Here is a 144,179-nt window from a genome sequence, read left to right on the forward strand (position 1 = left end):
TGAGCGTTTAGCCTGTCGGGGAAAGGCTATCTTAGACTGTGTTTTGTGTAATAACCCAGATCTTATTAGGGAGCTTAACGTAAGGAACTGTTAGGAGGCAGTGATCATGATTTGATTTGAGTTCATATTGTGATTTGAGAGGGAGAAGCATAACTCACATGTACCAGTATTGCAATGAATAAAGGGAATTACAGGCATGAAAGAAGAGCTTGCCCAGTGGATTGGAGGAGGGTACTGGCAGGGATGACAGCAGAACAAGAAGACAAGTGTATGGGGTTGAGTGGGATCCGGGAGCAGACTCAATGGGCTGAAAATGGCCTAATTCTGCTCCTATGTCTTATGGTCTTATGGTAACTTCTGCCATCTCCAACGGAATCCTGCCATCAAGCACATCTTTCCCTCCTCTCCCATTTTCTGCTTTCCACACGGATCGCTCCCTACACAACTCACTCATCCCTCCCTGCTGATCTCCCTCCTGGCACTTATCCTTGCAAGCAGAACAAGTGCTACATATGCCCCTACATCTCCTCCTTCACTACCATTCAGGGCCCCAAAAACAGCCCTTTCAGGTGAGGCGACACTTCACCTGTGAGTCTGTTCGTGTCATTTTACTGTGTCCGGTACTCCCAGTGTGGCCTCCTGTTTATTGTTGAGACCCGATTTAGATTGGGAACTTGGAAGCATAAACTGGGAACAGGTGTTCTCAGGGAAATGTGGAAAATGTTCAGGGATATTTGCATAGAGTTCTGCATTGGTACATTCCAATGAGACAGGGAAAGGATGGTAGGTTATAGGAACCATGGTGTACAAAAGCTGTTGAAAATTTAGTCAAGAAGAAAAGCTTATGAAAGGTTCAAAAAACTAGGTAATGATAGAGATCTAGAAGATTAGTAGGAAGGCTAGTAGGAAGGAGCTTAAGAATGAAATTAGGAGAGCTAGAAGGAGCCATGAAAAGGCCCTGGCAGACAGGATTAAGGAAAACCCCAAGGCATTCTACAAGTATATGACGAGCAAGAGGATAAGACGTGAGAGAAATAGGACCAATCAATTGTGACAGTGGAAAAGTGTGTATGGAACCAGAGGAGACAGCAGAGGTACTTAGTAAATACTTTGCTTCAGTATTCACAATGGAAAAGGATCTTAGCGATTGTAGAGATGATTTACAGCAGACTGAAAAGCTTGAGCATTAAGAAAGAGGACGTGCAGGAGATTTTGGAAAGCATCAAGTTGAATAAGTCACCGGGACTGGATGAGATAGACAATAGACAATAGACAATAGGTGCAGGAGTAGGCCATTCGGCCCTTCGAGCCAGCACCACCATTCACTGCGATTGTGGCTGATCATCCACAATCAATACCCCATTCCTGCATTCTCCCCATATCCCTTGACTCCACTATCTTTAAGAGCTCTATATAATTCTTTCTTGATGTACCCCAGGCTACTGTGGGAGGCGAGGGAGGAGATTGCTGAGCCTATGGCAATGATCTTTGCATCATCAATGGGGACGGGAGAGGTTCCAGAGGATTGGATGGTTGCAGATGTCGTGTCCTTATTCAAGAAAGCGAGTAGAGATAGCCAAGGAAATTATAGACCAGTGAGTCTTGCCTCAGTGGTTGGTAAGTTGATGGAAAAGATCCTGAGAGACAGGATTTATGAACATTTGGAGAGGCATAATATGATTAGGAATAGTCAGCATGGCTTTGTCAAAGGTAGGTCGTGCCTTACAAGCCTGATTGAGTATTTTGAGGATGTAACTAAACACACTGATGAAGGTAGAGCAGTAGATGTAGTGTATATGGATTTCAGCAAGGCATTTGATAAGGTAACCTATGCAAGGCTTTTTGAGAAAGTGAGGACGCATAGGATCCAAGGGGACCTTGCTTTGTGGATCCCGAATTGGCTTGCTCACAGAGGGCAAAAAGTGGTTGTAGATGGGTCATATTCTGCATGAAGATTGGTCACCAGTGGTGTGTGTGCCTCAGGGATCTGTTCTGGGACCCCTACTCTTCGTGAATTTTATAAATAACCTGGATGAGGAAGTGGAGGGATGGGTTAGTAAATTTGCCGATGACACAAAGGTTGGGGGTGTTGTGGATAGTGTGTAGGGCTGTCAGAAGTTACAGCAGGACATCGATAAGATGCAAAACTGGGTTGACAAGTGGCAGATGGAGTTCAACCCAAATAAGTGTGAGATGGTTCATTTTGGTAGGTCAGATATGATGGCAGAATACAGTATTAATGGCAAGACTCTTGGCAGTGTGAAGGATCAGAGGGATCTTGGGGTCCGAGTCTATAGGACACTCAAAGCTGCTGCGCAGGTTGACTCTGTGGTTAAGACGGCATGTGGTGCTTTGGACTTCATCAATCGTGGGATTGAGTTTAAGAGCCAAGAGGTAATGTTACAGCTATATAGGACCCTGGTCAGACCCCACTTGGAGTACTGTGCTCAGTTCTGGTCACCTCACTACAGGAAGGATGTGGAAACCATAGAAAGGGTGCAGAGGAGATTTACAAGGATGTTGCCTGGATTGGGGAGCATGCCTTATGAGAATAGGTTGAGTGAACTTGGCCTTTTCTCCTTGGAGTGATGGAGGATGAGAGGTGACCTGACAGAGGTGTATAAGATGATGAGAGGCATTGATCATGTGGATAGTCAGAGGCTTTTTTCCAGTGCTGAAATGGCTAACTCAAGAGGGCACAGATTTAAGGTGCTTGGAAGTAGGTACAGAGGAAATGTCAGAGGTAAGAGAGTGGTGAGTGAGTGTGGTGGGCTGCCAGTTATAGTGGTGGAGGGGGATACGATAGGATCTTGTAAGAGACTCCTGGATAGGTACATGGAGCTTAGAAAAATAGAGGGCTATGGGTAACCTGAGGTAATTTCTAAGTAAGTTCATGTTCGGCACAACATTGTGGACTGAAGGGCTTGTATTGTGCTGTAGGTTTTCTGTGTTTCTATGTTTCTATGCTTGTAGTGTTGAAAATCCACTCACAGCATTGTTGGAATACAGGATTTGCTCATGTATCCATGTCTCGGTGAAACACATAATGCTGCAGTTCCAGTATTCATTCTGAAAAGTAAAAAATACCCCTAAAAATCATGCAGTGAGTAGAGGTTCTGTGGGCGATATCGCCTTGTTAATGAGAGAGGGCAGAGGAGAATAGCTAGACTGGGTCATGCTGACAGGAAGGTGCTACTAACTCAAATAATCATTTGTTACAATAGGGGTCAGCAGAAGAACATCTCTGAATGCACAAAATGTTGAACCTTGAAGTGGATGGGTTATAGCAGCAAACGACCATGAACACATACTCAGTGGCCACTTTATAAGATAAAGACAGAACATACTAACGTGGCTACTCGGTATATGATGTTTGTGTTAACAACCAACACACCCAAAGATGAGAGAGATATGAAGTGCTGTAGAAACATCATCACTTCAGTGAAACTGGTCGACTCGAAACTTGTTGGACTTCCAGTATAAGGAGCTGTCCACAAGGGGTTGCTGCCAACTGAGACCTTCCAGGCTGCAGAAGGATGTACTGAGGGAACAGCAGGCAGGAGGCAGTGGAGCCTTAGATCCGACATCATGGGGTTCGAGAATAGTAATTATCCGATAATCATCAGGCTCTTAAACCAGTAGGGATAACTTCATTCAACTTCACACAGTCCAACTGAACTGTTCCCATAACCAATGGACTCACATTCATTTGGTTATATTTAACTCTCTTCGGGCAGGTGGGGCTCGTCAGCCTGCCTAGCAGAAGGAAAACTCTGAACTTAAACCTCCGCTGCGTTACATACCCACCCATGGGAAAGGCTTTGGGAGTAAACCCCGAGGAAGAAATCCAGAGCCGAGGTCCCTAAGGCAGTTTGATATTGTTTACAACTTCACTCCGGCAACCTCTGCGACGACACTGGTACCAAGCTGTATCGGCGCTTGCCCTTCCCTTGGACTACATCAGTGACATGGAGAGGGGGCAATGGCCGGTTCTTTAAATCTTCCCTCCCAGGCTTGCGCCCAGGACAGGATACAGTCCACTAAAGTCGCAAACCCATGATCCCCAGGGATCGACGGCTGCGGCGGCTGCCTACAACTATTTTGTTTGTTCTCTTTTTGTATTTGCATAGTTTGTTGTCTTTTGCACACCAGTTGTTTGTCCATCTTGTGTGCAGTTTTTCATTGGTTCTGTGGAGTTTCTTTGTTTTTACTGAAATCCTGCAAAAAATGAATCTCAAGGTAGCATATGGTTACATAAACTGCATGGAAGAACCTTGATAGTAAATTTACTTTGAACTTTAGAACTTTAAGAACAACCTGTAAGTGTATTTTGCCTGTGCAAATTTATTTGAACCAGAATCAGAATCTGGTTTACTATCACTGGCACATGCCATGAAATATCCACACAAACACGAGGAAATCTGCAGATGCTGGAAATTCAAGCAACACACACAAAAAGTGCTGGTGAACGCAGCAGGCCAGGCAGCATCTATTGAAAGAGGTACAGTTGACGTTTCTGGCCGAGACCCTTCGTCAGGACTAAATGAAAGAAGAGCTAGTAAGAGATTGGAAAGTGGGAGGGAGAGGGGGAGATCGGAAATGATAGGAGAAGTCGGGAGGGGGAGGGATGGAGCTAAGAGCTGGAAAGTTGATTGGCAAAACGGATACAAGGCTGGAGAAGGGAGAGGATCATGGGACGGGAGGCCAAGGGAGAAAGAAAGGGGGAGGGGAGTCCACTATTGTGAGAGGGACAGAGGGAGAAAAGAGAGAGAGAAAAAGAAGGGGGGGGGGAATAAATAAATAAATAAATAAGGGATGGGGTACGAAGGGGAGGTGGGGCGTTAACAGAAGTTAGAGAAGTCAATGTTCATGATATCAGGTTGGAGGCTACCCAGACGGAATATAAGGTGCTGTTCCTCCAACCTGAGTGTGACTTCATCTTGACAGTAAAGAAGGCCGTGGACAGACATATCAGAATGGGAATGGGATGTGGAATTAAAATGTGTGGCCACTGGGAGATCCTGCTTCCTCTGGCGGACAGAGCGTAAGTGTTCAGCGAAATGGTCTCGTCAATATATAGAAGGCCGTATTGAGAGCACCAGACGCGGTATATCACCCCAGCCAACTCACAGGTGTGCAGGAAGCAGTGCCAGTGCAGTCATTAATTTAGTGAAGGAAAAGTGGGGGACAGATACCAGTATAGCTTGGAACATGGATTGGTTTACAAAGCCAACAAAAAGGCAGGCATAGCTGGGGCCCATAAGGGTGCCCATGGCTACACCTTCGTTTGTAGGAAGTGGGAGGAGCCATAGGGGAAATTATTAACAGTAATGACTAATTCCGCTTGTTGCTGCTTCCTGCATGCATGCTGAGCTCGTTGACTTCATTAACTTTTCCTCCAACTTTCACCCTGTCCTCAAGTTTACCTGGTCCATTTCCGACACCTCCCTCCCCTTTCTTGATCTTTCTGTCTCTATCTCTGGAGACAGCTTATCTACCGATGTCTACTATAAGCCTACGGACTCTCACAGCTACCTGGACTATTCCTCTTCCAACCCTGTCTCTTGTAAAAATGCCATCCCCTTCTCACAATTCCTCCGTCTCAGCCGCATCTGCTCTCAGGATGAGGCTTTTCATTCCAGGACGAAGGAGATGTCCTTCTTTTTTAAAGAAAGGGGCTTCCCTTCCTCCACCATCAACTCTGCTCTCAAACGCATCTCTCCCATTTCACACACATCTGCTCTCACCCCATCCTCCCGCCACTCCACTAAGAATAAGGTTCTCCTTGTCCTCACCCCATCTTCCCGCCACCCCACCAGCCTCCGGGTCCAACATATAATTCTCCGTAACTTCCGCCACCTCCAACGGGATCCCACCACTAAACACATCTTTCCCTTCCCCCCTTTCTGCTTTCCGCAGGGATCGCTCCCTACACAACTCCCTTGTCCATTCGTCCCCCTCTATCCCTTCCCACCGATCTCTCTCTTGGCACTTATCCTTGTAAACGGAACAAGTGCTGCACATGCCCTTACACTTCCTCCCTTACCACCATTCAGGGCCCCAGAGAGTCCTTCCAGGTGAGGCAACACTTCACCTGTGAGTTGGCTGGGGTGATATACTGCGTCTGGTGCTCTCGATGCGGCCTTCTATTTATTGGAGAGACCCGACGCAGGCTGGGAGACCGTTTTGCTGAACACCTACACTCTGTCCGCCAGAGGAGGCAGGATCTCCTAGTGGCCACACATTTTAATTCCACATCCCAATCCCATTCTGACATGACTATCCACAGCCTCCTCTACTGTCAAGAGGAAGCCACACTCAGGTTGGAGGAACAACACCTTATATTCCGTCTGGGTAGCCTCCAACCTGATGGCATGAACATTGACTTCTCTAACTTCTGTTAATGCCCCACCTCCCCTTCATACCGCATCCCTTATTTCTCTTTCTTTCTTTATTATTTTCCCCCTTTTTTTCCTCTCTTTTTTCTCCCTCTGTCACTATAGTGGGCTCCCCTCTCCCTTTCTTTCTCCCTTTGCTTCCTGTCTCATGATCCTCTCCCTTCTCCAGCCTTGTATCCGTTTTGCCAATCAGCTTTCCAGCTCTTAGCTCTATCCCTTCCCCTCCTGTCTTCTCCTATCATTTCGGATCTTCCCTCACCCTCCCACTTTTCAATCTCTTATTATCTCTACTTTCAGTTAATCCTGACGAAGGGTCTCAGCCCGAAATGTCGACTGTACCTCTTCCAATAGATGCTGCCTGGCCTGCTGCGTCCACCAGCAGTTTTTGTGCGTGTTGTCATGAGATATGATGTTTTGCAGTGGCAGTACATTGCAAACATAATTTTAAAGCTCTACATTACAGTAAAAAATACAAAAAACTTGAAGTTAAATAAGTAGTGCGGTTTTGCTTGGTCATTTGGGTGGCGGGCTGGGGATATGTCCCTACTAAAGGAAGGGTATGGTGCTCCTTCTCTCCTCTAGCCTGCAGGTCACACTGGGACGTAATGCTTAGCCCCCTGATTAGGGTCATGTGACACCATTGGAGCAGGTGATGGATGGTCATTTGAAGTGTGTGAAATTACCGTAACTAGAGAGAAAGTTTTTGGGAAACTGAAAGGTCTGAAGGTAGATAAGTCACCTGGACCAGATGGGGAACACACCAGGGTTCTGAAGGAGATGGCTGAAGAGATTGTGGAGGCATTTGTAATAATCTTTCAAAAATCACGAGCTTCTGGAATGGTTCTGGAAGACTGGAAAATGTCACTCCACTCTTCAAGAAGGGAGGAAGGTAACTATCAGCCAGTTAGTCTGACCTCAGAGGTTTGGAAGATGTTGGAGTCGATTATTAAGGATGAGGTCTCAGGGTACTTGGAAGCACATGATGAAAGAGGCTGTAGTCAGCAGGGTTTATTGGGACTGATTCTTTTTACATTATATGTCAATGATTTGGATAATGGAATTGATAGCTTTGTTGAAAAGTTTGCAGAAGATATGAAGATAGATGGAGGGGCAGGTAGTTTCGAGGAAGTAGAGAGGCTACAGAAGGATTTAGATTTGGAGATTGGGCAAAGAAATGGCAGATGGAATACAGTGTCAGGAAGTGTATGGTTGTGCACTTTGGTAGAAGAAATGAAAGGCTTGTCTATTTTCTAAATGGAGAGAATATATTAAAAACTGAGGTGCGAAGGGACTAGGGAGTCCTTGTGCTCGATTCAATAAAGGTTAATTTGTAGGTTAAGTTTGTGGTGAGGAAGGCAAATGCAATGTTATCAGTCATTTCAAGAGGACTAGAATATTAAAGCCAGGACGTAATTTTGAGACTTTATAAAGCACTGGTGAGGCCTCACTTGGAGTAATATGAGCAGTTTTGGGCCCTTTATCTTAGAAAGGATATGGTTAAGCTAGAGAGGGTTCAAAGGGAAAATGATTCCATGATTGAATGGTTTACCATATGAAGAGTGTTTGATGGCTCCGAGCCATCTAGAATTCAGAGGAATCCAATTAGATGGTGAAAGGCTTTGACAGAGTGGATGTGAAGAGGATGCTTCCTATGGATGGAGAGTCTAAGACCAGAGGACACAGCCTCACAATAGAGGGGCATCCTTTTAGAATGGAGATTAGAAGGATTTTTTTTTAGCCAGAGAGCGGTGAATCTGTGGAATTCTTTGCCATAGGCAGCTGCCATCTATATGTATATTTAAGGGAAAAGTTGATAGATTCATGATTGATTAGGGCATGAAGGGGTATGGGAAAAGACAGGAGAATGAGGCTGAGAGGAAAATTCGATCAACCATGATGAAATGGCAGAGCAGACTCGATGGGCCAAATGGCCTAATTCTCAGAATGAGCATCAGAATCAGGCTCATTATCACCATCATGTGCTGTGAAACTTGTTAACTTAGCAACAGCAGTTCAATGCAATACATAACCTAGCAGAGAAAAAAGTAAATCAATTACAGCATACAGTATATATATTGAATAGATTAAAAATCGTGCAAAAACAGAAATAACATATGTTAAAAAAAGTGAGGTAGTGTTCATGGGTTCACTGTCCATTTAGGAATTGGATGGCAGAGGGGAAGAAACTGTTCCTGAATCCTGAATTCTGCTCTTATGGTCTTTATCACAAGTCCTGGTTATGTGACTGCTAGCACCAGGCAGGCCAACTCTGAAGAGTATTGTTAATGGCTAGGGTCACTCATCTTGTAAAGACACTGCATGGAAGGCGGCAATGGCAAACTACTTCTATAGAAAAATGTGCCAAGAACCATCATAGTCTTGGAAAAGACTGTGATCGCCAATGTCATGTGATAAGATACATGGTAAAAAAGTGAGAAAAAGAGGAAAAAACTAGTGAGGTGGAAGTCATGGGCTCATTCAGAAATCTGATGGCCTAGGGGTAGAACTATTCCTCAACGTTGAGTGTGTGTGTTCATGCTCCTGTACCTCCTCCCTGATGGTAGCAATGAGAAGAGGGCATGTCCTGGGTGAAGGGGACAATACAAGTCGATTTCTCTTTCTTCACCACATCTACACGCCTATGTGTTTATTTATATATTAAAAGAAAAACGAACACAAAGGTGTTCAGTTTCCTCTGCAGTTTCCATGTCGGACATGGTCAGGAGGAGACGCAACTGTTGTTATCCAGCGCTGCAAGTTCCTAGACCGAAAAAACTGATCTTTTAGTCTGAAAGTATGGGACCAGCTGCGATCGTCCCCCACAATCACGTCAAAAATTTGCTTTGGAAACCGATTAACTAGATCATCTTTTTATTACAAATGTGTTAAGGTCAATAAGTCTTCAGGCGCACAACAATCTATTCACACTTCCTCAAACCAGTTTCACAGGAGCAGGAGGCAGTTACAGTACTACTTTCCGCGCTGTCAAACGTCAGCAGATCTATTAACGGCCTGCCCTTATCTTTGCGTTTATTGTACTCGTCCAGAGTGCTGAAGTTTGTAACAATGCACCAGCAACTGAGAGGAGAGAGGTGAGAAGGCATGGGCACCGGTTTGGTGCCTCTTTGTCCCTGAGGGCTCCCCGTGTGGGTGCTGGGGCGGACGGCTGTGAGGAACGTGGTGCGAGCGGGTACACGGGGCGCTGAACGGACCATGACGCGAGAGTTTCACGTTTATTTTGTTTTGGCAGCGATTACGAACAGCTTCCTGACGACGTACCGGTTTCGGCCCACGTCGCTGATATACAACAAGCCAAAGGAATCTCCGGCTACTTTGTGAGTATTTGTTTCTTAAAGGGACAGAGTCCACTCCCGCGTGGGGTGAACAAAGAGAGGATGCAAAGTAGCAGCTCTTTTTACAAGCAACACACATAAAAGTTGCTGGTGAACGCAGCAGGCCAGGCAGCATCTGTAGGAAGAGGTACAGTCGACGTTTCAGGCAGAGACCCTTCGTCAGGACTAACTGAAAGAAGAGCTAGTAAGAGATTTGAAAGTTGGAGGGGGAGGGGGAGATCCAAAATGATAGGAGAAGACAGGAGGGGGAGGGATGGAGCTGGACAGGTGATAGGCACACATTCTTTCTCTCACTCTCCTTTTTCTCCCTCTGTCCCTCTGAATATACCTCTTGCCCATCCTCTGGGTCCCCCCCTTATCTTTCTTCCCGGGCCACCTATCCCATGATCCTCTCGTATCCCCTTTTGCCAATCACCTGTCCAGCTCTCGGCTCTACCCCTCCCCCTCCTGTCTTCTCCTATCATTTTGCATCTCCCCCTCCCCCTCCAACTTTCAAATCCCTTACTCACTCTTCCTTCAGTTAGTCCTGACGAAGGGTCTCGGCCTGAAACGTCGACTGCACCTCTTCCTACAGATGCTGCCTGGCCTGCTGTGTTCACCAGCAACTTTAATGTGTGTTGTTGTCAGGTGATAGGCGAAAGGGATACGAGAGGATCATGGGACAGGAGGTCCGGGAAGAAAGACAAGGTGGCGGGGGTGGGGGGGACCCAGAGGATGTGCAAGGGGTATATTCAGAGGGACAGAGGGAGAAAAAGGAGGGTGAGAGAAAGGATGTGTGTATAAAAATAAGTAACAAATGGGGTACGAGGGGGAGGTGGGGCATTAGTGGAGGTTAGAGAAGATAAGTCCTCTTATTTACCCCTCGATCGTGACCCCACTAAGGAGCACCAGGCCATTGTCTCCCACACCATCACCGACTTTATCCGCTCAGGGGATCTCCCATCCACTGCTACCAACTTTATAGTTCCCACACCCCACACTTCCCGTTTCTACCTCCTACCCAAGATCCACAAACCTGCCTGTCCTGGCCGACCTATTGTCTCAGCTTGCTCCTGCCCCACCGAACTCGTTTCTGCATACCTCGACACGGTTTTATCCCCCCTTGTTCAATCCCTTCCTACCTATGTTCGTGACACTTCTCACGCTCTTAAACTTTTCGATGATTTTAAGTTCCCTGGCCCCCACCACTTTATTTTCACCATGGATGTCCAGTCCTTATATACTTCCATCCCCCATCAGGAAGGTCTCAAAGCTCTACGCTTCTTTTTGGATTCCAGACCTAATCAGTTCCCCTCTACCACCACTCTGCTCCGTCTAGCGGAATTAGTCCTTATTCTTAATAATTTCTCCTTTGGCTCCTCCCACTTCCTCTAAACTAAAGGTGTAGCTATGGGCACCCGCATGGGTCCCAGCTATGCCTGCCTTTTTGTTGGCTTTGTGGAACAATCTATGTTCCGTGCCTATTCTGGTATCTGTCCCCCACTTTTCCTTCGCTACGTTGACGACTGCATTGGCGCTGCTTCCTGCATGCATGCAGAGCTCGTTGACTTTATTAACTTTGCCTCCAACTTTCACCCTGCCCTCAAGTTTACCTGGTCCATTTCCGACACCTCCCTCCCCTTTCTAGATCTTTCTCTGTCTCTGGAGACAGCTTATCCACTGATGTCTACTATAAGCCTACTGACTCTCACAGCTATCTGGACTATTCCTCTTCTCACCCTGTCTCTTGCAAAAACCAAAACCCTTCTCACAATTCCTCCGTCTCCACCGCATCTGCTCTCAGGATGAGGCTTTTCATTTTAGGACGAGGGAGATGTCTTCCTTTATTAAAGAAAGGGGCTTCCCTTCCTCCACTATCAACTCTGCTCTTAAACGCATCTCCCCCATTTCACGTACATCTGCTCTCACTCCATCCTCCCGCCATCCTACTAGGAATAGGGTTCCCCTGGTCCTCACCTACCACCCCACCAGCCTCCGGATCCAACATATTATTCTCCGTAACTTCCGCCACCTCCAACGGGATCCCACCACTAAGCACATCTTTCCCTCCCCCCCTCTCTCTGCATTCCGCAGGGATCGCTCCCTATGCGACTCCCTTGTCCATTCATCCCCCCCATCCCTCCCCACTGATCTCCCTCCTGGCACTTATCCGTGTAAGCGGAACAAGTGCTACACATGCCCTTACACTTCCTTACCGCCATTCAGGGCCCCAAACAGTCCTTCCAGGTGAAGCAACACTTCACCTGTGAGTCGGCTGGGGTGATATACTGCGTCCGGTGCTCCCGATATGGCCTTTTATATATTGGCGAGACCCGACGCAGACTGGGAGACCGCTTTGCTGAACACCTATGCTCTGTCCGCCAGAGAAAGCAGGATCTCCCAGTGGCCACACATTTTAAATCCACATCCCATTCCCATTCTGACATGTCTATCCACTGCCTCCTCTACTGTAAAGATGAAGCCACACTCAGGTTGAAGGAACAACACCTTATATTCCGTCTGGGTAGCCTCCAACCTGATGGCATGAACATCGACTTCTCTAACTTCCGCTAATGCCCCACCTCCCCCTCGTACCCCATTTGTTACTTATTTTTATACACACATTCTTTCTCTCACTCTCCTTTTTCTCCCTCTGTCCCTCTGAATATACCCCTTGCCCATCCTCTGGGTCCCCCCCCCCGCCTTGTCTTTCTTCCCGGACCTCCTGTCCCATGATCCTCTCGTATCCCTTTTGCCTATCACCTGTCCAGCTCTTGGCTCCATCCCTCCCCCTCCTGTCTTCTCCTATCATTTTGGATCTCCCCCTCCCCCTCCAAATTTCAAATCCCTTACTCACTCTTCCTTCAGTTAGTCCTGACGAAGGGTCTCGGCCTGAAACGTCGACTGTACCTCTTCCTGGAGATGCTGCCTGGCCTGCTGCGTTCACCAGCAACTTTTATGTGTATTGCTTGAATTTCCAGCATCTGCAGAATTCCTGTTGTTAGCTTCTTTTTACCCCGTCTTATTTGTCTTGATCTGGGGCAACTCTTGGCTCACCCGCATGGGATGTGCCTGGAGTCATGTATAGTCCTGACAGCAAAATATTCCCAGTTAGGCCTCACCACAATTTCAATGTAACATCCCATCTCCGGTACTCAATACATTGATTTATGAAGCTTTCTTTATGTCCTATCTACATGTGATACTACTTCCAATAAATTAGGTACCTGTATTCATAGAACATATATTTTTACTTTTTTATTCTGACAGGCACATACAAACTTTGTACTCTCAACATTTCACTTTTGGAGGCCTCCCACTTACCAAGTATACCTGTGCCAGAAAACAGCCTGTCCCAATCCACACTTGCCAGATCGTTTCTGATTCAATCAAACTTGGCCTTTCTCCAATTTAGAATCTTTTGTTTCTCACAGCAGTCTGTGATCTCTTTACAAATTTATCTCTATCTCCCTAGGACTGTTGGGTGGTCTGTAATGCCATTAATATGGTACCTTTCTTATTAACACACATAAAAGTTGCTGGTGAATGCAGCAGGCCAGGCAGCATCTCTAGAAAGAGGAACAGTCGACGTTTCGGGCCGAGACTCTTCGTCAGGACTAACTGAAAGAAGAGCTAGTAAGAGATTTGAAAGTAGGAAGGGGAGGGGGAGATCCAAAATGGTAGGAGAAGACAGGAGGGGGAGGGATGGAGCCAATAGCTGGAGAGTTGATTAGCAAAAGGGATATGAGAGGATCAAGGGACAGGAGGCCTAGGGAGAAAGAAAGAGGGAGGGGGAAGCCCAGAGGATGGGCAAGGGATATAGTGAGAGGGACAGAGGGAGAAAAAGGAGAGAGAGAAAAAGAATATATATATACTAAATAAATGACAGATGGGGTACAAGGGGGAGGAGTGGCATTAACGGAAGTTACAGAAGTCGATGTTCATGCCATCAGGTTGGAGGCTACCCAGACGGAATATAAGGTGTTATTCCTCCAGCCTGAATGTGGCTTCGTCTTTACAGTAGAGGAGGCCGTGGATTGACATATCAGAATGGGAATGGGACGTGGAATTAAAATGTGTGGCCACTGGGAGATCCTGCTTTCTCTGGCGGACAGAGCATAGGTGTTCGGCCCTCCTGTCTTCTCCTTTCATTTGGATCTCCGCCTCTCCCTCCCACTTTCAAATCTCTTACTAGCTCTTCTTTCAGTTAGTCCTGACAAAGGGTCTCGGCCCAAAATGTTGACTGTACCTCTTCCTAGAGATGCTGCCTGGCCTGCTGCGTTCACCAGCAACTTGATGTGTGTTGCTTGAAATTCCAGCATCTGCAGATTTCCTCATGTTTACTTTTCTTATTCCTCAGTTCCACCCATTTTACCTCACTAGACGAGTTTTCCAGTTTGCTGACGGAGCACTGCCATGACGTTTTCTCTGGCTAGTAACACCACCCCTCTTCCTCTAATCCCTCCAGCTCTGTCACATCTAAAACAATGGAACCCCGGAATACTGAACTGTCAGTCCTGCTCCTCCTGCATCCAAGTCTCACTAATGGCTACAATGTCATAATTCCAGGTGTTGATCCATTCCCTGAGCTCATCCACTTTTACTACGATACTTCTTGCATTGAAATATATGTAGCTCAGGACACTAGTCACACCATGCTCAACCTTTTGATCCCTAACTTTTTCTGAGGTCTTACCAACCTTTCCATTAATTGTTCTGGCACTCTGGTTCCCATCTCCTTGCAACTCTAGTTTAAACCCCACTGTGCAGCACTCGCAAATTTTCCCACAAAACATTTGATGTCTCTGGGCCATACTTGCTGGAATTTAGAAGAATGAGATGGGATCTTGTTGGAACCTACCTAATATTGAAAGCAACGCACACAAAATGCTGGAGGAACTCAGCAAGCTGGGCTGCATCTATGGAAACGAGTACAATGGACATTTTGGGCTGAGATCCTTCATCAGGATGGGAGGGGTCTAAGCCCAAAACGTTAACTGTACTCTTTTCCGTGGATGCTGCCTGACCTGCTGAGTTCCTCCAGCATTTCGTGTGTGTTGCTTGGATATCCAGCTTCTGCAGATTTTCTCCTATTAGTGATTGGACTAATAGTGAAAGGATTAGATAGCATAGACATAAAGAGGATGTTACTTAGCATGAAGAGTCTAGGAACAGAAGGCATAGCCTCAGAATACAAGGACACTCCTTTAGAACAGAGCTGAGGAGGAATTTCTTTAGCCAGAGGGTGGTGAATCCGTGGGTGGAATTCATTGCCACAGATACAGGCGTATGGAGGGCTATGGTCCCAGTGCAGGTTAATGGAAGTAGGCAGTTTAAATGGTTGAGTATGGACTAGATGTGCTAAGAGGCCTGTTTCTGTGCTGTACTTTTCTATGACTGTGACTGTAGAGGCCAAGTTACTGGGTATATTTAAAGTAGAGGTTGATAGATTCTTGATTAGTAACAGTATTAAGGGTTATGGGGTTAAGGAGAATGGGGTTCCGGAGTAAAATAAGTGTGTCATGGTGGAATAGTGGAGCAAGTTTGGTGGGTCGAATGGTGGAGCAGGTTTGGTGGGTCGAATGGCTTAATTCTGCTCCAATGTTTTCTGGTCTTATTTACCACATTCTGAAACCTGCAGCCTCTTGTATCTACACATATCTTCCTATCTCTGTCTCTACCTGCTCCCCTTCACCTGGTTCCACCCACCAGACCCTGTGCTACCCCTCCCTCCCTCCTCTTCACATTGGCCTCATTCTCCATCTAGATTTAGGGTCTCGATCCAAAATGTCAACTACACCACCAACTGCACCCCCACCCCCAGCAAATGCTGCCTGACCCAATGATTTACTCTGGCATTTTGTTTGTCACTCTAGTTACACCATTAGCTTTTTATACCAAGGTTTAGAGTTTTTCAAGGAGGTTACTAGGAAAGTTGGCAGTGGATATTATCTACAGGGACTTTAGCAAGGCCTTTGACAAAGCCCCACATAGGAGGCTGATCAAGAAGGTTCAGTCACTTGGCATTCAAGATGAGATAGTAAGTTGGATTCAACATTGGCTTAGAGCATCATAGTAGGTTGCCTCTCTGACCGGTTAGCTGTGGCTACTGAAGTGCCACAGGGATGGGTGCTGAATCTATTGTTGTATGTCAATCTAGATGATAATGTAGTCAACTGGATCGGCAAATTTACAGATGACACCAAGACTGGGGATGTTATGGGTAGCAAGGAAGACTATCAGAGATGCAGTAGGATCTGGAACAGCCAGAAAAATGATCTGAAGATCGGCAGATGGAATTTAATGCAGCTAAGTGTGAGGTGTTGCATTTTGAGATGGCAAACCAGGGTAGGAGAGGTACTGAGGAGTGTGGAGGAACAAAGGGATCTTAGACGAAGGGTCTCGGCCTGAAACGTCGACTGTACCTCTTCCTAGAGATGCTGCCTGGCCTGCTGCGTTCACCAGCAACTTTGATGTGTGTTGTTAGAATACAGTTTCATATTTCCTTGAATGTGGCATCACAGGAAGATAAGGACATAAAGAGAGTGTTTGGTACATTTGGCTTCCATAGATAACAATATCGGGTACAGGTTTGTTATGTTGAAGACATCCTGCCTTTAGAATACCTCTTACAGGGGATGTATCTATCCTGTGCCTTCCTAATTGCTGCTGGAATCTCTGGCCATTGCTGCTCTGCTGTCATCCCTGCTAGTGTTCCCTTCCAATCAATTTTAGCTAGCTTCTCTCTAATGCCTCTAATTCCCTTTACTCCACTGTAATACTGATACTTCTGTTTTAGCTTTTCCCTCTCAAAATGCAGGGTGAATTCTATCATATGATGTTCACTGCCTCCCAAGGGTTTCTTTGCCTCATCAAATCTGGTTCATTACACAACACTGAATCCAGAATAATTGATCCCCTAGTGGGCTCAACCACAAGCTGCTCTGAAAAGCTATTTCATATGCTTTCTACAATTTCTCTCTTTTGGGATCTAAAATCAGCATCAACCTGATATTCCTAATCTACCTGAATATCAAAATTCCCCTGACTATTGTAATTTTACCCTTTTAACATGTGGTTTCTATCTCCCATTATAATCTGTAGCCCACATCCTAGCTACTGTTCAGAGGCCTGGATAGAACTCCCATCAGGGTCTTTTTACCCTTGCAGTTCCTTAACTCTACCCACAACAATTCTCCATCTTCCATTTCTGTCACCTCTTACTAAGGATTTGATTTCATTTTTTTTTTCATTTTTTACCAACTGAGCCATGCCAGACCCTCTGCCTACCTGCCTCTACTTTCAATACAATGTGTATCCTTGAATGCTATTGCCCAGCTTTGTTCAGCCACAACCCAGTGATGCCCTCCATGTAATACTTGCCCATCTCTAATCCTGCTACAAGATCATCTACATTATTCCGTGTATTGAGTGCATTCAAATTTAACAACTTCAGCCTTGTATTCGTCACTCCTTTTGATTTTGTCCCCCTATTACACTGCAACTTATCCCAGTGACTGCAATTTTGCCCTGTCATCTGCCTGTTCTTCCTCACAGTCTCACTACATATGGCCACTGCTTTTATACAGACTGGCCCATCCTCAGCCCTATGACTCTGGTTCCCATCCCACTGCCAGATTAATTTTGTCCCAACGGTTCTAGCAAACCTGCCTGCAAGGATATGGGTCCCTCTCAGGTTCAAGTCCAAGCTTTCCTTTTTGTATAGGTGGAACTTCCCCAGAAGAGACCCCAGTGATCCAGAAATCTGAACCCCTGCCCCCTGCACAAGTTCCTCAGCCATACATTCACCTGCCAAATTACCCTATTCTTACCCTCACTGGTGCGTAGCACAGACAGCAATCCAGAGATTACTACCCTTGAGGTCCTGTTTTTCAGCGTTCTACCTAGCTTGATAAATTCTCCCATTTTCATTGTCATTGGTGCTAACATGTGTCAAGACTTCTCGCTGCTCACCCTCCCCCTTTAGAATGCCGTGGGCCTTGACCCTGGCACCTGAGGTGTCTCTCACAATTACAGAATCTTGTGTCTACTCCTCGAGCTATGCATCCCCTATCACTACTGCAGTCCTCTTCTCCCCACATCCCTTCAGAGCCACAGCACCAGACACAGTGCCAGAGAACCGGTCGCTGCAGCTCTCTCCTGGGTTCCTGGATTCTTTGCGTGCTCCATACTGAAGTCATGTCTGTCTCTCTTGCAGCTGTTTGTCATCCAGGTGAAAATGAAAGGCGGGGGTAGATACTTCATATTCCGTCGCTACCGACAATTTCACTATCTCCAGTCCAAGCTTAAGACGAAGTTCAACCCAGAGAATAACAAGAGCTACAACACATGCATCTTGCCTGAGCTCCCAGGTACGGCAAAGAACCTTGTCCTGTCTGTTGGTGGGTTACTCCTTATCACCCCTTTAATTCTATGCGGTATCAGTGGCTGTGTCGAACAAAAGTCCCATCATTTAGGACTGTAGTTGCTGAATAACTGGGCTCTGAAAGCTCATATTTATTCCTCACACACTTTATTTACATGTGTACAAGGAGAACAATCTAGCCCTTCTCTCCACTCTGTTATGGAATCATAGTCATCGAACACTACAGTACAGAGACAGAGACAGATTGATCAAGGTTGACCATGGATATTGTGTCCTCGCCATCTGTATTGTTGGTGCAGCGCTGTCTGTGGCTGACGAGACCAATGTGAGAGTGGCAGACTCTGCTGCGAGGGTCTCATATATAAGTAGTCTCAGCTCTGCGGGAGATGCTTTGCGTTCCTTTCTATGTCTTCTGCTGCTTTCAGGAATCTTTCCTCACCTGACTTAAGGTGATGTTTCAGGGTGTTTTTCCATCTGGTGCGGTCAGCTGCAAGTTCCTCCCAGGTCTTAATGTTGATGTCCTGTGCCTTCACGTCCCAATTGAGGACATCGTTGATGCAGAGTTGTGGGCAGCCAGCGGTTCTCTTGCCTGTAGCCAGTACACTGTTGAGGGTTTCTTTTGGGGTGCAGACATGGGCCAAGCAGGCCGCATTGAGAGAGAATTTCAGCATTGGGTACTCTGTCTCTCCAGGAGATGTCCAAGATGTAATGAAGGCACCTTCAGTGGAAAGTGTTGAGCCTTCTCTCCTGCTTAGCATATGTTGTCCAGGTATCGCTGCTGTACAGCAGTGTACTGGTGACACAAATGTTGTACATTGCCATCCTTGTTTCTACTGAAGAGCTTGGAGCTCTCCCAGATCTGTCTGGTGAGGCAGGCAAGAGTTGTTGCGGCCTTCCTGATGCACTTGTCAATTTCTGCACCCAGGGAGAGGTTGCCACTGATGATGGACCCCAGGAATGTGAACTGATGAACCAGTTTGTGGTTATCAACGGCAATGTCTGGTGGTGCCTCCACATCTGTCCCAAGACCTTTATCATTTCACACAGATAGTCAGACCAGACTCCTTGCAGGCCTGGGAGAAGTGAACCGTCAGGCTCTGGAGGTGCTGCAGAGTGTGAGTTGTGACTGCTGCATTAGCAGCAAACAGCATGTCTCTGATCATAGCCTCACACACTTTGGTTTTCACTCTTGGCTGGTGAGGTTAAAAATCCTGCCATCTAATCTACTGTGGAGGTAGATCCACTCTGTTTCAGTGCCAAATACTTGCCTCAGGAAAAGGGTAATGAAGATGTCAAAAAGTGTGGAGGGTGAGAATTCTTCTTCTTCTCCGTCATGTTTTAAGGCAGTTGGCACCCAGCTTAATGGTGCATTATCACCACCTTCTGCTCCGGAGTGTGCAATAGACTTACATTCTAAATCCCTTCACCCAATCACACACGCGCACATACCGTAACCTACACTTTATCCTCCCATCTTTGGCCATCTTAGTACCCTATTCCTGCTTATCCATCATATCCTATATAAAAAAAACCTGTATCCCTCAGGAAAGCTAAAAATACCCTGACCTGTGCTCTCTCACCCATGCCCAGCAACCCTTTTAATGTGAATTCCTGCACCCCCAATTCCCTTAGATTAATTTTCATCATCTCTCTCTGTATTCCATACTTCCTGCAACTCAGAACTACATGTTCTACTGACTCCTCTTCCTGACATTCCTCACACAATCCTGTCTGGTGTTTCCCTATCATTTTCAATGTTTTGTTTAATGCACAGTGCCCCAGCCTTAACCTAGTCCACACAGTTTCCTCTCTTCTGTATCCACTACCTACCCTAGTACCTATAACACTCTTTTGTATTTGATATAAATGCCTCCCTTTCCCCTCCCTGTCCCATCTTTCTTGCCACATTTGGTTGATTTTTTTCCAGATTACACACCTAACCTCTGCTTTACTGATACTAATGTGCATTTCTATATTTTCTTTCTTTAACGCCCTCTTTGCCAACTCATCCACCCATAGAATTTTTTTTATTTGTGAGAATATAGCTTGCTTAGAGTAGCCGTCCATCCCACTCCCATCTATGTATCTATTCAAATTTCTCTTAAATGTTGAAGTTGAGTCCATATCCACCACTTCTGCAGGAAGCTTGCTTCACACTCTCATTACCCTCTGTGAAGAGTGGAGAAATCCCCTTTTTGACTTGCTTACTTACTGTCAGTTCTTACTGATGCTTAGGGCAGCAATGAAAGTCCTCCATCTCTGTCTGTCCTTGGCATCTTGGAACTTTGTATCTTTTTTTATGCAAGCATTTCTAAATGACAATAAACGAGGACTGAGTGTCCTCATAATCTAATCTAATCTAATCTTCGGTGCTGATCAGGGCTTCCTTCATCATGTCAGTAGCGTCCTCTTGGTTTTCACTGCTGTCAGCCACACAAGTCCCAGATGGAGACTCAAGAATACCATCACACACAGATGTATAAGGATTCTTCATTGGCATTTCTGTAACAGTTTTGTTTGACCGGACAGACCCGAACCTGGAGGGCTGGTGGACCACTTTTAGTCTGGCCGCTACCATTTGACCTGTTTGATATGGGTGATCCGACCAAGGGTCAACATAGCTCCCTGGGTCATTGAGGAATGTAAACTTCCAAATAACGACAAGGGTGTGGTCCTTTTGGTGGAAATTCCCCCTCCTGTTTCCCTTCAAGTTCTAGCCTCACTTAACCTCAGTGGAAAAAGCCTGCTTGCATTTACCATATCCATACCCTTCATTGCGGGGTGAGGTGGAGGTACGTCTCTATCAAAGGAGGTGTAAGGTGTTCCTTCCCTCCACTAGCCTGCAGGTCACTCTTGGATAAGGTGTAACACCTGTTTAGCCCTCCTCGACCGGGCCATGTGAAGCCATGGGAACAGGTGGTGGATGGTCGTGTGAGCAGCTAGTGCATATCATAAGTCCTAGTTATGTGACCACTGATGCCAGGCAGACAATCTCTGAAGTGTATTGGTAATAGCTAGGGTCACCTGTCTTGTAAAGACTCTGCCCAGAAGAAGACAATGGCAAACCACTTCTGAGGAAAAATTTGCCAAAAACAATGATGGTCATGACTACGCAACACACATAAAAATTGATGGTGAACGCAGCAGGCCAGGCAGCATCTTTAGGATGCAGCATCTATATATCTTCCTATAGATGCTGCCTGGCCTGCTGCATTCACCAGCAATTTTTATGTGTGTTGCTTGAAATTCCAGCATCTGCAGATTTCCTGGTGTATGGTCATGACTACAATCACTCCACGTCATACCCTTCATAATCAAATAAAGCTTGTTCTGGTTTGAACAGAACAAAGCCATTTTTATACAGAATTGATTATCCAATAAGGAGATTGAGCATTTGGTAAACTGAGTATAATCAAATTCCTTATTTGCATATTCAATCAAATATAAAAGCCAATAGAGTCAATAGAGCTGACAACCGACAACACTTTGAAGTTAATAATGTGATTGTGCTCTTGCTAGTGTGTGTGTGCCGTACATTGTTCGTACATCCTTATCTTGTCTCTACGTGTCAAGCAGCTCCGGTCCCCTGCTGTGCAAACGGAAGCAATGCTCTTTAAGGCTCTTTCTTGTCTAGGTTGACTGCACTCTATCTGTAAACCATTCTTGTCTGGACATTATCTTAATCCTTGCATTGCTACATTGCAACTTCCACAGTACAACATAACAATCTATATTTTAAACTTAACTTCTAAAACGCCCCATCCCAAAACATCAACTCTTTATTTCCTTCCGTAGATGCTACTTGACCTGCTGAGCTCCTGCTGCACTTTTTGTGATTTGCAGCATCTGCAGAATCTCTTGTGTCTCTGCTGGGGAAATTCAATCGGCTGAGCTGTATCTGTGTGGGAAAAGGAACTGTCAATATTTTGAATCAAAATCCTGCAGCAGGTCTGCCTCTGGGATCCTCAGGTGGTAATAAGGTTTTCCTCCTCAGTTTAGTACAACTTAATCTTCATTAGCCTTCAAGTTACAGTTCTCTGCAAAAGTCTTAGGCACATGTAATGGGCTGGGTTGATCAGATCCAAAATACAAGTTTCCCCCGCCATCCGAAGGTAGAGCATTCCTATGAAACGGTTCGTAAGCCGAAATGTCGTAAAGTGAAGAAGCAATTACTATTTATTTATATGGAAAAATTTTGTGAGCGTTCGCAGACCCAAAAAAACCTACCAAATCATGCCAAATAACACATAAAACCTAAAATAACAGTAACATTTAGTAAAAGCAGGAATGATATGATAAATACACAGCCTATATAAAGTAGAAATACTTTTCCACAATCATTACTGCACTGTTCCCCATCGTGAAAATCTCACGCAAGCGCTGTTGGCAAAAACACGGCGCAAGCGCTCTCCAGTAACCTTTAAGCTATGAAGCTGCCAAATCATACCAAATAACATGTAAAAATACACAACCTATATAAAGTAGAACAGTGTACAGTGTATGTACAGTGTAGTATCACTTACCAGAACCAGGAAGACAGCGCCGAGCACACTGATGATGGTGTGTTAGGCTGAGTGGTCGCAGGTTGGGTGGTGTAGTGGCCCCCACCCTCCGGGCCACCAACCAAAGCCGATCTGCAAAGCATGCAGGGGTGCAGCGGCAGCCGGGAGGCACACAGCACCTCTTTAAGAAAAAAGCCGAAACAAACATGCTAATTAATTAGGTGCCGCCCGGCACGTAATTGTCGGCCCAGATCAGTGCCGTGTTGTCTCCGATTTGAGCCGACAATTACGTGTTGGGCTGCACCTAATTAATTAGCATGTTTATTTCGGCTTTTTTCTTAAAGATATGCTGCGTGCCTCCCGGCTACTGCTGCATTCTCCACGAATCAGTATCTGTCCGTGGCCTGGGGGTTGTGGTGGTGGGACACTGGGGTGTCACCTCGTCGTCTGTTTCCATTAGGGCAGGCAGGTCATCTTCTATCTCTGCCCGCCTCGATGTCGAAGGTCGAGGTTCGTTGTCTGCTGTGGCTGATGGTGGAAGGCTTGCTTGACTGCTGAGCCTCGCGCATTTTTCTATCACACAGTTCTTTGTAAGGACTCAAACCATCCTGCAAATATCCCCTAAACCGACGTACCCTTTCAAACTTAAAGTTGTACTTTATCATTACTCATTCGGTTTTGATTGTTATTCTTTTTTCTTCCAATTGCATCAGCTCTTCATCTATCAGATCTTGGTCATGGGATGCCAAAACCTCTTCAACATCATGTTCGTCAGCTTCCACAAGCCAAACTCACTTTGTCCTTTCTTCGTTCACCACGATCGAAATGCTTAATTATGTCTAGTTTTATGCTAAGTGTAACACCTTTACGAGCTCTTTTAGGCTTTTCCGATACCATAGAATTCATCTTGCAAAGGACTGCTCACAGGCACGTGTTTAAGCAATGCCGGTGAGAATGCAGTTCCGAATCCGGGAGAGTGGCTGCTCGGGGCGCACGCTGCCTTGTATCACGCGCTGCTTTTTTTCATAACAGTGAAAACACCTTCTGAAAGCAAAAAACAAGGTACTAATGTAGGTCTTTCGTAACAATGAGGTTTCGTAAAGCGAACGTTCGAAAAGCGGGGGACACCTGTACCTGAAACCAATTCGACCGTCCAGCCAGGAGACGTGGGAATAAGCATACAAGCACAACAAAGTAACTTCATCCTAATTTAAAATCATAAAATAGAAAGCACAAATAAGCACACAAAATACTAAGCAGTAAGGTACGAAAATTTTCATAAAGATTTCAGGGCTCACGATTTTTCGTCTCCACTTGATTGTTGCTGCCATGCATGGATGTCCAGGCAGGTAATTTAGGATCATTTAAGAGACTCTTAGATAGGCACATGGATGAATGAAAAATGGAGGGCTACTTAGGAAGGAAGGATTAAATTGATCTTAGAGAGGTTAAAAGGTCGGCAAAATACCATGGGCTGAAGGTCCTCTACTATGTTCTGTTGATTTGCTTTGATAATGCTTGCGTAAGAAGTGTGTTGAACCCTAAATCCTGTCCAACTTTAAGGATGTACCATGCCTGCATATAAATTGCAGAAGTGGTTAATGACACATATTAGCCAGATGTTCCTGACAGCTGTATGCTGGTGGGGTGCAGTCTACCCTCTTTAGTACTGAGGCTCTGGACAAGCCCAGCAACTTGTCTGTTCATTTTCATGGTTCTCCTTGTGATCCCCTGGCCCTCTGCTGTTAGAGTGTTCATCTCACTGAGCTGACCCAGCAGCTCATCCACACAACCCAGAAATCACAAGACCAGATGAGTCAGAGTTGACCGAAAACCACACGATATTTTGTAGAACAAAATGTATGAGGAATGGAATGACTTTGCTTTTTGACATCTGGCATAAATATCTTTCACATGCAATACATAACTTTGACTTTGAGTTCAATTCCCAGCACTGTCCATAAGGAGTTTGTACACATTGACCACATTGGTTTCCTTCTAGTGCTCCAATTTCCTCCACATACCAAAGAGTTAGTAGGTTCTTTGATCAAATATATATGCTAATGGGCGGTTTGGCTGGAAGGGCCTGGTACCATGCTGTATCTCTAAATAAATAAATGAATAAGTAAATGGTTATTAATGACATCCTCAGGGACATGGAGATGCTGCCTCATAGATCCAGTGATCCATGTTCTAAGTATAACGTAATTATCAAAGTACACATACATCACCATATATTACCGAGAGTTAATTTCTTGTGAGCATTCTCAGTAAATCTAAGGAAGACCACACCCAACGCAGCAACCAATGTGCAAAAGACAACAAACTGCGCAGATACAATAGGAGTATCAGTGCATTAGGGATGCAGAATCAAAAAGAGTAGCAAATACAGTACTCAAAATGTTATATCTCCATACACGGAGTGTAAGAAATAAGGTGCATGATCTCGTTGCATTATTAGAGATTGTTGAATGTGATGTTGTGGCAATCACTGAATCGTGGCTGAACAATGGTTGTAGTTGGGAGCTGAATGTCCAAGCATACACAGTGTATCGGAGGGACAGGAAGGTAGACAGACGGGGTGGCATGGCTCTGCTGGTAAAGAATAGCATCAAATCATTAGAAAGATGTGAAGTAGGATTGGAAAATGTTGAATCTTTCTGGGTTGAGTTAAGAAACTGCAAGGGTAAAAGGACCCTGACTGTAGTTATATACAGGCCTCCCAACAGTGGCTGGGATGTGGCTGCAGATAACAATGGGAAATAGAAAAGGTGTGTCAAAAGGGCAATGTTACGATAGTCATGGGAAACTGTAACAGGCAGGTAGATTGGGAAAATCAAGTTAGTAATGGATCTCAAGAGAGTAAATTTGTTGAATGCCTATGAGATGGCTTTTTAGCTCAATTTGTCGTTGAGCCTAGTAGGGGATCAGCTCTACTGGATTGGATGTTATATAATGACCTGGAGGTGATTAGGGAGATTAAAGTAAATGAACCCTGAGGTGTCAGTGATTGAATTCAACTTGAAATTTGATAGGAAGAAAGTCTGATGCAGCAGTATTTCAGTGGGGTAAAGGAAATTACAGTGGTATGAGAGAGGAGTTGGCCAAAGTAAATTGGAAGGATCTGCTGATAGGGATGACAGCAAAACAGCAATGGTGTGAGCTTCTGGGAAGAATGAGGAAGGTGCAGGATAGATGTATTCCAAAAACAAAGAAATATTCAAATGGCAGAATTGTAAAACCATGGCTGACAAGGGAAGTCAAAGCTAATGTAAATACTAAAGAGAGGGCATGCATAAAGCAACATCGATGACTGCTCCGTACAGATCGTTAAGAGCACCAAATTCACCTGGCAGAGAATCTCACCTGGTCCCTCAACACCAGCTCCACAGCAAAGAAAGCCCAGCAGCGTCTCTACTTTCTGCGAAGGCTGAGAAAAGTCCATCTCCCACCCCCCCATCCTCACCACATTCTACAGAGGTTGTATTGAGAGTATCCTGAGCAGCTGTATCATTGCCTGGTTCAGAAATTGTACCATCTCAATCCGATCCGCAAGACCCTGCAGTGGATAGTGAGGTCAGCTGAGAAGATCATCGGGGTCTCCCTTCCCACCATTACAGACGTTTACGCCACACACTGCATCCGTAAAGCAAACAGCATTATGAAGGACCCCACACACCCCTCGTACAAACTCTTCTCCCTCCTGCCATCTGGCAAAAGGCACCGAAGCATTCGGGCTCTCACAACCAGACTATGTAACAGTTTCTTCCCCCAAGCCATCAGACTCCTCAATATCCAGAGCCTGGACTGACACCAACCTACTGCCCTCTACTGTGCCTATTGTCTTGTTTATTATTTATTGTAATGCCTGCACTGTTTTGTGCACTTTATGCAGTCCTGGGTAGGTCTGTAGTCTAGTGTAGTGTGTTGTTTTAGGTGTAGTTTTTGTATTGTTCATGTAGCAGCATGGTCCTGAAAAACGTTATCTCGTTCTTACTGTGTACTGTACCAGCATGGTCGAAATGACAATAAAAAGTGACTTGACTTGACTTGAAAAATTAGCAGGAAGGTAAAGGATTGGGGCACTTAAAAACCTGCAGAAAACAACTAAAAGAATCATTAGGAGGGAAAAGATGAAATATGAAAGCAACCTAGCAAATAATATCAAAGTGGATAGAAAAAACTTCTTCAAGTATATAAAAAATAAAAGAGAGATGAGAGTGGATATAGGACCGCTAAAAAATGAGGCTGGAGAAATAATAATGAGGGACAAGGAGATGGCAGATGAATTAACTGAGTATTTTGCATCAGTCTTCGCTGTGGAAGACACCAGCACGTGCTAGATGTTGAAGGGTGCAAGGGAAGAGAAGTGAGTGCAGTTGCTATTAGAAGGTGCTGAAAAAGCTGGAAGACCTGAAGGTACTTAAGTCACCTGGGCCAGATGAACAGCGCCTTAGGATTCTGAAAGATGTAGCAGTAGAGATTGTGGAGGCATTAGTAATGATGGTTCTAAGATCATTGGACTCTGTCATGGTTGCAGAGGTCTAGATACTGCAAATTCCAGAGTATAAGCCGACCCCCCCCCCCTCCATTTTCAAGGTTAAAACAGTGACTTTTTATGTTACCTTTGTATAAGCCGATTGTAGAGGTTTTTGATTTAACCAGAGAAGATCACAAGATCTCACATGCCGGTACTTATTTTTGCCGGATCCGGAACCTGGAAATTTTGTGAACCAGTACCTGCTAAGAAAACAGGCCTACACATTGCAGAGCGTTATAAGTGAATTCTTAATAAATAAATCAGGGAAGGAAGTTTTGGATTAGGTTCCCAATAGTAAAGAATCCTCTGGAATGTAACCCCCGTGAAACCATTTAGCACCCATTGTAATCTCGTTAAAACATAACACGGGGTGGCGGGTTCAGTACGTGTACTCAGTATTGAGTTTGCGACCACCATGTACAAAAGATTAAAACGAATGCGATATGATGCTGGCTTCAAGCTGAAGGTTGTTGATTTTGCTGAAGGAACGAATAATTCGGCAACTGCTAAGAAGTTTAGTGTAAACAAGAAACAAGTGAGAGAGTGGAGAAAGGCAGAGGACACGCTGAGGGAAATGCCAACGATGAAATGTGCAAACCGCGGGAAAACATGCCAATGGCCAGAACTGGAAGAAAAAGTTTTAGAGTGGGTGAATCACCAGCAATCGTCTGGATATATTGTTACCAGAGAAATGATTCAAGTTCAAGCATTGAAATGGGACAAAAAACACTGTGAGGTCAGTGAAAATTTCAAAGCTACGTGAAGTTGGTGCACCTGATTTATGAATAGACATGATCTTGTGTTGAGACAAAAAACAAAGATTGCTCAGTAAATTCCCGAGGGGTGTTGTTGTTTACGTCCAAAAACGTTGCTGGATGGACAAAGCAGGTTGCTTGAAGTGGGTTAAAGAGGTGTGGCGTCGACGTCCCGAAGGTTTCGGGAAGGAAAAGTCGCTACTTGTCTGGGTCATGTTCAAAGCACACTTGTCAGGTGAGACAAAAGCAGCATTGAAAGCTGAAAATACGGACATTGAGGTCACCCCTGGTGGTTTGATGTCTGTGCTCCAGCCACTAGATGTGAGTTTAAACAAACCATTCAAAGAATTCATGCGTCGACAGTGGAATGAATTTGAGTCAAAAACAGCCAATAAATACGACCTGTCTTCCGTGTATTCGTTTTTCCAAAGTTGGCACCCTCTGTATAAGCCGACCCTCTAATTTTAGGACCAAAATTTAGAGCCAAATTCTCAGCTTATACACCGGAATTTACCGTAATTGCAAATGTCACTCCACTTTTGAAGAAAGGAGGAAGGCAGCAGAAAGGAAGTTATAGACCAGCTAGCCTGATCTCAGTGGTTGGGAAGATGTTGGAGTCAATTGTTAAGGACGAAGTTATGAAGTACTTGGTGACACAGGACAAGGTAGGACAAAGTCAGCATGGTTTCCTTAAGGGAAAAGCTTACCTGACGAACCGGTTGAAATTCTTTGAGGAGATTACAAGTAGGATTGATAAAGGAGATGCAGTGGATATTTGGACTTTCAGAAGGCCTTTGACAAGGTGCCACACATGAGGCTGCTTACGCAGGACAGGACAGTTAATGGTATGGTTAGAGCATTGTCTGATTAGTAAGAGGCTGCAAGTGGAAGTAAAAGGATCCTTTTCTGGTTGGCCGCCAGTAACTAGTGGTGTTGGGAATGCTTCCTTTTATGCTGCATATCAATGATTTAGATGATGGAATAGATGCTTTGTTGCCAAGTTTGCAGGTATGAAGATTGGTCGTGTTGAGGAAACAGGAAAGCTGCAGAAGGACTTAGACAGATTAGGAGAATGGGCAAGAAGGTGGCAAATGAAATGCAATGTTGAAAAATACATGGTCATGTACTTTAGTAGAAGAAATAAATGTGTAGACTATTGTAATGGTCTTTGCCCCACTGATTCCTGTTGCCTAGCCATCGACCCCACCAAACAGTGCAAATGCTTTGGTGCGGATAAGGTGTGAGTCGCCCAATGATCAGCCACGACACAAATATCAAACAATATACAAAGCACGAGTAAAGAATTATACTTTATAGCAAATTTTTGGTGATGGGTTAGTAGCAACAACTAAAAGAAAAGGCTCCACATAAGTAACTTATCAGTCTTGTGCACAATTGTAGGCCGTATCTCGGGTAATGATGAGTTTGAGTACAGAGAGGAAATTAAGAATCTGCTGGCATGGTGCGAAGACAATAACCTATCCCTCAACGTCAGCAAGACGAAGGAATTGGTTGGTGGTGCGCAAGTGGAACAGGTCAAAAGCTTTAAGTTCCTCGGGGTCAATATCACAAATGACCTGAATTGGTCCAACCAAGCAGAATCCACTGCCAAGAAGGCCCACCAGCGCCTTTACTTCCTGAGAAAACTAAAGAAATTTGGCCTGTCCCCTAAAACTCTCACTAACTTTTATAGATGCACCGTAGAAAGCGTTCTTCTAGGGTGCATCACAACCTGGTATGGAAGTTGTCCTGTCCAAGACCGAAAGAAGCTTCAGAAGATCGTGAACACGGCGCAGCACATCACACAAACCAATCTTCCGTCTGTGGACTCACTTTACACCGCATGCTGTTGGAGCAGTGCTACCAGGATAATCAAGGACACGACCCGCCCAGCCAACAGTCTTTTTGTCCCTCTTCCCTCCGGGAGAAGGTTCAGGAGCTTGAAGACTTGTACGGCCAGATTTGGGAGCAGCTTCTTTCCAACCCTGATAAGACTGTTGAACGGATCCTGACCTGGATCTGGGCCGTACCCTCCAAATATCCGGACCTGCCTCTCGGTTTTTTTGCACTACCTTACTTCCCATTTTTCTATTTTCTATTTATGATTTATAATTTAAATTTTTAATATTTACTGTTACGTACCCCGTAACTGGGTTGCCAAACCAGCAGAAATGGATCACTCAGTTGGAGTCTGGAGTACTAGAACTAAGAAAGTTTTATTAAGGAAACAAGCAACACAGTAATCGGAAGGATAATAAATGCAACAGTTCAGTGATGATAAACACACATGTGCACAGAATTAAGATAACAGCATCAATCAAGCTCTATCGTTGTCTAGGGGTAAATGACCAATTTCAAAATGACTCAAAGTTCAGTCCAGTTTAGTAGTTCAGTTCGCAGTAATCGTTGCCATGGCGGTGGACAATGTGGGGGAAGAGAGAGATAGAATAGGAACAACTCATCATTCAGAACGGCTTCACTCACAGACCAGCAAGATGGCTCACAGACCAGCGAGATGGCTCACAAACAGCTTTTGGGCGGGTCCTTGGTGATGTCACCTGAGGTCACCGACTGTGACCCCTCCTCCAGATGCGGTCGATCCTCTGCAGTGAACCCGGCACCCAGGCAAGGGCGGACACACACCGGGTTCCCGCTGATCGTACCTTTCCACCCTTGTCGTTGTCTGGGACTTCTCACCCACTCGTGAGAAGCGCACCGCTTCCAGGGTCTCGTTACCTCGGGTGGCGTGTGTGTCTGTCTTAGCGAACCTGTCCCTTTTTATCCCCCTGCTGGGGTATCGCCTGTCCATCACTTCAAACAGTTCAGGCTTCAAAGGGGGGAGCCGCTCCAGACAGCTCTTCCTCCCACATCCCTTCATTACACATCTCCAGACGCTGCTCCATTGTTCCTTATCTCTCCTTCCCCTGAGGGCAGGTGGCAGACCAACTGCTGATGCCACTGATGCTAGCCCAGGCCAGCAAACATCTTAATTTTATGTGTATTCTCGTAACACTTCCCCCCTTTAAGGATTTTTACCGGGAGGTAAAAATTACAAACATGACTACATTATCTGATACATACACAATATACATCTTTAACAGTTATTTAGCTAATACAGAGAATTTGAAGCTGTCAACACCTTGACAGACAGTCATCACATTTTCTGTTCCTTTTACACGTGTTATTAATAATCCCTTAGACCAGGCTCCAACTCAGCAAACTTCATAGTGGCCAAAAACACTGATGAATTGCGACCAATGTAACCTCTCATTTGGTTTTGTCCCGGACCACAATAACAAGGGTCGTCCCATTCCGACTCAATTTTCTCTCGCAAGGGCTTAGTAGGAGGGGGACGGGTATTGACCGCAGAGTTATTGCAAAACTTCCTGCAGTAACCCACCATCTCCAAAAGCCTTCTGAGGGCCCTCTTGTCTGTCGGGGTTGGGAGGTCAGCGATAGCCTGCACTGTAGCTTGCATCACTGCCAGCTGCCCCTGTGTCACCACAATTCCCAGGTAAGTGACTCTCGTGTGGCCGAATTCATTTTTTTCAAGGTTCACTATCAAGCTGGCTTCAGACAGCTGTATTAAATTGCCAATACACACCTCTGTGTTCATCAGCCCTTTAGTCACTGAATTACTCAAAAAATATGGATGTTGTTTACTTGGCTGCCCTATTGTAACAGACATAACCCAACGTCCCAGTTCTTTGCATTTCCTCGGGACAATCAAACACATGGGTGCGAGTCGTTTAATTACTCCTTCTAAAGATTCGCTTTGTTCGGGGATTAAGGGAGAGACCTTATCAGTAGACCTGGCCAAAACAATAGCCTTCTCCCATCTGACCGATCCCATCCTAACCTTTTCAAAATGGTTCTTTCCTCTTATCAAGGGGCCCCTAGCTTCATTGATTTCCACGCTAACACCGACCAGGTTTGTTAGCATATCAAAAACCGGTGACCGTCTCAGTTCGCGTCGGTCATGATCAATAACATTTTTCCCCCTGGGCAGCCGGTAAATCTCTTTCATGATTCCACCAACTGTTTCCTCCAGCACCGCAAAATGTCCACCGGGGGGTACCTCGTGGGCCATGTTAAAAACCTCATCCCCATAACTCTTTTGCACCACCCCCCATTCCTCATCTGCGGGTACTGTACTTGATTTCCCTTTCTTCCTTAGCACTTCCTCCTCCGCACAATAGCTTGTCAAGGCTGTGTCAGAGAGGGCTGTCTCGGCAAAAACCATCAGCCCCTCGTCTCGCTCCTGCGTCTGCACAAATTCTTTCCTGGCTACTGCTACGTCCGTCCCAGCTCCCTCACTACCTCTTATCTCACTACACCCTGTCTCATACAAGGTTGGCAGAAATGTTTCAGCCAAATTCACCATCGCGGGCGGGGCCTCCATGCTGGCAGGCTGACCCGTCAATCTCACGACTGGGAACACGATTCCTCCGGCGATGTCATTACCGAGCAAGACTTCCACGTCTTTCATTGGTAATTCGGACCTCACCCCGATCGTGACTAGTCCAGAGACCAGGTTGCTCTGTAAATGTATCTGGTGCAAAGGGACTGACTCTGTCCCTTCCCCAACACCTTTGACCTCTACCTCCCCAGTCTGGGTCTCTGAGCTAAACTCTAATACACTCTTCAGTATTAGTGACTGACACGCTCCCGTGTCTCTCCAGATCCGCACTGGAACTGGTTTTAACCTCTCCTTCACTGACACCAGTCCGGCCGAGATAAACCTCTCGCGCCCTTCCTGGACTTTTTCAGACCTGTCCTTCCCTAGCGGTTCGCTTAACAGCTCAATACAGCCATTCAAAATTTCCGCTTTTCCTTTCCCCGTCTCCTTCCTTGGGGCAAAGCACCTGGACGCAAAGTGTCCGGCTTTCCCACAATTATAACAGACGACCCCAGGAGACTTCCTACCAGACTGCTCCCGGTCTACCTTATCCTTTTCACTAGTCCCCGGCTTACTTTCTGACTTTTCCGGTGGACTCTCCCCGCCGTCCTGACTACCCTTCTGGTAGCCTTTACTCGGGGCAACCTTCATTTTATGCGTCAACGCATACTCATCCGCTAACTTAGCAGTTGCGGCTAACGTGGCTGCCTCTTTCTCATCGAGGTAGGGTCTCATACCCTCAGGGACACAACCTTTAAACTGCTCAATCAGAACCAGTTGCAGCAGTCTGTCGTAATCCCCCTCTACCCCTTTCGAGGCGCACCAACGCTCACAATATGTTTGCATCTCACGAGCAAACTCCAAATACGTGCGGTCCCACCGCTTCCTCGCATTCCGGAACCTCTGCCGGTATGCCTCCGGGACCAACTCATAAATCCTGAGGATGGCCTCCTTCACCACCTCATACTTCTGGGCATCTTCCGCGGATAAAGCGGAGTAAGCTTGTTGGGCCTTCCCTTTCAGTACACTCTGAAGTAAGACAACCCACTTATCCCTCGGCCATTCCTGACTTATGGCCACTTTTTCGAAATGGAGAAAGTACCGATCCACATCGGTATCGTCAAATGGGGGAACCAGCCTAACCTCCTGGGTCGCCCGGAACCCTCCACCTTGGTTCAGCACGAGCCCCTGCTCGGCCCTTATCTTTAACTTCTCCAGCTCAAATTCCCTTTCCCTCTGTTTCTCCTCTCTCTCCAACTGCCTGTCCCTCTCTCTCTCTTCTCTCTCCAACTGTCTTTCTCTCTCTTGCCTTTCTACCTCTTTCTCTCTCTCCCGCCTTTCTAACTCTTTCTCTCTCTCCCGCCTTTCTAACTCTCTCTCTTTCTCCTGCCTTTCTAACTCTCTCTCTTTCTCCCGCCTTTCTAACTCTCTCTCTTTCTCCTGCCTTTCTAACTCTCTCTCTTTCTCCCGCCTTTCTAACTCTCTCTCCTGCCTTTCTAACTGCTTCTCTTCGTGTTCTAACTGCCGTACCCGGAACTCGTGCTCGAGTCTCAGTTTTTCAAGCTGTACCTGTACCGCGTCTCCAGCAGGTTTTTCAATAGACACCACCCCCAGCTCACCTTGGGGAAACACACCTTTAGATACATAGTGCTCTACAATAGCTCTGTGTATCTCCTCTCTCCTCATTGTCGACTTCACCTTAGCAAGATTCACCCGTTTTGCCACAGCTATCAATTCTGATTTCCTGGCATCCTCTAATGCCTCCAAGGTCGGCGCCTTTATAAATTCCTCAACCTCCATTTCTGCTGTTTGTCTTTTCTTTCTTTCGGGAATTTTAACCCAATCAATTTACTCCGTCCCAAATTTAGCGTTCAAAATCGCGGACGAGAACCCCACTTATGTTACGTACCCCGTAACTGGGTTGCCAAACCAGCAGAAATGGATCACTCAGTTGGAGTCTGGAGTACTAGAACTAAGAAAGTTTTATTAAGGAAACAAGCAACACAGTAATCGGAAGGATAATAAATGCAACAGTTCAGTGATGATAAACACACATGTGCACAGAATTAAGATAACAGCATCAATCAAGCTCTATCGTTGTCTAGGGGTAAATGACCAATTTCAAAATGACTCAAAGTTCAGTCCAGTTTAGTAGTTCAGTTCGCAGTAATCGTTGCCATGGCGGTGGACAATGTGGGGGAAGAGAGAGATAGAATAGGAACAACTCATCATTCAGAACGGCTTCACTCACAGACCAGCAAGATGGCTCACAGACCAGCGAGATGGCTCACAAACAGCTTTTGGGCGGGTCCTTGGTGATGTCACCTGAGGTCACCGACTGTGACCCCTCCTCCAGATGCGGTCGATCCTCTGCAGTGAACCCGGCACCCAGGCAAGGGCGGACACACACCGGGTTCCCGCTGATCGTACCTTTCCACCCTTGTCGTTGTCTGGGACTTCTCACCCACTCGTGAGAAGCGCACCGCTTCCAGGGTCTCGTTACCTCGGGTGGCGTGTGTGTCTGTCTTAGCGAACCTGTCCCTTTTTATCCCCCTGCTGGGGTATCGCCTGTCCATCACTTCAAACAGTTCAGGCTTCAAAGGGGGGAGCCGCTCCAGACAGCTCTTCCTCCCACATCCCTTCATTACACATCTCCAGACGCTGCTCCATTGTTCCTTATCTCTCCTTCCCCTGAGGGCAGGTGGCAGACCAACTGCTGATGCCACTGATGCTAGCCCAGGCCAGCAAACATCTTAATTTTATGTGTATTCTCGTAACATTACTAATAACTATTTTTAATATTTAATATTTGTAATCCAGGGAGTGTGAAGCACAGAATCAAATATCGCTGTGATGATTGTGCATTCGGAGCTCATGCCTCTGATTCTATCCACATCGTCCTTCCGAGACTCCGGCCACCCTCCGAACCCCTGAGGTCCGGTATCCACCACCGTGGAACTGCAATCCATTCCTCACACGTCCATCCTCCCTGCTTTCCTCCCAAAAAAGCCCGTGCTCCTCAACTCAGCACACATAAACAAGATAACAGAACATGACTTCCATTGGCTAACAAATGAATACAGTTTCCATTATCACATTGTATAACCCAAACATTGCTGTTACAAAGAACCCCTTGCTCAGAAGATAACAGTATGAGAAGCCATTTTGATATAACACCTCAGAGAAGCTATTTTAGTAATAAGCGATTAACAGTTAACAGTCCGTCTAGTATTATTGACAGCCCTACACTATTTTCCAAATGGAGCGGAAAACTAAAAATCTAAGATACAAGGTGACTTGGGAGTTATTGTGCAGAACACCCTAATGGTTAACTTGCATGGTTGGTGGTGAGGAACACAAATGTAATGTTAGCATTCTTTTCAAGAGGTCTAGAATATAAGAGTAGGAATGTGATACTGAGGCTTTATAAGGCACTGGTGAGGCCTCACCTTGAATATTGTGAACAGTTTTGAGCTCCTCATCTGGGAAGAGATGTGCTGGCTTTGAAGAGGGCTCAGAGGAGCTTCACCAGGATGATTCTGGAAATGAAGGGGTTATCATATGAGTAACATTTGATGGCTTTGGGCTTGTACTCACTTGAAGTTAGAGGGATGAGGGGGATCTCATTGAAATCTTTCATTGAAGGCTCAGACAGAGTAGACGTAGAAAGGATGTTTCCCATGGTGGGGGAGTCTAGGACAAGAGCATGCTGCCTCAGGATCGAGGGGCATCCATTTAAAACAGAGATGTGGAGAAATTTCTTTAGCCAGAGGGTAGTGAATTTGAAGGATTTGTTACCACAGGCAACTGTGGAGGCCATGTCATTGGTTGTATTTAGGGCAGAGATTGATAGGTTCTTGATTGGTCACGACATCAAAGGTTATGGGGAGAAGGATGTGGAGTGGGGCGAGGAGGGGATAAAAAGGATCAGCCATGATTGAATGGCAGAGCAGACTCGTTGGGTCAAGTGGCCTAATTCTGCTCCTATGTCTTATGGTCTTATGGTGTAAAAGAAATAAAATAAATGGAATAAGCAATAAATATCAACAATATTAATCAGATTAATCACACTCTAAAATTATAGCGAGCGTAGAATATGAATGTGGAGAAGTTTAAATGGATATGTGTGAAAGAAAACAGAGGGAAATAAATGGAGAACTGAGATTGCTCTGAGATTAACATAGACTTGATGGACTGAGCATCCTTCACTGCAAAGAAGATGCTGCCTGACCTGCTGAGTTCTTTCAGCATTTGGTGTGTGTTATTCTGGGTTTCCAGCATCTTCAGAAGCCTTTGTGTTTATAAAATAACATGATTAAACCCTTCAACCAAGGCTCTTCAGTAGAGATAGGACATGATCATTCAAGGGGAACGGAGTTATTCTGGCCAATACTTATCCCCAATTAAATTCCTGAAAAATACTCGGTGCCACTTTATTTGGAACCTCCTATACCCAGGAAAGTGGCCACTGAGTATACGTTTGCAGTCTTCTTTTGCTGTAGCCCATCTACTTGAAGGTTCTTACTAACTCTCTTACTAATTCTTCCTTCAGTTAGTCCTGACGAAAGGTCTCGGCCTGAAATGTCGACTGTACCTCTTCCTAGAGATGCTGCCTGGCCTGCTGCGTTCACCAGCAACTTTGATGTGTGTTACTTGAAGGTTTGGTGTGTTTTGCATTGAGAGGTGCTCTTCTACACACCACTATTGTAATGTGTGGTTTTAGAGTTATTGTCAGTTTGAATCAGTCTGGCCATTCTTCTCTGACCTCTCTCATTAACAAGGTGTTTTCTCCCACAGAACTGCCACATTAGATTTTTTTTTGTTTTTCACACCATTCTCTATAAAGTCTAGACTATTTTGCATGAAAATCACAGGAGATTAGTAGCTTTAGGGATACTCAAACCACCCCATTTGGCATCATCAATGATTCCAAGGTCAAAGTCACTTAGATTACTTTTCTTCAGCATTTTGATGTTTCGTCTGAACAACAACTGGACCTCTTGACCATGTCTGTATGCATTAAATTGCTGCCACATGATTGGTTGATCAGATATTTGCATTACTGAGCAGGTGTGTAGGTCTACCTTACAAAGTGGCTACTGAGTGCCAAATAGTGATCATATTGTGGGAGGTTTCTGTGTTCGAACTTACTGCTCTGTTCAGAGCAGCAACAATTGAAAAATATTCTTGTGGTTGTAGATTATTTTTAGACAGAATGGGAAGTTTTTGATGAAGGGGGAGATCTGGAAGGGCACACATCAGCTGTTCTTTCATATATAAACTTTTGTGCTGAGAATGTCATGGACACAAAGTCTGTTAAGGTGTTCCCCAACCAAAAACCTTGGTTCAATAGCATGGTGAGGATCTTGCTAAGAACATGGGATGCTGCTTTTAAATCTGGGCATCTACAGGCCTATGGGCAGGCAAGAAGAGCCCTGAAAAGCAGCATCAGAGAGGCCAAGCGCAGATGTAAACAGCGTATAGAGGAGCACTTTACCAATAACAACTCCAGATGTATGTGGTAGGGGATAAAGACTCTTACTGGCTACAAGGACAGCTGTACAGTCACAAACTCCTCAGATAGGACACTGCCAGACACTCTGAACCAGTTCTTTTCTCGCTTTGACAGTCAGAATGGAGAAGTTGGCATCCAGTCAGCACTAACAGAGAAGGATGACTCTATACAATTACATCAACTCCAGGTCAGATCCGCCCTGCGTGGAGTCAATGTGAGGAAAGCAGCTGGCCCAGATGGAGTCACCGGAAGGATTCTTAAGGACTGCGCAGATCAACTAGCGGGAGTATTTACGACCATCTTCAACCTCTCACTACTACAGTCTGTAGTCCCCACCTGCCTTAAGTCAGCCACAATAATACTCATACCACAGAAAAGTACAGTGAACTGCCTTCATGACTATCGCCCAGTTGCTCTAACTCCTATCATCATCAAATGTTTTGAGAGACTCATACTGTCTTATATTAAGTCTGCCATACGTTCTGACCTTGATAAGTACCAGTTTGCGTATCGTGCAAACAGATCGACAGAGGATGCAGTCATCACAGCTCTCCACACAGCCCTTACAAACCTGGATCAGGATAACACCTATGTAAGAATGCTGTTTGTGGACTACAGCTCAGCTTTTAATACAGTCATCCCCTACGAACTGGTGCAGAAATTGAGCAACCTGGGCCTTGGCAGTTCACTGTGCTCATGGATACCGGATTTTCTGAGTAACAGACCCCAAAGGGTCAGGATGGGAGAACACACATCATCTACTCTCATCCTGAACACCGGTACACCACAGGGGTGTATTCTCAGCCCCATCCTCTATTCTCTTTTCACCCATGACTGCTCTACCATTCATTCCACCAACACCATTGTCAAATTTGCTGACGACACCACCCTAATAGGTATCATATCAGACTGTGATGAGACAGCCTACAGGAAGGAGGTTCAGCATTTGACAGAATAGTGTTGTCATAATAACCTGGACTTGAACATCACAAAAACCAAGGAGCTGATAGTAGACTTCAGGAAATCAAAGCACGTCGAGGACTCTGCTCTGCACATATACGGGAAAGAGGTGGAGAGAGTAGAGAGTTTCAAGTTCCTCGGCGTCCACATCTCGGCTGACCTCACCTGGACTGCCCATATCTCTTATCAGGTGGGGAAGGCCCAACAGAGGCTCTACTTCCTAAGGAAGCTAAAGCACGCTCTCCTCCCTCATCATCTGCTGATCAACTTCTATCGGACAACTATAGAGAGCCTCCTGACGTATTGCTGTGCAGTGTGGTTTGCCAGCTGCACAGAACAGAACAGGAAGGACTTGCAGCGGGTGGTGAGGGTAGCAGAGCGGGTTATTGGCACAACATTAACTTCCCTCAGAGACATTTATACTGGCAGACTTCAAAAGAAGGCTACTTGTATTTCAAAGGATCCCACTCATCCTGGACATCACCTGTTTTCCCCTCTACCTTCTGGGAAGAGATACAGAGCATTAAGGACGAAAACAAAGAGACTCCTTAACAGCTTCTACCCACAAGCAGTGAAATGTATAACACCCCCTTCCCTTCTCCTGCCTCCCCCCCCAAGACGGCGGCAGCTAAATGTATCACACTTCCAGGAATGGCAGGTGTGCAATAGTCCTACCCCCCCATCCATATATTATTAATTTTGGACTGGACTCCTGAGGTTTTAGAGTTTATTTTATGTATATTTTCTTTGTCATGCTGCAAAACATTGAGCTGCTAAACTGTGTTTCATTGCTCCACAACAATGATAATAAAGATATTACATTACTTTACTTTACATTCATAAAGGCGATGGTGAAAGTTCAGGTTTTCTGTTGGTGGATCTACCAACTGGGTTTCAGTGCCCCATCCACCCATCGAGGTGTTGGGAAAATGTGGGAAATGTTGCGAAGGCAGCAGTCGGAGGTGGGTGGGACTGCCCACGTCCCAACCACTCCACACCCAGATTCTCTCAAACAGCAAGACCTTGCTTGGCTGGCAGTGAGAGGGGCTCCCCCCATCAGATGCTTCCTGCACATATGGAAACTCAACCCCCTTACAAGATTTTTTTTGTTAAATCCGTTCAAGAGACTTTGGCTTCACAGACTGTGACAAAATTTTATTGCCCATATCTAGCTGCCCTTGAAGAATTGGTGAGTTGCAGCCCTTGAGGTGTGGGTATACCCACTGTGCTGTTATAGGGAGGGAATTCTAGGACTTTAACCTAGTGACAGTAAAGGTATGCTGACATATTTCAAGTTCAGGTTTATTGTCATTCAGCCATGTATTCAACCATGTATACAACATGTATACAGTTAAACCAGTGTTTCCCAACCTTTTTTAGCCCGATGTCCCCCCAAAGCACCTTCATACTTGCCAACATCCACCAAAGCACCTTCATACTTGCCACTGTCCCTCGCAGCGGTCCCCAACCACAGGGCCGCAAAGCATGTGCTACCGGGCCACGAGGAAACAATATGATTTGGCGATATGAAATGATATGAGTCAGCTGCACCTTTCCTCATTCCCTGTCACACCCACTGTTGAACTTTAATGCACACGAGGTCATCAGTGACCCAAGACGTGCAAAGGAATGGGTCCGTGACCCATTTGTGAATGTTTCCGGTGAATCATCCATGTCAGCGCGGGAAAAAGATCAACTCCTCGAGGCTTGAGCTTGCAAATGACGGCGGGCTGAAAAGTATGCTTGACATAATATCTCTGCTGGCATTCTGGATCAAAGTCAAGGCTGAATATCCTGAGATAGCCACGAAAGCACTGTAAACGTTGCTTCCATTTCCAACATCATCTCGCTGTGAAGCAGAGTTTTCTGCGATGAATGCAACGAAAACTAAATTGCTGAATAGACTGGACATAAGGAACCCCCTTCGAGTATCGCTGTCTCCCATCACCCCTCGATGGGACCATCTTGTTGCAGGAAAACAAGCCCAGGGCTCCCACTGATTCAGCGATATTGGTGTGTTGCAATGGTTTTATATGTTCATACGGGGAAAATATGCGCTGTGTGTTTAATATCCAAACGTTACTTAAAATGTTATGATGCTATTGACTTATAAGTGACTTATAATTCAGTGGTCCCCAACCTCCGAGCTGCGAAGAATACAGCGGTGGCCGGAATGCACCCAGCACATCTTTAAGAAAAAAGCCGAAATAAACAAGCTAATTAATAAGGTGCCGCTCGGTACGTAAATGTCAGCCCAGATCAGAGGCGATTGCCATTCCGGCCACCGCTGTACCGCTGCATTCTTCGCAGCCCGGAGGTTGGGGACCACTGTTATAATTAACTTATCACTATATTCATGCGAGGAAAATATGTGCTGTGTGTTTAATATTAAATTCATTAGATAAACCCCTTTAGAAACAAAATTGAGTGTATTAGCCACTTACAAGTGACTTATCACCTATAACCCGGTCGTGATTAACACACCCCCCGCACACCCCGCACATCCCCCCCACCCCCGGTTGGCAGGTACACAAGAATATTGTCAATATTAAACCGGTCTGCGGTGCAAAAAAGGTTGGGGACCCCTGCTCTAAAGCACCTTCATGCTTGACAACGCCCCCCAAAGCACGTTCACACGTGCCAATGTCCCCCTAAAGCATGTCCATACTTGCCAACATCCCTTTTAGACAGAATATACTTTCCACTGCCCCCATAGTGTGAAAACATGTCTGCCATATGCTAACATGAAAAAAATTATTCTGCTTTAAAATTTTATTTGTCTTTAAACCTAGCTTACACAGTACCTGTGTGTTGTTTAGCATTTTTGATATCAATGTGATCCTTGAGCTTGATGATTTTTATTAAGAGTTGAAGTATCTGGTTCACGTTGTGATAGCAAGAGCCGTAAGTCCCCACATGTAACAATGTCGGAATGGTTTCTGTTTTTTTTTGTGAATACGTGGTTCACTGAGCTGAAGCCTCTTTCACCAAGCTAGGATGATCGAAATGCAATGTGAGCAGTTTGGCTCTTCTCCGGGAAACTTCATATGACTGTGTAGCCATATACCACAAAAGCCAACATTTTTGAAAAGCACTTTTGCTACTTCATCATTCTGAATTTTGATAATTTCTTCTTGCAAGCTCTCTTCCTGTTCTTCCACCTGGCAAAGAACTGGGTTAATTATGCAGTCTGGAATTTCCAGATCATTCAAATTCTTGAATTGATTTTGAAAATCCTTCTTCAGTGTCTGCAAGTATAAGCAGTACTCTTGCAAATCACCATCTGTAAAAAAGAGTGCCATACATTTATGGAAACTGTGAGAACATTCTTTTCCCAATGTTTTGCTTATATATTTTCAATTTTCTGATAAATGTGGACACTGCACTTTTTGCCTGGATTAAATTGAATTTCTCACGCTGCAGTTTCATATTTAGAATGTTAATTTTGTCATACAGGTCAGCTAGGTATGCCACATCTCCATGGAGAAGTTCAATCTTGTTTCCCAAGTTCTTGTCAACTATGGAAGCTCTGTGCATAGTTGATACTCAATGTCTTCATTCATTCTACCAATACAACGAGCGACAGAGTTATTACTCAGAGGAATTGATTTTAAAATACTGGTAACCATTTTGAGAACAGTGGTGTTCACTCATTTCACTGATTGTATGAGATTTTCCACACTTTGCTATCATTTTGGAAATGTTATAGGAAACGATGAGACCACTATCAAGGTCAATTTTAGCTTTCTTGGCAAATGACTCAAGTGTGCAACACTTTTCAAATGCTTCTTTCGTCTTCTGGAACTGAGTAATACCATAAGTAGCCTTTTCAGGGTATCTTATGGAAGTGCTCCTGCAATCTTAATGGTTTCATGGCTTCATTAGACAGCACAGTATTATAGTACAGTGTCGCTGATCTGATGGGAATGGAATAAAACCATACTCCAGGTATGTAACATTTTATTGACGCACTTTCTGTAGTTTCTGTTCCTTAACAGCAAGAATTACGTTGACAAGGATTCAGATTGGAATCTGAATATTCATCGGGATAGAGCTGGTGTTCATAAAGCTACCTGTATACTATTCCAGTTCGCATGATTGACCAAACACGTGAAGTATCATAATCCCCATACATGGTTCTTGGCTGCACATATGAAGCCGAGGTTGCTTTGAACACCTCAAGAGGAACCCTCGGGGTCGGCAAATTCACTGATTGGCTCGATTTCACAGTTTGGTTCCAGCCAGCACTGTATCGTTGCACAACCTGTTTTCTGTAGATCTACAGAGAAAGTTAAGAGGGTGTACTGACTTACCAACTGTAAAGTTGCACAAACTCGTTCCTTGCCGTGAGTCAAGGAGAACTGTTGGGACTCCAGGTTGCAAATTTATGCATCCCCAATAATGTCTGGTTGGTTGGTGAGGTCGGAAGGGATTGCCGAGATTCAGATGCATTGTGATGATGAGTGTTCACTGCCTTCAGAGTCATGGTTCTTCCTGTGTCCAGTGCCTCATCCTATTATTTGGGAAGTGCCTGCTCCACTAACAGTTAGTCAGGTCTCATGCCTCAAGTTAGGGTGCCATTTACTGATCCCCACCAAGAACCTTGAACGACCCCACCCCACCGACGAATTCGATTTCCCCTAATCCCCCCTTGGTACATATGACTGCTCCCATTGGGAATCACTAAATTAACAAAACATGACATTTCTCTGGGGCTAAGATGTAAAACACAGTACTGTATGTATAGTCACACGCAGCACATACAGTCGCACACAGTACATAGAGTCACACACTGTACATATAGTCACACACACAGTACATACAGTCACACAGAGCACATACAATCACACACACAGTACATAGAGTCACACACTGTACATATAGTCACACACACAGTACATACAGTCACACAGAGCACATACAATCACACACGGTAAATACAATCACATACAGTACATCCAGTCACACACAGCACATAGAATCACACACAGTACATAGAGTCACACACAGTGCATCCAGTCACACACAACACATACAGTCACACAGAGTACATAGAATCACATACTGTACTGTCACACACACAGCACACACAGTCACTCACGATAAATACAGTCACACGCAGCACATACAGTCACACACGGCACATACAGTCACACACAGTCACAAAAGGATATTATTACAAGTCCCTGAGTGACAAGGCCTGAATATTGACAGGTTGGCATAAAGTGTGAAGTATATCTTTATGATGGACTGTATACTGACAGTATTACAATAAAACAAGCTGATGTATTGATAGATGGATACTTTATTGATCCCAAAGGAAATTACAGCATCAGAGTAGCATTACAAGTGCACAGATATACAAATATTAGAAGAGAAGTAAGAAAGAATGAAAAATAAGTTATCTCAAACAGTCTAACAGGAGGGGATCATCACTTTCCTGGCTATAGGTTGACTCATTATAGAGGCTAATGGCCGAGGGTAAGAATGACCTCATATAGCGCTCTTTGGAGCAGCACAGTTGTCTTAGTCTATTACTAAGGGTGCTCCTCTGTTCAGCCAAGGTGGCATGCAGAGGGTGAGAAACATTGTAATTGCCAGGATTTTCCATAGGGGGTCATTTGTTCTACCACTGCCTTAACAGAGCCAGGCTTTTTAATCAGTTTATTGAGCCTGTTGGGATAACTTGTGTTGGTGGCATTTCCCCAGCACACCACCGCATAGGAGGTTGTACTGGCGACAACAGACTGGTCAATTATGTGAAGGAGAGGCCTACATGATCCAAAGGACCTCAGCCTCCTCATGAAGAGGAGGCAACTCTGGCCCTTCTTGTGCACAGCTTGGTCAGGGTGTTGGGGCTGGAGGCAATGGATGGGCTGATGTTCAGTTTGCTGCTCCTTGAGGTTTACTCATCTCTGTGCTGAACCGAGGCTGTGGCCTGCAACTAACAGGCTCCTGGATCGGTTGTGACTGGTTTCATGGCTGTGGGCTCACTTTTGTCAACTTCAATTCTGAACGTTTGATTTTGGTATTTTTTTTTTCCTGCACATCATGTGTTTGACTGTCTTTTTCAATGGGTTCTATTGGGTTTTCTTGTTTTGTGGCTGCCTGTAAGGAGACAAATCTTGAGGTTGTTATAGTATACATACTTTAATAATAAATATACTTTGAACTTTGAATCTTTGAATCCTGGTGAGTTTCTAATGCTGAGATTCAACCGGAAATGTCGACTGCATATTCCCCCTCCATGGATGCTGTCTAACCTGCTGAGTTCCTCCAGCATCTTGTGTGTGTGTGTGTTGCTCTGGATTTCCAGTATTTGCAGAATCTCTAGTGTTGGTGGATTGCTATAGTGTATCCTGCAGATGGTAGCAACTGCTGCGTCTGTGTGTTGGTGGTCCGGTGGGCGCCTACTCTGTGTCCTAAACAGTGCCAAGTTGGAGAGTCTGCGATCCAAATCAGAATCACAATTATTGCCATTGACATATTTGTGACGCTTGTTGCTTTGTGACATCAGTACAGTGTAATATATATAATATTTCTACAAACTACAAATAATAGATAGATAGTGCCTGAAGAATTTTGAGGTAGTGCCAAGGACTCAGCCTCAGAATAAAGGGATATCCCTTTAAAATAGAGATAAGGAAGAACTTCTTCAGCCAGAGGGTGGTGAATATGTGGAATTTGTTGCCACAGAGGGCAATGGAGGTCAAATCATTGGGTGCATTCATAGATATGGGGATTAAGGATGACAGGGAGGAGGCAGGAGAATAGGATTGAGGGAAAATATATCAACTATGATGGAATGAACTGAACAGTCTACATCTGCTCCTATAGCTTATGATCTTAAGTTACTCATCAAGGAGTTCCTAGCTTCTTATCTGCTGTGCCGCGGATGAGAAAACCATTCATCTCTCAGTGGACAGTGTATTTGTTCAGATGGTCTGTAAAGGAATACAGTGGTCCTTGCTGAGCTTTGCTCCAAGTAGCTGTGTAACAGAGGACATGTTAGGAGATGTACTAAAGCTTGGTGCAGCTACTGCAAAAGCTCCGATATTTTTATTACAAAAATACAATTATTGCAAATTGGTAATTCTACAATAGCACAACAAAACAAGACAATCTCAGTGACTAACACAAAGTAAGCGAAGATGCTTCCATTACTATCTAGGATGATCTTTATTCCCTGAGGTCACGGAACACCTCAGTGGTGCCCATGGAATGAGTTTTCATTCTCCGTGGTTACACAACCTAAAAATGTTCCCAGCCAGCCTGGCCAGAGCCCTCTGCTGCCTGCCTCCAGGATCAATGGATAGTTATCTTTGCCAGTCCCGGTGCAAATTTATTAGGACTTCTTCTTCCCTCCTTGCTCCACCCCTGACCAAATATGAAAAGAACGAGGCTACAATGAAAGATGTTATGTTGAAGTTGGATAAGACATTGGTGAGGCCAAATTTGGTGTATCGTGTGCAGTTCTAGTCACCTATCTACAGGAAAGTTATCAATAAGATTGAAAGAGTACAGAGAAACTTTACAAGGATGTTGCCGAGACTTGAGGACTTGAGTTATATGGAAAGGCTGAATAGTTGGTAGTTTATTCCCTAGAGCATAGGAGAATGAGGGGAGATTTGATAGAGGTATAAAACATTGTGAAATGTAAACGCTTTTTCCGATGAGGTTGGGTGAGACCAGAAACAGAGAGATGAATGGCTCAGGGTGAAGAGTGAAATATTTAAGGGGAACCTGATGAAGATCTTCATCACTCAAAGGGTGATGTGAGTGTGGAGTGAGCTACCAGTAGAAGTAGTGGATGAGGATTCAGTTGCAACATACGGTGTATCAGAAGTTTAAATATGTACATAAAAGGGAGGGGTGTGGGCCAATAGGACCAGGTAGAATAGTAGGTTGGCAGAGTCTTGATGGGCCAAAGGGCCTGTTTCTGTGTTGTAGTGCTCAACAGCTCTGTGAATCTGAAGTGAGGAACAGCCCACACATCGCAAAAGCTCTGTGGGGAATGACCACGGTATAGGGCCCTGATGTCACTGGACATCAGGAGAGGATGGGTCCAGTGTAACAGCCTCTGAAGGAAACCAAAGTGGTGTTGATGCCTTGTCAGAGAATGGATTGAACTGATGGTATGATGCACGTAGTGAGACATGTACCAACTGCATTGACTTCACATACAATAAAGCATACAGTATATTTTACATAAAAAGAATCCCCACCCAGATTGAAGGGACTGGAGAGTTAAAATTAGGCCTCAAGTCTTGCGGACATTTACTCTGATGAAAGGGTTTTATATTTTCCTTTCATTGATCAATGGGGTCTTCTCAGAGGGGATTTTCAGACAGGAAGCCATGCCTGTAATAAGCAGTTAAGAGGCCCAGAAATAATTCGTTCCACAGTTGTTCCCTGAGTCTACGTGATGAGGATGGAGGTGGGAGGAATCTGAGCTCACATGAAGGGCGGCTTATTAAACCATTGTTTTCAGATAAGCTGCTCAGCCAGTGTACAGTCACCTTGGAAGTCTGTCTGGTTTCTTGGAGGAAGCAAGAGGAGTTTCCAGGGGAGTTTTTTCTCTGTTGGGTTTTTCTCAGTTGTCTGGTTGGGGCAGGAGTTAGAGGAGAGTACAGATGGATTGGCCAGTTTCAGGTGAGGCAACATTTTCGGCTGTGAACCTGTGGGGAAACCCCTAGCACACCCAACCTCTCCCAAGCCAAAGTCCACTCCTCCTGTAGCGTTAAACAATAAGATGCCAGAAATACTCAGCGGTTCAATCATGTGGAAGGAGAAGGAGAGATAAGATCCCAAATTTCACAGCTGAGTCCACAGCCTACACACAGACTCTGTGACTCCACAACTCATGTCCTCAATATTATTTATTCTTCTTTTTATTTGCACAGTCATCTTCTTTTACATACATAGGTTGTTTGACAGTCTTTTCTTACAATAATTTTTATAAATTCTGCTGTATTTCTTTACTTTCATGAAAATGAACCTCAAGGGAGTATATGGTAACAATTACATACTTTCATAATAAAGTTACTTGACTGTGTGTCATTTATTCTACTATATGCCTTTGTTCTACTGTGAATGCCTGCAAGAAAATGCATCTTGGGTAGGACAGGGTGACCTACACATACTTTGACTTTAACTGTTCTGGCCCTGACCTTCCATAGCGTGGTAATGGAGGAGTCTGTGCCAGTGAAGCCCCAATCGAAATGCTCCTAATCTTCATTCATAGAAACATAGAAAACCTACAGCACAATACAGGCCCTTCGGCCCACAAAGCTGTGCTGAACATGTCCTTGCCTTAGAAATTAACTAGAAATTACAACCACAGCCCTCTATTTTTCTGAGCTTCATGTACCTGTCCAGGAGTCTCTTAAAAGACCCTATCATACCCTCCTCCACCACCGTTGCCGGCAGCCCATTCCACACGCTCACCACTCTGCGTAAAAAACTTACCCCTGACATCTCCTCTGTACCTACTCCCCAGCACCTTAAATCTGTGCCCTCTCATGTTAGCCAGTTCAGCCCTGGGAAAAAGCTTCTGACTATCCACACGATCAATGCCTCTCATCATCTCATACACCTCTATCAGGTCACCTCTCATCCTCCATCGCTCCAAGAAGAAAAGGCCGAGTTCACTCAACCTATTCTCATAAGGTACACCCTCCAATCCAGGCAACTTCCTTGTAAATATCTTCTGCACCCTTTTGTTACGAGAATACACATAAAATTAAGATGTTTGCTGGCCTGGGCTAGCATCAGTGGCATCAGCAGTTGGTCTGCCACCTGCCCTCAGGGGAAGGAGAGATAAGGAACAATGGAGCAGCGTCTGGAGATGTGGAATGAAGGGATGTGGGAGAGAGAGAGCTGTCTGGAGCGGCTCCCCCCTTTGAACCCTGAACTGTTTGAAGTGATGGACAGGCGATACCCCAGCAGGGGGATAAAAAGGGACAGGTTCGCTAAGACAGGGACACACGCCACCCGAGGTAACGAGACCCTGGAAGCGGTGCGCCTCTCACGAGTGGGTGAGAAGTGCCAGACAACGACAAGGGTGGAAAGGTACGATCAGCGGGAACCCGGTGTGTGTCCGCCCTTGCCTGGGTGCCGGGTTCACTGCAGAGGATCGACCGCATCTGGAGGAGGGGTCACAGTCGGTGACCTCAGGTGACATCACCAAGGACCCGCCCAAAAGCTGTTTGTGAGCCATCCCGCTGGTCTGTGAGTGAAGCCGTTCTGAATGATCAGTTGTTCCTATTCTATGTCTCTCTTCCCCCACCTTGTCCATCGCCATGGCAACGATTACTGCGAACTGAACTACTAACTGGACTGAACTTTGAGTCATTTTGAAATTGGTCATTTACCCCTAGACAACGATAGAGCTTGATTGATGCTGTTATCTTAATTCTGTGCACATGTGCGTTTATCATCGCTGAACTGTTGCATTTATTATCCTTTCGATTAATGTGTTGCTTGTTTCTTTAATAAAACTTTCTTAGTTCTAGTACTCCAGACTCCAACTGAGTGATCCATTTCTGCTGGTTTGGCAACCCAGTTACGGGGTACGTAACATAAGTGGGGTTCTCGTCCGCGATTTTGAACGCTAAATTTGGGACGGAGTAAATTGATTGGGTTAAAATTCCCGAAAGAAAGAAAAGACAAACAGCAGAAATGGAGGTTGAGGAATTTATAAAGGCGCCGACCTTGGAGGCATTAGAGGATGCCAGGAAATCGGAATTGATAGCTGTGGCCAAACGGGTGAATCTTGCTAAGGTGAAGTCGACAATGAGGAGAGAGGAGATACACAGAGCTATTGTAGAGCACTATGTATCTAAAGGTGTGTTTCCCCAAGGTGAGCTGGGGGAGGTGTCTATTGAAAAACCTGCTGGAGACGCGGTACAGGTACAGCTTGAAAAACTGAGACTCGAGCACGAGTTCCGGGTACGGCAGTTAGAACACGAGGAGAAACAGAGGGAAAGGGAATTTGAGCTGGAGAAGTTAAAGATAAGGGCCGAGCAGGGGCTCGTGCCGAACCAAGGTGGAGGGTTCCGGGCGACCCAGGAGGTAAGGCTGGTTCCCCCTTTTGACGATACCGACGTGGATTGGTACTTTCTCCACTTCGAAAAGGTGGCTATAAGTCAGGACTGGCCGAGGGATAAGTGGGTTGTCTTACTTCAGAGTGTACTGAAAGGGAAGGCCCAAGAAGCTTACTCAGCTTTATCCGCGGAAGATGCCCAGAGGTATGAGGTGGTGAAAGAGGCCATCCTCAGGATTTATGAGTTGGTCCCGGAGGCATACCGGCAGAGGTTCCGGAATGCGAGGAAGCAGTGGGACCGCACGTATTTGGAGTTTGCCCGTGAGATGCAAACATATTGTGAGCGTTGGTGCGCCTCGAAAGGGGTAGAGGGGGATTATGACAGACTGCTGCAGCTGATTCTGATTGAGCAGTTTAAAGGTTGTGTCCCTGAGGGTATGAGACCCTACCTCGATGAGAAAGAGGCAGCCACGTTAGCCGCAACTGCTAAGTTAGCGGATGAGTATGCGTTGACGCATAAAATGAAGTTTGCCCCGAGTAAAGGCTACCAGAAGGGTAGTCAGGACGGAGGGGAGAGTCCGCCGGAAAAGTCAGAAAGTAAGCCGGGGACTAGTGAAAAGGATAAGGTAGACCGGGAGCAGTCTGGTAGGAATTCTCCTGGGGTCGTCTGTTATAATTGTGGGAAAGTCGGACACTTTGCGTCCAGGTGCTTTGCCCCAAGGAAGGAGACGGGGAAAGGAAAAGCGGAAATTTGGAATGGCTGTATCGAGCTGTTAAGCGAACCGCTAGGGAAGGACAGGTCTGAAAAAGTCCAGGAAGGGCGCGAGAGGTTTATCTCGGCCGGACTGGTGTCAGTGAAGGAGAGGTTAAAACCAGTTCCAGTGCGGATCTGGAGAGACACGGGAGCGTGTCAGTCACTAATACTGAAGAGTGTATTAGAGTTTAGCTCAGAGACCCAGACTGGGGAGGTAGAGGTCAAAGGTGTTGGGGAAGGGACAGAGTCAGTCCCTTTGCACCAGATACACTTACAGAGCAACCTGGTCTCTGGACTAGTCACGATCGGGGTGAGGTCCGAATTACCGATGAAAGACGTGGAAGTCTTGCTCGGTAATGACATCGCCGGAGGAATCGTGTTCCCAGTCGTGAGATTGACGGGTCAGCCTGCCAGCATGGAGGCCCCACCCGCGATGGTGAATTTGGCTGAAACATTCCTGCCAACCTTGTATGAGACAGGGTGTAGTGAGATAAGAGGTAGTGAGGGAGCTGGGACGGACGTAGCAGTAGCCAGGAAAGAATTTGTGCAGACGCAGGAGCGAGACGAGGGGCTGATGGTTTTTGCCGAGACCGCTCTCTCTGACCCAGCCTTGACAAGCTATTGTGCGGAGGAGGAAGTGCTAAGGAAGAAAGGGAAATCAAGTACAGTACCCGCAGATGAGGAATGGGGGGTGGTGCAAAAGAGTTATGGGGATGAGGTTTTTAACATGGCCCACGAGGTACCCCCCGGTGGACATTTTGCGGTGCTGGAGGAAACAGTTGGTGGAATCATGAAAGAGAGTTACCGGCTGCCCAGGGGGAAAAATGTTATTGATCATGACTGACGCGAACTGAGACGGTCACTGGCTTTTGATATGCTAACAAACCTAGTCGGTGTTAGCGTGGAAATCAATGAAGCTAGGGGCCCCTTGATAAGAGAAAAAACCATTTTGAAAAGATTAGGATGGGATCGGTCAGATGGGAGAAGGCTATTGTTTTGGCCAGGTCTACTGATAAGGTCTCTCCCTTAATCCCCGAACAAAGCGAATCTTTAGAAGGAGTAATTAAACGACTCGCACCTATGTGTTTGATTGTCCCGAGGAAATGCAAAGAACTGGGACGTTGGGTGATTGTGGTTACAATAGGGCAGCCAAGTAAACAACACCCATATTTTTCGAGTAATTCAGTGACTAAAGGGCTGATGACCACAGAGGTGTGTATTGGCAATTTAACACGGCTGTCTGAAGCCAGTTTGATAGTGAACCTTGAAAAAAATGAATTCGGCCACACGAGGGTCACTTACCTGGGAATTGTGGTGACACAGGGGCAGCTGGCAGTGATGCAAGCTACAGTGCAGGCTATCGCTGACCTCCCAACCCCGACAGACAAGAGGGCCCTCAGAAGGCTCTTGGAGATGGTGGGGTACTGCAGGAAGTTTTGCAATAACTCTGCGGTCAATACCCGTCCCCCTCCTACTAAGCCCTTGCGAGAGAAAATTGAGTCGGAATGGGACGACCCTTGTTATTGTGGTCCGGGACAAAACCAAATGAGAGGTTACATTGGTCGCAATTCATCAGTGTTTTTGGCCACTATGGAGTTTGCTGAGTTGGAGCCTGGTCTAAGGGATTATTAATAACACGTGTAAAAGGAACAGAAAATGTGATGACTGTCTGTCAAGGTGTTGACAGCTTCAAATTCTCTGTATTAGCTAAATAACTGTTAAAGATGTATATTGTGTATGTATCAGATAATGTAGTCATGTTTGTAATTTTTACCTCCCGTTAAAAATCCTTAAAGGGGGGAAGTGTTACGAGAATACACATAAAATTAAGATGTTTGCTGGCCTGGGCTAGCATCAGTGGCATCAGCAGTTGGTCTGCCACCTGCCCTCAGGGGAAGGAGAGATAAGGAACAATGGAGCAGCGTCTGGAGATGTGTAATGAAGGGATGTGGGAGAGAGAGCTGTCTGGAGCGGCTCCCCCCTTTGAACCCTGAACTGTTTGAAGTGATGGACAGGCGATACCCCAGCAGGGGGATAAAAAGGGACAGGTTCGCTAAGACAGGGACACACGCCACCCGAGGTAACGAGACCCTGGAAGCGGTGCGCCTCTCACGAGTGGGTGAGAAGTGCCAGACAACGACAAGGGTGGAAAGGTACGATCAGCGGGAACCCGGTGTGTGTCCGCCCTTGCCTGGGTGCCGGGTTCACTGCAGAGGATCGACCGCATCTGGAGGAGGGGTCACAGTCGGTGACCTCAGGTGACATCACCAAGGACCCGCCCAAAAGCTGTTTGTGAGCCATCTCGCCGGTCAGTGAGTGAAGCCGTGTTCTGAATGATCAGTTGTTCCTGTTCTATCTCTCTCTTCCCCCACCTTGTCCATCGCCATGGCAACGATTACTGCGAACTGAACTACAAACTGGACTGAACTTTGAGTCATTTTGAAATTGGTCATTTACCCCTAGACAACGATAGAGCTTGATTGATGCTGTTATCTTAATTCTGTGCACATGTGCGTTTATCATCGCTGAACTGTTGCATTTATTATCCTTTCGATTAATGTGTTGCTTGTTTCTTTAATAAAACTTTCTTAGTTCTAGTACTCCAGACTCCAACTGAGTGATCCATTTCTGCTGGTTTGGCAACCCAGTTACGGGGTACGTAACATAAGTGGGGTTCTCGTCCGCGATTTTGAACGCTAAATTTGGGACGGAGTAAATTGATTGGGTTAAAATTCCCGAAAGAAAGAAAAGACAAACAGCAGAAATGGAGGTTGAGGAATTTATAAAGGCGCCGACCTTGGAGGCATTAGAGGATGCCAGGAAATCGGAATTGATAGCTGTGGCCAAACGGGTGAATCTTGCTAAGGTGAAGTCGACAATGAGGAGAGAGGAGATACACAGAGCTATTGTAGAGCACTATGTATCTAAAGGTGTGTTTCTCCAAGGTGAGCTGGGGGAGGTGTCTATTGAAAAACCTGCTGGAGACGCGGTACAGGTACAGCTTGAAAAACTGAGACTCGAGCACGAGTTCCGGGTACGGCAGTTAGAACACGAGGAGAAACAGAGGGAAAGGGAATTTGAGCTGGAGAAGTTAAAGATAAGGGCCGAGCAGGGGCTCGTGCCGAACCAAGGTGGAGGGTTCCGGGCGACCCAGGAGGTAAGGCTGGTTCCCCCTTTTGACGATACCGACGTGGATTGGTACTTTCTCCACTTCGAAAAGGTGGCTATAAGTCAGGACTGGCCGAGGGATAAGTGGGTTGTCTTACTTCAGAGTGTACTGAAAGGGAAGGCCCAAGAAGCTTACTCAGCTTTATCCGCGGAAGATGCCCAGAGGTATGAGGTGGTGAAAGAGGCCATCCTCAGGATTTATGAGTTGGTCCCGGAGGCATACCGGCAGAGGTTCCGGAATGCGAGGAAGCAGTGGGACCGCACGTATTTGGAGTTTGCCCGTGAGATGCAAACATATTGTGAGCGTTGGTGCGCCTCGAAAGGGGTAGAGGGGGATTATGACAGACTGCTGCAGCTGATTCTGATTGAGCAGTTTAAAGGTTGTGTCCCTGAGGGTATGAGACCCTACCTCGATGAGAAAGAGGCAGCCACGTTAGCCGCAACTGCTAAGTTAGCGGATGAGTATGCGTTGACGCATAAAATGAAGTTTGCCCCGAGTAAAGGCTACCAGAAGGGTAGTCAGGACGGAGGGGAGAGTCCGCCGGAAAAGTCAGAAAGTAAGCCGGGGACTAGTGAAAAGGATAAGGTAGACCGGGAGCAGTCTGGTAGGAATTCTCCTGGGGTCGTCTGTTATAATTGTGGGAAAGTCGGACACTTTGCGTCCAGGTGCTTTGCCCCAAGGAAGGAGACGGGGAAAGGAAAAGCGGAAATTTGGAATGGCTGTATCGAGCTGTTAAGCGAACCGCTAGGGAAGGACAGGTCTGAAAAAGTCCAGGAAGGGCGCGAGAGGTTTATCTCGGCCGGACTGGTGTCAGTGAAGGAGAGGTTAAAACCAGTTCCAGTGCGGATCTGGAGAGACACAGGAGCGTGTCAGTCACTAATACTGAAGAGTGTATTAGAGTTTAGCTCAGAGACCCAGACTGGGGAGGTAGAGGTCAAAGGTGTTGGGGAAGGGACAGAGTCAGTCCCTTTGCACCAGATACACTTACAGAGCAACCTGGTCTCTGGACTAGTCACGATCGGGGTGAGGTCCGAATTACCGATGAAAGACGTGGAAGTCTTGCTCGGTAATGACATCGCCGGAGGAATCGTGTTCCCAGTCGTGAGATTGACGGGTCAGCCTGCCAGCATGGAGGCCCCACCCGCGATGGTGAATTTGGCTGAAACATTCCTGCCAACCTTGTATGAGACAGGGTGTAGTGAGATAAGAGGTAGTGAGGGAGCTGGGACGGACGTAGCAGTAGCCAGGAAAGAATTTGTGCAGACGCAGGAGCGAGACGAGGGGCTGATGGTTTTTGCCGAGACCGCTCTCTCTGACCCAGCCTTGACAAGCTATTGTGCGGAGGAGGAAGTGCTAAGGAAGAAAGGGAAATCAAGTACAGTACCCGCAGATGAGGAATGGGGGGTGGTGCAAAAGAGTTATGGGGATGAGGTTTTTAACATGGCCCACGAGGTACCCCCCGGTGGACATTTTGCGGTGCTGGAGGAAACAGTTGGTGGAATCATGAAAGAGAGTTACCGGCTGCCCAGGGGGAAAAATGTTATTGATCATGACCGACGCGAACTGAGACGGTCACTGGCTTTTGATATGCTAACAAACCTAGTCGGTGTTAGCGTGGAAATCAATGAAGCTAGGGGCCCCTTGATAAGAGAAAAAACCATTTTGAAAAGATTAGGATGGGATCGGTCAGATGGGAGAAGGCTATTGTTTTGGCCAGGTCTACTGATAAGGTCTCTCCCTTGATCCCCGAACAAAGCGAATCTTTAGAAGGAGTAATTAAACGACTCGCACCTATGTGTTTGATTGTCCCGAGGAAATGCAAAGAACTGGGACGTTGGGTGATTGTGGTTACAATAGGGCAGCCAAGTAAACAACACCCATATTTTTCGAGTAATTCAGTGACTAAAGGGCTGATGACCACAGAGGTGTGTATTGGCAATTTAACACGGCTGTCTGAAGCCAGTTTGATAGTGAACCTTGAAAAAAATGAATTCGGCCACACGAGGGTCACTTACCTGGGAATTGTGGTGACACAGGGGCAGCTGGCAGTGATGCAAGCTACAGTGCAGGCTATCGCTGACCTCCCAACCCCGACAGACAAGAGGGCCCTCAGAAGGCTCTTGGAGATGGTGGGGTACTGCAGGAAGTTTTGCAATAACTCTGCGGTCAATACCCGTCCCCCTCCTACTAAGCCCTTGCGAGAGAAAATTGAGTCGGAATGGGACGACCCTTGTTATTGTGGTCCGGGACAAAACCAAATGAGAGGTTACATTGGTCGCAATTCATCAGTGTTTTTGGCCACTATGGAGTTTGCTGAGTTGGAGCCTGGTCTAAGGGATTATTAATAACACGTGTAAAAGGAACAGAAAATGTGATGACTGTCTGTCAAGGTGTTGACAGCTTCAAATTCTCTGTATTAGCTAAATAACTGTTAAAGATGTATATTGTGTATGTATCAGATAATGTAGTCATGTTTGTAATTTTTACCTCCCGTTAAAAATCCTTAAAGGGGGGAAGTGTTACGAGAATACACATAAAATTAAGATGTTTGCTGGCCTGGGCTAGCATCAGTGGCATCAGCAGTTGGTCTGCCACCTGCCCTCAGGGGAAGGAGAGATAAGGAACAATGGAGCAGCGTCTGGAGATGTGTAATGAAGGGATGTGGGAGAGAGAGCTGTCTGGAGCGGCTCCCCCCTTTGAACCCTGAACTGTTTGAAGTGATGGACAGGCGATACCCCAGCAGGGGGATAAAAAGGGACAGGTTCGCTAAGACAGGGACACACGCCACCCGAGGTAACGAGACCCTGGAAGCGGTGCGCCTCTCACGAGTGGGTGAGAAGTGCCAGACAACGACAAGGGTGGAAAGGTACGATCAGCGGGAACCCGGTGTGTGTCCGCCCTTGCCTGGGTGCCGGGTTCACTGCAGAGGATCGACCGCATCTGGAGGAGGGGTCACAGTCGGTGACCTCAGGTGACATCACCAAGGACCCGCCCAAAAGCTGTTTGTGAGCCATCTCGCCGGTCAGTGAGTGAAGCCGTGTTCTGAATGATCAGTTGTTCCTGTTCTATCTCTCTCTTCCCCCACCTTGTCCATCGCCATGGCAACGATTACTGCGAACTGAACTACAAACTGGACTGAACTTTGAGTCATTTTGAAATTGGTCATTTACCCCTAGACAACGATAGAGCTTGATTGATGCTGTTATCTTAATTCTGTGCACATGTGCGTTTATCATCGCTGAACTGTTGCATTTATTATCCTTTCGATTAATGTGTTGCTTGTTTCTTTAATAAAACTTTCTTAGTTCTAGTACTCCAGACTCCAACTGAGTGATCCATTTCTGCTGGTTTGGCAACCCAGTTACGGGGTACGTAACACTTTCTATAGTTTCCACATCCTTCCTATAGTGAGGCGACCAGAACTGAGCACAGTACTCCAAGTGGGGTCTGACCAGGGCCCTATATAGCTGCAACATTACCTCTCAGCCTCTAAGCTCAATCCCATGATTGATGAAGGCCAATGCACCATATGCTTTCTTAACCACAGTCAACCTGCGTAGCAGCTTTGTGTGTGCTATGGATATTTGGAAGGGGTGTTTTATTTAGAGATTCAAAGTGGAAGAGGCTCTTCTGGCCCTTGGAGCCAAACCGCCCAGCAAACCCTGATTTAACCCTAGCCCAACCACTGGACAATTTACAATGACCAGTTAAATCTTTGGACTTGGAAGACATGGAGAAAATCCATACATTCCACAGCCTCCTTACAGATGACGTTAGAATTGAACTCTGAACTCCAAAGGCCCAAGTTCACTTTCTTAATCAGGGTTTACACCCAGTCCAATGTATTACATTGTGTGTAACCCTAACTCTGACCCTAATACAGAACCAGGTTATGAATGTCATGAAAATTAGCAGCAGCACAATAATTTAAGTTAATGTAATTATACAGAACTACGTGTGCAGATAAATAACAAACATGACAACAGCTGTGCAAGATTGAGAGGGGAAATGAGCTATAATGAGCTATAACATTAGGGCTTTTCATGTTGATTCAAGAACCTTATGGTAGTGGGTCCTTGGACTCCTCAACCTACTGCCCGATGGCAGCATTGAGAAGAGGGTATGGGCTCTCTGTTGATGGATGCTGCTCTCCTGAGACATTGCCTCTCGTAGATGCCCTCAGTGGTGGGGAGAGCTCTACCCATGATGGAACTGGCTGAGTCCATCACTCTTCGTTCCTGTCTATTGGAATTTGCACACAAGGCTACCAGTCAGAATACTTTCCACTGTGGAGGTGCTTCAGAGTCTTTGATAACATGCAGAACACATGATGGTGCTGGTGGTATACAGTGATGTTTGGAAGGCAGCTCACAAAACTACCAGATATATTCTGAACTGCTGGAGCTGCCACTCCAACCTGTAATTTCCCTTTTAGAAGCATACTTTTGAACTAGCGATGCACTAGCAATTTTACAATCTCTTGAAGGACTCAGCAAACTTGACTCTCTGGAATGCAGGTATGGCATCTTGAAGGTCGGCCATCGCTGGAAGAAAGGGCACCAGGGTTGATCAAGCTAGGATAAAGCAATGGGGCGCATGACCACCACTCTTTAGCAAATTGCTGGCTAATGTACGTTCTCTGGAGACATGATTGAAGACCTAAGGGCAAGGTTGCTATATGGGAGAGAAATGAGGGATTGCTACTTTCTCTGTTTCACTGAGATTTGGTGCACCTCTGACACTCCAGCCCAAGGGGTTCCCAATCCACTGGATGGAGCAATCTGCTCCATCGGAAAAGGGGAGAAGCAGTTGGGTAAGCTTCATGATAAACATTATGGTGCTCATGTCTAATGGTCTGGTTTCACTCTTGTTCTCCTGACATGGAACATCTAACGATTAAGTGCCGATCGTTCTACTTTCTGAAAGAGTTCTTCTCCTTGATCCTGACCGCAATTTACACACCATCAAAGACAGATGTCAAGCACTTGATGCATTGAATGCATTGATTAACAAAGGAGAAACAGCCTACCCTGACACCTTTCCAATCCTTGCTGGGGATTTCAGTCAGGGTAGCTTGAAAAAAATCTCTGTCTGCCCAATTATCATCAGCACATCACCTGCAGCATCACAGGACCCAGGCTCGACCACTACTACACCATCATCAAGAATGCCCAACATTCCATCCCTGGACAGCATTTTGAGAAATCTGATCATCTGGTTGTCGTCCTCCTGCTTGCAAACAGGCAGAAGCTGAAGAACAAGACACCAGAGTTAAGGACATCAATGAGGTGGTCACGGGAGGCAGACAAACCAAGCTGCTGGACTTAAAAAGCCTGCAAAAGCAGAAAAGCCTATAAGAAGTAATAGACACTCCCATGTCCATCACAGGCAAAGCCCTCCCCACCATTGAGCACTGCCACAAGAAAGCAGCACCTATCACTGAGGGCACTCACCATTCAGGCCATGCTTTTTTCTCACTACTGCCGTCAAAAAGGAGGTACAGAAGGTTTAGGTCCTACACCAGCAGGTTCAGGAACAGTTATTACCCTTCAACTATCAGGCTTCTGAACCAGCGTAGATAACTTCACTCTCCTCAACTCTGAACTGATTCCACAACCTATGCACTCTCACTTTCAAAGACTCTACAACTCATTTTCTCGGTATTATTTATTTACTTAGCTATTTGTTATTTGTAAACTTTTGTTTGTGTGAAGTTTTTCATTGCTTATATTGTATTACTTTATTCTACTGTGAATGCCCACAAGGAAATGAATCTCAAGGCAGCATATGGTGACATATACATAAGACCATGAGATACAGGGGCAGAATTAGGCCATTTGGCCCATCAAGTCTACTCTGCCATTTCATCATGGCTGATTCAATTTTCCTCAGCCCCAATCTCCTTGTTCTTGCCATATCCCTTCAAGCCTTGATTAATAATGGATCTATCAGCCTCTGCCTTAAATATACATAAAGACTTGGCCTCCACAGCTGCCTGTGGCAAAAAAAATCCCTTTGATAATAAATTTACTTCGAACTTTGAATTTTGAATGTCCTTAAGTATCAAAGAAAATATACATCCTGATGCGCCTTCTTCATGGTTCAATCTATGTTCTGAACCCAGGAGAGGTCCTCCAAGATGTTGATGAATAGTGATATATATCCCTATTATTTCTTGCAATAATATAGTGACTTTTAATGAAGTGTATTGGTTAGCGTAACACTTTCCAGCACCAGATATAAGATCAGAGATCAATTCCTGCCGCTGTCTGTAAGGAGTTTGTATATTCTTCCTGTGACCATATAACCATATCAAAAATTACAGCACGGAAACAGGCCATCTCGACCCTTCTAGTCCGTGCTGAACTCTTACTCTCACCTAGTCCCACCGACCTGCACTCAGCCCATAACCTCCATTCCTTTCCTGTCCATATATTTATCCAATTTAACTTTAAACAACAACATCGAACCTGCCTCAACCACTTCTGCTGGAAGCTCGTTCCACACAGATACCACTCTCTGAGTAAAGAAGTTCCCCCTCATGTTACCCCTAAACTTTTGCCCTTTAACTCTCAAATCATGTCCTCTTGTTTGAATCTCCCCTGCTCTCAATGGAAAAAGCCTATCCACATCAACTCTATCTATCCCTCTCATAATCTTAAATACCTCTATCAAGTCCCCCCTCAAATCTGGGTGCTCCGGTTTCCTGCCAAGATGTATGGGTTGGGAATAGTGAGTTTTGGGCATGCTGTGTTCTCTGAAAGCCTGGCAACACTTGTGGGCTGCTCCCAGCATAAACCTTGCTGATTGATTTGACGCAAATGATGCCTTTCACTGTGTTTCGATGTACAAGTGACAAATAAAACCACTCTTTAAAGGTGAGGGCAAGAGTTTATCCTATCATAAAGAAGTCCATTCAAGAGTGGTAACAGTGGGACAGAAGCTGTCCTTACGCCTGGTGGCATGTGCTTTCAAGCTTTTCTATCTTCTGCTGATGAGAGAGGTGAGGAAAGAAAATGTCTGGGGTGGGTGGGAACTTTGATTATGCTGGCTGCTTTACTGAGGCAGCAAAGTGTGTAGACAAAGTCCACGGACGGGAGGCTTTTTCCCACAATGTGCTGAGCTGTGTTCACATCTCCCCATAGTTGCTTGTGGTCTCAGGCAGAGCTATTGCCCTGTCAAATCTTTATGCATCCAGACAGAATACTTCGTATGAAGCAGCAATAAACAGTTGTACGTATCGATGGGGACATGCCCAATTTTTTTTAGCCTCTTGAAGATGTAGAGATGTTGGTGAACTTTCTTGGCTGTGACATCAACATGGTTGGACCAGGACAGGTGATGTTCACACCTCAGAACCCAAAGCTCTCAACCTCAATACTGTTGATGTAAACAGAAACATGAGCAGTGTCTCACCCCCTCCTAAAGTCAATGACCAGCTCTTTTGTTTTCTTGACAGCGAGGGACAGGTTGTTGTCATGATCTGTCTTCCTATAGTGCCTTCCATGATGCTTTCTGGGTGAATTGAAATGCTGTACAAATGATGAAGCACTTCTGTGGGAAACCCAACACTACTCTTGGGGCACTGGAAGCTCCCATAAAGTTTAAGGAAAAAAGTAACCTATGCAATAAGACCATAAGGCATTGGAGCAGAATTAGGCCATTCAGAACCATCAAGTCTGCTACACACACAATGCTGGAGGAACTCAGCAGGTCAGGCAACACCTATGGAGAGGAATAAACAGTTGATGTTTTGGGCTGAGACGCTTCATCAGACTGGAAAGGAAGGAGGAAGAAGACAGAGTAAGAAGTGGGGGGGAAGGGAGGAGTATAAACTGGAAGGTGATAGGTGGAGCTAATGTAAGGCTATAGACAAACCCTGCTCCTCAGTGTCCAGGGAAACCCTGCAACCAGCCAACTACATAAGCCAGTTTAGGTGCAGGCTGCGTAAACACCCAATTCACAGATCAGACAGAACACCATAAGCAGTTAAATACGTACACTTTATGAATCTTACTGCGAATATCGGTTAACAAAGAATACACTCTAAAAGAATAAAACAATGAAAGGCGCCAAAGTTCAAATAGAGTTTTAAAAGTCAGTGCACTTAATGTTTCGTTGGAGCTGAATATCCTGCAGAACCTCAACCCTCCGTCCTCAGCCTCCAACGATCCGCACGGGACCACTCCTCGGGTGGTCGACCAGAGCACCTCCAAATGCGATCTTCTGCCGCCCGAGAAACTCGCCAAACCACATGGTCCCCAGCCATATGAGACAGAATATCACCCACAAAAAGAATAACATGGACACTCATTTGTTCGTTCCTCTCCTTATCAATAATATAACCCAAACAAGCAGGGAGAGAGAAAACTCCTTACATCACAGTTATTGTTACAGAAAAGCTATTTTATATAACATACAGAGAAGCCATTTTAGACACCACAGCAGACCCAGTTACACTAGTGCTGGGTGAAGGAGGAGGGATGAAGTGAGAAGATGGGAGGTGATAGAAAAGTAAACGGGCTGATGAAGAAGGAATCTGATAGGAGAGGACAATGGACAATGGAAGAAATGCAAGGAGTAGAAGGAACCAGAAGGATATGATGAGCAAGTAAGGACGAGGGAAGGGATCAGAGGGGAGTCAGAAAGGGAAATGGGGAAAAGAAGATTATCAGAAGTTGGACAAATCGATATTCGTGCCATCAGGTTTGAAGCTACTCAGGTGGAACATGAGGAGTTGTTCCTCCATGCTGAGAATGGCCTCATCATGAAATGTAGAGGAGGGGGAGGCCATGGACATGTTGGAATGAGAATGGGAACTAAAATTTAAATGGGAGCCATTGGGAATTCCCGCCTTTTGTGGCAGACAGAGACAAAGTGTTCAACAAAGCCTATATGTTTTAAAGTTCAAAGTAAATGTATTATCAAATTACAAATATGTCACCATATACAATCCAGAGATTCGTTTGCTTGCATACGTACTTTATAAGTCCAAATACCAGAATAAAATCAATGAAAGATTGCACCAACTGGGCATTCAATCAGTGTGCAAAAGACAACAAACTGTACAGACACAAAAGAAAAGAAAAAATAAATATCGAGAACATGAGTTGAAGAGTCCTTGAAAGTGAGCCCATTGTTTGTGGGAACAATTCAGTGATGGGGTGAGTGAAGTAATCCCTTCTGGTTCAAGAGCCTGAAGGTTGAGGAGTAAGAACTGTTCCTAAACCTGGTGTGAAGAGTCCTGTACTTTCTTCCTGATTGCAGCAGCAAGAAGAGAGCATGGCCTGTGTGGCAGGGGTCCCCTGATGGTGGATGCTGCTTTTTGCAACAACGCTCCATGTGTATGTGCTCGATGGTGGGGAGGGCTTTACCCGTGATGGGCTGTATCCACTACTTTTTGTAGGATTTTCCATCCAAGGGCATTGGTGTTTCCACACCAGGCCGTGATGCATAGTCATAGTCATACTTTATTGATCCCGGGGGAAACTGGTTTTCGTTACAGTTGCACCATAAATAATAAATAGTAATAGAACCATAAATAGTGAAATAGTAATATGTAAATTATGCCAGTAAATTATGAAATAAGTCCAGGACCAGCCTATTGGCTCAGGGTGTCTGACACTCCAAGGGAGGAGCTGTAAAGTTTGATGGCCACAGGCAGGAATGACTTCCTATGATGCTCTGTGCTGCATCTCGGTGGAATGAGTCTCTGGCTGAATGTACTCCTGTGCCCACCCAGTACATTATGTAGTGGATAGGAGACATTGACCAAGATGGCATGCAACTTAGACAGCATCCTCTTTTCAGACAGTCAATATACTCTCCACCACACATCTATAGAAGTTTGTCCATGTTTTAGATATAATACCAAATTTTCACAAACTCCTAAGGAATTAGAGGCACTATCATGATTTCTTCGAAATTGCATTTATGTGCTGGGCCCAGGACAGGTCCTCTGAAATAGTCTGGTCATTCTCCTCGGACCTCTGCATTTTCACCCACAGAACTACTGCTCATTGGATGTTTTTTCAAAATTTTCACACCATTCTCTGTAAACTCTAGAGACTCTTGTGCATGAAAATCAAAATCCCAGGAGCTTCTGAGAGACTCAAAACATCACGTCTGTCCCAAGCAGTTATTCCAGAGTCAACGTCATTTAGGTCAATTATTCTTCTCCATTCTGATGTTTGAGCTGAGCAAATGAACCTTGTGACCATGTCTGCATGTTTTTGTGCATCAAGTTCCTGCTACATGATTGGCTGATTAGATATTTGTGTTAATGAGCAGGTGTTCAGATGCACCTAATAAAGTGGCCACGTGGGCTCGGAGACTATTGAATAAAGCAAATACTATAGTAGTAGTAATGTAATCAATTATAGCAAGGGGTTTCCCTTCAGTTGTCTAAACTGCTTCCAGATGCTTCCAAGTTTTATGGCTTTTTTTAAAAAGAATGTTGAGTTGTCATTACAGAATCACAGAGGAGTAGTGGTGGAAATATAGAAAGAAACATTTCAAAGGCTCTTATATAGGCACATGAATGTGCAGGCAATGGAGGGATGTAGACATCATCCAGGCAGAAGGTTTTAGCTTAGTTGGCCATTTGATGACTCATTTAATAGGCTTGGACATTTTTATTGTGCACACAAGGCCCTGTTAGATATTGATAATGTGAATACGGTAGGTCTGGTTCACTGATTCATGGCGAGACCAATCTCCCAGTGGCCACACATTTCAATTCCCCATCCCATTCCCATTCTGATATGTCCATCCATGGCCTCCTCTACTGTCAAGATGAAGCCACACTCAGGTTGGAGGAACAACACCTTTTACTCCGTCTGGGTAGCCTCCAACCTGATGGTATGGACATTGACTTCTCTAACTTCTTTTAATGCCCCTCCTCCCCTTCTTGCCCCACCCCTTATTTATTTATTTATTATTTATTATTTATTATTTTTTCCCCTTTCTTTCCCTCTCTTTTTCTCCCTCTGTCCTTATCACTATATCTTCCTCTGATGCTCCCCTCCCCTTTTCTTTCTCCCTAGGCCTCCCGTTCCATGATCCTCTCCCTTCTCCAGCCTTGTATCTTCTTGCCAATCAACCTTCCAGCTCTTAATCCATCCCTCCCCCTCCTGTCTTCTCCTCTCATTTCGGAATTCCCCTCCCCCCCCCTCAAATCTCTTACTATCTCTTCTTTCAGTTAGTCCTGACGAAGGGTCTCGGCCCGAAACGTCGACCGTACATCTTCCTATAGATGCTGCCTGGCCTGCTGCGTTCCACCAGCATTTTGTGTGTGTTGCTTGAATTTCCATCATCTACAGGTTTTCTCGAGTTTGCTCACTATTTCGTTTTTCATACCATTCTCTGTAAACTGATTGTCTTGTGTGAAACTCCCAGGAGATCAGCGGTTTCTGAGATACTGAAACCACCCTGTCTGGCACCAACAACTATTCCATGGTAAAAATAACTAAGATCACATTTCTTCCCCATTCTGATGTTTGGTCTGAACAGCAACTGAACCTCTTCACCTTGTCTGCATGCTTTTATGCATTGAGTTGCTGCCACGTGATTGGCTGATTAGATATTTGCATTAACAAGCAGGTGTATAGGTGTACTGAGTGAACTGGCCACTGAGTGATTGGTACCATATCCTGCCTTGAGATTCATTTTCTGCAGGCATTTACTGGAAAAAGACCCTTCATCTGGGACCGAAAGGGTAAAGGAAAGATTGCCAGTATAAAGGGGTGAGGAGAGGGGTAGATGCAGTTGAAGAGGAGTGATGGGGAGATGGTAGAGGAAAGAGTGGAGAGAGTAACAGACAAGTTCATGTGACTATAGTGGTGAGCCTGTGGTTGAAAAACAGGAAAGCATAGCACAGTGCAGGATCTTTGGCCCTCGACATTGTACCAACATTTTCACCTCCTCTACCATCAATCTAACCACTCCCTCCCACAAAGCTCTCCATTTTTCCCTAATCCATGTGTCTATCTAAAAGCCTCTTAAAAGTCCCTAATGTATCTGCCTAATCACCACTGTCAGGGCGTTCCACGTACCCAGCACACCCACCCCAGATATTCACCCTGTACCTCCTCCAGATACCTTAAAGTTATTCCCCTTTATATTAGCCATTTCCACCCTAGGAAAATGCCTCTGGTTCTTCACTCCATCTATGCCTCCTGCCATCTTGTACACCTCTATCAAGTCACCTCTCATTTCCCTTCTCTTCAAAGAGAAAAGCCCCAACTTGCTCAATCTTTCCTCATAAGACGACAGTGGAAATCACAGAGAGTGGAGGAGGAGATGTGGTGGACTCATAGAACTCCTGCCAAAGAGCAGAGGAAACCTTTATCAAAGACAGCATACCTTGACGAGACCTTAAGTCCATAAGGCATTGGAGCAGAATGAGGCCATTCAGTCTCTCGAGTCTGCTCCGCCATACCATCATATCCCTCTGAACCCCATTCTCCGGCCTTCTCCCCAAAACCTTTAATGTCCTTATTATCAAGAACCTATCAGCCTCTGCTTTAAATCTGCCCAATGACTTGGCCTCAACAGTCACCTGTGACAATGAATTCCTGATTCACCCTGCTCTCCCTTTGCTGTAGAATAGTGAAATGGAGACACAAGAGATGACAGGTGCTGGATTCCGGAGCAAACTGGGTGAAGGGTCTCAAATTGAGATGCTGACTAGATCACAGGGGTTTTGTAGTGGAATGTTACTACCCTGGCAGCAGGGGTAAGGTCGGTGTTCTTTGCTCACTTGACTTGCCCCATGATACCTATGTTTATTCTGCTTGTAACAAGATTTCCTTGTTCCAAATTAGGGAAAGTTTACCTCGGCAACAAGCAAGAGATTGCAGAGAAACGAATACCTGAACTCAACATGTACATGAAGGTAAGAAGTCCCTTAAACAGCAGATGCTTCCCTTTCTCCCCCTTGTCCAGCTACTGTACTTCTTTGCATGGTTCTTCCATTTCTCCAAGAGTCTCTCTATTCATCTGTTACTATTTAATGGATTTGACGATGGTGTTCAAAGCCAGAAAATGTTTTGGGAAAGAGTAAATAAGGACATCACGATGAGACAAACAAGGTGCTCAGGTTGAAGATCTTTGACAGATTGCGACAAGCAAGGCTTAACACCACCCGTCCCCCCCTTCCCCCGCCACCACTACAACCACCAGCCTAACCAATTTCTACAGGAGCACCATTGAGAGTGTCCTGACCAGCTTCATCTCTGTCTGGTAGGGGAATTGCAAGCCATCTGACCACAAGGTCCTACAAAGGATGGTGAGGGCTGCTGAGAGGATCATCCAGGTCTCTCTTCCACCCATCCGAGATAGTTATCAGGAGTGCTGTGTACATGGGATCCTTAGCATTGTCAAAAATCCCTCCCATCCATCCCACAATCTCTTTGACCCCCTATCATTGGTCAGGAAGTACCATAGTATTAGGGCAAGGACTGTTAGAATGGAAATCAGCTTGTTCCCCAAGGCTGTAAGACTACTGAAATCAGGCTTTTGTTACCTACTGTTTGTTTATTTATTTTATGATACTCTTCCTTCCAGCCCTTTGAGCCATGCCAGTCCTGGAACCCCTAACCCCAGTTTAACCCTAACCTAATCATGGGCCAATTTACAATGACCATTTAACCGAATCGGCGCGTCTTTGGACAGTGGGAGGAAACTGGATCACCCTGGGAAAACCCATGCATTCCGTAATTATTTATTACAGAGGAATTGAACTCTGAACTCCAACACCCCTGAGCTGTAATAATGTGCTAACCACTACGTGCCCATGGTGCTGTTCAATGGCAGGTGGATAAATTTATATTTGGGGTGGGTGGGTCTTTGATGACTGAGGCAGCGAGAAGTATAGACAGGAGTCCATGGAGGGGAGGCTGGTTGCAGATGTCAATTATTCTGCATCCTGGAGGCAGCTGTTAATTGCTTTAAATCTTTCAAAGAACCTTTATCATCTAATGACAGTGGTCTGGCCTGGCCTGGGCCCCACTGAATACCAGGAGGTTGAGTGTGTTGTCAATTACTGATGTTTCTGCTGTCAGCAGTATTTTCATCAAAGGAATGTTAATGACATCCATTAATACTTGGAAGTTTAACCCTAGTCATTTTCATTCCAGAATGTAAGAGTCATAAAGTATCTCGAAAGAGCCTGTTTTGTGCAACTTCACAAGGTCTCCGTGAACTTTACAACAGCCGATGTACTCTTTGAAGGCTAATGCTGTGGAAATGTATAAGATGCTGGAGTCTACTTGTATACACTAAGCTCCCACAAACATAGTGTTTTAAAATGTTAATTGAGGACTTAAAAATTGCCCTGGTCTCTTTGAACTGAGCTATGTGGTATTGTGGTATTGTTCTCTTACTGTTAATGAACAGCAGACAGACTGGTTTCAGAACAATGGCACAGTCATAAGGAATCAGAATCAGAAAGATTAACATAGTTGAAAGGACAGGGAAAGAGAGATAACTATACCTTAATCAAATGGGCACAAGAGAGTTCAGGGAAATACTAAGGCAGAAATTAGCTGATAGTATATTCATGAAAAGCAGGAATATGTTGGAAAAATTCAGCAGGTCAGGCAGTATCCATGGAGAGAGAAATGGTTTAGGTCTGAGATCCTTCATTGGAACAGAGAAGGAAAGGAATCAAATTAGTATACAAAGATGAGGAGCACAGATGCTGGAATCTGGAACAACTCACAAAACACTGGAGGAACTTAGCACTGAGGCAGCGTCTAGGGAGGGAATGGACAGGCAATATTTCACGTCAACACTGGGAGAGAACAAATAGAATATTTGTAATTGGTTAAGACCGAGATACATGGATGGTATTTATGAGCACGAGAAAATCTGTAGATGTTGGAAATCCAAAGCAACATACATAAAATGCTGGAGGAACTCAGCAGGTCAGGCAGCATCTACGGAAAAGAGTAAATGGTCAAAATTTCCAAAGATGAGGTTAAAAGGGAAGTGGAATTAAAATGGGTGGTGACAGGGAGATTCCGCTTTTTCTGGTGGATGGAGCATAGATGCTTGGCAAAGCAGTCTCCCAAACTACATCAGGTGATGGACTACGTCAGCAAAGTGGTATCCCAAACTGTGTCAGCTGATGGAGAGTAGGCACTCGGTGAACCGTGCTCACAATCTGTGTCGGGTGACTGAGCATAGGTGCTCAGCCAACAGGTCTCCCAATCTAGTCAGGTGATGGAGAGTAGGTGCTCAGAGAACAGGTCTCCCAATCTACATCGGGTGATGGAGCGTAGGTGCTTGACAAAGCAGTCTCCTAATCTATGTTGGGTGACAGAGCGTAGGTGCTCAGCGAACTGTGCTCACAATCTGTGTCAGGTGATGAAATGTAGGTGCTCAGTGAACTGGTCTCCCAATCTATGTCGGGTAATGGAGCATAGGTGATCGGCTAACTGGTCTCCCATTCTATGTCGGGTATCTACTATCTCCATGGAAAAAGCTTGCCCTACACACCTTTAAACATTCCTCACTCAGCATAAAGCTATTTCCTTTAGTATTTGACATTTGTACCCTGAGAAAAGGACTCCAACTATCTACACCTCTTGTAAACATAGAAACATAGAAAACCTACAGCACAATACAGGCCCTTCGGCCCACAAAGTTGTGCCAAACATGTCCCTATCTTAGAACTTACTAGACTTACCCATAGCCCTCTATTTTTCTAAGCTCCATGTACCTATCCAAAAGTCTCTTAAAAGACCCTACCGTATCCACCTCCACCACCGTTGCCAGCAGCCCTTTCCGCGCTGTCTCCACTCTCTGAGTGAAAAACTTACCCCTGACGTCACCACTGTACTTACTCCCCAGCACCTTAGACCTGTGTCCCATTGTGGCAACCATTTCAGCCCTGGGAAAAAGCCTCTGACTATCCACACGATCAATGCCTCTCATCATCTTATACACTTCTATCAGGTCACCTCTTATCCTCCGTCGCTCCAAGGAGAAAAGACCGAGTTCACTCAACCTGTTTTCATAGGCATGCTCCCCAATCCAGGCAACATCCTTGTAAATCTCCTCTGTACCCTTTCTATACTTTCCACATCCTAATTTTATAATGTTCTGTGTTCCTACAATTGTAATATAATTGTGTTCTCACAATGTTTATAATGTAATTTTATAATGTTCTGTCAGGTCTCCCCTCAGACTCTGATGCTCCACCACATCCTTCCTGTAGCTAGGGGTCCAGGTGTGGCCCAACCAACAGTTTGTGCAGCCGCAGCACCACCTCTGAACAATTAAACTCAGGGACCAGTGAAGGCAGGCACGAGGCAGGCCGTCTCTACCATTCTGAATGGTCCGTCCCTCATTTTGAGATTCGGCTTAAGCACTGATGCATAAAATAGAGCGACCCAACAGTATAGCAGTGATTGCCAACTGGGGTTCAATTCTTGCCACTGTCTATCAGGAGTTTGTACGTTTCCTCCAGGTGCTCTGGTTTACTCCCACATTCCAAAGACAAACGGGTCAGAGTTAGTAAGTTGTGGGCATGCTCTGTTGGTGCCTGTAGTGTGGTGACATTTGTGGGCTGCCCCCACCACAGCCCTTGGACCGTGTTTGTTGTCGACAAGTTTCACTGTCTCAATGTACACGTGATAACTAAAGCTAATCTTATTGAATAATCTTATAAAACAGGGTGATATTTTTTGACTGATTTTTCCTAATTTTCACTAAAATTCCAGAAAGTACTTGCCCTTCCAGCCTGGTTCCTCCTTGATGAAGATCTCCGGATTTTCTTCCATCAGACCACTGAAGACAGCATGCAGGTACCAAATTCTCTCCGGAGACTGAGGCCACCCACTCGGAAAGTGTGAGTAACTGTGGGAATCACTTTGATAATCAACTTATTTTGAACTTTGAATGGGAAGTTCTGGCAATGCCCATGGATGCTGAATTTTCTCTCTGTTGCAACTACAGAGGCAAGCTACCTTTGGTCTGCAGCTTCTTTATGACAATTCCAGTCGCAGAGTCTCAACTCAAAGCATCCACCATCCCTTCCCCCACTCAGCTCCTACCCTGACACTTGAATTCTGCCAGAAGTTTGTCTTTTTCTCCATACTCAGCATCTGCAGTCCTTGTGTTTACATGCATCTGATTGTCTCCCTTTATCTATGCCATTCCTTATGTGAGGTACTGTCTCAATAAGGCGACATCTGCCATCCAGGATCCCCACTGCCTGGGTCACGTCCTCTTCTTGCTGCTACTATGGGCTAAGAGGTAGGGAAGCCTGAAGTCCCACGCCATCAGGATCAGAAATTAAACACAAGAAACTCTGCAGATGCTGGGGTCAAAGCAACACTCACAACACGCTGGAGAAACTCAGCAGGTCGGGCAGCATCCGTGAAAACGATCAGTCAACGTTTCGGGCCGGAACCCTTCGTCAGGTTCTGAAATTGTTCTATTTTCCTACAACCACCATGTTCTTGTACTATCCTACACAACCCTAGTTATTAGACCATATGACACTGGAGCAGAATTATGCCATTCGACCCTTCAAGTCTGCTCCATCACTTGATCAGAGCTGATTTATTTTCCCTCTTCTCAATCCCATTCATTCTCCTGCCTTCTCCCTGTAACCTTAGATATCCTTTATAATCAAGAATCCTTCGCCATTCCCCATTCCCTCTCTCACTTTATCTCTTCCATCTGGTGCTCCTCCCCCTTTTCTTTCTTCCTTGGCCTTCTTTCCTCTCCTATCAGATTCCCCCTTCTCCAACCCTGTATCTCTTTCACCAATCAACTCCAGAGCTGTTTACTTCACCCCCTCCCCCCAGTTTCACCTATCACTTTGTGTTTCTTCCTCCCCTCCCCCTCCTTTTAACATTGATTCCTCATCTCTTTATCTCCAGTCCAGATGAAGGGTAAGGGTCTCGGCCTAAAATGTTGACTATACTCTTTTCCATAGATGCTGCCTGGCCAGCTGAATTCCTCCAGCATTTTGTGTATGTTGCAAGAACCTATCAAACTCTGCTTTAAATATACCCAATGACTTGGCCTCCACAGCCATCAGTGGCAGTGAATTCCACAGATTCACTACCCTCTGGCTAAAGAAATCCCTCCTCACCTCTGTTCTAAAGTGATGTTTTTGTGTTCTGAGGCTGTGCCCTCTGGTCCTAGACTCCCCCACTATCTGAAACATGTTCTCCATAACCACTCTATCTAGGAGTTTCAATATTCAATAGGTTTCTCAAGCCTCAACAAGTTCATCAAATGATCCTCATTCATAAACCTTCTTTCAGACACTTACAGAGAAAAATGATAAATACAATAGAATTTTACAAAAAAACGATACACAAACAGACAAAGACTGACAAGCAACAAGTGTGCAAAAGAAGGCAAGTTGTGCAGGTAAAAATAATACAGAGAACATGAATGATGAGCACTTGAGAGTGAGTCTGTAGATCATAGAACCAGTTCGGAGTTGAGGTGAGTGAAGTTATCCACGCTGGTTCAGGAGCCTGATGGTCGTGGGGTAATAACTGTGAAGCTGGTGGTGTGGGACCTAAGGCTCCTGTACTTCCTGCCCGATGGTAGCAGCAAGAGGCATGTCCTGGGTGGTGGGAGTCTTTGATGATGGATGCTGCGTTCTTATGGCAGTGCTCCGTGTAAGTGTGCTGAATGGACTGGCCAGTGTCCACCACTTTCCGTAGCCTTTTCTGATTAAAGCAAATCTGAAATCAAAAAGGCAGGGCATTTTATACTGCCACATCATCAGTATGAGAAAGCAGAGATGGGTGATGATTGTGTTGATTCTTGAAATGTGCAATAGTCAGACCCATTCTCATCCAATAAAATGTACAATTAACATCTTTGTCAGTTGTTTATTGGAATGTTGTTCGTTCAATCTGTTGCAATTATTTTTATTGTGTTACCACAACACTAAGTACTCTTCATTTGTTCCTTAGTCAATCCAAAACAACAAAGGGCATACAGAGCACGGAATCAGAGGTCCCGAGGGCAGAGGTGAGTACTGCTGGCAGTACTGAACTTGAGCGTACAGTGGAGCTGTTAGTTACACCAGGCTCAATGTTCGCTGACTATTCAGTTCCTCCTTCCCATTTAACCCTGCAAACCTTCCCGAGCTTTGTTCGAATTTACTTTCACAGTTGTTGAAGCCTCTGAATCTGTTGGTAAGGTGGTGCAGTGGGTAGAGGCATTCCATCACAAATCCAGTGCCCTGGCTTTGATCCTGCCCTCAGCTGCTATCTGTGTAAGGCTATAAGACTATCAAGCATTCGCTCAGTGGAGACTTTATTAGTTATCTCCTGTACCTAATAGCTAGCTGGTGGCATAGTGGCATCAGCGCCGGACTTCGGAGCAAAGGCTCCTAAGTTCGAATCCAGCCAGCTCCCTTGCACGCTTTCCATCTGCACTGGGTTGAGTGTTGAGCTAGCAACTCGGCCTTGAAAAATAAGAAAATCTGCTAAAAAAAAAGCCGTCATGATGGCATCCTGATGACTCTTCTTCTTCTTCCTGTACCCAATAAAGTGGCCACTGAGTGAATGTTTGTGGTCTATCTATTGTTGCTGTGGATCAGGGGTTGCCAACTTTTACATTCCATGCGTCAATTTTTTCACGCACAAGTTCAGATGCGATTTTTTTCACACACGAGTTCTATATTAACATATTTTTACAAGAATTGAGTGGGGATACAAGAGTTGTATTGTGCATCTGAACTCATGAGTGAAAAAATTGATGCATCAAATGTAAAAGGTTGGCCACCCCTGCTGTAGACCATCCACTTCAAGGTTTGACGTGTTGTGTATTCAGAGATGTTTTACCTCAATGCCACTGTTGTAATGCGTGGTTATTTGAGTTACTGTCATAGAAACATACAGCACAATACAGGCCCTTCGGCTCACAAAGCTGTGCCTAACATGTCCCTATCTTAGAATTATCTAGGCTTTACCCATAGTCCTCTATTTTTCTGAGCTCCATGTACCTATCCAGGAGTCTCTTTAAAGACCCTATCGTATCCACCTCCACCACCATCGCCGGCAGCCCATTCCACACACTCACCATCTCTCCGTAAAAAAACTTACCCCTGACTGTACCTACTTCCAAGCACCCTAAAACTATGCCCTCTCATGCTAGTCATTTCAGCCCTGGAGAAAAGACTCTGACAATCCACACGATCAATGCCTCTCATTATCTTGTGCACCTCTATCAGGTCACCTCTCATCCTCCGTTGCTCCAAATAGAAAAGGCCAAGTTCACTCAACCTATTCTCATAAGGCATGCTCCCCAAACCAGGCAACGTCCTTGTAAATCTCCTCTGTATCCTTTCTACGGTTTCCACGTCCTTCCTGTAGTGAGGCAACCAGAATTGAGCACAGTACTCCAAGTGGGGTCTGACCAGGGTTCTATATAGCTGCAACATTACCTCTCGGCTCTTAGACTCAATCCCATGATTGTTGAAGGCCAATGCACCGTTTGTCTTCTTAACCACAGAGTCAACCTGTGTAGCAACTTTGAGTGTCCTATGGACTTGGACCCCAAGATCCCTGTGATCCTACACACTACCAAGAGTCTTACCATTAATGCTATATTCTGCCATCATATTTGACTTACCAAAATGAACCACCTCACACTTATCTGGGTTGAACTCCATCTGTCACTTCTCAGCCCAGTTTTACATCCTATCAATGTCCCTTTGTAACCTCTGACAGCCCTCCACACTATCCACAACACTCCCAACATTTGTGCCATCAGCAAATTTACTAACCCATCCCTCGACCTCCTCATCTAGGTCATTTATAAAAATCACAAAGAGTAGGGGTCCCAGAACAGATCCCTGAGGCACACCACTGGTCACTAGCCTCCATGCTGAATATGACCCGTCTACAACCACTCTTTGCCTTCTGTGGGCAAGCCATTTCTAGATTCACAAAGCAATGTCCCCTTGGATCCCATGCCTCCTTATTTTCTCAATAAGCCTTGCATGGGGTACCTTATCAAATGCCTTGCTAAAATCCATATACACTACAGCTACGGCTCTACCTTCATCAATGTGTTTAGTCACATCCTCAAAAAATTCAATCAGGTTCGTAAAGCACGACCTGCCTTTGACAAAGCCATGCTGACTGTTCCTAATTATATTATGCCTCTCCAAATGTTCATAAATCCTCCCTCTCAGGATCTTCTCCATCAACTTTCCAACCACTGAAGTAAGACTCACTGGCCTATAATTTCCTGGGCCATCCCTACTCCCTTTCTTGAATAAGGGAACAGCATCCACAACCCTTCAATCCTCCAGAACCTCTCCCATCCTCACTGATGATGCAAAGATCATCACCAGAGGCTCAGCAATCACCTCACTCGCTTCCCACAATAGCCTGGGATAGATCCCGCCCGGTCCCGGTGACTTATCCAACTTAATGCTTTCTAAGAGCTCCAGCACATCCTCTTCCTTAATATCTACATGCTCAAGCTTTTCAGTCCACTGCAAGTCATCCCTACATTCACCAAGATCCTCTTCTGTAGTGAATACCGAAGCAAAGTATTCATTAAGTACCTCTGCTATCTCCTCCGGTTCCATACACACTTTTCCACTGTCACACTTGATTGGTCGTCTTCCTGTCAGCTTGAACCAGTCTGGCCATTCTCCTCTGACCTCTCTCATTAACAAAGCATTTTCGCCACAGAACTGCTGAGCCCTAGATTTTTTTTTGCTTTTTGCACCTTTGTCTGTAAACTCTAGGGACTGCTGTGCGTGAAAATCCTAGGAGATCAGCAGTTTCTGAGATACTAAAACCAGTCCGTCTGGCACCGACAATCATTCCATGGTCAAAGCCACTTAGATCACATTTCTTCCCCAATTCAAATAACCAGGCATTACAGGGTGTGCGGAAGAGTATCTCTGAACACACAATACGTCAGAACTTGAAGGGGATGGACCACAGGTAACCACAAACATACATTCAGTGGCACTTTAATACTTACAGAAGATAAAGTGGCCATTGAGTGCATGTTTGCGGCTTATATTTCCGTATTTAAAATGTATTTTATTTAAAAAGTTCCAAACTATGTAATTACGAAAGGTTCAAACTAAAACGTTTGTTGAAAAGTAGTTATTCCCATGACTTGACATTAGGCTATCATTTATTCACAAACTTAAGTAAATTGTTTCCGGAGTACAAACACAAATTCTAAACAAGTTGTGAGCAATTACCATGCCCACAGCAGTCTCCCATCCAATCACTAAGCAGAGCTATGTTTCCTTAACTTTGATGATCAGATAGTTTCAGAATTTTTAATGTTTTGTGTTTTCATTGGTGCATAACCTCTTAGAAAACTGTTTATATTACATTGTTAGTTTGCCTAACTGGAGGAAGATACATAGAAAAAGCATATTGTCTCTCTTAAAAGCACTTGGGAGTCTGTGGCTAAGGACTGGAGGCCCGGAGATATCCTGTCATCATAAGGTGGTGTGTGTGTGTGTGTGTGTGTGTGTGTGTGTGTGTGTGTGTGTGTGTGTGTGTGTGTGGTCTAGTTTTACTGTTATTCTGTTGTTATTGCTTGTGGTGTTTTGATTTGTGTAGTGAGTCGTGTTGTTGTTGTTGTGTGGACATTGTGGGCATGCTGTGATGTGTGACGACATTCGGAGGCTGTCCCTAAGCACATCCTCGTGTGTGTGGGCTTGTTAATGCAAATGACCCTACAACCTGCACACACAAAACTGTTGGAGGAACTCAGCAGGCCAGGCAGCGTCTATGGAAAAGCGTAAACAGTCAATGTTCTGGGCTGAGACCCTTCACAAGATTTTCTCTTGTTAATGATTGGACTGTACAACCTACACACTAATTATTCCCCTACAACCAGCATGGGTAACTTCACTCACCTCAGTGATGAACTGACTCACTGTAAACGACTCTACAACTCATGTTCTCACTATTATTTACTTACTTTATATTATAATTTGTACAATTTTCCTTCTTTTGCACATTGGTTGTTTGTCAGTTTTTGTTTGTGTATAGTTTTTCATAAATACTGTTGTATTGCTTTATTTTTCTCCAAATGCCTGCAAGAAAATGAATCTCAGGGTTGTATATGGTGACATATACATAGTTCAATAATAAACTTACTTGAATTAATTTAATTTATTTTATACAGAGATACAGCACAGAATAGGCCCTTCCAGCCCTTCAAGCCGCACTGCCCAGCAAACCCCGATTTAACCCTAGCCTGATCAGGGGGCAATTTACAATGACCAATTAACCTACTAACCCGTACGTCTTTGGACTGTGGGAGGAAACCGGTGCACCCACAGAAAACCCATGTGCTCACGGGTGATTTGATTTGGGTAACATTTCCCCTATTTCCTTCCATTTGAGTATGGCAAAGTGTCATCTACGTATCGTACCAGAGTTTGCGTCTGAGAACTGGAAGTGCCATCTTTTGCATAACGGCCTCGGGAATGAAGCCGGATATTGGTGATCCCATTGGTATTCCTTTGACTGGAATTTGCCCTTCAGACTTGAAATGTGCTGACAAAACAAGGTTTAGTCGTTCACCCAAGCTGCTGGGTTTCAGCGTCAGCTTCCCTTGGTCGTCTTACACGGTTTCTCTTACCAGGTCTAGGTTGATTGAGGTTGATTAAACAGCGCAGTGACATCAAAAGAAACCATGATTTTGTCGTCTTCTATCTTCATGACTTTTATCTTCTCTAAGAATTGTTGTGGTCTATTGATGGAATGCTGGGAACCATGTGCCAGGTGTTTTAACCACTTCCAGAGTTCTTTTGCAGTCCTTAAACTCAAGCTCTGGGCATTTGTCATACTCAAACACAATGAAATAGAGAATCCCTTAACCCAAATCAGCAACATATTCTGCAACATAAAGTGAACAATGGAAAGAGAAAGTGGCGACCGACTCACATTCCTGGATGTACTTGTTGCGATAAAGACAGGTGGTAACATTAGAGACATCTGCCTACCAGAAGGGTACACACACAGACCAAGGATTGAACTACCACAGCAACCACCTAGCCTGTCACAAGAAAAGCTGCACCTTATTTAAGAGAGCACAAACACTGCAGTACGACCGAATTTCAGGCCAGTGAAGAGAAGTACTTATTGAAAGTGCACTAGAACAACAGTTACCCACAGAATTTCATCAGGAGATTATTATGATTGTGAGGACACGCAATCCCTTTTTATTGTCATTTAGTAATGCATGCATTAAGAAATGATAAAAATGTTTTTCCAGAATGATATCATGAAAACACATGACAAACCAACTTAAAAACTAACAAAAACCACATAATTATAACATATAGTTACAACAGTGCAAAGCAATACAGTAATTTGATAAGAACAGACTATGGCACAGTAAAAGTCTCAGAGTCTCTCTAAAGTCCCATCATCTCACGCAGACGGTAAACCCCCTGCACCGCCAACTTGCCAATGCAGCATCCTGGAAGCATCAGACCACAGTCTGACTCCAAGTCCGTCCAAAAAACTCCGAGCCTCCAACCACCTATTCGACACCGAGCACCGAGCACCATCTCTGCCGAGTGTTTTGACCCCGGCCCCGGCAACCGGCGATATGCAAAGCCGAGGATTTGGGGCCTTCATCCCTGGAGATTCTCGATCGCACAGTAGCAGTGGCAGCAAAGCAGGCATTTCAGAAGTTACTCCAGATGTTCCTCTGCACTTCACGGTTGTCCCCATCAAATCCGGATTGATGCACGGCACCCCTAGTTACACATATCAATATTCATTCGGAACGGCAGTGTGCGCTGCGTCGCATCGCCATCTTCTCCTCCCTCTGAGATACTAAGGAGAAAAAGCCACGCTGACCTTACTCAATGTGTGATGTTGCCTGACATTAAGAATGACAGCTCTACTGCTCGAACCTCATGGCATCACAATCGCTCACAAACGGTGGCTTTAAGGAAGTTTATCTCAAGAAACCAGATTGATTCCTGGGATGGCAGGTCTTTCATATGAAGAAAGACTGGATGAACTGGGCTTGTACTCGTTGGAATTTAGAAGATTGAGGGGGGATCTGATTGAAACGTATAAGATCCTAAAGGGATTGGACAGGCTAGATGCGGGAAGATTGTTCCCGATGTTGGGGAGGTCTAGAACGAGGGGTCACAGTTTGAGGATAGAGGGGAAGCCTTTTAGGACCGAGGTTAGGAAAAACTTCTTCACACAGAGAGTGGTGAATCTGTGGAATTCTCTGCCACAGCAAACTGTTGAGGCCAGTTCATTAGCTATGTTTAAAAGGAAGTTAGATATGGCCCTTGTGGCTACAGGGGTCAGGGGGTATGGAGGGAAGGCTGGGTTCTGAGTTGGATGATCAGCCATGATCATAATAAATGGCGGTGCAGGCTCGAAGGGCCGAATGGCCTACTCCTGCACCTATTTTCTATGTTTCTATGTTTCTAAACAAGTTACCATTAAAGGCAACTGACAAGATCAGTGGAGTGTACAACTTGAGTCTGCAACAAGAACTACGTCGGCCAGACACGACGTAAACTCTCATCCATATACGGGGACACAAACCGGCGGTACGGAGACATGATCCACTGTCACTGATCTTGGTACACGAAGACCGAGAAGGACATCATTTTAACTGGGACACCGCAGAGGTTCTGGTGCAGGCAAACACGAAGCAGACATGAATTCTCTTCTGATAACTCCGTAAACAAACATATCGACATAGACACCGTCTATGAACCCCTAGGACCCAAAGAAATGGGAGCCAGTAGAATTCCAAGGTCAGCTGAAGGAGTAGCTAATCAGGACTGAGGTAAGCAAATGGGTGCCTATATAAACGCGAGCACTCCCAGAGTAAAACACCAACAACTGCACACTGAGGATGTCAGCTCAACTGGTGATGAAATGCCTGCAAGCCAATTGCCACAACATCAAACGCCTCAACATGAACTACCATTATTCACCACTATCTTGATAAATTTTTTCTCCACGCTTAGGAGTGTGATTTGGAGCAGAGACTGCAGATGCTGAAACCCGCTGGTACAAAAAAAAGGACAATATGCTAAAGAAATGTCGTAGCCTCTGTGGAGTGAAATCAACCATTGATACTTTGGGTTGGGACTCTTCTCCTGGACTCCATCTCCCTCCACAGATGCTGCCTGACCCACTTAGCTCCTCCAGCAGTTTGCTTTTATGCACAGTGATCTAATTTATCACCATTTTTACAATTGATGTCATACCTGAGAATATTTGTAGCAATAAGATGCAGATAAGGTCTGAACTAAAGGGCATAAATTCGGGGTAAGGGGCAAGAAGTTTAGGAGGGATCTGAGTAAAAACTTTTTTCATCCAGAGGAATCTGAAAGTACCCACCTGAGATGGTGGTGGAGGCAGAGATCCTCACAAGATTTAACAAGTTTCCAAAGAAGCACATAAATCACCAAGGGCAACCTGTAGTATAGTGATTAGAGCACCAACTGTAAGATCAGAGTTCAATTCCTACGGTTGTCCATTGGGAGTTTGTGCCTTCTCCCCATGACCTCGTGCGTTCCTTCACAGGGTTCCGCTTTCCTCCCACATTCCCAAAATAAAGACGTACAGGTTAGGGTTGGGGTTAGTACGTTGTGGGGATGCTCTGTTGACACCGTGCTCTTGGTGACACTTGCGGGCTGCCCCCAACACATCCTCGGATCTGCTGTTTGTTGACCCAAATCACATGTTTCACTGTATGTTTCAATGTGAATGTGACAGTGCTCATAGGTTTATGGTCTGTTCAGAAATCTGATGGCAGAGTGGAAAAATCTCTTACTAAAACTGCTCCTAAAACACTGAGCATGTGAGAAATTGTTCCTAAAACTTTATGTACCATCAGGTAGAGAGTTAGTGTTCGCTGAGCTATGATAACGTCATAACTTCGCTTGAGGTTTGACTTAAACAATAGGAGACTGTTGTTGTTAATCAATAACAAAAATATCAGAAACAAATCAAATGAGAAAGAAGAGTAGACAGTATAGTGTGGAGTATCTGAAATATGGATTTATACCAGCACCAAGCAACCAACAGCAGCCAATGTGTCTGTTATGTGAAAAAGTTCTTCCAAAGGAGGCAATGATGGACAGTTTGCATGCTTGCTGCTGAGCACAGATTCGGACGGCTCTCAAAACAAAACTGCCTGAGATGCTCGTTTGCACTTTTTGAAACTGTGATAAAATTCTTTGAAGTCTCAAATGCTTCATTCAGTAATGTACTCAAGAATATTAGGCATGACATTGCCTATTTGTCAGAATTATTTGCAAAGTTTAATGAAATCAATCAGTTGGAAGGAAATGATGTGAATGTTAGTGAAGACAAGTCAGTCACCTCCTCCCTTTTATTATTTATTGAGATACAGTGTGGAATAGGGTCTTCAAGCCCCTCGAGCCCTACCATGCAGGAACTCCCGATTTAATCCTAGCCTAATCACAGGACAATTTACAATGATCAATTAACCTAGTAATTGGTACGTCTTTGGAATGTGGGAAGAAACTGGAGCACCCGGAGGAAACCCACGTCGTCATGGGGAGAATGTACAAACTTGTTACAGACAGCGACAGGAATTGAACCGCAGGTCACTGGGACTATGAAGTGTTGTGCTAGCCACTCAGCTATCATGCTGCCCCACATTTCTGTCCAAGCTAACCCTATTTAGGCCATAAGACCATAAGATATAGGAGCAGAGTTAGGCCGTTTGGTCCATCAAGTCTGCTCCGCCATTTCATCATGGCTGATCCATTTCCCTCTCAGCCCCAGTCTCCTGCCTTCTCCACATATCCCTTCATGCCCTGACCAATCAAGGATCTATCAACCTTTGCCTTAAATATACATAAAGACTTGGCCTCCGCAGCTGCCTGTGGCAAAGAATTCAACAGATTCACCACTCTCTGGCTAAAAAAATTAAAACGTAGGAACATAGAAAACCTACAGCACAATACAGGCCCTTTGGCCCACAAAGTTGTGCTGAACATGTCCCTACCTTAGAGATTGCTAGGCTTACCTATAGCCCTCTGTTTTTCTAAGCTCCATGTACCTATTCAAAAGTCTCTTAAAAGACCCTATCGTATCCGCCTCCGCCACCGTTACTGGCAGCCCATTCTACGCACTCACCACTCTCTGCGTAAAAAAACTTACCCCTGACATCTCCTCTGTACCTACTCCCCAGCCTTCTATATATTGGCGAGACCCGACGCAGACTGGGAAATCGTTTCGCTGAACACCTACGCTCTGTCCGCCAGAGAAAGCAGGATCTCCCAGTGGCCACACATTTTAATTCCACATCCCATTCCCATTCTGATATGTCTATCCACGGCCTCCTCTACTGTAAAGATGAAGCCATACTCAGGTTGGAGGAACAACACCTTATATTCTGTCTGGGTAGCCTCCAACCTGATGGCATGAACATCGACTTCTCTAACTTCCGCTAATGCCCCACCTCCCCCTCGTACTCCATCTGTTATTTATTTATATACACACAATGTTTCTCTCTCTCTCTCCTTTTTCTCCCTCTGTCCCTCTCACTATACCCCTTGCCCATCCTCTGGGTTCCCCCCCCCTTTTCTTTCTCCCTGGGCCTCCTGTCCCATGATCCTCTCATATCCCTTTTGCCAATCACCTGTCCAGCTCTCGGCTCCATCCCTCCCCGTCCTGTCTTCTCCTATCATTTTGGATCTCCCCCTCCCCCTCCCACTTTCAAATCTCTTACTAGCTCTTCTTTCAGTTAGTCCTGACGAAGGTTCTTGGCCCGAAACGTCGACAGTACCTCTTCCTAGAGATGCTGCCTGGCCTGCTGCGTTCACCAGCAACTTTGATAGAATTATGATCACTACCTCCAAAATTCTCTCCCACTGTGAGAGCTGTCACCTGACCAGGTTCATTTCCCAATACTAAATCGAGTACAGTCTCTCTTCTTGAAGAAATTCTTCCTCATCTCCGTTATAAAGGACACCCCTCTACTCTGAGGTTGTGTCCTCTGGTCTTAGACTCTCCTATCATAGAAAACATCTTCTCCACACCCATTCTGTCAAGGCCTTACACCATTTGATAGGTTCATATCAAGAATTTGGTTGCAGAAAGAAATCTCTGAATGCTAACCTGTGCTGTGAAAAAAGCTCTAGATGGTTTTTATTGCCTTTCCAATACCATATTTAGTGGAGTGTAGTTTGAGGGCAGTCGTCCAACTTTTGCAGCAAAGAAACAGACTGCAAATTACTGAGTGTGGGGATCTGAGACTCCTTCTCAGTGACATTCAGCCTGATGCTGAGAAGCTGATATCACTGCACCAAGCCCATGCATCTCACTGAAAGGTGAAAAAGTGGTGAATAGTTAGACTACTGCGGTACGGTCTCAAATTGTTGATGATCATAGATTTTACTGTAATTAAGTAAAGAAATAATTTTTTATTTGTATCCTAAATGGATTTGAATATTTTTGTCATTTCTCTGTCATTACTTTGAATTTGAAGATGCTTTTTTTTCAATGTGAATAAAAATTCCTCATAGTTTTTATGTAAAGGCCAGAAAAAGAGAAGTAGGGTCTGGGAGCCAAGAGGTTAGTAACCCAAAAAAGTTTGGGAACCTCTGGTTATGAGGATACAATGGGCAGGGTGAGTAGTAGAGCCTTTTTCTGTGCCCTGTCACTATGATTCTGAAAGATTAGCAATGAAGCAAATATAAGGTTAATGGTTGTTACTTTTTATAACACATGCTGTAAATGAGTTTAGATAATCTCCAGGCAATAGCACGTTTCAGTGGGATTAAATTGCAATGCTAGCCAGAGCATGCACAGTATTCCTTTGTATATGATGGAAAATTCAGCAGTCTTCTTGGACTGCAATCAGTAGTCCTTTGCAGTTGCTGTGTTCTTAGGCGGAAATGAATCGATAGACTCTCCCAGCCAAAGTGGAATCTAATCAGAAAATAAGAGACTATAGTTTCACACTTAATCGAGCAGCCATTTGGTGCATCTTGAGAATCTATTGTAAGAGTGGGCTTTAGGGTGGCATAGTGTAGTGATTAATGTAATGTTCAGCGAATTATGGATTCCACCTCAAGCATTGCCAAATTTAACAAAGGTTTCCAAACAGTGTTTTACATTCTGTTCAATTGCCCAACACACTTTATATTTCTCATTTTTATAATACTACCCTCAAAACTGCTTTTATTTTCCAGAAATTAGCCCGCTTTTGTTGAGAGGAGTTGCTGTGGTTTTGATTAAATTCTAGTTCCTGCACTCTTCAAATTAATGATGTTTAATACAATAGAATATTTGACCTGAGCTTGATCATACACCCTGTCTCTAACTCATCAGCTGACAAGGTTTTGTCTACAGGCAGTGGTTTCAGAATTAGATACAGATAGATAGCTGTGGCTTTCAGAATGTGCACATCTCTCTCTCTCTCTCTCACACACACACACACACACACACACACACACACAGTGCTGGAGATACTCTGATAGGAGAGGAGACTGGACCATGGGAGAAAGGGAAGAAGGAGGGGCAAGAGGGTGAGGTATTGGCAGGTGAGGAGAAGAGGTAAGAGGCAAGAGTGGGGCATGGAAGATGGAAGGGGGAGGGAAAAGAAAAGAAGAGAAAAAAAGTTACCAGAAGGAGAAATTAATATTCATGCCATCAGGTTGGAGGCTAACTAGAGGGAATATGAGGTGTTGCTCCTCCACCCTGAGAGTGGCCTTATCATGGCAAAAGAAGTGGCCATGTCAAAATGGGAATGGAGATAGGAATTAAAAACAAACTCAGACCAACTAAGGAAGCTAAAGCAGGGAAAATGTGGTAGTGAGCTAAGAAGGGTGATCAAAATCTTGGGCAAAGTCATAAGGAGGGTCTTAATGAAGAAGAGGTGTGGATGTTGGAGCAAAGTAGGGGTTAAGATAATGTCCAGGGGAGCATAGTTTACAGTAGGATGCAGTCAAAGAAAGGTCTTTGCAGGTAAGAAACCATTGCTTCCCTTCACACAGCAGGGGACCGGAGCCACTTGGCACGTGGAGACAAGACAAGGATGTAACAGAACAGTGGAAGACACACACACTAAGGAGGGGACAATTAGGTTACTAACTTCAAAGAATCATCAGTTGTCAGCTGGCAGACCCCTATTGACTTTAATCCCTGTAATGTGAATGATGATTGAATATGCAAACAAGAAATTTGAATATACTCAGTTTAACAAATGCTCAATCTCCATAACTGCTCGTCAATTCCGTATAAAATGACTTCAGAACAGTGTGGAGGCAGGGGCCGTCCGTGCTGTTCACCTTGAACACAGTAAAGAAAGTAATTAAGTCTCTAGAGTCCAGTTAATTGGTGACAATAGAGAGAGATAGAGGAGGGACGACCTTTCAGTGGATGGTATTCATGTGGCTGAAGGCAGAGTGGGGAGGGGAAGGTGTGTTGGATGCACAGTCAGAAGAGGAGAACGTTTCACATGGCCTGTGGGGCAGTAAAAGGTTACGGGGCACACTGGGGCTGTTTGAGCCATCCCTGACTTCAGTGATCCCATTCCTGTGAGCATGTTCTGTTGGTGCCAGAATGTGTGGTGATACTTGTGCCCCCAGCCCAACTTCAGGCTGTTAACGCAAATAGCGCATTTCACTGGGTGTGCTTCAACGTACAGTGTGTGTGGTAAATGAATTTGAATCTAAATCCGAACCTGCCACGGCAACGTGAGCGTGGTTTATTTTTTTCCCATATAGTGTGCTTTACAGGGATGTTCATCCTTGCTGAAGCACTGGCCTCTCTCTCTTTATTCCCACAGGCTCTGTATAATTTTACTGGGGAAAATGACCTGGAATTGACGTTCAAGGCTGGCGACATTATCTATCTGCTAAACAAAGTAAACGAACAATGGTTGGAGGTAAGCATGATGCTAAAGCAGACAGTGTTCATTTATCAGGATAAGTTGGCAACAGGACATTGTACTGTGGATTTCTGTGTGGTGAATGTGTGTAGCCAGAACTGGGTGATGTTCAGACCTTGGCTGGTAAGTGGAGTCATTACCAACTCTCAAAAATTCATTCTAACATCAGGGAGAAGGTACCAGAGTATAAGAACATGGACTGTTAAGATGGGTAATAGCTTGTTTCCCCAGACTGTTAGACTTCTGAACACCCTGTTACCATAAGATCATAAAACAGATGAGCAGAATTAGGCCATTCAGCCCATCAAGTCTGCTCTACCATTCCATTATGGCTGATATATTATTCCTCTCAATCCCATTCTCCTGCCTTCTTCCCGTAAACTTTGGCGCCCTGACTAATTAAGAATCTATCACCTCTGTTTAAATATACTCAATGACTTGACCTCTGCAGCTGACCACAGCAATGAATTCCACAGATTCACCACCATCTGGCTAAAGAAATTCCTTCTAAATGCTGATTTAAATGGACATCCCTCTATTCTGAGGCTGTGCTCTCAGGTCCTAGACTCGACCGCTGTAGGAATCATTCTCTCCACATTCTCTTCAATATTCATAGGTCTCACTGAGATTCCCCTGATTCTTCTAAACTCCAAGAAGTACAGGCCCAGAGCCATCAAACACTCCTCATTAGTTATCCTTTTCATTGCTGGGATCAGTCTCGTGATAGAACCCTCTCCAATGCCAGCACATCTTTTCTTAGATAAGGGGCTCAAAACTCCTCACGACATGCCAAATGCGGTCTGACCAATGCCTTATAAAGCCTCAGCATTACATCCTTGCTTTTGTATTCTAGTCCTCTCAAAAGGAATACTAACATTGCCTCCTCACCACCGTCTCAACCTGAAAGAGGACTTCCAAATCCCCTTGTATCTCTGATTTTTGAATTTTGATCCCCAGTTAGAAAATAATCCATACCATTCTTCCCATTCTCCCAATCTTCAAGTACCTATGCAGAATTCCTTCTTCTTCAACACTACTTGCCCCTCCACCTATCTTTGTGTTGTCTTCAAACTTGGCCACAAAGCCATAAATTCCATCATCAAAATCATTGATAAATAACATGAGTATAAGTGGAACCCATACTGCTCCCTGCAGAACACCACTTGTCACTCGCAGCCAACCAGCCAGAATAGGCCCCCTTTATTCTCCTGCCCATCAGCCAATCTTCTATCCATACTGGTGTCTGTCCTTTAATAACAAAGGCTCGTATCTTGTTAAGCAGTCTCATGTGTGGCACCTTGTCAAAATTTTTATGAAAATCCAAGTAAACATCATCCACTGACTCTCCTTTGCCTATCTCACCTGGTTTTCCTAAACAATTCCAACCAATTTGTCAGGCAAGATTTCCCCTTAAGGAAAGCATGCTGACATTGGTCTGCTTATCATGCACTTCCAAGTACCCTGAAACTTCATCCTTAATAATAAATTCCAACATCTTCTCAACCACTGAAATCAGGCTAACTGGCTTATAATTTCCTTTCTGCTGCCTCCCTCCCATCTTTAAGAGTGGGGTGACATTTGCAAATTTCCAGTCTTAGTTATAGCCATAGAAAAGCACAGCAGAGAAACAGGCCCTTCAGCCCTTCAGCCCATCTAGTCCATGTCAAAACCATTTAAACTGCCTACTCCCATCGATCTGCACTGGGACCATAGACCTCCATACCTCTACTATCCAAATACCTATCAAAATTTCTTTTAAACATTGAAATGCAGCTCGCATGCACCACCTTTGCTGGTAGCTCATTCTACACTTCACGACCTGCTGAGTAAAGAAGTTCCCCGTCATGTTCTTAAACTTTTCACCTTTCACCCATAACCCATGACTTCTGGTTGTAGTCCCACCCAACCTTAGCGGAAAAAGCCTGCTTGCATTTAAACCTATCTATCCCCCTCATAATTTTGTATACCTCTATCAAATCTCCTCGGTCTTCTACATTCCAAGGAATAAAGTCCTAACCTATTCAATCTTTCCTTATACCTCAGGACTTCCAGATGCAGTAACATCTTTTTAAATTTTCTTTGCACTCTTTCAACCTTACTTACATCATTCCTGTAGGTAGGTGATCAAAACTGCACATAATACTCCAAATTAGGCCTCATCAACCTTTTATACAACTTCAACATAACATCCCATCTCCTGTACTCAATAAATTGATTTATGAAGGCCAATATGCCAAAAGCTTTCTTAACGACCCTATGTCTGTGAGACCACTTTCAATGAATTATGGACCTATATTCGCAGATCCTTTTGTTCTACCACACTCCTCAGTGCCCTACCGTTCAATGTGTGAGACCTACTCTGGTTGATCATACCGAAGTGCAACACCTCACAGTTGTCTGCATTAAGTTCCATCTGCCATTTTTCAGCCTATTTTTCCAGTTGATTCACATCCTTGCTATCCACCCCCAGTCTTGGTTTCATCCACAAATTTGCTGACCCAGTTATCCACATTTTTATACAGATGACAAACAACATTAGACCCAGCACCAATCCCTGTGGCACACCACTAGTTACAGGCCTCCAGTCAGAGAGGCAACCATCTACAAGCACTCTCTGGCTTCTCCCACAAAACCAATGTCCAATCCAATTGATACCTCTTCTTGGATGTCGAATGACTGAACCTCCGGAATCTAGTGATTCCAGAATCTAGTGATTCTTGGAAGATCATTACTACCGCCTCCACAATCTCTTCAGCCACCTCTTTCAGAATCTTGGGGTATAGTCCTTCTAGTCCAGGTGACTTATTTATCTCCAGACCTTTCAGCTTCCCAAGTACCTTCTCCTTAGCAATAGTATCTACACTCAATTCTGCCCCCTAATGCTCTTGAATTTCTGGCATAATGATTGTGTCTTCCTCAGTGAAGACTGATGCAAAATACTTATTAATTTTATCCACTATTTCTTTGTTCCCCATTACTACCTCTCCAGCATCATTTTCCAGCAGTCCAATATCCACTCTCGCCTCTCTTTTACTTTTTATATTCCTGAAAAAAACATTTGGTATCCTCTTTTATATTTGGCTAGCTTAACTTCATACATCTTATCTTCTCTTATGGTTTTTAGTTGCCTCTGTTGATTTTTAAAATCTTCCCAATCCTCTAACTTCCCAGTAATTTTTGCTATATTGTGTGCCCTCTCTTTTGCTTTTATGCTGTTTTTGGCTTCCCTTTGGGATGTATCCGCCCTGCGCTTTCCGAATTTCCCCCAGAAACTCTAGCCATTACCACTCAGTCCACATTATTTCTGACAGTGCCAGTAGCATTACATTGTTGTATGTTTAACTATATGTCACATGTACACTTTACAACAACCTGTATAGTACATCTATAGAATATTTTCTATTATCTGTTAATATTATTTTGTGTACTGTATGTGATCATGTACTGTGTTTTCCACCATGGTCCCAGAGAAATGTTGTTTCCTTTAGCTGTATACATGTGTAGGTTCAATGACAATAACCTTCAACATCTCTGAATGGAAGGTCATAAATACAAGAGATTCTGCAGATGCTGAAAATTTTAAGCAACACTCAGCAAGTCATCTATGGAGGGGGAAAAAACAGTTGACGTTTTGGGCTGAGATGAGTTCTAATGATGGGCTTCAGCGTGATATGTTGACTATTTATTCCACTCCATAGATGCTGCTTGACTTGTTAACCTTCCTCAAGCATTTTGTATGTGTTGAACAGAAGATCAACTGGTCAGGGGACTATTGGGAGAAATCAGTAGCAGCACTGTGTAATCATTTGTATTACCACCGAGATTAATATCTCTCCACTGGAATTGGTCTAGTATGTCACGTGCACCAAGGGACAGTGAAAAGCTTGGTTTGCATGCGAATCAATTAATTGCACAGTGCAGTGAGGTGGAATAAGTTAAACAGTCAGAATGCAGAAAGAAGTACAACAGCTACTGAGAAAGTGCAATGCAGGTGGACAGTAAAGTGCATGAAATAATGAGGTCAGGAGTCCAGTCAATCGTCTTATTGTATGATCTGACTCTTCAAATGTTCTCAATCTTTATTACTTTGTTGTTTATTATTATTATTTATTCTTGTATTTGCACAGTTTGTTGTCTTTTGCACGCTGGTTAAATGCCCAAGTTGGTGTGCTCTTCCATTGATTCTATTATGAATTTATTATGACCACAAGAAAATAAATCTCAGGGTCGCATATGGTGACATATCTGTACTTTGATAGTAAATGTACTTTGTACTTTGTGTAAAAACAGAGTAGAAGCTGTTGTTGAGCCTGCTGATGTATAGATGGATTAGAGGTTGAATCTGGCTACCTGTCTTGAATTGCTGATGTGCTCACTGCTAAAATGTGGCAGGAATGATACTTTTGAACATTATAAGATGAAGGGGTAAATTGGTTTACTATTATCACATGTGCTGAGGTACAGTGAAAATCTTTGTTTTGCATGCCATCTGTACAGATCATTGCATCACATCAGTGCACTGAAGTAATACAATTGAAAACAATCGCAGAATGCAGGCTAAGGTGTTACAATTACAGAGAAAGTGCAGTGCACGGTCATAGTGAGGTTGATTGTGAGGTAAAGAGTACATTTATTTGCTCCAGAGGGTCCATTCAATAATTAACAACAGCAGGATAGAAGCCATCCTTAAGCCTGATGGTACTGTACATGCATTAAGGGTCTTGTACCTTCTGCTCAATGTGAGGGAAAGAAGAAGGAATTTTCTCCTTCCCATGCATGTGCAGACATAGAGATATAGAGCAATACAGCACTGATACAGACCCTTCAGCCCAACTCTTCCATGCTGTTCTCCCAGCTAGTCCCATATCACTCCAAGCCCAGCCCCTCCAAGCTCCTAACCAAGTGCTTTTTGAATGATACAGTTGTAGCTGCCCAGTTATTAACTTTTGAGAGAAAATTCAGCTCTCATTAAAGCAAAATGAATTTCTGAAAACATAATTCCATTTTGCAAACTGGTCTGTCAATTGACGTGACTTCCTTGGGGACCGTTTAGAAATACTGGTGTTTGAGTAAATCATGTTGCTGCAGGTGATAAATGTTTAATGTTTTCCTACTGCTGGAAAAGTGATCCATTTTCTGGTGACAGCATTGAATTTCCCAGGTCTCCTCAGGGCAGCAGTCTTAGGCCTAATCATCTTGAGCTACCTCACCAATTACCTTCCTTCTGTCATAAGGTCAGAGGTTGTGATGCTTGTCAGTGGTTGTTTAGTTTCCTTCGAAGCTCCTCAGCATGTACCTTTGTTCAAAAAGACCTGGATATGTAGAACATCGCAGTCCAGCACAGAATAGGCCCTTTGGTCCATGAAGTTGTGCCACACAATTTAAACCAATGACTCCTTATTAATCTCATCCCTTTTCCCTGCAGCTTGACCATATCCCTCACTTCTCTGCATATTAATGTGCCTATCTAAGGGTCTCCTAAATGCTTCAGTACTGTCTGCTTCCACCACCACCCTTAGCAATGTATTCCAGGCACCCGCCATTCTGTAAGAATAAAATTGTCTTGCATATGCCCTGTTGCACTTTTCCCTCTCGCCTGGGTCAAATAGTAACTGAGTAATGGTGCCCCAGGGTCAGGGTGATACTGGGTCAAGGTGCATTGTACTTTCCCCCTCTCACCTTAAATCCATGCCCTGTAGTATTACATATTTCAATCCTGGGGGCAAAAAATTATACTGGCTATCTACCTACGCCTCGCATAATTTTATAAACTTTTATCAAATCTCCATTCCGTCTCCACCATTCCAGAGAAAACAGCCTCAGTTTACTTATAACACATCCCCTAATCCAGGCAGTATCCTGGTAAACTCTCTTCACAACCTCCGCATCCTAATTGCAATGAGGCAACCAGAAATGAATGCAGTACTCCAGATGTGGCCTCATCAGAGATTTGTGACTCTTAAACTCAATGGCTCGACTAATGAAGATTGTGCCAAATGAGAATGAAGAGCACACTATTTGACTTCTTTACCACCCTGTGTATACCAACTGATATACAGAAACTGGCTGGTATGAGGCAAGTCGTATTTTGCATCACAGGTGTATGTAATGACCATCTCCTCCAAAGGAATCTAACTATCTGCTGTTCACAATCAATGGTATCACCATCACCTTATTCAAATTTATTTTTACACGTACATCAAAGCATGAAGCATAATGCTTTGTTTGCATTAATAACCAACTCCCTAGGGTGTGCTGTGGGCAGCCCTCAAGTGTCACCACACATTCCAGCATCAACAGAACATGCCCATGTTGCTCGGCAGAACAACATAGAACACAACAGGCAACAAAACAATGACAGCCAAACAAGCCCCTTTCCTCCCTTTAATATTAAACCCTTTGACAATGAAACTTTCCAACAGTTCAATCTTTATAGTTTCTCTACAGTGAGGGCCCTTTAGTTTCATTTGCTTCTCCACTTCCAAATCTTGTCCTTGTTCCCAAGTTTTATGTGTTTTGAGAGCCAACAGGGTTATAGTTTGGAATGCTGGTGGGGGTGCATTTGAAACTCCTTTAGTTGAGTGCTGTGGACAGCGGCCAGTTTCAGAAAGCTATTGACAATACATGTACTTTATGTACATTCTGGCTCCCACAGAACTCTGTACGTTCCATGAGGAAAGAGCATGAGCTATTTCCATTAAGAAGGTAGTTGACAGCTGTGGCAGATACACAACAGATCCTGAACTATCTTGTGTCACAAAAATAACAAGCAGACTTTCAAACCATCAAGTATCATATTCAGATACATGAGGGTTCTGCTGATTAACATTGTTTAAATATTTGGCATGCAGGATATCATGATAATGTCATTCCAAGCCAGAGTGACAACTTCTGCACATGGAGAATTAACCGAGCTCCTTGGGCTCAAGTGTAGGGTGATGTAATTGGTGGAAATGTACAAACCCCATTTCCAGAAAAGTTGGGATATTTTCCAAAATGCAATAAAAACAAAAATCTGTGATATGTTAATTCACGTGAGCCTTTATTTAACTGACAAATGTACAAAGAAAAGATTTTCAATAGTTTTACTGACCAACTTAATTGTATTTTATAAATATACGCAAATTTAGAATTTGATGGCTGCAACACGCTCAACAAAAGTTGGGACAGAGTTAAAATAAGATTGAAAAGTGCACAGAATATTCAAGTAACACCGGTTTGGAAGACTCCACATTAAGCAGGCTAATTGGTAACAGGTGAGGTATCATGACTGGGTACAAAAGTAGCGTCCATCAAAGGCTTAGTCTTTGCAAGCAAGGATGGGTCATGGCTCACCCCTTTGTGCCAAAATTCGTGAGAGAATTGTTAGTCAGTTCAAAAGGAGCATTTCTCAATGCAAGATTGCAGAGAATTTAGGTCTTTCAACATCTACAGTACATAATATTGTGAAAAGATTCAGAGAATTCAGAGACATCTCAGTGCGTAAAGGGCAAGGTCGGAAACCACGGTTGAATGTGCGTGATCCTTGAGCCCTCAGGCGGCACTGCCTAAGAAACCGTCATGCTACTGTGACAATTATAGCCACCTGGGCTCGGGAGTATTTCAGAAAACCATTGTCACTCAACACAGTCCGTCGATGCATCCAGAAATGCAACTTGAAACTGTATTACGCAAGGAGGAAGCCATACATCAACTCTGTGCAGAAACGCCAGTGAGTTCTCTGGGCCCGAGCTCATCTCAGATGGACTGAAAGACTGTAGAACCGTGTGCTGTGGTCAGATGAGTCCATGTTTCAGCTAGTTTTCGGGAAAAACGGTCATCGAGTCTCCGTGCCAAAGATGAAAACGACCATCCAGATTGTTATCAGCGAAAGGTGCAAAAGCCAGCATCAGTGATGGTATGGGGGTGCATCAGTGCCCACGGCATGGGTGAGTTGCATGTATGTGAAGATACCATTGACTCTGAGGCATATATTAGGATTTTAGAGAGACATATGTTGCCATCAATGTGACGTCTCTTCCCGGGACGTCCATGCTTATTTCAGCAGGACAATGCCAGACCACATTCTGCACGGGCTACAACAGCGTGGCTTTGTAGACACAGAGTGCATGTGCTTGACTGGCTTGCTGTCAGTCCAGATCTATCTCCTATTGAAAATGTATGGCGCATCATGAAGAGGAGAATCAGACAACGGAGACCACGGACTGTTGAGCAGCTGAAGTCTTATATCAAGCAAGAATGGACAAAATTTCCAATTGCAAATCTACTACAATTAGTATCCTCAGTTCCAAAACGATTAAGAAGTGTTATTAAAAGGAAAGGTGATGTAACACAATGGTAAACATGCCTCGGTCCCAACTTTTGTTGAGTGTGTTGCAGCCATCAAATTCTAAATTTGTGTATGTTTACAAAATACAATTAAGTTGGTCAGTAAAACTATTGAAAATCTTTTCTTTGTACTTTTGTCAGTTAAATAAAGGTTCACGTGAATTAATATATCACAGATTTTTGTTTTTATTGCATTTTGGAAAATATCCCAACTTTTCTGGAAATGGAGTTTGTACAAAATTCACAACCACCGACACTGTTGGAGTTTCATTTTAAGAGCCTGGTCTGACATGATGACATAATTACAAAAAGAGTTTTTAGCAGGTTTTGAGTTCAGATTTTTGGTGTTCAATAAATCAGTTGCTATGGCTTTTCTGAAACGTAAAGTGCTTCCACCATTTCATTTGCGAAAATCTCCCCAAAACTCTGGAGTGGGGGCATGTACCTTTGGACTCAGTGAACCATGCTGAGGGTCACCAGTTTGCATCCTGGGTGTAAAATACCTGGCTTTGATGGAGAAAGGGTAAAGTTAGGCCTTTCACCCTACATTTTGCTGACTCTTCAGAATCAGGATCCGGTTTAATACCATTGACATATGTTATGAAATTTGTTAGTTTGCAGCAGCAATACAGTGCAAGATGAAAAATTACAATACGTTACAAAAAAAAAACAAATAGTGCAAAAGAGGAATCTGATGGTGGAGGAGAAGAAGCCATGACTAGAACATTGAGCATTTGTGGTCAAGCTCCTGTACCTCCTCCCCAATGGTAGTAATGAGGGGAGAACATGTCCCAGATAGTAAAGATATTTATCAATGGATGTTGCCTTCTTGAGACACCACCTTTTGAAGGTGCTCTCAGTGGTAGGGAGGCTTGGAGCTGGCTGACTCCATAACCCTCTGCAGTCTCTCTGGATCAGTGCATTGTAGCCTCTCCATACCAGATGGTGATGCAACCAGTCAGAATGCTCTCCACTGTATATTTGTACAAATCTGCTAGAGTCTTTGGTGACATATCAAAGACTCCTAATGATTCTGCCATGGCTTCAGATTCTCAGAATTCAGATTTATCACATGGAAATGTACAATCAAATGCATCATTTGTATTAACCACCAACACACCTAAGTATGAGCTGGGTGCACTGGCACACACTCCAACACCAACATAACGTGCCCACCTTGCCTGGTAGAACAGCACAGAGCACAAGAGGCAAATATCCTTACATGCTGAGGCCCGGTGGCAACTCTCAGACACTACCTCATACCTACTCCTTGAGGAGAACTCCACTCCACACCACCAAAAATCTGTCTCTGACACTATCACTGACCTTATCCACTCTGGAGAACTCCCTACTATTGCCACCAAACTCATAGTTCCCTTACCCCGCACTGCTTGGTTCTACCTCCTACCCAAGATCCAGAAACTGGACTGTCCGGGTAGGGCTATTGTCTCTGCCTGCTCCTGCCCTACTGAACTCGTGTTCTCATCTCTTGACTCAATTCTATTTCCCCTTGGTTCATTCCCTTCCCACCTACATCTGCGATTCTTCTCATGTCCTTGATCTCCTCAATAACTTCCAATTCTCTGCCCTAACTGCCACATTTTCACCATGGTGGAGGAGCAACACCTGAGATTTTGTCTGGGTACCCTCCAACCTGATGGCATGTATTTCAGTTCCCTTTCCAATGTGTCAATCCTCTTGTGCCAAAATGAGGTCACCCTCAGGGTGGAGGAGCAACACCTGAGATTTTGTCTGGGTACCCTCCAACCTGATGGCAGGTATTTCAATTCCCCACCAGCCCCCATTCCCCACTCCGATCTTCTCACCCACCTATTACTTCTCCCTGGGTCCCCCCTTCCCTTTCTCCTATTGTCCATTCTCCAGTCCTATCAGATTCTTCCTTCTCCAGTCCTTGACCTTCCCCACCCACCTGGTTTCACCTGTCATCTTCCAGCTGGCCTCTTTTTCCCTCCCGCCACCTTCTAAATTCAGGCATTTCGTCCCTTCCCTCTCAGTCCTGAAGAAGAGTCTCAGCCCGAAATGCTGCCTGGCCTGTTGAGTTCCCCCAGCATTTTGTGTGTTTTGCTTTGGACTTCCACCATCTGCAGATTTAGATTATGAAGACACGTAGTCCTCTTTTATTGTCATTTAGTAATGCATGCATTAAGAAACGATACATTATTTCCTCCGGTGTGATATCACAAAACACAGGACAGACCAAGACTGAAAAAGCTGACAAAATGGCATAATTATAAGATATAGTTACAATAGCGCACAATACTATAACTTGATGAAGAAGTCCATGAGTACAGTAAAGTTCAAAGTTTCTCAAATGTCCCACATCTCACGCAGACGGGAGAAGGGAGAAAAACTCTCCCTGCCATGCTGACCAAAATCCAACTCTGAGTCATCCGAAAACTTCGAGCTCTGATCAGCTCTCCGACACCGAGTACTGAGCGCCATCTCTGTCCGAGCGATTCGACCTCCTTCTCGGTCGCCAAAAGCAGGCAAGGCCGGGGATTTTGAGGCCTACCCTCTGAAAGATTCCCGACCACACAGTAACGACAGCAGTGAATGGGCGTTTCCAAAATTTCTCCAGATGTTCCTCTGTGCTTTCACATCCATTCTCCATCAAATCAGAATTGTCCACGGCCCCTATTTAACAGATACGACATCATTTTTCACTGAAGGGCTGCGCACACACGGGCACGCCACCATCTTCTCCTCTTTTCTTGTGTTTTTAACTATCTCTATAGGGCCCCTGCAATTTCTGTACTTGCCTCCCTCGGGATCTGAGGGAAAACCTTGTCTGGCCTTGCGGATTTATCCATCCTAATTTTCCTTAAGGCAGCAAACACTTCCTCCTTTGTAATCTATATAGGGGCCCATGTCTACTGTAATCTGTATAGGAGCCTGTGTCTGCTGTAATCTGTATAGAGCCTGGGTCTGTTGTAAATAAATCTTTCGTAGCAACCACACCTCAGTGTATGTGTGCACATGACAATAATCTCAGTTTGAATCCTCTTGTCTTCCTGACCTTCCTATTCCACATTCATTTCTTTTTTCTTCCAAATTACAATAAGTTTGATGTTCTTTATCCTAATATTTCATAGAATGAGGACATTCAGCTCATTCAGTCTCTGAGAGAGATAACCTCAGCTCCATTCCCACTTATGAGGGGTGATTGATGAGTTCATGGCCTAAGGTAGAAGAAGTCAATTTCAACATCATCCCCTCCTACATTTACACACTTAGTCCAGCGGTCGTGGAGCATACGGATCCCTTCTTTGTAGAAGTCGGCGTCTTGGACCTCCAGAAAGTGGTCCACAGCAGAAGTGATTGATAAATTCGTGGCCTACAGTAGAAGGGGATGAGTTATACATCACATGCACATGCAGTTCAACTCTTTGAGTGATTATGCAGAAAATTTGAAGTTGATTTTCTCTTGTTTGTAAGTTAGTAGGTTAATTGGTCATTGTAAGTTGTCCTGTGATTAGGCTCGGATTAAGTTGGGGATTGCTGGGTAGTGCAGCTCAAAGGCCAGAAGGGCCTGTTCGATCAGTATCTCTAAATAAATACCACCGCATCACCCAGCTCCGCAGCATTCGAGCAAATGATGATCCTTTTACGTGTGTCTTCACCAATATTTCTCTCTTTCTCACTGTTGTCCTCCTGCAATAGGGCATTCACTGTGGCAACACAGGCATCTTCCCAAAATCCTTTGTGAGAATCATTAACAATTTATTGCAAGAAGTCCCCGCTACATATAAAGAAGAGAGTTCTGTGGTCCACCGATTGAGATGTGTCTACCATGATATCCACAGTTGTGAAATTAGGTGAGTGTGAGCAAGTTCATTCATTTGAAGGGGTAAAACAAAGGAATGTGGCTGCTTTACATTGCTTCTCGGTACAAGATCATTTACCAATCGGGCTATCAGAATCAAAATTGGCTTTCTTATCATATGTCATGAAATTTGTTGTTTTGCATAGCAGTGCAATGCAATACATAAAATTTACTATAAATAACCATAAGAAATATGAATATATTACACACATAAATATGCAGTGCAAATTAAGAGCAAAAATAGTGCGGCAGTGTTCCTAGGTTCATTGTCCGTTCAGCAATCTGATGGCGAAGGGGAGTGTCATACTTTGGACTGGTCACCGGGGGTGGGGGGGGGGTGCGCGTGGGGTGCCTGAGTCCTTCAGGCTCCAAACATCCTCCTTCCATGATTACTTGTTGATTATTTTCACCTGTGCCTTGTTTTAGTCAAGGGCAGCTCTGTCTTATTTTGTTTCTCTGGTTTAGTTGCCTTTGTTTTGGTTTGCCTTTGCTTGGTCTTGAGTTTACTCTGTGCGTGTTCTTGAGTTCACTACTAGCCAGTCCTTTAGTGAAGGTTCTTTATTCAACTCCATCCTTGTCTCTGGTCTACTCTGCACTTGGCACCACCTGCTCTTTGTCTCTCCTGATAGTCCATGGTTTAAAGATACTGAGCTTCACCATAACTACCCTGGTTCAACCCAGACTGGAAACCACTCCTTATTAAAGCAAGGAGTAGACCCCACCATCTTGTTCCAGCCTGTACCAGATATTTGCAATTCATCCTGGCCTTTGATCGATCAAACCTCACTCTCAATTTAGGGAGTTGGGTTCTGAAACTCCACGCCCTGACTTGTCTCCACTTCACACGCCCAAACTCTGTTTCAACATGCCTTGACCTCGCTGTGACCATTTCTCAAACATGTCTCGACCTCACTCTGACCATTGCTCGAACATGCTCGACCTTGCTCCGACCCCTTCTCGAACATGCCTTGAGCTCACTCTGACCATTTCTCGAACATACCTCGATCTCACAGTGACCACTTCCCGAACATGCCTCGACCTTGTTCCAATCACTTCCCGAACATGCCTCGACCTTGTTCCAATCACTTCCCGAACATGCCTCGACCTCGCCTCCACTTTGCATCACACCCACATGCCTCGACCATTGAGAAAGCCTCACATTCACTAGCCTCTTCATTGTTTGTGCTGATCGTTTACCATAATTTATTTTACAGAAAAAGTGTTGTTAATAAAATAGTTAGTTGTATTTCTTGCTTTGGGAACCACCAGTAAGTTGTTGCCCACCTTCTGTAGTGCCATCTTAAACTGGAATTTACCTTGAACTTTGAACTAAGTTAACACAAGTGAGCACATGATTACACAAAGACGAGGAAATCTGCAGATGCTGGAATTTCAAGCAACACACGTAAAAATTGCTGGTGAACACAAAAGGCAGCATCTATAGGAAGAGGTGCAGTCCACGTTTCGGGCCGAGACCCTTTGTCAGGACTAACGAACGGTCTGTCCTGACCTGACGAAGGGTCTCGGCCGAAAACGTCGACCGTACCTCTTCCTATAGCTGCTACCTGGCCTGCTGCGTTCACCAGCAACTTTTATGTGTGTTACATGATTACACATTACTGTTTGAGGGGGGAGCTTCAAAAAAATTTAATTGCCCGTAAACTGCTTCAGGATGCAGTGAAAGGAAAGACAGAAATGTCTTTTAATGAAAACAGAGGGGGTTATTCATGAGCTACAGCACTGAGACCAGTTAAAGATTAGTTTTTTTTGTCATATGTACGTGAACATTAAAACATTGAGTGAAATGAGCTGCTCGTGTGAGGGAAGTGCTGGAGGTAGCCCATAAGTGGGACCACACTTCCAGTGTGAACACGGCAACACTTTCTAACCCTAACTGCTACGTCTTTGCAATGTGGGAGGGAACCCACCTGGCCACAGGGAGAATGTACAAACTCCTTACAGGCAACAGGGGGAATCGAACTGCAACCTTACAGCCGGCACGCTGGAAGGCATCGCAATAACCGCTTCACTACCATGATGCCGAGTTGGTTACCTGTGCTGAGTCCTGCCCGTCTTCATGACTCTGGTGTTAGAGATCGGAAAGAACCTATATCACTGTAGACATACGGAGTGTTGGTGAAACATTGTACTCACTACATATTTACTATTGCAGGGATATCTATTTGGAAAATGGTGTCTCCCTACAGCCGGAATATACATTCCTCTTCTCCTTGATGAGGTATGGTATGCATAGGCAAACAGCCGTGACTCAACAGCCTCCTTTTAATAAGAATTCTTTGGGTTGTTGCTTTATTTTTCTCTGCACTCATTTGCTGATGGTGAAGTGCTCAAGGTTGGTGGACATTTCTCTAACAGCTGCTCCCATTGGTTGACAGCTCAAGGGATCCATTCTATTACCATGGAAATCACCTCAAGTCGTTAAGACAGAGAACAATAGGCTTTTGATTGGTAAGGAAGTATAAAGGTTATAGGGAGAAGGCAGGAAAATGAGGTTGAGATTTAAAAGATGTTAGAAATGATTGAATGGCAGAGTAGATTGAATAGGCTGAATGGCCTAATTCTGTACCTACAGCTCATGGTTTTATGAGGGATGGTAACACCCCCCCCCCCCACATAAGCTTCTCTCTCCACCTCCTTCATCTTTCACCATCAGAGTCATAGAATCATAAAGCATGAAAACAGGCATTTCAGCCCAATTCATCCATGCTGATCAAAAGTCCCATCTGAGCTAGAACCAGTTGCCATGTTTGGTCCATATTTCCCTGAGCCTTTACCATCCAAGTACACGTTAAATTTTGTTAATGTACCTGCCACAACCTCTTCCTCTGGCAGCTCATTACGTATACTAACCACCCACTAGGTGAAAAGGCTGTTGCTTTGGGTCCCTATCAACTCTCACTTTAAACCTATGCCCTTCAGTTCTTCAAAGCAACACACAAAATGCTGGAGGAACTCAGTAGGTCGGGCAGCATCCTGGAGGAAATAAACAGTTAATGTTTTGGGCCGAGACCTTTTATCAGGACAGGAAAGGAAGAGGGAAGAAGCCAGAATCTGTAGGTTTTCATTCTCCAACCCTGGGATAAAAGGCTTTGTACATTCACCCTATCTACCCCCTTGTGATTTTATACAGCTCTATAAGATTGCTCTCATTCTCCTATGCTCCAGTGAAAACTGATGTAACCTGCTCAACTTCTCTCCGTAACTCAGTCATTTGAGTTCTAACAATTTCCTCATAAATCTCCCCTGCGCTCATTCCAGCTAATGAAATCTTTTCCTACAACAGGTGACTAACAGTGAACACAATTTCCAAGTGTGGCCTCACTGAGAAGGAACTATGTTGGCAAGCTACCTTTCTTTATCACTTCAACCAAAGCAGAGAATTCTGTCCAGATGCAGGATCTCGACTCAAAACACTGTCCATCTCTCTGCCTCCACTGATGCTGCCTGAGTTCCTCCAGAACTTATTATAAGCACAAGAAATTCTGCAAATTCTGGGAATCTTGAGCAACACATGCCTAAGATGCTGGAGGAACTCATCAGGTCTGGCGGCATCTATGGAAAGAGAAGCAGCCCAGTTCTAGCATCTGCAGTCTTTTGTGTCTCCAAACCAGAAAATGCTGAAAACACTCAGCAGGTCATGCAACATCTGGGGAGAGAGGAATGGAGTTACTGTCTGCAGCCAATGGAACTTAAAAGAAACTTTCTGATGGGGGATCGTCAGCCTGAAGCATTAAGTTTAGTTTCAGATTTCCAGCTTCTGCAATATTCTTATTTTCAGTGATTTCAACAGCCGTGAGGTTGCAACTCTATAAAACTCTGGTTAGACCACCCTTGGAACCCAAGAAGAGCAGCGTGAGCTGCCTCAATGACTATCGTCTGGTAGCACTCACATCTACTGTGGTGAAATGCTTTGAGAAGTTGGTCATGGCTAGAATCAACACCTAGAATCAAGAAGGACCTGGACCCACTACAGTTTGCCTAAGGCCACAATTGGCCAACAGCAGACACAATCTCAATGGCTCTCCACACAGCCTTGGATCACCTGGACAATGCAAATACCTATTTCAGGATGCTGTTTATTGACTATAGTTCGGCATTTAATACTATGATTCCTACAGTCCTGATTAAAAAGCTACAGAACCTGGGCCTCTGTACCTCCCTCTGCAACTGGATCCTTGACTTCCTCAACAGAAACCACAATCTGTGTGGATTGGAAGTAACATCTCCGCTTTGCTGGCAATCAACACTGGCACACCACAGGGATGTGTGCTGAGCCCACTACTCTACTCTCTCTATATCCATGACGGTGTGGCTAGGCACAGCTCAAATGCCAACTTTAAATTTGCTGATGATACAACCATTGTTTTCGGAATTTCAGATGGTGATGAAAGGACATACAAGAGTGAGATACCATTTAGAGTAGTGTTGCAGCAACAACCTGGTATTTAGTGTCAGCAAGACCAAAGAGCTTATTGTGGTCTTCAGAAAGGGTAAAATGAGGGAACAGAAGCCAATCTTCAGCGAGGGATCAGAAGTAGAGAGAGTGAGCAATTTCAAGTTCCTCGGTGTCTATATCTCTGAGGATCTAACCTGGATGCAACATATGTATGCAACTAAAAAAAAGGAAAGACAGCGACTATATTTCATTAGGAGTTTGAGGAGACCCGAAAACTTCTACAAATGCACCATGTAGAGTATTCTGACTGACTGCATCACTGTCTGGTATGGGAGGGGCTACTGCACAAGATCGAAGTAAGTTGCAGAAACTTGTAAGATTAGTTAACTCCATCATGCGTATTAGCCTCTGTAGTATCCAAGACATCTTCAAAGAGTCCATCATTAAGGACCCCCACCACCCAGGACATGCCCTTTTCTTATTGTTACCATCAGGAAGTACAGAAGCCTGAAGGCACACACTCAGTGATTCAGGAATAGCTTCTTCCCCTCTGCCATCCAATTTCTAAATGGATATTGAACCCGTGAGCACTACCTCACTGCTTTTTATTTCTGTTATTTTGCACTGCTGATTTGAACTTAACTCTTTTATAGATATGTAAATACTTAATGTAACTCAGTTTTTTTCTCTACATCTATTATTTATCACGTACTTCATTGGACTGCTGCTGGAAAGTTAACAAATTTCATGACGTATGCTGGTGATATTAAATCTGATTCTAAATATGGTGTTCAGTTCTGATCACCTCACTATGGGAGGGATGTGAAAGCTTCAGAGAGGCCGTATTGGATATTTACCAGGTTGCTACTGGATTAGAGAGCATGTCTTATCAGGATAGCTTAAGTTAACTAGGCTTTTCTCTGGAGCAAAGGAGGATGAGAAGTGACTTGCTAGATGTATGCAAGATGATATGAGGCATATTTTGAGCAGATAGTCAGAGACTTTTCCCTGGGTGGAAGTAGTTAATACGAGGGGGCATAATTTTAAGGTGTTTGGAGAAAAGTATAGGGGGAATGTAAGACATAAGAGTGATGGGTGTATGGAACACCCTGCCGGGGGTTGTGGTAGAGGCAAATACATCAGGAACATTCAAGAAAACAACAGGAATACTGCAGATGCTGGAAATTCAAGCAACACACATCAAAGTTGCTGGTGAATGCAGCAGGCCAGGCAGCATCTCCAGGAAGAGGTACAGTCGACGTTTCAGGCCGAGACCCTTCGTCAGGACTAACTGAAGGAAGAGTGAGTAAGAGATTTGAAAGTGGGAGGGGGAGGGGGAGATCCAAAATGATAGGAGAAGACAGGAGGGGGAGGGATGGAGCCAAGAGCTGGACAGGTGATTGGCAAAGGGGATATGAGAGGATCATGGGACAGGAGGCCAGGGAGAAAGACAAAGGGGGGTGGAAACCAGAGGATGAGCAAGAGGGACAGAGGGAGAAAAAGGAGAGTGAGAGAAAGAATGTGTTTATAAAAACATATTATTCTCCGTAACTTCCGCCACCTCCAACGGGATCCCACCACTAAGCACATCTTTCCCTCCCGCCCTCTCTCTCTGCTTTACGCAGGGATCGCTCCCTACGCGACTCCCTTGTCCATTTGTCCCCCCCATTCCTCCCCACTGATCTCCCTCCTGGCACTTATCCGTGTAGCAGAACAAGTGCTACACATGCCCTTACACCTCCTCCCTTACCACCATTCAGGGCCCCAGACAGTCCTTCCAGGTGAGGCGACACTTCACCTGTGAGTTGGCTGGGGTGATATACTACGTCCAGTGCTCCCGATGTGGCCTTCTATATATTGGCGAGACCCGACGCAGACTGGGAGACTGCTTTGCTGAACACCTACGCTCTGTCCGCCAGAGAAAGCAGGATCTCCCAGTGGCCACACATTTTAATTCCACATCCCATTCCCATTCTGATATGTCTATCCATGGCCTCCTCTACTGTAAAGTTGAAGCCACAATCAGGTTGGAGGAACAACACCTTATATTCCGTCTGGGTAGCCTCCAACCTGATGGCATGAACATTGACTTCTCTAACTTCCGCTAATGCCCCACCTCCCCCTCGTACACCATCCATTATTTATTTTTATACACACATTCTTTCTCTCACTCTCCTTTTTCTCCCTCTGTTCCTCTGAATATACCCCTTGCCCATCCTCTGGTTCTCCCCCCCCTTGTCTTTCTCCCCGGACCTCCTTTCCCATGATCCTCTCATATCCCCTTTGCCTATCACCTGTCCAGCTCTTGGCTCCATCCCTCCCCCTCCTGTCTTCTCCTATTATTTTGGATCTCCCTCTCCCCCTCCCACTTTCAAATCTCTTACTAAGTCTTCCTTCAGTTAGTCCTGACGAAGGGTCTCGGCCTGAAACGTCGACTGTTCCTCTTCCAAGAGATGCTGCCTGGCCTGCTGCGTTCACCAGCAACTTTGAGGAACATTCAAGGAACTCTTAGATAGGCATATGGATGACAGAAGAGTGGAGAGCTATGGGGTTAGACTGATATTAGAGTAGGTTAAAAAGTTGGCACAATATTGTGGACCAAAGGTGCTGGGCTGCGCTGAAGAGTTCTATGTCGATGATCATTAACATTGAATGCAACTGAATTGGGTCTATAATAATTAATGATCACTGATATTGAATGCTACTGAATTGGATCTATGATAATTATTGATCACTGACATTGAATTCTACTGAATTGAGTCGATGATAATTATTGATCACTGACATTGAATGCTTCTGAATTGGGTCTATGATCATTATTGATCACTGACGTTGAATGCTTCTGAATTGGGTCTATGGTAATTATTGATCACTGACATTGAATGCTTCTGAATTGGGTCTATGATCATTATTGATCACTGACGTTGAATGCTTCTGAATTGGGTCTATGGTAATTATTGATCACTGACATTGAATGCCACTGAATTGGGGGAGTCTGTTAAAGGTTAACCACATTGGCATGTTCAGAGAAGTGAGGAGGAAGGTTCCCTTCCCTGCAGGAAATTAATAAACTAGTGCTACAGGATAAAAATCTAACATTTACTGTATCTCTTACTGAGGATAGATTTCTCTAAAATCAGAATTATTTGATGACTTGTATTTAAATCGCCCAGCTGTTGAGGTGGGATTTGAACAGCTTTTTGGATCAATGGTCCAGAACTCTGGCTACGAGCCAAGTGACTTCTGGCTACCAAGGTCAAAACTGAGTTTATTGTCATATGCACAAGTGCTGCATTGATGAAGGGTCTTGGCCTGAAACATCAACTGTTATTCCTCGCAATAAATGCTGCCTGATCTGCTGAGTTCCTCTAGCAGTTTGTATGTTCCAATGTAAACTTGCAACAACATCAAAGGTACAACATTCCTGCCAAAAACATAAATTATACAAAATTATGCAAGAAAGAATGCAATGAGAGCAAATAAAATAACGTCGATTGTAGAGCATAATGTGGCAGATTGCTAATGTTGTTCCGTTGTTTAAGAAAGGCTGTAAAAATAAACCAGGAAATTATAGATCAGTAAGCCTGATTTCAGTGGTGGGAAAGTTTTTGGAAGGTATTCTAAACGACCAGATATATAAATATTTGGATTTGGATAGACAGGGCCTGATTAGGGATAGTCAGCATGGCTTTGCATGTGGTAGTTCGTGTCTAACCAATCCTATAGAGCTTTGAGACCATAAGACCATCAGACATAGGAGCAGGATTAGGCCATTTGGCCCATTGAATCTGCTCTACCATTCAGTCATGGCTGATCCTTTCTTCCCCTCCCACCCCCTAGCCTTCTCCCCATAACCTTTGATGTTGTGTCCAATCAAGATCCTATCAAGCTCTGCCTTATACACCTTATGACCGGGCCTCCACAGCTGCCTGTGGTAGTAAGTTCCACAAATTCACCGCCTCTGACTAAAGAAATTTTTTGCATCTCTGTTTTGAATGGATGCCCCTCTATCCTGGGGCTGTGTCCTCTTGTCCTAAACTCCCCCACCATGGGAAAACCTGTCCACATCCACTCTGTCTAGGCTTTTCAACATTTAAAAGGTTTCAATGGGATCCTCCCTCATCCTTCTAAATTCCAGTGAGTACAGACCCAGAGCTACCAAACGTTCCTCATATGATGAGCCTTTCATTCCCAGAATCATCCTGTGAACCTCCTCTGAACTCTCTCCAATGCCAGCACATCTTTTCTTAGATGAGGAGCCCAAAACTGTTCACAGTACTCAAGGTGAGGCCTCAACAGTGATTTATAAAGCCTCAGCTTCACATCCCAGCTCTTGTGTTCTAACCTCTTGAAATGAATGCTAACATTGCATTTGCCTTCTTCACCACTGACTCTATCTGCAAGTTAACCTTCAGGGTGTTCTGCACAAGGACTTCCAAGTCCCTTTGCATTTCAGATTTTTGATTTTCTCCCTGTTTGGAAAATAGTCATTTATTTCTACTACCAAAGTGCAGGACCATGCATTTTCCAACATTATATTCCATTTGCCACTCTTTCCCATTCTCCTAATCTGTCTATCCTTCAGCAGCCTACCTGTTTCCTCAACACTACCTGCCCCTCCACCAATCCATATCAGCTTTTCAAGGAAAGTTGATGAAGGCAAGGCAGTGGATGTTGTCTACACAGACTTTAGCAAGACCTTTGACAAGGTCGCGCATGGGATGTTGGGCAGGAAGTTTCGTCCACTCGGCATTCAAGATGAGGAAGTAAATTGGATTAGACATTAGCTTTGTGGGAGAAGCCAGAGAGTGGTAGTAGAAGGTTGCTTCTCTGACTGGTGGCCTGTGACTAGTGGAGTGCCACAGGGATCTGAGTTGAGTCCATTGTTGTTTGTCATCTATAACAACGTTCTGGATGATAATGCAGTTAACTGGGTCAGCAAATTTGCCCGTGACATCAAAGCTGAGGCTGTCACAAACAAGGGAACATCTGCAGATGCTGGAAATCTGAGCAACACACACAAAATACTGAAGGACCTCAGCAAGCCAGGCAGCATCTAGGGAGAAAAGTACAGTTGATGTTTCGGGCCAAAACCCTTTGGCAGGACTGGAGAAAAAAAAAGCTGAGGAGTAGAATTAAACAGTGGGGGGAGGAGAGAGAGAAACACCGGATGATAGTTGAAACTTGGAGGGGGAGGGATGAAGTAAAGAACTAGGAAGTTGATTGGTGAAAGAGACAGAAGGCCAGGGAAGAAAGAAAAACAAGGGAGGAGCACCAGAGGGAGGTGATGGGCAGGCAAGGAGATAAGGTGAGAGAGGGAAAAGGGGATGGGAAATGGTGGGGGTGGGGGGCATTACCAGCATTTGAGAAATCGATGCTTATGCCATCAGATTGGAGGCTACCCAAATGGAATATAAGATGTTGTTCCTCCAACCTGAGTGTGGCCTCATCACAACAGTGGAGGAGGCCATGGATGGACATATCGGAATGGGAAATGGAATTAAAATAGGTGGCCACTGGGAGATCCTGCTTGTTCTGGCGGATGGAGCATAGATACTCGGTGAAGCTGTCTCCCAATCTATGTCGGGTCTCACTTATACACAGGAGGCCACTCCGGGAGCACCAAACACAGTAAATGACCCCAACAGACTCACAGGTGAAGTGTTGCCTCACCTGGAAGGACTCTTTGGGGCCCTGAATGGTAGTGAGGGAGGAGGTGAACGGGCAGGTGTAGCACTTGTTCCGCTTGCAAGGATAAGTGCCGAGAGGGAGATCAGCGGGGAGGGACAAATGGACCAGGGAGCAATCCCTGCAGAAGGCAGAAAGTGGGGATGGAGAGGGAAAGATGTGCTTGGTGGTGGGATCCTATTGGAGGTGGCAGAGGTTTTGGAGAATTATGTGCTGGACGCAGAGGCAGGTGGGGTGGTAGGTGATGACAAGGGGAACTCTAACCCTGATAGAGTGGTGGAAAGATGGGGTAAGAGCAGAGGTGTGTGAAATGGAAGAGATGTGGTTGAGAGCAGCATTGATGGTGGAGGAAGGGAAGACTCTTCCTTTGAAAAAGGAGGACATCTCCTTCATTCTAGAATGAAAAGCCTCATCCTGAGAGCAGATGCGGTGGAGACGGAGGAATTGAGAGAAGAGGATGGCGTTTTTACAAGTAGCATGGTGGGACATGCTAGTCCAGGTAGCTGAGAGAGGCTGTGGGTTTGTGATAGACATCAGTGGATAAGCTGTCTCCGGAGATAGAGACAGTGAGATCGAGAAGGTGAAGGGAGGTGTCAGAAATGGACAAGGTAAATCTGAGGGCAGTATGAAAGTTGGAGGTAAAGTGGATGAAAGGTGGATTGAGGCTGTAGTGGACAGCAAGGAAGACAATCAGAGCTTACAGTGGGATTTGGACCCATTGGAAAAATGGGCTGAAAATTGGCAGGTGGAATTTAGTGCAGACAAGTGCACTTCAGTAGCACCAACCAGGGTAGGTCTTACACAGTGAGTGATAGGGCACTGAGGAGTGAGGTAGAACAAAAGGATCTGGGAATACAGATGCATAATTCATTTAATGTGGTGGCACAGGTAAATAGGGTCGTAAAGAAAGGTTTTGGCATGTAGGCCTTCATAAATCGAAGTATTGAGTACAGGAGATGGGAATTTATGTTGGAGTTGTATAGGACATTGATAAGGCCTAATCCGGAGTATTGTGTGCAGTTTTGGTCACCTACCTACAAGAAAGATGTAAATAAGTTTGAAAATTTACAAGGATGTTGCAGGTCTGGGGGACCTGAGTTATAAGGAAAGGTGGAATAGGTGAGGACTTTATTCCTTGGAATATAGAAGACTGAAGGGAGATTAGAGGTATACAAAATTATGAGGGGTATAGGTAGGATAAATGCAAGCAGGCTTTTTCCACTGAGGTTGTGTGGGACTACAACTCAAGGTCACGGGTTTAGGGTAAAAGGTGAAATGTTTAAGGGGAGCATGAGGGGAATCTTCTTCACTCAGAGGATCATGAGAGTGTGGAACAACTGTCCATGCAAGTGGTGCATGCAAGCTTGGTTTCGAAGTTTAAGATGTTTGGTTAGGTATATGGATGGGAAGGTTACAAAGGGCTATGGTCTGGGTGTAGGCCAATTGGTCTAGACAGTTTAATAGTTTGGCATTGGCTAAATGGGCTGAAGGGCCTGTTTCTGTGTTGTACTTTTCTGTGACTCTACTTTGCTTTTGGATACCTTGAAGTGGGTGAAAGTATATGTCATTTTCAGGGGAGCAGAGACCATAAGACATTGGGGGAGAATGAGGCCATTTGGCCTATTGGGTCTGCTCTGCCATTCATACATGACTGGTTTAGTTTCACTCTCAACCCCATTCTCCTGCCTTCTCACCATAATCTTTGACTCCCTTACTAATCAAGAGCCTATTTGAAGATGTTGAATATGTGGAATTCACAGCAATCTGTGGGAATGGTATTCCACAGATTCACTGTCCTCTGACTAAAGAAATTTCTCTTCGTCTCTCTCCTAAAGGAATGTCCTTCTATACTGAGGCTGTGCCCTGTGGACAGCACTGTGGTTGGGTGCTGCTGACATTAAAACGGCTCCATCCTTTCACAAGCATCTTGACCTATCACTATGCTTATGCTCTTTCCAACATGATCCACTTCAGCAAATGCAAGTGTCTTTAGCATTGTGATGGTTATGCAGCTCACATGATTATGCCCTTGCAGTAATGGCTGCAGACATAGCTCACTTTCATACATGATTATGCCCTTACTGTAATGGCTGCAGACACAGTTCACTTTCATACATGATGACACCTTGATCAATGATTGTTGGCATGCCTCAGGTTTGCACAGAGATTTGCCCTCACCAATATGGCAGCCAGCACCCACTTTGGCACAAGTTATCATCCTTACAATAGTGGAGTCAGCCCTTACCAAAATGGTGGCATGGACAGCTCATATTACAATGCGTGTGAAGGAGGTGTCCACGGTGCCAAAACAACTAGAGGAGCAGAGTTGTTGAATCCAGCATTGTAAGGTTCAGATATTACAGTTACGGTGCTGTCTGCTTCAGGACGATGAAACTTTGATTACAGGGTGGAAGAGAATAAATGTGCCATGAATTACCTTTACAACAATCAGTACCATGTTATACTTGGACCAAGAACCATAATATCTAATGTTTTGAATAGGAAATTAATTTTCCCCAAAAGGAATTCCAGACTTGAATAAGGAAATGTTTTTGTGGCTTCCACTGTGTACTCGACAGGCATGGGCATTATACCAAATGTGCTGATGTGTCAGAAGTTTTTAATGTTTTTAGAATCAGAACACTGGCATGTATCGTGAAATATGTTGCTTTGCAGCAGTACAGTGAAATACATTGAAAAATAATGTTACAATAAGAAATATAAAAAGAATAAATTAAATCAGTCGTGCAAAAAGAGAGCAAATAGTGAGGCAGTGTTCATGGGTCATGGACTGTTCAGAAATCTGATGGTGGATGGGAAGAAGCTGTTCCTAAAACATTGAGTGTGTGAATTCAGACTCCTGTACAGCCTCATTGATGGTTGTATTCTTATGGAGGCTGCGGGCCCTTCATGAAGGATGCTGTCTTTTGAAGGTGCCCTCGATGCTGGGGAGTGGGGGAGGGGGAGAGGGGGGCTCATGCCCATGATAGAACTGGCTGAGTTTACAACCTTCTGCAGCTTTTTCTGATCCTGTGCATTGCTGCTTCCATACCAGGCAATGATGCAACCAGTCAGTATGCCTGCTTTCCACTACAATCCATTACAACACAGTAAGTGAGCAGAATGTTCTTTGATTTGGACATGGAATGGACAGTTAAATTGAAATGAGTTAAAATGGCTGTAACATTGAACAAGACCAGGACTCTGTTGGGTCCTTGCCAGTTACTCATGAGAGATCACTGTCAAATGTAATCACTTTGAAAAGTGTGTGGGAGTCACAAACTTAATCTTTTCAGGGAGCAAACACTGCCTGAGACCTGGTGAATGGATTGGTGGGGTTATCCCACTGGATGGGGATTCAGCACTGAGTCCAGAGGAGGTTAAATGCAGCAACAATCCGTACAGCCCAATGCAACAAACACAAAATGCTGGAGGAATTCTGAAGGTCAGGCAGCATCTATGGAGGGAAGTAAACAGTCGATGTTTCAGGCTGAGACCCTTCACTGGGACTGCCTGCCCTGCTGTGTTCCTCCAGCATTTTGTGTCAGTTTTGCAAGCTTTTCTGCAGGATCTCTTGTGAGTACCTCCAGCAGATTGTTTGCTACTTTCATTTTTCCTCTCTGTCTGCCTCCATCTATCATTTAACTGCCCCTGTCTCCCATCTGCTACCCTCCCTTACTTGGGGGAAGCAACACTCACAACACGCTGGAGGAACTCAGCAGGTTGGGCAGCATCCGTGAAAACGTTGACTGAGCATTTCCACGGATGCTGCCCGACCTGCTGAGTTCCTCCAGCGTGTTGTGAGTGTTGCTTTGACCCCAGCATCTGCAGAGTATTTTGTGCTTACTTGGGGGAAACTGTCCCTCTTCATTCACTCTTCCTCAATCCACCAATCACCACAGACTCTTATCTCTTCTCTCCCTCCCTTCTCCTTATATTGGCTATTTCCTGTCCCAGTGCTTTCAACCTGAAACATCAGCGATTCCTTCCTCCTTCGCAGATGCAGCCCGACCCCAGATTACCTCCTGGAGATATTTGTTGCTCCATATTGCAGTGTCTGCAGTCTCCCGTGTCTCTTTGGAAGATAAATCAGGGCTGCATGTGGTGCAGTAGTTAGCGTAACACTATTACAGTGCAATGAGTGGGGTTCAATTCCGTGGCTGTCTGTAAGGAGTTGGTATGTTCTCCCCATGACCACGTAGGTTTCCTCCTGGTGCTCTGGTTTCCTCCCACGTTCCAAAGACATACGGATTAGTAGGTCACGTGGGAGGTGTGGGCTATGGGACTGGAAGGGCCTGTTCTGGTGTTGTATCTACACAGAATTAAAAAGGAATGGAGAGAACTGTAACCTCCAATGCATTCTGTCCCCAAACAATGCAGGAACATCAGGAAATCACTGACCTGTGAGCACTGTTGTTCGAACTTTCTGAGACTCGAACAGTGTGACAATATCTAACAATGGTATCACAGTGGCTCAGTTCCCTGCTCCTGATTCAGCGAATGGACGTGCGGTCCAGAGACGGTCAGTGCCGCTGAGTTATGAACTGCAATTATTGGGCAACACACACAAAATGCTGAAGGAGCTCAGCGAGGAAGGCAGTCCCTCCAACAATTTGTGTGTGTTGCTCAAGGTTTCCAGCACCTGCCAACTCAGCGGTCAAAGTTCAAAGTACATTTATTATCAGAGTATGTACACATTATACAACCTTGAGATTCGTCTCTGACAGGCAGCCGCAAAACGAAGAAACCCAAAAGAACCCATGTGAAAAATAGATTGTCAAACATTCAATGTGCAGAAAATAAAAACACATCATGCCCAGCAAAACAAAACATAAAGCGATAAAAGAACCCACTAAATAAAAGACCGTTAAACACCCAAGGTGTAGAGAAAAAACATTGTTCAAGCAGTAACTGCAGACAAATAGCGTTCTGAACTGAAGTCCACAGAGTCTCATTGTTCAACATAGTTGAGCACAGAACCGAGTCACGGAGCAGTTATCAGAACCGGCCCGTCCCTCACACTCAGCTCTGACACCGTGACCATTCCAATCAGAACTGGCCCATCCCTTGCTCTGAACCCTGACACCGTGACCTTTCTAATCAGAACTGGCCCATCCCTCGCCCTGAGCCCTGACACCATGATCTTTCCAATCAGAACTGGTGCCTGAATCTCTGTCCCAATATTGGATACGCTCGTGGGCCAAGGCTCCACAGCCTCGACTCAGCCTGTAACCGACCTCTCCGATTCAGCATGGCGCTTAAGTCTCCATCCAAACGTCAAGTTCACTCACCTCAGTATGATCTGGGGCCTGGACACCTCCACCTCAATTTGGCCTGATACTGATCTCTCCGATTCAGCGACGGGCCCGCTACCTCGCGCTGCCTTGGTCCTGCCACATCAATTGCCTCAAAGTCCAAAAGGAAGTTACAGACTATGAATCTGCACAGATGCTAATAATCTGCGGGATCAAGAGGAGATCACACCACCAGGTTCACGGACAATTATTACCCCTCAACCATCAGGAAGAAGGTATAGGAGCATCAGGTCTCACACCAACAGATTCATGGACTGTTATTACCCCTCAACCATCAATCAGGCTCTTGAATGAGTGTAGATAACTTCATTCACCACAAAACTGAACTGATCACTGAACACAACTGTTTCAAGGACTCCACAACTCATGTCCTCAGTTTGTTGTTCAGTCATTTAGTGGAGTCCAGCTCTTTATGACCCCATGAACCACAGGGTCCATAGGGTTTTCATGGCAATGATACGGAAGTAGATTGCCAGGCCTTTCTTCCACACAGTTATCGTTGCTGCCCAGGTTGGGACCCGGCTGGGTTTGAACTCAGGAACATCTGCATTGAAGTCCAGTGCTGATGCCACTACACTGCCAGCCGGCCTGTCCTCAGTATTATTTATCCATCTATCTATTTATTTAAGCATTTTTATTTATACAATTTGTCTTTTGCGCATTGGTGGTTTGTCAGTCTGTGTGTATGTAGTTTGTCATTAATTCTGTTGTATTCCTTTGTTCTCCTGTGAATGCCTGCAAGAAATTTAATCTCAGGATAGTATTTGGTGACATATATGTACTTTGATAATAAATTTACTTTGAACTTTGAACTTATGTTAATGTATTGGTGTTGGTTTACTTTTCTCACATGTACCAAAATAGATGATCGAATGGTGGAGCAGACTTGATGGGCTGAATGGCCTATTCTGCTCCTATGGTCTTATAAAGCACAGTGACAAACTTGTCTTCATACAGATGCATTGAGGCAGAACAATGTAAAACAATAAATTCAGAATAAAGTGTAACAGCTACAAAGAAAGTGCAGTGCAGGTAAACAATTAAATTAAGATCAATATGAAAGAAAGAAATCTGGAATAAAAGCATGGACCATCCACCCTGCTTCTGGCTTCATCTGCCTATCATCTTCTCCTTAGCTGGATCCACCTGTCATGTATCAGCCTTTGCTTCAACCCTCTCTCTCGCCTCCTTACCCTGGTTCTCTCTCCTCTACAGTCTCAGACCTGAACCAGGGTCTCAGCCTGAAATATCATCTATCCCTTTACCGCAGAGGTTACTGCTTGTTCTGAGTTCTAATTTTGTTTACGTTTCAGAGACCGGCATCTTCAGTCTCTTTTGTCCTGTTCACTGGTGCCTCATTTTGCTCACTGTGGAAGAAAATTCTGTATAAAGGGTTAAACTATCTGAGTGCTAACACCCTTTAATTAACAAACCAGCTATCTAGTGTTAGCCTTTAAGCAGCAGGGCATAACACAGCTGCATTAGCTAAATCAACAACCTATTTCTGTGAATTGTGGAAATTCTAAAAGCTGTGGGAGAAGTCAGACTGTCTCTTGACTGATGTTTCTCACATTTTGTAGAATGTGATAAATTACACAGGATTAATGTATAGAACAAGGCTGTGACTATTGCTCTTTGGAAGACTGGCGATTGCACTATTAGCAAGTCACATCTTTCCTTATTTACCAACGAAGGTACTCTCTCGCCTCTTCAAAGTCCCTGTCCAAATTACTTGTGACCAACTTTAATTGAAACTCCTTAGCAAATTTTTCCCTGACACCCACTGTGTCCTACAATGACTGCAGGGCCTCAGCACTGATGGTCAGTTCTAAACTGCCCTCTGAAACATCCTGACAAGCCATTGAGTTCAAAGGGAAACCAGAGAAGATTGATAAGTGCTGGCCTCCCAAACTGTGCCCAAAGAGTACAAAAGACCAAGGCTCATGGATTCTTGAAGTAAGATATGTTGCTCATTGACTTATTACGACAGGAAAGGCCATTCAACATGCCAGGTTCATGCTAGTGACACACACACTTTGCCATTTTCCCTCATAACCACAAGAGATTCATCAGATGCTGGAAATGCAGAGGAATTCAGCAGGTCAGGGGTTGATGTTGTAGCCTGAGACCCTTCATCAGTACCCTATTTCCCTCACCTGTAACTTGCTGTTTCCAGCATTATTATTTGTGTTTTCTTACATCCCAGGACCGAGTTTGCAAACGAGGCTATCGCCCTGAACTACCGTGACCCAGAAGGAGATCTGGTCCGCATCACAGACAACATGGATGTGGAACTGATGGCGCTGGAGGCAGAAGAGAAGCCCAGGGTCACTAAACCAGACTTTGCCCCATGGCAACTGCATGTAACAAGGAAGGACGATCTGTCTGTGTACAACACCCACCTGTGAATATGTTCCCACTTACTGCTATGATAAAGGGTCAGTTATTTTGCAGAACTATAAAATGGAGAAAAAATATTATCAGGACCTTTTATTAAAGATGAATTCAGATGTTTTGCCTGCATTTTTGATGTCCCTGTTGCTTTTATATATTCTATTTAATTTTATCCTACTTATATGTAAGGGGTTTCTTCTTTTATGTTACTGTGTAGTCTAATTAAAATGGCTTCTTTGTTATGTTATAATTGAAGTGGCTTCCTTGTTATGTTAACTGCTGAGAAAGTGCTCCCGCTAGTAGTTTGCTTGGATCATGTCACTGATAAGAGGATGAACAAGCCAATTGGGATAGATGTTATTCTTTCTGTGTATCTGTAAGTTAGTGTGATGTGCGGGTTTTTGGGCAGAAGGCGGGAGAGAGAGACAGAGGATGGACCAGGTGCTGTGAGTCCGTTAACGGGATCGGACCCCGAGCTGGAGTCTGAGGTCCAGGGTTTCACCAAGGAAAGGAGACGGAGATGGATTCGTGTGGAGCATCTGGTCGACCACTGTGGTTAGTCCCAGACGGCAGGTCGAGGTGGTCCGAGGGGTCACAGGGTGAAGAAGGAGGGTCCTGAGCTCCAACTGTTTGTGCACAAAGAGATTGAACTTTGATAAGTGTGTTGCCTTTTATTTTCCTTTTATATTTTATTCACTATTAATTATATAGGTCCAGTAATATCTATAAACTGTAAATCTTTTAATCGTATCTGGTGTATTGTCTGTTATTTGGGCGGGGTGGGGTACATCACACAGCATCCACACAAACTATTACCCAGTTTGGCGGAGCTGAGTGCTGTTTCCCTAGATGACAGCGAGCTGAGTGACCCTGACGCTGACCGGGGGGGCTACATATAGATAACAGTATGGAACAAGCCCTTCCAGCCCACCTGGCTACCCACCTATTTAACATTAACCTAACACAGGGAGAATGGACAAACTCCTTACAGATGGCGTTGGAATTGAACTCCCAACTTTGTAAAAGCCAACTGCTATGCCACCATGGCACCCCAAAGAAGAGGCGCTCCTTTCAACAGGAGCCATGCGCAGACACCCCACCTCTCCCGGACATTCCAGGAATCTCTCGCATATTGATAATGGCTCCCTGACACCTGCAAATTATATACAATATCCCAGAAATCGATTTTTTTGAGAGAGAGCGAGTGAGCGAGAGGGAGAGAGAGAGAGACCGAGAGAGCGAGTGACAGACATAGTGAGAGAGTGACAGAGAGGGCATCCTGATTGGTCTCTCTTTGTGCTAAGTAGACCTATCAGTTTTCTCTGTGGGCGGGCTTTACAGTCGACCTCTCTCTCTCTTTCATTGTCCATCAGTTTAGTTTAGTGTCCTGCAACGCCATGGCAGAGTGTTCCAAAAAAAGAAAATATAAAACGTACTTCACCCCAGACAACACAAAAGTGTACCCCTGCCTAACTGGGGTCAAAAATAATGACAATGTTGCTCGCTGATCTGTTTGTAACTGTGACTTTTCGATTGCCCATGGTGGGTAAAAACTGTAAAAGACATGTTGAGGTGAGTTAAACAGGTGTCATTCATTCATTCGCATAGCTAACGTTATTTAAACTAGCTGGCTAGCTGCTAAGGAGCTACCCTATTAATGTCCTATGTGATGAGGCCAAACTACCTGTAGATTTGCTTAAAGTTGTCATAGAATTAAAAAATGACTGCATGATAATATAGTGTAATATAATTGTGAATCTGATGTCTTGCAAAATTAACAAATTCATTGACACAGACTGCTATGAGGTTGAGACTTCCAGCAAAATGCTCAAATCTGTCAAGCAAGCCACATCACATCATATATATATATACAGTATGTGTGTGTATATAGTTTCAATATTTGATCAAATTGTTAATCAAATGTCCTGTATACATACACCCTTGGAGGTCGACCGGGGTTGGGCGGGGGTGTATATGGGGTTGCGGGGAGCGGGGTGATGGTGCTACCTCCCTGAAATGAGTTTCTGTAGGGTGGGATGTCCGCATGCGGTGATGCTGAGGCTTTATAAGGCACTGGTGAGGCCTCACCTTGAGTATTGTGAACAGTTTTGGGATCCTCATCTGAGAAAGGATGTGCTGGCATTGGAGAGGGTTCAGAGGAGGTTCACAACGCTGATTTCGGGAATGAAAGGATTATACAAGGAACATTTAATGGTCTGGGTCTGTACTCGCTGGAAGTTAGAAGGATGAGAGGGGATCTCATTGAAACCTTTCAAATGTTGAAAGGCAGAGTAGATGTAGAGAGGATGTTACCCATGGTGGGGGAGTCTACGACAAGAGGGCACAGCCCCAGGATAGAAGGGCATCCATTTAAAACAGAGATGCTGAGAAATTTCTTTAGCCAGTGAGTGGTGAATCTGTGGAATTTGTTACCACGGACAGCTGTGGAGGCCAGGTTATTGGGTGTATTTAAAGAAGAGCTTGATAGGATCTTGATTGGACACGGCATCAAAGATTACGGGGAGAAGCCTGGGGAGTGGGGCTGAGGAGGCAAAAAATGGAACAGCCATGATTGAATGGCAGATTGAATGGCCTAATCCTCCTCCTATAGAAACATAGAAAACCTGCAGCACAATACAGGTCCTTTGGCCCACAAAGCTGTGCCGAACATGTCCTTACCTTAGAAATTACCTAGGGTTGCCCATAGCACTCTATTTTACTGAGCTCTATGTACCTGTCCAGGAGTCTCTTAAAAGACCCTATCGTATCCACCTCCACCACAGTCACCAGCAGCCCATTCCATGCACTCACCACTCTCCTTACCCCTGACATCTCCTCTGTACCTACTTCCAAGCACCTTAAAGCTATGCCCTCTCGTGTTAGCCATTTCAGCCCTGGGAAAAAGCCTTTGACTATCCACACGATCAATACCTCTCATTATCTTGTACACCTCTATCAGCTCACTTCTCATCCTCCGTCACTCCAAGGGAAAAAGGGTGGTTCACTCAACCTATTCTCATAAGGCATGCTCCCCAATCCAGGCAACATCCTTGTAAATCTCCTCTGTACCCTTTCTAAGGTTTCCACATCCTTCCTATAGTGAGGCGACCAGAACTCCAAGTGGGGTCTGACCGGGGTCCGATAAAGCTGCAACATTACCTCTCAGCTCCTAAGCTCAATCCCATGATTCATGAAGGCCAATGCACCATATGCCTTCTTAACCACAGAGTCAACCTGCACAGCAGCTCAGAGTGTCCTATGGACTCAGACCCCAAAATCCCTCTGATCATCCACACTGCCAAGAATCTTACCATTAATACTATATTCTGTCATCATATTTAACCTACCAAAATGAACCACCTCACACATATCTGGGTTGAACTCCATCTGCCGCCTCTCAGCCCAGTTTTGCATCCTATCAATGTCTCCGCTGTAACCCCTGACAGCTTTCCTCACTATCCACAACACCTCCAACCTTTGTGTCATCAGCAACTTTACTAATCCATCCCTCCACTTCTTCATCCAGGTCATTAATAAAAATCACAAACAGTAGGGGTCCCAGAACAGATCCCTGAGGCACACACACCACTGGTGACCAATCTCCATGCAGAATATGACTCGTCTACAACCAATCTTTGCCTTCTGTTGGCAAGCCAGTTCTTAGATACACAAAGCAATGTCCCCTTGAATCCCATGCCTCCTTACTTTCTCAATAAGCCTCGCATGGGGTACCTTGTCAAGTGCCTTGCTGAAATCCATATACACTACATCTACTGGCTCTACCTTCATCAATGTGTTTAGTCACATCTTCAAAAAATTCAATCAGGCCCATAAGGCACGACTTACCTTTCACAAAGCCATGCTGACTATTCCTAATCATATTATGCCTCTCCAAATGTTCATAAATCCTATCTCTCAAGATCTTTTCCATCAACTTCCCAACCATTGAAGTAAGACTCAATGGTCTATAATTTCCTGGGCTATCTCTACTCCCTTTCTTGAATAATGGAACAACATTCGCAACCCATCAATCCTCTGGAACCTCGCCTGTCCCCAGTGCTGATGCAAAGATCATCGCCAGAGGCTCAGGAATCTCCTCCCTTGCCTCCCACAGTAGCCTAGGATGCATCTCGTCCGGTCCCAGTGACTTATAATCATAACCATTTATCTGTCACACTTGATTGGTCCTATTCTCTCACGTCTTATCCTCTTGCTCTTCACATACTTGTAGAATGCCTTGTGGCTTTCCTTAATCCTGTCCACCAAGGCCTTCTCATGGCCCCTTCTGGCTCTCCTAATTTCTTTCTTAAGCTCCTTTCTGCTAGCCTTATAATCTTCTCGATCTCTATCATTACCTAGTTTTTTGAACTTTTCATAAGCTCTTCTTTTCTTCTTGACTAGATTTACAACAGCCTTTATACACCACGGTTCCTGTACCCTACCATCCTTTCCATGTCTCTTTGGAATGTACCTATGCAGAACTCCATGCAAGTATCCTCTGAACACATGCCACATTATGTGGAAGGTAACTGGAAGACTCGGAAGAATAAGCACTAGAAATTCTGCAGGTGCTGGATATCCAAAGTAACACACACACAAAATTCTGGAGGAACTCAGCAGGTCAGGCAGTGTTTAATACATTCTGGGCTGAGACCCTTCTTCAGTACTGGAAAGGAAGGAGGAAGATGACAGAATAAACAGGTGGGGAGGGGAAGGAAGATAGCTAGAAGGTGATAAGTGAAGCCGGTGGGTAGAAAAGATAAAGGGCCGGAGAGGAAGGAATCTATTGGAGAGGAGACTGGACCAGAGGAGAAAGGGAAGGAGGAGGGGGCTCAGGGACAGATGATAGACAGGTAAGAGGAGGTAAAAGGCCAGGGTGGGGAATAGAAGAAGGCAGGAGGGAATTTTTTGACTGGAAAGAGAAATCAATATTTATGCCATCAGGTTGGGGCTACCCAGATGGAATATCAGGTGTTACTCCTCCACCCTGAGGGTGGAGACTGAGGAAAATCCCACACAGTCACAGGGAGAGCTTGCAAACTCCACACAGGCAGTATTGAGTTCAAGAGGTCAGCAGTGTTGCTGTACACCCGAAACGTGGTAAGTGAATTCTGTAAATGGAGGATATTATGTCATCCTGTGGTTGGTGCAACTGGGCATGGATCCCAGAGTAAAGAATGGAAAAGACCAGAGAAAACCAGAATTAATAATATTGGAACGTGCCAAAGCAGTACAAGATGAAATTCACCTTGGGTTGAGCATGGAGTATTGCACAGCACAGGAAAAGGCCCTTCAGCCACTATGTCTGTGCCAAACTGGATGCCAAATTAAACCAATTCTCTTCTGCCTACACATGGCGCCTAACCCTCCATTAACTGAACATTCATGTATCTGTCTAACAACCTCATAAGTGCCACTATTGTATCTGCTTCCACCACTACCCCGTAGGACATTACAGGCATCCACCATTCTCTGTAAAAAACTTGTCTCTCATTAAATACAAGTCCTCTAGTTCTTGATATTTCTATCTCAGGAAAAGAGTTTCTGACTGCTTATTTCATCATTAATTCTTAGCACACCCATAAAACCATAAACCATAGGAACAGAATTAGGTCATTCTGTCCATCGAGTCTGCTCTGCCAATAAATCCTGGCTGATTTATTATCTATCTCAACTCCATTCTCCTGCTTTCTCTGCATAACCTTTGACACCCTTACTAATTAAGAAGCTGTCAACCTCCACTTTAAATATATCTAGTGACTTTGCTTCCACAGCCACTGCTTCCTCAGAATTCCACAGATCCACCTCCTTCTGCTAAAGAAGTTCCTCCTCATCACTGCTGTAAAGGGATGCCCTCCTATTTTAAGGTTCTACCTCAGGTCTGAGACACCCCCACTATAGGAAACATCCTCTCCAGCTAGGGCTTTCAATACTCAAAAGGTTTCAATGCGATCCCCCATATTCGTCTAAACTTCAGAGTATGAGAATCAATCCAAATTCTCTGTACATTCAGATTCATTGATTTATCAAATGTACATTGAATCATAAAGTGATTTGTATTTGTGATTTGCATCATTTGTAGTAACAACCAACTCAACCTAAGGATTGGCTGTGGGCAGCCCTCAAGTGTCACCACACATTCCAGTGACAACATAGCATACCCACAATGCTCAGCAGAACATCACAAGCGAAGGCAGCAACAAAACAAGCCCTTTCCTCCCTGGGTAATACTGTGGTGAATCCTTTGGGCATGATGATACCTCTGTTGTGGATGAAGCTATTAAAAATGGGAGTGGGACTTTGGCTAGAAATTTGACCAGGTAGCAGTGTGCCAGAAACACTACTGTCACCTTTTTGATGACTCACCTTTTGAAGGTGTTCTCTTCCTTCAGAATATCTCTTGAAGATGTCCTGAAGCTGCAAAGAGTGAAGAGTGGTGCAAGGTGGCAGGACCCAGGCCCAAGAGAGTATCAAAGCTGCAAGGCCTGGCTCCGAAACAAAGAATGACCTGCTATTTGGCTGATTTAAACACTGGGTAAAATTGAAAAGGGCAAGGTTTTCAGGGCCGGAGGTGAAGGATGGGCCTGTGTTCAGCTCACTGCTCCACAAGATTTACTCGTCTCTGCACTGAACCAAGGCTGTGACCTGCAACTAACGGACTCCTGGATCAGCAGTGACTGGTTTCATGGCTGTGGACTCACTTTCATGAACTTCAGTTCTGAATGTTATTTACTTATTTTTATTGTCTCATTATTTGTTTTAATATCTGCACATTGGGTGTTTGACAGTCTTTTTTTAATGGGGTCTATCAGGTGTCTGTTTCTGAAAGGAGCGAAATCTAAGGTTGTATAAAGTAATATATCATATATCTCAAGGTTATATATTGATAATAAATGTACTTGGAACTTTGAACTCAGTGGCTACACAGGATGATATGTTAGTAAAGAATGTGTATGGTACACTTGCTTTGATTAGTTGAGGCATTGAGTTCAAGAGTCAGGAAGGTATTTTGCAGATTTATAAAATTCTGGTTAGGCCATTTCATCCAGTTCTGGTCCCCCCCCCCCCCACTATAGGAAGGATGCAGGGGCTATGGAGAGGGTGTGGAAGAGGTTTACCAGGACATGGCCTGGATTAGAGAGCACGTGCTATAAGGAGAGGTGGGAGAAACGTATTGTTTTCTCCTAAGTGGCGGAGGCTGAGGGGAAGCCTCATCGAAGTGTATAAGGTTATGAGAGGCATAGATAGAGAGGACAGCCAGTATCTTTATTCCTAGTTTTGAAATATGTAAAATTAGAGGGTATATGTTTAAAGAGAGGGGGCTGTTCAGAGGGATGTGGGGGTCATGTATTTTGCAGAGAAAATTACTCGTGTCTCTTGGTATCATTAATTAACTTACATATTTGTGAATGATTTTATTTTGTATTTGCAAGTTTGTATTTCTTTTTCACACATTCTTTGTCAGTCTTTGTGTGTAGTTTTTCAATGATTCCATGGTATCTTTGTTCTACTGTGAATGCTCGCCGCATGAAAATGAATCTCAGGGTAGTACTTGGTGACATATACATACTTCGATAATAAATTTACTTTGAACTTTGAATGTGCAGGAAATGGCAGAATATGGACATGGTGGAGACAGAAGGGACTGGTTATGTAGGCGTTTGGTTTAATTAGGCACAACACTGTGGGCTAAAGAGCCTGTTCTCATGCTGTACTGTTCGATGTTTTAAATTATTTCAAAGCTCTCTGCTTTCCAAATTTTTCCAACTCAATTTCCTGAATCAGGTATTTGAGTTGAAATGCCTTGGGTACTCATGTGTGAGTCCTGAGTTATTCTGATCACTTTGTTCTTTAGATCTGTGTGCTAGGCTTCTAACAAATTGTCTCTTTGGAAGCTAACATTAATTTGTATTCGCTTTCCCAAGGACCAGCATGTGTCCACGTGGCCTCAGTTTATAATTCCCAGAATAATTAAACTGCGCCACACATTGGCTGCCAAGTTCTAAACCCTTTCCCAACTGGTGGAAAGCAAGTCAAAAACAGCTCATGGAAATACACTCAGTGGCCACTTTATTAGGTACCTCTTCAGCAGAGATGCTTTTCTGCACACCATTGTTGTAACTTCCTGCCTTCCTGCCTTCCTGCCTTCCTGCCAGCTTAAACCCTATTTGACCATTCCATCTAACCTCTCTCATTAACAAGGTGTTTTTGCCCACTGGACTGCTGCTCACTGGATTTTTTTTGTTTCTTACACCACTCCCTGTGAACTCTGAGGATCGTTGTGCATGAAATCCCAAGAGATTGTCAGTTTCTGAGATACTCAAAGCACCCCATCTGGCACCAACAGCCATTCCACGCACAAAGTCACTTAGATCACATTTCTTCCTCATTCTGATGTTTTGTCAGAACAACAGCTGAACCTCTTGACCATGTCCACGTGCTTTTGTGCATTGATGAGCAGGTGTACAGGTGTCCCTGATATCCAGGTCACTGAGTGTAGGTTCATAGGGTCATAAAGCAATACAGCACAGACATAGGACCTTTGACTCAACTAGTTCATCCCAGCCAATCCCAATTTCCTCCATTTGGCTCATAATCTCCAAGCCACACCCCTTCATGCTTCTTAAATTATACTATTGTCCCTGCTTTAACTATTTCCTCTGCAGTACTCACCACTCTCTGCATGAAAAAGTTCACCCTCAGGACCTTTTCAAACCTTTTCCTTCTTACCTTATGTGCAGGAGCTTTTGGAAAGCATCAAGCTGGATAAGTCACCGGGACCGGACAGGATGTACCCCAGGCTACTGTGTGAAGCAAGGGGAGGAGGTTGTTGAGCCTCTGGTGAAGATCCTTGCATCATCAATGAGGATGGGAGAGGTTCTGGAGGATTGGAGGGTTGCGGATGTTGTTCCTTTATTCAAGAAAGGGAGTAGGGATAGCCCAGGAAATTATAGACCAGTGAGCCTTACTTCAGTGGTTGGTAAGTTGACGGAGAAGATCCTGAGAAGCAGGATTTATGAACATTTGGAGAGGCGTAATATGATTAGGAATAGTCAGCATGGCTTTGTGAAAGGCAGGTCGTGCCTTACGAGCCTGATTGAATTTTTTGAGGATGTGACTAAACACATTGATGAAGGTAGAGCCGTAGATGTAGTGTATATGGATTTCAGCAAGGCATTTGACAAGGTACCCCATGCAAGGCTTATTGAGAAAATAAGGAGGCATGGGATCCAAGGGGACATTGCTTTGTGGATCCAGAACTGGTTTGCCCACAGAAGGCAAAGATTGGTTGTAGACGAGTCATATTCTGCATGGAGGCCGGTGACCAGTGGTGTGACTCAGGGATCTGTTCTGGGACCCCTACTCTTCGTGATTTTTATAAATGACCTGGATGAGGAAGTGGAGGGATGGGTCAGTAAATTTTCTGATGACACAAAGGTTGGGGGTGTTATGGATAGTGTCAGAGGTTACAGCGGGACATTGATAGAATGCAAAACTGGGCGGAGAAGTGGCAGATGAGTTCAACCAAGATAAGTGTGGGGTGGTTCATTTTGGTAGGTCAAGTATGATGGCAGAATATAGCATTAATGGCAAGACTCTTGGCAGTGTGGAGGATCAGAGGGATCTTGGGGTTCGAGTCTACAGGCCACTCAAAACTTCTATGCAGGTTGACTCTGTGGTTAAGAAGGCATAAGGAGCATTGGCCTTCATCAATCGTGGGATTGAGTTTAAGTGCCGAGAGGTAATGTTGCAGCTATATAGGACCCTGGTCAGATCCCACTTGGAGAACTGTGCACAATTCTGGTCGCCTCACTACAGGAAGGACGTGGAAACCATAGAAAAGGTGCAAAGGAGACTTACGAGGATGTTGCCTGGATTGGGGAGAATGCCTTATGAGAATAGGTTGAGTGAACTCAGCCTTTTTTTCTTGGAGCGACAGAGGATGAGAGGTGACCTGATAGAGGTGTACAAGATAATGAGAGGTATTGATCGTGCAGATAGTCAGAGGCTTTTTCCCAGGGCTGAAATGACTAACACGAGAGGGCATAGTTTTAAGGTGCTTGGAAGTAGGTACAGAGGAGATGTCAGGGGTAAGTTTTTTACACAGAGAGTGGTGAGTGCGTGGAATGGACTGCCAGTGGCAGTGGTGGAGGCAGAAACGGTAGGGTCTTCTAAAAGACTCCCGGATGGCTACATGGAGCTTAGAAAAATAGAGGGCTACAGGTAAGCCTAGGTAGTTCATGTAAGGACATGTTCGGTACAGCTTTCTGGGATGAAGGGCCTGTATTGTTCTGTAGGTTTTCTATGTTTCTATGTTACCCTGAATCTTTGTCCTTTAGTTTTGGACTCCTGTATCCTGGGGAAAAGACTCTTATCATCCACCTTAACATGAGGGAATCTGCAGATGCTGGAATTTCAAGCAACACACATAAAAATTGCTGGTGAACGCAGCAGGCCAGGCAGCATATATAGGAAGAGGTACAGTCGACGTTTTGGGCTGAGACCCTTCGTCAGGACTAACTGAAAGAAGAAATAGTAAGAGATTTGAAAGTGGGAGGGGGAGGGGGAGATCTAAAATGATAGGAGAAGACAGAAGGGGGAAGGGATGGAGCTAAGAGTTGGAAAGTTGATTGGCAAAATGGATATGAGAGGATCATGGGACAGACGGGAGGCCTAGGGAGAAAGAAAGGGGGAGGGGGGAAGCCCAGAGGACGGGCAAGGAATATAGTGAGCAGGACAGAGGGAGAAAAAGGAGAGAGAGAAAAAAATATGTAATAATATAAGATAAATAAATAACGGATGGGGTACGAAGGGGAGGTGGGGCATTAATGGAAGTTAGAGAAGTCAATGTTCATGCCATCAGGTTGGAGGCTACCCAGACGGAATATAAGGTGTTGTTCCTCCAACCTGAGTGTGGCTTCATCTTGACAGTAGAGGAGGCTGTGGATAGACATATCAGAATGGGAATGAACGAAGGTTCTTGGCCCGAAACGTCAACTGTACCTCTTCCTATAGATGCTGCCTGGCCTATCATCCACCTTATCTTTGCCTCATAATTCTAAACATTTCTATAAAATGGCTCACATTCTCCTACGTTCCAAGGAATCATGACCTTGCCCGGCCAAATCTCCGAATAACTCAGACTTTGTAGTTCTGGCAACATCCTTGCAAATCTTCTCTACGTTCTTTCCAGTTTAACCACATCTTCCCTAGTACAGGGGAACCAAAACTGTGAATGTGTGCACAGCACTCTCCCACATGTAGCAATTGATCTGCTGAGTGTTTAAGAATATCTCATTTTCTTCCAGATTTCCAATCTTTGGGGATTTTTTTTTTGCCTTTGAATAACACTCTGATAGAGGGTTCAGCCAGTTTGGCTTCATAAAGTACTTTGAGAGAAAGCCAAGTTTTAGAATCTTTAAAAAAAAGGAATATCAGAGAGACTTCGATAAATTCTTCAATTTATTTTTCTAGCCCCAGTCTCTTCAGTACATTGTATTGGTGCCATGACCTTAACCACCAAGCACTAATCTCTGAAAGTCCAAACCTCTACTTCTACCCCTCTCTGATATTCATGCCTGTCTCAGGACATGGGAATAAACATGACTTTTAATGTCCATGACTTCCAAAGCCTGAGATAGGAGAGACTCTGCAGACGTTGGAAATCTAGAGCAAAACGCTGGATGCTGGAGGAACTGAAGAGGCCTAGCAGTTAATAGTGCCAGTGACCTGGGTTCAATTCTTGCGGTAAGGAGCTTATATGTTTCCCCCCAACATTCCAAAGACGTACAGGTTAGAGGATCAATTTGTCACATGGGTGTAATGGGGTGGCGTGGGCTTGTTAGGCTGGATGGCTCTATAACCATACTGTGTCTCTAAAACAAAACTGAGCAGCCAGACAACATCTGTGGAGGGAAATAAACAGTCACTGTTTCAGGCCAAAACTTTACATTAGGACTGATGGCCCCATTTTATTCCCCTCCATAGTTGCTGCCTGCATTGCTGAGTTCCTCCAGCATTTTGAGTGTGCTGTTCGTAACTTCATAACCTCGCCTAACAGTTCCTAAAGTGTCTAGGATCACCTCGCTATATTGTTTATATTCTACTGTTATACAAAACTAGGAAAACCTGCAGTTTATCTCCAACTGAATGATGTGAGTACAAGTGGAGACTCAGCAAGAGATGGGTGTCAGCATAATGCCACCATAGTTATTGAGTTAAACTGCTCAGAAAGAGGCTATTCAGTCCAACAGGTCCATGCCTACTGTGCTAGTCCCATTTGCTTTTGGTTAGCCCATATCCCCCACAAGCCTTTCCTATTCATAGAAACATAGAAACATAGAAAATAGGTGCAGGAGTAGGCCATTCGGCCCTTCGAGCCTGCACCGCCATTTATTATGATCATGGCTGATCATCCAACTCAGAACCCCGCCCCAGCCTTCCCTCCATACCCCCTGACCCCTGTAGCCACAAGGGCCATATCTAACTCCCTCTTAAATATAGCCAATGAACTGGCCTCAACTGTTTCCTGTGGCAGAGAATTCCACAGATTCACCACTCTCTGTGTGAAGAAGTTTTTCCTAATCTCGGTCCTAAAAGGATTCCCCTCTATCCTCAAACTGTGACCCCTCGTTCTGGACTTCCCCAACATCGGGAACAATCTTCCTGCATCTAGCCTGTCCAATCCCTTTAGGATCTTATACGTTTCAATCAGATCCCTCCTCAATCTTCTAAATTCCAATGAGTACAAGCCCAATTCATCCAGTCTTTCTTCATATGAAAGTCCTGCCATCCCAGGAATCAATCTGGTGAACCTTCTTTGTACTCCCTCTATGGCAAAGATGTCTTTCCTCAGATTAGGGGACCAAAACTGCACACAATACTCCAGGTGTGGTCTCACCAAGGCCTTGTACAACTGCAGTAGTACCTCCCTGCTCCTGTACTCGAATCCTCTCGCTATAAATGCCAGCATACCATTCGCCTTTTTCACCGCCTGCTGTACCTGCATGCCCACTTTCAATGACTGGTGTATAATGACACCCAGGTCTCGTTGCACCTCCCCTTTTCCTAATCGGCCACCATTCAGATAATAATCTGTTTTCCTATTTTTGCCACCAAAGTGGATAACTTCACATTTATCCACATTAAATTGCATCTGCCATGAATTTGCCCACTCACCCAACCTATCCAAGTCACCCTGCATCCTCTTAGCATCCTCCTCACTGCTAACACTGCCACCCAGCTTCGTGTCATCCGCAAACTTGGAGATGCTGCATTTAATTCCCTCATCCAAGTCATTAATATATATTGTAAACAACTGGGGTCCCAGCACTGAGCCTTGCGGTACCCCACTAGTCACCGCCTGCCATTCTGAAAAGGTCCCGTTTATTCCCACTCTTTGCTTCCTGTCTGCTAACCAATTCTCCACCCACACCAATACCTTTTCCCCAATACCATGTGCTTTAAGTTTGCACACTAATCTCCTGTGTGGGACCTTGTCAAAAGCCTTTTGAAAATCCAAATATACCACATCCACTGGTTCTCCCCTATCCACTCTACTAGTTACATCCTCAAAAAATTCTATGAGATTCGTCAGACATGATTTTCCTTTCACAAATCCATGCTGACTTTGTCCGATCATTTCACTGCTTTCCAAATGTGCTGTTATCACATCCTTGATAACTGACTCCAGCAGTTTCCCCACCACCGACGTTAGGCTAACCGGTCTATAATTCCCCGGTTTCTCTCTCCCTCCTTTTTTAAAAAGTGGGGTTACATTAGCCACCCTCCAATCCTCAGGAACTAGTCCAGAATCTAACGAGTTTTGAAAAATTTTTCAATTATTCAAGCACCTGTCCAAAACCATTTTGAAAATATACAGTAATTGCTTCTAACTCTACAGCTTCCTTGTACAGCTCATTCCATATAACCACAAACTTCTCTGTGAAAAAAATTGCTCCTCAGGTTCCTTTTAAATCTTTCCCCTTAACAAATTACATTCCCTAGTTTCAAACTCCCCTGGGCTGAGAGGAAGTCTGTGTGGATTCACATGAATTTAATTCTACACCATCCAGTTTCAGACTCCCCCTGGGCTGGGAGAAAGTCTGTGTGGATTCACATAAACTTAAATCTACACCCTCCAGTTTCGGACTTGCTTGGACTGGGAGAAAACCTATATGGATTCACCTTAACTTAAATCCTGATGATTTTTTAAACTTCTATGAGATCACCACTCTGTTCAGCTTCCTGTGCTCCAGGAGACAGAGCCCCTGCCTACCCAGCCTCTCCTTATAACTTAATCCCTCCACTCCTGTTACCATCCTCATGGACATTTCCTGTTACTACCCTCATGGGCATTTCCTACACCCTCGCCAGTTTCACGACATCCTTCCTATCGCTGGTTGACCAGAACTGAGCACAGCACTGAGTGCGGCCTCTCCAAAGTCTTGTAAGCAGGGTTACTGAGACACAAAAGTCAGGTGTTTAATATTTCTGAAAAGTAGTTTTGAAGCAAATATTTGTAATCATGTAGTAAATATTTGAGGCGCATGTTAATCTCTGACGTGAAGGAGGAAAATCTATTCGGAACTTAGAAATTTATGTGGCCACTACATATGGAACATCTCTCTCAGTAGGTTACCCAGAGTTGAATCAAAGTTCATATTGTTTACAGTCAAGGCTGCTTACTTATGGAGTAATACATAATCAGTAACCCTTTGCAGATTCAGATTCAAGCTTCTTCCAAGTCTTTTAAGTCTAACTCGTGTGTGTGTGTGTGTGTGTGTGTGTGTGTGTGTGTGTGTATCCCTATCTGTGTATTGGTGGGGGGGTGTTGGACAGATCTGAAAATACCAATTGTGAGATAGAATTCTGACAAAGGCATCAATGAGCAAAAAAACGTTTATTTTTTGGCGGTAGGATGAGTGTGAACCTGTTTTCCTTAGCAACATCCTCCAAAATCTGATCATTGAAGGTGCAGTGCGGGAATTGTTTTTATAAGCAGCAGTCTCCCAGGAACACCCAACTAGAGAGAGTGCAATACCAAATATCCTATTAGGGAATGAGGCAGGACCGGTGACAGAAATGTGGGTAGGAGAACACTTTAGATCTAGTGATCTCAACGCCATTAGTTTCAAGATAGTCATGGAGAAGGATAGATCTGGTCCTCAAGTTGAGATTCTAGAGAAAGGCCAGTTTTGATGGTAGCAGAAAGGATTGGGACAGGTTGTTTTCTGGAAAAGGTGTACTTTCTAAGTGGAAGTCCTCCAAAAGTGAAATGCTCCTGTCAGGATCAAAGGCAAGGCTAGTAGGTTTAAGGAACTTGGTTTTCAAGAGATATTGAAAACTTGGTTATGAAAAAGAAGGAGGTGCAATGCAGGTATAGACAGCAAGGAACAAAGTAGCGCACTTAAAATGCTGGAGGAACTCAGCAGGCAGGCTGAAAATGAACAAACAATCAAACATCAGGAAGGTGGAAGACGCCAGAATAAAAAGGAAGGTAGAGGGGAAGGAGGATAGCTAGAACGTGATAGGTGAAGCCATGTGGTAGGAAAGGTAAAGGGCTAGAGAGGAAAGAATCTGATAGAAGAGGAGACGACCAGATGAGAAAAGGAAGGAAAAGGGGCACTGGGGGAGGCAATAACGAGGCAAGAAGAGGCAAAAGGTAAGAGGCCAGAGTGGGGAGTAGAAGAAGGGGGGAGGGGGATGGGAAAATTATTTTACCAGAAGAACAAATTGATATTCATGCCATCAGGTTGGAGGCTACCCAGACGGAATATAACGTGTTTCCCTCCAACCAGAGGGTGGCCTCATTGTGGCACTAGAAGAGGCCATGGATCAACATGTCAGAACAAGAATAGGAACTGTAATTAAAATGTTTGGCCACCAGGAAGTAGAGCTTTTGACTGAAGCAGTTCCCAGTTTATGGCAGGTCTCACTGATGTGGAGGAGGCAGCATCAGGAGCACTGGACACAATAGATGACCACAGCAGATTTGCAGAACAAATGAGGTACTTGAGGAGTGTAAGACATGCAAGAGAACACTTATGAAGGATGTCAGGAGAGCTAAAAGAGAACATGAGCTTGCTCTGAAAGACAAGGTGAAGGAGAATCCCAAGGGCTTCTACAGCTATATTAAGAGAAAGGGGATAGCAAGGGACATACTTGGTCCTGTTGAAGATCAGGTTTTGCATCTGTATCTATTGACACAAAATCTATAGAAGTGAGGCAAAACAGCAGTGAGGTCATGGACTGTGTACAGATTACAGAGGAGGAAGTGCTGTTGTCTTGAAAAAAAATTGGGTGGATAATTGACAAGGATCTGACAAGGTATTCCGTTTGACCTTGTAGGAGGCTAGTGGAGAAACTGTTGGTGCCCTGACAGAGATACTTACCATATCCTCAGCCACAGGTGGGGTTCACGGGGATTGGGGGACAGCTCATGTTCTTCCGTTGCTTCAGAAAGACTCTAAGAATAAGCTGGAAAATTATAGGCCTGTGAGCCTGACATCAGTAGTGGGTTAATTATTGGAAGGTATTCTAAGAGACCAGATATATAAGTATTTGGATAGACAGAGACTGATTGGAGATAGTCAACATGAAGTTGTGTGCAAGTTACCAGGAAAGCTGATATAAAAAAATGTAGTGGAAGTTGTTCACATGGACTTTAGCAAGGCCCTTGACAAGATTTCACATGGAAAATTGGTCAAGAAGGTTCTGTCATTTGGCATTCAAGATGAGTTGGTGAATTGTATTAGACATTGGCTTTGTGGGAGGAGCCAGAGAGTGGTAGTTAAGGGTTGCCTCTTTAACTGGAGGTTTGTGACTAGTGGAGTGCCACAGGGATCGATGCTGGGTCCATTGTTGTTTGTCATCTAGATCAATGATCTGGATGATAATGTAGTAAACTGGACTCACTAATTTGCGGATGACAGTAAGATTGGGGGTGTAGTGTACAGCAAGGAAGACTGTCAAAGTTTGCAAAAGGATTTGAACCAGAGGGAAAAATGTGCTGAAAAAATGGTAGATGGAATTTAATGCAGACAAGTGTGAGGTGTTGCAATTCAGTAGGAGCAACCAGGATAGGACTTACACAATGAGCATCAGGGCATTTGGTACAGTGGAACAGAGGGATCTGGGAATACAGATCCATAAATCCCTGAAAGTGGCCTCACAGGTAAATAGGATCATAAGGAGAGCTTTTAGCACACTGGCCTTCATAACTCAATGCATTGAGTACAGGAGATGGGATATTATGTTGAAGACATTAAAGACGTTGGAGAGGCCTAATATGTAGTATTGTGTGCAGTCCGGTCATTTATTAGATTATTAGATTATGAAGACACTCAGTCCTCATTTATTGTCATTTAGAAATGCATGCATTAAAAAATAATACAACATTCCTCCAGAATGAAATCACGAGAAAACACAGGACAAAAGACTAAAACTGACAAAACCACATAATGATAACATACTTTTTAAAAAAGGAGGGAGAGAGAAACCGGGGAATTATAGGCCGGTTAGCCTAACGTCGGTGGTGGGGAAACTGCTGGAGTCAGTTATCAAGGATGTGATAACAGCACATTTGGAAAGCGGTGAAATGATCGGACAAAGTCAGCATGGATTTGTGAAAGGAAAATCATGTCTGACGAATCTCATAGAATTTTTTGAGGATGTAACTAGTAGAGTGGATAGGGGAGAACCAGTGGATGTGGTATATTTGGATTTTCAAAGGCTTTTGACAAGGTCCCACACAGGAGATTAGTGTGCAAACTTAAAGCACACGGTATTGGGGGTAAGGTATTGTTGTGGGTGGAGAATTGGTTAGCAGACAGGAAGCAAAGAGTGGGAATAAACGGGACCTTTTCAGAATGGCAGGCGGTGACTAGTGGGGTACCGCAAGGCTCAGTGCTGGGACCCCAGTTGTTTACAATATATATTAATGACTTGGATGAGGGAATTAAATGCAGCATCTCCAAGTTTGCGGATGACACAAAGCTGGGTGGCAGTGTTAGCAGTGAGGAGGATGCTAAGAGGATGCAGGGTGACTTGGATAGGTTGGGTGAGTGGGCAAACTCATGGCAGATGCAATTTAATGTGGATAAATGTGAAGTTATCCACTTTGGTGGCAAAAATAGGAAAACAGATTATTATCTGAATGGTGGCCGATTAGGAAAAGGGGAGGTGCAACGAGACCTGGGTGTCATTATACACCAGTCATTGAAAGTGGGCATGCAGGTACAGCAGGCGGTGAAAAAGGCGAACGGTATGCTGGCATTTATAGCGAGAGGATTCGAGTACAGGAGCAGGGAGGTACTACTGCAGTTGTACAAGGCCTTGGTGAGACCACACCTGGAGTATTGTGTGCAGTTTTGGTCCCCTAATCTGAGGAAAGACATCCTTGCCATAGAGGGAGTACAAAGAAGGTTCACCAGATTGATTCCTGGGATGGCAGGTCTTTCATATGAAGAAAGACTGGATGAACTGGGCTTGTACTCGTTGGAATTTAGAAGATTGAGGGGGGATCTGATTGAAACGTATAAGATCCTAAAGGGATTGGACAGGCTAGATGCGGGAAGATTGTTCCCGATGTTGGGGAGGTCTAGAACGAGGGGTCACAGTTTGAGGATAGAGGGGAAGCCTTTTAGGACCGAGATTAGGAAAAACTTCTTCACACAGAGAGTGGTGAATCTGTGGAATTCTCTGCCACAGCAAACTGTTGAGGCCAGTTCATTGGCTATGTTTAAGAGGGAGTTAGATATGGCCCTTGTGGCTACGGGGATCAGGGGGTATGGAGGGAAGGCTGGGTTCTGAGTTGGATGATCAGCCATGATCATAATAAATGGCGGTGCAGGCTCGAAGGGCCGAATGGCCTACTCCTGCACCTATTTTCTATGTTTCTATGTTTCTATACAGTTACAACAGTGCAAAGCAATATCATAATTTGATGAAGAGCAGACCATGGGCACGGTTAAAAAAAAGTCTCAATGTCCCGATAGACTCATCATCTCATGCAGGCGGCAGAAGGGAGGAACTCTCCCTGCCATGAACGTCCAAGTGCCGCCAACTTGCCGATGAAGCACCCGACCGCAGCGGACTCTGAGTCCGTCCGAAAACTTAGAGCCTCCGACCAGCCCCTCTGACACAGCCTCTCCGAGCACCATCCTCTGCCGAGCGCTTCGATCCCGCCCCGGCCGCTGCGCAACAAGCAAAGCCGAGGACTCGAGGCCTTCTCCTCCGGAGATTCTGGATCGCACAGTAGCAGCAGCAGCGAAGCAGGCATTTCAGAAGTTTCACCAGATGTTCCTCGGTGCTCTCATGTCCGTCTCCATCAAATCAGGATTGTGCGCGGCACCTTACTTGACAAATAACAGACATCACCACTGGAGTGGCCACTGCGAGCTGTGTCGCGCTGCCATCTTCCCTTCTCATTTACATTCAAAGAGTGCAGAAAATATTACAAGGATATTGCTGGGACTTGATAACCTGAATTATAGGGATAGGTTGAATAGGACCTTATTCCCTAGAGCATAGGAGAATGAAGGGAAATTTGATAGAAGTACACAAAATTATGAGGGGTATAGATAGTGTCAATGCAAGCAGGCTTTTCCCACTAAGCTTGGGTGGGATAAGTCCAGAACTAGAGGTCATAGGTTAGGGGTGTAAGGTGAAATGTTTAAGGGGAACATGAGGGGAAACATCTTCATTCACAGGGTGGTGAGAGTGTGGAACAGGTTGCCAGCGGAAATGGTGGATGCCGGTTTGATTTCAACATTTAAGACAAACTTGGATAGGTACGTGGGGTGGGAGAGATATGGAGTGCTATGATCCAGGTGCAAATTGATTTAACTAGCGCAGACTAAATGAGCTGAAGGGCCTGTTTCTCTGCTGAAGTGTTCTATGACTCAATAACTCTAAAGCGGGTAGCTCATAGCTTAACTCAGCACAACATTCAGAATCTAGTGACAAAAGCTCTTGTAATCAGGCATGGCCACGTCTCCTGAATGCTCTCAAAACAGAATCTGGCTATTTCAGCTCAAACCACAAGGAAGGCTGCATACTGCCAAGGAAAAGCAGATTTAATCCCAATGAACTTAAGAGCTGGTTGACATCTGGTAGACATTTAGAGTGTGTTATGGTTCAGATTTGTTGCAGTGCTGTCTAATGAAGAATGCAATTTTCTGACCAGAAATAATAACCTTCAAAAACACCGTGTTTAATGAATGGAGTCTGTTGCTACTTTGTTTCCTAATATAGACAGCATGGTTGGGACAAGGGAAAATAATAGCTTAGCACTAACTAGATGGTCTGCTTCTGGGCTATAGTGCTCTATCCCTCTGACTGTATGATGAATGAAGGTATAGCCTACATCAGTGATCCCCAACCTCTGGGTTGCGGACCAATACATTGCTGCGAAGAATGCAGTGGTGCAGCGGTAGATGGAACACACCCAGCACCTCTTTAAGAAAAAAGCCGAAATAAACAAGCTAATTAATTAGGTGCCTGTGCCGAGCAATCGGCAATCGCCTCTGATCTGGGCCGACATTTACGTGCCGGGCGACACCTAATGATTAGTTTGTTTATTTCGGCTTTTTTCTTAAAGATGTGCTGGGTGCCTTCTGGCTACCGCTGCACCACTGCATTCTTCGCGGCAATGTATCGGTCCACGGCCCGGAGGTTGGGGACCATTGGCCTACATGATGCATCTTACAAATCAGAAAGTCGTAGAGACATTCAGTACAAAAATACAGCCCAGATGAAGGGTCTTGACCCGACACTGCAACTGCCCATTACCCCACCAGAGATGCTGTCCGACACATTGAGTTCCTCTAGTTCTTTGTGTGTTGCTCCAGGCTCCAGCTTCTGCAGGTTCCTGTGTCTCCTCCAGCACATCAAGTGCACATGGACCATCAGACACCTATTAGTTCCATTGTTTTATACTCCCTACATTCTCATTAACACTGCAAACAAGAGAAATCTGTAGAAGATTGAAATCCAATCAATACACATAAAATGCTGGAGGAACTCAGCAGACCAGACAGCATCTATGGAAAAAAGTACAGTCGATGTTTCAGGCTCGAAGCATCGACAATACTTTTTTCCATATGCTGTCTGGCCTGCTGAGTTCCTCCAGCATTCTGTGTGTGTTGTTTCTAATTAATACCTCCCTGATTCTACCACACTTGAACAGACCTCTTGTGCAATACGATGGACTCTTGGCCTCACAATCTACCCCAACTTGCACTTTACCTACACTTCACTTTTTGTTAGCTTTTACACTTTATTCTGCATTGTTATTGTTTTGCCATTTTATAGCTCAATACACTCTGTAATGATTTGATCTGTATGAACAGTATGCAAGATAAGCTTTTCACTGTATCTTTGTACATGTGACAATAATAAACCATCATCAACACAAATACTCCCTCAGTGGGACTCCAGTCCTTTTGGGCCTCTATTAGCTTGGATTTGTATGATTACAGAATCAGAATCAGGTGTAATATCACTGATATATGTCATGAAATCTGCTTTACTGCAGCAGTACAACACAATAATTTTTTAAATGATAAATTATAAGAAATATATAAATAAATAGAGTAATATATGTAGTGCAAAAATATATATATGCATAGGTTTTTGGAGTTGGACTGTGACCAATCACTGAGCAGGATTCATTCGAAAGGGTGAACAAAAATAAAGCAGACACAAGCGGAGCGGCCACGGTTAGACTGGTCCAGTGTTGGAGTGGCTTTAGCTCATCAGGCTTGAGTGAGCTAAGTATCTGGTAAGCTTCTCTTTTCTTTTTCTTTTTCTTTTTTTTTGTTTATTCTTCATCCTTCATCTGTAAAGGCACAGTCAATACAGGGAGAGTGGCATCAAGGGCTGTGCTTTGTTCTGTAAAAGATGTGGGAATTCTGTGCCTCCAGCCTCCCACGTCTGCACCAGGTGCACTGAGCTGGGTGACTATCAGGAGATGGAAAGGAAATGGACAGCCAGTGCAGAGTCCAACTGTGGCTATTCCTCACTATAAAGAGTATACCACTTTGGATACTATTGAGGAGGAACAACCTACTGGGGGAGCCGCAGTGACCGGGTCTCTGGCACTGAGTCTGGTGCTGTGGCTCAGAAGAGTAGAGGGTTGAAGAGGGTGTCACTGTTGATAGGATATTCCTTAGTCAGAGTAACAGATGAGATTCTGAAGGGCGTGCTGGATGCATGCAGTACACAGAATAAGGTAGATGAACTTGCAGCACAGTTGCAGATTGGCAGGTATGATGTTGTAGGTATCACTGAATCATGGCTGAAAGAAGATTCTAGCTGGGAAATTAAAATCCAAGGATACACATTATATCAAATGGACAGGCAGGTAAGCGGGGGGCGGGGGGGGGTGCGGGGTAACATACCTCTGTTGGTAAAATTGAAATCAAATCATTAGAAAGAGGTGACATAGGGTCAGAAGGTGTTGAATCATTGTGGATAGAGCTAAGGAACTGCAAGGGTAAAGAGACCCTGATGGTTATATACAGCCCCCAAATAGTAGTAAAGATGTGGCCTAAAAATTACAATGGGGGAGAGTTAATGCATGCCAAAAGGGCAATGTTACATTAGTCATGAGGGGTTTCAAAATGTAGGTAGATTGGAAAAATGAGGTTGGTGCTGGATCCCAAGAAGTGGAATTTCTAGAATGCCTACAAGATGGCTTTTTAGAGCATCTCAATGTTGAACCCACTAAAGGATCAGTTACTTTGAATTGGGTGTTGTGCAAAGAACTGGAATTAAATGGAGAGTTTAAGGTAAAGGAACCCTTAAGGGCCAGTGATCATAATATGATAGTATTTGTCCTGCAATTTGAGAAGGAGAAGCTAAAGTCAGCTGTATCAGTATTACAGTGGAGTAAAGGGAATTACAGAGGTATGAAAGAGGAATTGGCCAGAATTGATTGGAAAAGAGCACTAGCAGGGATTGAATTGAATTGAATTGAATTCACTTTATTCCTTACATCCCTCACATACATGAGGAGTAAAAATCTTTACATTACGTCTCCCTCTAAATGTGCACTCAAATCAGCATCAGCTAATCAGCCTGATGGCCTGTTGGTCCTGGCTTTTATGCTGCAGTACCATTTCCCGGATGGTAGCAGCTGAAGTAGATTGTGATTGGGGTGACGTGGGTCCCTAATGATCCTTCGGGCCCTTTTTACACACCTGTCTTTGTAAATGTTCTGAATCATGCGAAGTTCACAACTACAGATGCGCTGGGCTGTCTGCACCACTCTCTGCAGAGTTCTGCAATTAAGGGAAGTACAGTTCCCATACCAGGCAGTGATGCACCCAGTCAGGATGCTCTCAATAGTGCCCTGTAGAAAGTTCTTCGGATTTGAGGGCCCAAACCAAACTTCCTCAACTGTCTGAGGTGAAATAGGCGCTGTTGTGCCTTTCTCACTACACAGCTGGTGTACAGACCACATGAGGTCCTCGGTGATGTGGAACTTAAAGCTGTTTACCCTTTCAACCCCAGATCCATTGGTATCAATAGGGGTTAGCCCATCTCCATTCCTCCTGTAATCCACAACCAGCTCCTTTGTTTTTGAGACATTGAGGGAGAGGTTGTTTTCTTTACACTACTGTGTCAGAGAGATGACTTCTTCCATGTAGACCACCTCATTATTGTTTGAGATTGGACCAATCAATGTAGTGTTGTCGGCAAATTTGATTAGTGGATTAGAGCTGTGGGTCATGGGCATACAAGGAATAAAGGAGGGGACTTAATACACAGACCTGAGGGGCTCCTGTGTCAAGAGTCAGAAGTTGGAGGTGAGGGAGTTCACTCTTACCACCTGCTGGTGATCTGACAGGAAGTCCAAGATCCAGCTGCACAAGACAGGGTCAAGGCCAAGGTCTCTGAGCTTCTTGTCGAGCCTGGATGGGACTATGGTGTCGAATGCTGAACTGTAGTCCAAGAACAGCATTCTCACATAAACATCCTTCTTCTCCAGATGTGTAAGGACGATGTGTAGAGCAGTGGCTATTGCGTCATCTGTCGATCAGTTGAGTCGGTAGGTGAATTGTAGGGGGTCCAGTTTGGGTGGTAGCAAGCTGCAGATGTAGTCCCTGACCAGCCTCTCAAAGCATTTGCTTATTATTGAGGTGAGTGTGACAGGACACCAGTCGTTCAGGCATGTTACCTTGGTCTTTTTTGGTACAGGGACAATGGTGAATAATTTGAAGCAGGAGGGCACTGTACACTGGGAGAGAGAGAGATTAAAAATTCCAGTAAACACACCTACTAGTTGTGCTGCGCACATCCTGAGTACAGTATGATGACATCCTGATGACAATAGAGCAGTAATGGATGGAATTTCTGGGAGCAATTCAGGAGGCGAGAGATTGGGGCTGAGAAAAAAATTCGATCAGCCATGATGAGCAGACTCAATGGGCCAAATGTTCTAATTCTGACCTTATATCTTGTGGTCTTATGGAATGGGGTTGAGAGGGATAATAAATTAACACTGGACTGGCAGAGTAGACTTGATGAGCTGAATGGCCCAATTCTGCTACTAATGTCTTATGTGTTATGGGTGAGTCAGCGGCAAGCGCATGGCAGATCCAGTGTCATAGATAAATGGGAGGTTATCCAGTTTGGAGAATAAAGCAGAAACAGCAGATTATTAGCTAAAGGACAAAAGATTGTGAAAGTGTGGTGCAAGTCAAGTCAGTCTGAGGTTATTGTCATGCGCACAATTCTGCTGAGGTACAGGCACAATGAAAAACAGCATCACTGACAGAAAGGTCCAGTCAGTTACAGCAAGACCTGGATTTCCTGGTGGGCCAGTCAATGCCACTAAGCAAGCAGGCACATCAGGTGATTGAGAAGACAAAGAGTATGTTGGCATCCATACTGAGAGGATTGGAGTACAAGAATAAAAAAATTATTTCTCCTGTTACTTGGATTGATATGCACAGATGGCAGAGAGAGAGAGTCTAGCTTTATTTGTGATGTGTACATCAAACACTGAAACGTACGGTGAAATGCATCATTTGTGTCAATAACCAATGCAGTCTGAGGATGTACTGGGGGGAGCTCACACATGTCACCAGAGTGTGCCAACATAGAGTGTCCCACAACTCACTAACCCTAACTTATATGTCCTTACTAGCCCTAACCTATGTGTCCTTACTAACCCTAACCTGTGTATCCTTACCAACCCTAACCTATGTGTTCTTACTAACCCGAACCTGTGTGTCCTTACTAATCCTAACCTGTGTATCCTTATTAACCCTAACTTGTGTGTCCTTACTAACCCTGTGTATCCTTACTAACCCTAACCTGTGTATCCTTACCAACCCTAACTTGTGTATCCTTATTAACCCTAACCTGTGTGTCCTTACCAACCCTAACCTGTGTATCCTTATTAACCCTAACATGTGTGTCCTTACCAACCCTAACCTGTGTATCCTTATTAACCCTAACATGTGTGTCCTTACTAACCCTAACCTGTGTGTCCTTACTAACCCTAATCTGTGTATCCTTATTAACCCTAACATGTGTGTCCTTACTAACCCTAACCTGTGTGTCCTTACTAACCCTAATCTGTGTATCCTTATTAACCCTAACATGTGTGTCCTTACCAACCCTAACCTGTGTATCTTTACTAACCCGAACGTGTGTATCCTTTCCAACCATAACCTGTGTATCCTTACTAACCCTAACCTGTGTATCCTTACTAACCCTAACCATAGCATGCCCACAGCTTACTAACCATAACCTGCACATTTTGAAATGTGAGACGAAACTGAAGCACCCAGAGGAAACCCACGTGGTCACAGGGAGAAGGTACAAACTCCTTATGGACAGCATTGAATTTGAACCGGGGTCCTTGGCACTGTAATAGTGTTGCACTAACTGCTACTCTACCAACAAGCATTTTGACAGATCTTTCGGCCCTGTGTCCATTCTGACCAAGTCATCTACTTGAGCCTACATTTGATCCCTATCCCTCTAAACATTTCCTATCCATGTAATTGTCTAAGTTTCTTTTAAATGTTGTAATTATACCTGCCTCTTGCAGCTCAATCCATTTACTCACCCCCCCCCCGTGTGAAAAAGTTGCTCCTCAGGTCCCTTTTAAAATTTTCCCCTCTCACCTTAAACCTGTACGTAGAGTTTTATACATCCCCTATCGTGAAGAAAGACTGTAGTGGCTCATCGTGATCCTCATGTTTTCCTATGCCTCAATCAGGTCACCCCTCAGCTCACCCACCTCCACGTCCACCTAAAACTCAAGCCCTTCGGTACCAGAACTCAAGCCCTTTGATTCTTTTCTGCACCCGGTCCAGCTAAAGGACGTCTTCCTATTGCTACACAACCAGAACTGTTCAGAATACTCCAAGTGTCTCACTAGAGTCTTGTACAGTTGTACAATGATGTCCCCATAAACTACGGGCATGGCAGCATGTGCCCAAGGCCAAACAGACTGCTAGTGTTGCGTTCGCAGACTCAAAGAATTGTAACAGTGTTGATGGTGTCCACTGTGTGACCAGAGCACCACGGAGGGTGGTGAACCCAAGTCCAGAATTAGCTCAGACACAGACTCGGGATACACAAGATAACACAAACAAAATCACAAACAGGGGTTCTAGAAATGGAACTGGAACTGAGTGGTCAGCACGAGGCTTTTAAGTACAGACTTTTCATGAAGGAATGTGGCAGTCAGCCTAAAGGGACAGTGGCTGCCAGGCGTTCTCCGAGGAACTGGAGTGCCAAAACTTGGAGCTAGCCATTGTTCAGTCAGGACCATGACACATTGAGTTAGTTCCATTGACCAACTTTTACCTGGGCTCTGCATTTCCTTTTGTGAATTGCCCAATTACATTTTGGGAAGATGCAGCTGAACTTCTTTCTAAGTTGTATGCTGTAGAACAAAGCATTGCACCATGCAGTTCTTTAGCTTCTGCATTTTCCCTATATAGTATAGGCCTTTCCCTATATTTACTCTTTGTAGAACCTTCAATCCACCCTTTCATTTTTTTTTCATTTCCAGACAGTATCTGAATTTATTTTTCCCTCAGTTAGGAATTTCGACATTTTAAACCGCTCTTTGCAATTTAAGTCACATTATATATATTTCTAAATATAGTAATGTTACCTCAGAAAATCAAATTAATGGGCTAAGTTGATTATGTTTGATCCTTCAAAATAGGCACATCATTTCAGCTCCTCTTCCTTGTTTGGATACACAGTACTGTACAAAAGTCTTAGCCACGTAAATATAGCTGGGGTGCCTAAGGCTTTTGCATAGCACTGTGGTACTGTTTTTATAGTGGATTGTACTGCTGCCACAAAAAAAATCAGATTTCATGATATGCGAGTGATGATAAACCTGACTTTGATATTGTGGACTGAGAGTGATAAAGGGGCAGGGAGAGGGGATTCATGGTTGTGAACAGGGGAAGGGGTGTTGCAGGAGTACAAAATACCAGAGAGACATTCTGTAATGCTCGGAATCAATTGATTGGGCCTGGTATCTCAGGGCTGGGTGTGTCTGCACCTGCACCACCCCGCTGACACTGGCCCCTGTCCCACGGCACTCTACCCTCTCAATTCCCAACATCCTTTGCTCCTGACACATTTACAAACTCACTCTCCCTTCCACCTTAATAAAAACAGTACAGGTACTGAGCAAAAGTCTGGGGCACCTGAGCTACATACATCTGCCTAATATTATAAAAGGTGTTCAACATCTACTAGAAGAGCTTTTCATTTCTCCCTTTCCTCAAGACAACACATCTTAAGAACGTTGAACATAGTACAGGCCCTTCAGTCCATGATGTTCTGCTGACCTTTAACCTACTCTAAGATCAATCTAACCCTTCCCCCCTACATGGCCAAACATTTTTCTATCATCCATGTGCCTATCTAAGAGTTTTTGAGATTCCCTAAGGTATCTGCCTCAACCACCACCCCAGAGAGGATGTTTTACAGACCTACCGTTCTCTGTTTAAAAAACTATCTCGAATATCCCCTTTATACTTCGTTACTTCTGACCTGGCATAAAGTTTCTGGATGTTCACTCCACCTATGCCTCTTATCATTTCCTTCATGTCCATCAAGTCACATCTCATCTTGCTTCGCTCGAAAGAGAAAAGCCCTAGCTCAATCAACCTATCCTCATAAAACATGCTCTCTAATCCAGATAGTATCCTGGTAAGTCTTGTCTGAACCCATTCTGAAGCTTCCATGTCCTTCCAATAAAGAATAGACCAGAACTGAGCACAATTCTTTGAGAGTGGTCTAACCAAGGTTTTATAGAGCTGCAATGTTACCTCGTGGCCCTTGAACTTAACTAACATATCAAACACTGTATCAACCTTATCAACTTGTGTGGCAACCTTGATGGGTCTATGGACATGGACATATCCCTCTGTTCCCCCACACTATGGATTGGCATTGAAGCTCGATGCCTTCTCCAATGTCTAATTCCTTCCCTTGCCATCAAAGTGCAGCTGAACAGTATTTAAACCCCATCTTTCTTCAACCTAGGTTTATT

General features: G+C 44.7%; 1 protein-coding gene across 1 annotated transcript; it reads left to right on the forward strand.

Moving 5' to 3' along the window:
* The first annotated feature begins 9,357 nt into the window (after window positions 1–9,357).
* ncf4 (neutrophil cytosolic factor 4) lies at window positions 9,358–115,621 on the forward strand. Its single transcript, XM_063062333.1, has 8 exons — window positions 9,358–9,490; window positions 9,649–9,733; window positions 17,949–18,102; window positions 66,579–66,649; window positions 70,482–70,609; window positions 72,705–72,762; window positions 85,546–85,644; window positions 115,446–115,621. Exons 1-8 carry the CDS (start codon window positions 9,465–9,467, stop codon window positions 115,485–115,487), a joined length of 663 nt encoding a protein of 220 aa, XP_062918403.1. The 5' UTR covers window positions 9,358–9,464; the 3' UTR covers window positions 115,488–115,621.
* The last annotated feature ends 28,558 nt before the right edge of the window (window positions 115,622–144,179 follow it).

This window comes from Mobula hypostoma, chromosome 11 (genome assembly GCF_963921235.1).
Source record: "Mobula hypostoma chromosome 11, sMobHyp1.1, whole genome shotgun sequence".
NCBI lineage: Eukaryota > Metazoa > Chordata > Chondrichthyes > Myliobatiformes > Myliobatidae > Mobula > Mobula hypostoma.

What these genes read in the sequence shown, in the direction of transcription:
- ncf4 (XM_063062333.1), top strand. Translation starts at nt 9,465, where the DNA reads ATGCACCAGCAACTGAGAGGAGAGAG. An exon ending in AAGGAATCTCCGGCTACTTT is followed by an intron (nt 9,734 to 17,948) that starts GTGAGTATTTGT and finishes TCTCTCTTGCAG; the next exon opens with CTGTTTGTCATCCAGGTGAA. An exon ending in CATCTTGCCTGAGCTCCCAG is followed by an intron (nt 18,103 to 66,578) that starts GTACGGCAAAGA and finishes GTTCCAAATTAG; the next exon opens with GGAAAGTTTACCTCGGCAAC.